At 37.1% G+C, this 137,480-nt stretch overlaps 21 protein-coding genes and 1 long non-coding RNA gene across 27 annotated transcripts; 13 read left to right on the forward strand and 9 right to left on the reverse strand.

The window, feature by feature from the left end:
• Positions 5,686-10,327, forward strand: LOC18793085. The gene is made up of 10 exons (XM_020569960.1): positions 5,686-6,334; positions 6,435-6,572; positions 7,643-7,831; positions 8,173-8,310; positions 8,438-8,556; positions 8,640-8,772; positions 8,862-8,991; positions 9,093-9,172; positions 9,309-9,443; positions 9,682-10,327. Exons 1-10 carry the CDS (start codon positions 5,822-5,824, stop codon positions 9,919-9,921), a joined length of 1,815 nt encoding a protein of 604 aa, XP_020425549.1. The 5' UTR covers positions 5,686-5,821; the 3' UTR covers positions 9,922-10,327.
• Positions 10,421-11,616, reverse strand: LOC18792070 (NAD(P)H-quinone oxidoreductase subunit L, chloroplastic). 2 transcript variants are annotated; one of them, XM_020569973.1, is made up of 5 exons: positions 11,416-11,616; positions 11,217-11,309; positions 11,010-11,117; positions 10,807-10,901; positions 10,421-10,711 (listed from the first exon to the last, which is right to left on the reverse strand). In XM_020569973.1, exons 1-5 carry the CDS (start codon positions 11,533-11,535, stop codon positions 10,564-10,566), a joined length of 564 nt encoding a protein of 187 aa, XP_020425562.1. In that variant the 5' UTR covers positions 11,536-11,616; the 3' UTR covers positions 10,421-10,563. The 2 variants fall into 2 exon arrangements, with proteins under 2 accessions (XP_020425562.1, XP_007227674.2); XM_007227612.2 differs by having other exon boundaries at positions 11,010-11,120.
• LOC18794004 lies at positions 11,714-16,047 on the forward strand. The gene is made up of 9 exons (XM_020569953.1): positions 11,714-12,119; positions 12,234-12,578; positions 12,669-12,884; positions 13,129-13,775; positions 13,947-14,043; positions 14,136-14,189; positions 14,276-14,370; positions 14,648-14,838; positions 15,113-16,047. The coding sequence occupies exons 1-9, from the start codon at positions 11,853-11,855 to the stop codon at positions 15,748-15,750; spliced, it is 2,550 nt and encodes an 849-aa protein (XP_020425542.1). The 5' UTR covers positions 11,714-11,852; the 3' UTR covers positions 15,751-16,047.
• On the forward strand, positions 16,245-18,225 carry LOC18793390 (probable NAD(P)H dehydrogenase subunit CRR3, chloroplastic). The gene is made up of 4 exons (XM_020569977.1): positions 16,245-16,618; positions 16,888-17,030; positions 17,469-17,849; positions 17,932-18,225. Exons 1-3 carry the CDS (start codon positions 16,347-16,349, stop codon positions 17,585-17,587), a joined length of 534 nt encoding a protein of 177 aa, XP_020425566.1. The 5' UTR covers positions 16,245-16,346; the 3' UTR covers positions 17,588-17,849; positions 17,932-18,225.
• On the forward strand, positions 18,411-23,779 carry LOC18789891 (putative clathrin assembly protein At2g01600). Its single transcript, XM_007222843.2, has 15 exons — positions 18,411-19,019; positions 19,119-19,188; positions 19,317-19,414; positions 20,090-20,228; positions 20,455-20,582; positions 21,025-21,117; positions 21,235-21,285; positions 21,467-21,532; positions 21,627-21,692; positions 21,837-21,917; positions 22,005-22,085; positions 22,290-22,460; positions 22,592-22,673; positions 22,771-22,892; positions 23,073-23,779. Exons 1-15 carry the CDS (start codon positions 18,930-18,932, stop codon positions 23,421-23,423), a joined length of 1,689 nt encoding a protein of 562 aa, XP_007222905.1. The 5' UTR covers positions 18,411-18,929; the 3' UTR covers positions 23,424-23,779.
• Positions 28,153-32,706, forward strand: LOC18789375 (myosin-binding protein 3). Of its 2 annotated transcripts, none has more exons than XM_020569138.1 (4): positions 28,153-30,120; positions 30,249-30,437; positions 30,571-31,915; positions 32,019-32,706. In XM_020569138.1, the coding sequence occupies exons 1-3, from the start codon at positions 28,719-28,721 to the stop codon at positions 31,884-31,886; spliced, it is 2,907 nt and encodes a 968-aa protein (XP_020424727.1). In that variant the 5' UTR covers positions 28,153-28,718; the 3' UTR covers positions 31,887-31,915; positions 32,019-32,706. The 2 variants fall into 2 exon arrangements, with proteins under 2 accessions (XP_020424727.1, XP_007227024.1); XM_007226962.2 differs by having other exon boundaries at positions 28,156-30,120; positions 30,523-31,915.
• Positions 42,139-46,211, forward strand: LOC18793367 (putative receptor-like protein kinase At4g00960). The gene is made up of 6 exons (XM_007222944.2): positions 42,139-42,475; positions 42,571-42,710; positions 43,512-43,722; positions 44,690-44,924; positions 45,037-45,187; positions 45,703-46,211. The coding sequence occupies exons 1-6, from the start codon at positions 42,412-42,414 to the stop codon at positions 46,084-46,086; spliced, it is 1,185 nt and encodes a 394-aa protein (XP_007223006.1). The 5' UTR covers positions 42,139-42,411; the 3' UTR covers positions 46,087-46,211.
• On the forward strand, positions 47,921-49,252 carry LOC18789469 (HMG-Y-related protein B). Its single transcript, XM_007221829.2, has 2 exons — positions 47,921-48,339; positions 48,458-49,252. Exons 1-2 carry the CDS (start codon positions 48,268-48,270, stop codon positions 48,950-48,952), a joined length of 567 nt encoding a protein of 188 aa, XP_007221891.1. The 5' UTR covers positions 47,921-48,267; the 3' UTR covers positions 48,953-49,252.
• LOC18788417 (phosphoglucomutase, cytoplasmic) lies at positions 58,339-63,688 on the forward strand. The gene is made up of 18 exons (XM_007222235.2): positions 58,339-58,679; positions 59,283-59,364; positions 59,582-59,637; positions 59,961-60,074; positions 60,177-60,239; positions 60,388-60,504; positions 60,614-60,714; positions 60,841-60,900; positions 60,989-61,088; positions 61,191-61,348; positions 61,423-61,518; positions 61,743-61,806; positions 61,921-62,002; positions 62,108-62,283; positions 62,370-62,446; positions 62,629-62,761; positions 63,141-63,257; positions 63,342-63,688. The coding sequence occupies exons 1-18, from the start codon at positions 58,599-58,601 to the stop codon at positions 63,411-63,413; spliced, it is 1,749 nt and encodes a 582-aa protein (XP_007222297.1). The 5' UTR covers positions 58,339-58,598; the 3' UTR covers positions 63,414-63,688.
• On the reverse strand, positions 64,123-66,978 carry LOC18788800 (pectinesterase). Its single transcript, XM_007222863.2, has 2 exons — positions 65,924-66,978; positions 64,123-65,553 (listed from the first exon to the last, which is right to left on the reverse strand). The coding sequence occupies exons 1-2, from the start codon at positions 66,858-66,860 to the stop codon at positions 64,862-64,864; spliced, it is 1,629 nt and encodes a 542-aa protein (XP_007222925.2). The 5' UTR covers positions 66,861-66,978; the 3' UTR covers positions 64,123-64,861.
• LOC18789392 (21 kDa protein) lies at positions 75,400-76,431 on the reverse strand. Its single transcript, XM_007225742.2, has one exon. The coding sequence runs from the start codon at positions 76,314-76,316 to the stop codon at positions 75,669-75,671; it is 648 nt and encodes a 215-aa protein (XP_007225804.1). The 5' UTR covers positions 76,317-76,431; the 3' UTR covers positions 75,400-75,668.
• Positions 82,021-85,788, forward strand: LOC18792174 (endoglucanase 8). The gene is made up of 7 exons (XM_007222061.2): positions 82,021-82,287; positions 82,401-82,808; positions 82,897-82,989; positions 83,138-83,299; positions 84,362-84,473; positions 84,699-84,862; positions 85,174-85,788. The coding sequence occupies exons 1-7, from the start codon at positions 82,054-82,056 to the stop codon at positions 85,495-85,497; spliced, it is 1,497 nt and encodes a 498-aa protein (XP_007222123.1). The 5' UTR covers positions 82,021-82,053; the 3' UTR covers positions 85,498-85,788.
• On the forward strand, positions 87,017-88,844 carry LOC18788637 (protein PLANT CADMIUM RESISTANCE 2). Its single transcript, XM_007223368.2, has 4 exons — positions 87,017-87,421; positions 87,533-87,604; positions 87,714-87,926; positions 88,533-88,844. Exons 1-4 carry the CDS (start codon positions 87,163-87,165, stop codon positions 88,622-88,624), a joined length of 636 nt encoding a protein of 211 aa, XP_007223430.1. The 5' UTR covers positions 87,017-87,162; the 3' UTR covers positions 88,625-88,844.
• On the forward strand, positions 90,375-92,257 carry LOC18789867 (dynein light chain 1, cytoplasmic). Its single transcript, XM_007225728.2, has 2 exons — positions 90,375-90,979; positions 91,852-92,257. The coding sequence occupies exons 1-2, from the start codon at positions 90,749-90,751 to the stop codon at positions 92,005-92,007; spliced, it is 387 nt and encodes a 128-aa protein (XP_007225790.1). The 5' UTR covers positions 90,375-90,748; the 3' UTR covers positions 92,008-92,257.
• Positions 92,192-93,856, forward strand: LOC18792160 (F-box protein SKIP28). Its single transcript, XM_020566377.1, has 2 exons — positions 92,192-92,909; positions 93,062-93,856. The coding sequence occupies exons 1-2, from the start codon at positions 92,550-92,552 to the stop codon at positions 93,653-93,655; spliced, it is 954 nt and encodes a 317-aa protein (XP_020421966.1). The 5' UTR covers positions 92,192-92,549; the 3' UTR covers positions 93,656-93,856.
• Positions 93,905-98,608, reverse strand: LOC18790109 (glucan endo-1,3-beta-glucosidase 3). 2 transcript variants are annotated; one of them, XM_020566366.1, is made up of 5 exons: positions 98,314-98,608; positions 96,863-97,720; positions 94,872-96,125; positions 94,553-94,580; positions 93,905-94,442 (listed from the first exon to the last, which is right to left on the reverse strand). In XM_020566366.1, exons 2-5 carry the CDS (start codon positions 96,882-96,884, stop codon positions 94,286-94,288), a joined length of 1,461 nt encoding a protein of 486 aa, XP_020421955.1. In that variant the 5' UTR covers positions 96,885-97,720; positions 98,314-98,608; the 3' UTR covers positions 93,905-94,285. The 2 variants fall into 2 exon arrangements, with proteins under 2 accessions (XP_020421955.1, XP_007225735.2); XM_007225673.2 differs by lacking the exon at positions 96,863-97,720.
• On the forward strand, positions 100,222-111,331 carry LOC18792109 (mediator of RNA polymerase II transcription subunit 23). 3 transcript variants are annotated; one of them, XM_020566170.1, is made up of 22 exons: positions 100,222-100,459; positions 100,544-100,587; positions 100,911-101,010; positions 101,164-101,395; positions 101,474-102,135; positions 102,376-102,610; positions 102,839-103,056; positions 103,325-103,532; positions 103,722-104,002; positions 104,635-104,718; positions 105,352-105,446; positions 105,627-105,789; positions 105,884-106,129; positions 107,002-107,172; positions 107,330-107,443; positions 107,543-107,668; positions 108,415-108,563; positions 108,710-108,950; positions 109,038-109,812; positions 109,967-110,148; positions 110,593-110,696; positions 110,813-111,297. In XM_020566170.1, the coding sequence occupies exons 1-22, from the start codon at positions 100,352-100,354 to the stop codon at positions 111,012-111,014; spliced, it is 4,740 nt and encodes a 1,579-aa protein (XP_020421759.1). In that variant the 5' UTR covers positions 100,222-100,351; the 3' UTR covers positions 111,015-111,297. The 3 variants fall into 3 exon arrangements, with proteins under 3 accessions (XP_020421759.1, XP_020421763.1, XP_007225475.1); XM_020566174.1 differs by having other exon boundaries at positions 101,540-102,135; XM_007225413.2 differs by having other exon boundaries at positions 101,164-102,135; positions 110,813-111,331.
• On the reverse strand, positions 112,095-115,592 carry LOC18791864 (protein TIFY 6B). Its single transcript, XM_007223186.2, has 7 exons — positions 115,321-115,592; positions 114,659-114,861; positions 114,118-114,395; positions 113,939-114,029; positions 113,477-113,804; positions 113,069-113,126; positions 112,095-112,512 (listed from the first exon to the last, which is right to left on the reverse strand). Exons 1-7 carry the CDS (start codon positions 115,406-115,408, stop codon positions 112,425-112,427), a joined length of 1,134 nt encoding a protein of 377 aa, XP_007223248.1. The 5' UTR covers positions 115,409-115,592; the 3' UTR covers positions 112,095-112,424.
• On the reverse strand, positions 121,142-124,514 carry LOC18789691 (plant UBX domain-containing protein 2). Its single transcript, XM_007222595.2, has 3 exons — positions 123,218-124,514; positions 122,278-122,556; positions 121,142-121,695 (listed from the first exon to the last, which is right to left on the reverse strand). The coding sequence occupies exons 1-3, from the start codon at positions 124,133-124,135 to the stop codon at positions 121,438-121,440; spliced, it is 1,455 nt and encodes a 484-aa protein (XP_007222657.1). The 5' UTR covers positions 124,136-124,514; the 3' UTR covers positions 121,142-121,437.
• LOC18789142 lies at positions 130,309-131,128 on the reverse strand. Its single transcript, XM_007226053.2, has one exon. The coding sequence runs from the start codon at positions 131,008-131,010 to the stop codon at positions 130,618-130,620; it is 393 nt and encodes a 130-aa protein (XP_007226115.1). The 5' UTR covers positions 131,011-131,128; the 3' UTR covers positions 130,309-130,617.
• Positions 131,650-132,719, reverse strand: LOC109946697. Its single transcript, XR_002269788.1, has 2 exons — positions 132,536-132,719; positions 131,650-132,074 (listed from the first exon to the last, which is right to left on the reverse strand). It is a non-coding gene; the product is annotated as an uncharacterized LOC109946697 (long non-coding RNA).
• Positions 133,763-136,654, reverse strand: LOC18792464 (cysteine-rich repeat secretory protein 12). The gene is made up of 3 exons (XM_007223140.2): positions 135,592-136,654; positions 134,423-134,566; positions 133,763-134,281 (listed from the first exon to the last, which is right to left on the reverse strand). The coding sequence occupies exons 1-3, from the start codon at positions 136,328-136,330 to the stop codon at positions 134,271-134,273; spliced, it is 894 nt and encodes a 297-aa protein (XP_007223202.1). The 5' UTR covers positions 136,331-136,654; the 3' UTR covers positions 133,763-134,270.

Here is a 137,480-nt window from a genome sequence, read left to right on the forward strand (position 1 = left end):
TGATTTTAAGGAGAAGCACATGGAAGGTGCTTCTCCCCAGAATCACTTAAAATCACTTAAAGTGATTATATAGAGAAACACGTGGGAGGTGCTTCTCCTCATAAGTGATTCTCATACGTGATTTTGGCCCTCCTATAATTACTTCTAAACAGGCCCAAAGTTTTGGCTATATTTGGTGACTATTGGATTTTATTTTATTACATTTATTTGATTGAAAATGATAACACTAATTCAATAATGTGTTTGGTTGATAATACACATGATTAAGGGATTGGATTAATAAAAAGGTGCTATTTACATGGCTAGTAGGATTATGTATAATCCAATCCAATTTAATCCCAATATTTTAGTAGGATTTCCTACTACATTTGGCCCTAATAAAATTAGACATCCACCAATCCATATTTATTTTAATTTAATAAATATTTAATTAGAATTATAAATCATATCCAACTATATAATCCTACTACATTTATGGATACAACCAAACCAATCCATGAAAATAAAATTTAAGAAACTGTTCACATTTTGGAGCACTAATTGTGCCCCGTCCAAAAAGATATACATGACTTAAAAAGGAAACTTATTTCTTTAGACATGTAACAACCCATATCATTTGTAATTTTTTTTTCATTTTCCCAATTCAATCACGTGACAGTCTGTCATAATCATGTACATAAGTATGAGTTACTATACAAGCATTGGGCCCCAGACAGAAACAACAGTGGAATGGGCTCCAACTACTCCCCCACTTCCATCTAATCCCTCGTTCTCTTTGGACCTCCAGATATTTCATCACCTTTTGTGCAAAACAACAAACTACTTTCTCACTTCAAAAAATCTATATTTTAAACATTTAAAAATATATATAAGAGCATCCACAATGGTTCAATAGTTCAATAAGATGAATTATTTTGGCATTTATTGAAGGCTTATTTACTGTAGTACCCTCTGAAACTTTGGTCAAATCTCATTTCTCCCTTGAAAGTTAAAGTGACCCACTTAACCCCCTTGACCATGATTTTGTGTTCCACTTTATCCCCTACCATAAACCCCATTCAAAATTCTATTAAAATTACGTGGCAGGGATATTTTAGTCATTTTCAACACATGGGTTATCTACTCATCAATCTGATAAGGAAAAGTGGATCGCACATCAAACATGAAAAAAATAATAAATAAAAATTAATTTACCTTCAAAAAATAAAATATATAAAAAATCAATTACATAATTACAAAATTACAAAATCAATTTCCCAATCTCCCTCAACAGCACCAACCCAACCCTAGCCGCTTTCCCATCCCTAACTCCAGCCCCTCCCTAGTCGCCCCTCTCTTCCCGTCTTTCTATTTCTCCCTTTCTAGCCGACAAGGCATATTTATTCAAGAAAGATAGAGCCAAGCTCGATCCAAGTCGAAGAAACTCGTCGGCGAGTGCCAGCCAAGAGCCACGAGCGGCCCACGCGCCGCATCATCGATGAGGGTTAGCCTATCTCAATGGCCTCAAGCTCTTCAATCATCTTCTTCATATCCAATTTTTCAGCCACAACATCAACAACACCACCAAAAATTAACCCATCTCTACCACCCAAAATCCAATCTTTCACTGTAGTGTTCAGATCTAGAACTTGGCCACCACTACCCACATCAAACTTCATATCCCCAACTCTTTTCTTACCAATTGGCTGGTACATATGCATTTTTAGAACCCTTTTTGCAAATCAAGAAGAAAACCAAATAAACTACACTTAAAGACATTCAAAATCCAAAGATAGCAAAAAACAAGTATTCCACTTGAAGACCAATCTGTCCCATCACATCCGCCTAGCAAGAAGCGTGTGAAGAAGAAAGAAAAAAAAGATAGAGAGAGGTTGCGTAATTGATTATTTAATTTTTTATATTGTGTAATTATGGTGTGTAGTTGATTTTTTTATTTTTTAACTGTAAATAAATTTTTTATTAGTTTTTTTGGTCTGTGGTGGATGTGTAATTATTATTATTTTTTATTTATAGAAAAGATCGTATTTCATTAAACCGAAAGGAACATTACATGGTAAGAACTAGCATGTTAACGCCGGCCTGGTTAAAACCTTCTCAGATAAACAAAATTCCAGGATAGGAAAGAGTACCATCCATGCTATTGACTAAACAGAAGAGTCAAACAACTTATACTAAACAAATCAACCAAAAACCCAATCAAAAAATCCTTAAAACAACATCTCATCACTACGTAGGTACTGTCAAAGAAGTCCTCCTATGATATAAAAAAAGCATCATAGTTCTTTGTACAGAGTCAAAAACGTACTATGGGTATCAGAATAGATCTAGCTAATCACCCAACCGTAAAACCATTGAATCACATCCCAACACTACGTAGATTCTGTCAAAGAAAGCTTCCTATGATCTAAAGAAAGCGTCATAGTTCTTCGTACAGATTCAAAAACGTATTGTGAGTATCATAACAGATCCAGCCAAACCCCAACAGCCACCTCTAATTTTCTTGATCCAGAACCCCAGCTGATAAGCAAGGGAGACCAAGATTGGCCTCTTAGCCTGAAGAAAATTCCGAAGAAAGATCTTCATAGTAGGAACGTTCATTGGTTGCCAAGCCCACAACCATAGGAGAATTATTAGGGAGATCTTGGAGACCACTCGAGGCTGGTCTCCTCCGCCTTGTCAACAAAATCCTCGATAAAAAAACTATGCTTACTAGAAAAATCCATGCCACTAACAATCAAATGTCCAACACCAGTTTTCGCATGCTTCTAATTCCTGCTTGGTGGCGCATACTTGTTATCCCTTTGAGCAGAAGAGGCGGTGGCCACCTCCATAGCGTTAAGATGGAGACCCCTCACCAGCGACTAGCTCCTTAGGAACCTAGAAAAGAAGCCAACGCAGCCACCCCACGGAAAACAAAAGAGCGAAAAAAAAAAAAAAAGAAGGTCGTACTCAATTCACCAAGAACCCAAAGAGACAATTAGAGAAAACTGAGCGAGACAACGCAAAGAATGAGTACAGAAAACTGGCGAAACCCTAATCCTAGCCGTCAAGGCTCTCTTTGCGTGAACGAGAGAGCGACCCTTTTGTGGATGTGTGATTCACTTTGCCTTATTAGATTGGTGGGTAAATAACTCATGTGTTGAACATGACTAAAATATCCCTGCTACGTCAGCAATTTTAACATAATTTTGGATGGAGTTGACGGTATGGGGTAAAGTAGATCAACAAACCATGGTCAAGGGGGTTAAGTGATAGTTTAAATTTATTGGCATGTAGGCCCCATAGTTAGCCTATTGCAATTCAATAAAGGGTTCATCACATAGCACCCCCTATTGTGATTGCATCTATTGTAATGAACTAAATCACACCATTGCAAGTGAGATTTTATCGTTTTAGTTTAATTTCATGCAATATTAATCCTAACCATTACAGATGCTCTAAACAATCCTTTTACTTGCCTTTATTAATCATACTTAAAAAGATTTCATTACAAAAATGTTAGTATAAAATATTTTTGTACCATACCTAGTAGCTAGGGTTATAGGCTCATGACAATAAACTTGAAATTCAAGTGTTTAAGAGTATTTAATTGTGCACATGAGTCGTGAGGTCATTTATTTCTCAGTATCACTTATAAAAAGAAGACAAAAGTACTTTTGGTCCATGTGGTTTACCACTTTTACCACCTAGGTCCGTGTAGTTTCAATTTGATCTTTTTTGCCCCTTTGGTTTTCAATTTAAGCAATTTAAGGACAATCTCTAATTTTTGTCAAATTAGAGTAACTGTTGTTACTTGTTGAGGGGCATTTCAGTCCAAAAATAAAGGCTAAAAAAAAAGAAATAGAAAAAAGAGAAGGGAGATAGAAATCTTTAGCCACATAGACTTTTAGCCTTGGCCCAACAGCTCCGCCTTTACAAGCCACCTCCTTTCTCCTGGGACGATGATATTGAGGAGTAGAGGATTGTGGAAATTACTCACAGGGTTGTGTCCCGGGTGGGTTTTGCTGAATCTAATAACCCAATTGCACAAGACCCATAAAGGTTTAGACCTAAGAGAGCCGATGTTTTGCTCTCTCTCTCTCTCTCTCTCTCTCTCTCTCTCTCTCTCTCTCTCTCTATTTGAAGGGGATGCTAGGGATCTCGCGTCATTCTCACAAATATGATACAAATACAGCAACAAGGGAGGCAAAAGATGAGATTTGTTTGGATCTTTCCCTTGTCAATGTACCCAACCAACAACCTACTAAACCCAATAGCATTACCCCAATGTACCAAACCCAAACCCAACGACCCCTTCGCGGACCTTATAGTTGCCAATTTCAATGACGCAGTGATCACACTAAGGTCACTCCCAATGGGAAGAACAGAGAACTAGTTTCCCACCTAACTCTCCTCCGGCAACCCCTGCCTTGATTTCTTCTTCCATGTCGTTTACCACTTTAACCACCCTCAAGTTCATCTCTAACCTCCGAGAAGTCCGCATCATTGAAAAATCCGACATGAAAGGCTTTTACACGATGGTGTGGCTGAGGGCTTCTTTTTCTTTTTTTTTCTTCTTGTTTTTCCTGCTTTTGTTTTTGGACCGAAATGCCCCTATACAAGTAACGACATTTACTCTAATTTGACAGAATTTAGAAATTGTCCTTGAATTGCTTAAATTAAAAATCACAGGGGTAAAAATGATCAAATTGAAACTATATGGACTTAAGTGGTAAAAGTGGTAAACCACAGAGATTAAAAGTGACTTTTTGCCTAAAAGAAAGGTTATATACTTATGAAAACTGTCATAACATTTTGAAAAAAGGAAAAGAAGAAAGTGTCATAACATATAAATGGGATTATAAAATCTAAGGTGTGTAGTTAATTGGTATTTTTGAAAAATTTGAAAAACTTTTATTAAAGGATGAATTTTATGGATTTCTATAAAAAGAGTAATACATTCATGAATTTGTATGAACTTTTATTATACTTTGGGTATAACACAAAATTAGGAATATATGATCTTAAAATAAATAGGATTAGGATTCAGAGTTGAGAGTTATTCTAAAATACTAGTGAGCAATGAATTAATTAATTATAGTATGTTTACTAATCAGGAATTGAATTCCACATATGGAGGATTACTGTGTTTATTTCACATCAAAGAATTGGAATTCAATTCTTGGATGGGATGTGGTATTCTAATTCCTAAGAACTAATCCATTATGAATTTATCTTTTTTACCCATATATCCCCACACAATTTTTAAAATTTAAAATTTTCCATCTACTTTAACCCAACAATGAGGATATTTTAGTAATTAGCATCACTCATGCCCCAATTCCATATAATTTAATAAACAACTTCAATAAGAATCCGGAATCTAACTCTTCTCAATTCATATGATTTAATAAACAACTTCAATAAGAATTCGAAATTTAATTCTCCTCAATTCAACTTCTCCTCAAATTTTATTTTATTTTTTCAAAATTTCTCTTCAATTCAATTCATCATTAATTTAATTACTTCTAATTCAATTACATATTAGAAAACATGTCATTAATGTAAATATCAGCGGATGATTGGATGATGAGATATCATACAAACGGGGACAGAGTTACGAATTGGGAATGGGAACGCATTTCTCCAATTCTTGGCATTGATGTAATTCTGTGGTAAAACAAGGTCAAATTCACCGAGTCAACGCCTTAAATTTGTTCCCAACAACTGGAGTTCAATTCCTTTCTCTTCCTTTCTCTCTCGTGTTTCAGTTTTGTTTTCCTTTCTTTCAATTTCTCTCCCTAGAAAGTGAGAGAAAATTCAAGCCAAAAACAGCATTGTCATGGAGGAAAATCACGCCCCAGCTTTGGAATCAATCCCAAACGGAGACCACGAGGCTGCAACCACCACCAACGATTTTAATACCCATATCCATACCAACAACGACCATGGCTGGCAGAAGGTCACTGCAAAGCGCCAAAGGAAGACCAAACCCTCCAAGGCAGATTCAATCAACAATCTCAATAAGCTCGTCCCCGGCGTCACGATCGCTGGCGGAGAAGGCGTTTTCCGTTCCCTGGAGAAGCAATCGGAGGATCGACGCCGCCGGATTCTCGAAGCCCAGAGGGCGGCCAATGCCGACGCCGACAGTCTTGCTCCGGTGAGATCGAAGCTCCGGTCCGACGATGAGGATGGGGAGGACAGCGATGATGAATCTGTGGCGCAGAACGTGAAGGCCGAGGAGGCGAAAAAATCGAAGCCTAAGAAGCCAAAGAAGCCTAAGGTCACGGTCGCTGAGGCGGCAGCTAAGATCGACGATGCAAACGATCTCTCGGCCTTCCTCATTGACATTTCGGTGAGTTTTGATTCTGATCTAGCTTGATCTATTCATTTGTAAATAATTCTATCTAAGTTTCTAAAACTTTTTAATTAATTTGAATTTCGGCTTGCAATAGGCTTCGTACGAGTCGAAGGAGGACATACAGCTAATGCGGTTTGCGGATTATTTTGGCCGTGCATTCTCTGCAGTGACTGCTGCGCAGTTTCCATGGGTGAAGATGTTCAGGGAATCAACGGTGGCCAAGCTTGCCGATGTAAGTTTTTCTCTATTTTTTAGAATCATATTTTATTATTAACAGGCATAGTAGTTTATATCTATACCTGATTGATTAAAAGGTATTTGCTTTATGCTCTTTTCCATTCTATTTTTCAAATGTAAAAAAAAACAAAAACAAAAACAAAAACAAACCAAGGGCATCAATTTTCATGGAAAACAACATTTAATTATTCAATCCTAATGGAATTTGGTCATTCAAGTGTAAAAAGTAAATTTCTTTTGGATCTTGATTAAGGTTGACGAATTATCCGTGTCCTGTTTCCTTTTTCATGGATAATTTTTGGGAGGTGTAGCTTCCTTTAGGTTCTTTTATCTTTTCTCTTTGGATATTTATTCGCACAAATTTGATCCTTTGTTTGATCTTGCTGGATTTTTTTAGTTGGGATTAGTTCAATTGGCTGTTTGTTTGTTTATTTATTTATTTTTAACTGGGGCTTCTCCTTTGTAGTCCCTGTGTTGAGCAGCATGCTTCCTTATAAATATTATTCCTCTTCTTCCAGACAACAATTTTGTACATATCGTTTCTGATAATGAGGTGGTATTTGTGCCTTGAAGGCAAATAAGTTGGTGGATATGGTAGCAATACCTTTATTATTGTTGCAATACGTCTAGTCCTCTATGTATATTTTAATGTTGTGCAACATTTTTCCATCACTTCTCTGTGTACTCATCGATGACTTTTTATTGTCACATGTTGAATGCAGAACCTATCAATCTAAAAGACATATGTGATGATAAAGATGATACTTGCGATTGAAAATTGGTAGCTAAAGTAACTTAAAATTATTGAGGACATTATTGGCTTGGGACATTGACTGACATAATAAAGAGGTCTAAATCAATTGCTTTTTCATAATTACATATATATCTTCCTACCAGTTTCGTTTTATCTGGTTTGCAAAAATGATGTTTCTAACATTCTCTTGCTTATGACCCCCTCTTTTCTAGGGCTTAGTAACTTATTGGTAGAAGTAATTTTGTGCATATATATATATATATATATATATATGCCTGGAAAACCTAACCACATAGTATATTCTTTAACAGATCCCCCTTTCCCATATTTCTGAAGCCGTTTACAAGACATCAGTCGACTGGATCAGCCAACGTTCCCTTGAGGCCCTTGGATCCTTTATATTGTGGTCTTTAGACAGCATTCTTGCAGACCTTGCAAGTCAGGTAGCTGGTGCCAAGGGCTCCAAGAAGAGTGTGCAGAATGTTTCATCAAAATCTCAGGTAATTCCCCTCTCCCTCTTTTGTCTTTTACTTGTCCATGAATTCTTTGATAGTTTATGTTCTTAAGTTGAAAGCTGATGTCCAGAGGTTGAGTTTGTTCCATAAGATGATGGGTTTTCTTGTATAACAGCTTCATAAATGTCATCCCTTTCTCTGATTTGCATATGGAATGATGTAGTGATTAGTTTATGTATTTCCTTATCATGTGATTTGGAAAGTGTTCTTTTGCACTCAATAAGTCCATCCATCACATAGTTCAATGTCTTGCTTGAGCTCCACTTTGGTCTTTGTTTTGTGAAATGGAACTTCTTATGCAAAATTGACCTTTATTCAAATCCCAGGTTGCGATATTTGTGGTTGTTGCGATGGTATTGCGAAAAAAACCTGATGTATTGATTAGTATATTGCCAACATTGAGAGAAAATTCAAAGTATCAAGGACAAGATAAGCTTCCAGTAATCGTATGGGCAATATCTCAGGTAAGTGGATAAGAATATAACACAGTTTTTTGTATTGCTCTTTGTTCATAAAAGAAAATTATAGGTTTGCCCCTCTTATTATGCTTCTTATAAAAATGTTATTGGATGTCAAAAATGTTGTATGCAGGCTAGTCAAGGAGACCTGGCTGTTGGGTTGCATTCATGGGCACACATTGTTTTGCCTCTAGTAAGTGGAAAGGGTAGTAATCCACAGTCCCGGGATCTTATTTTGCAGCTAGCGGAAAGGTATTAAAAGATGCTTATTTTTTGAAGCATTCGTACTTTCCTTTTACATTATTTAACTTTAAAATCTGCTAATTTGGTTGCAGAATTTTGTCTACACCAAAAGCTCGTACTATTTTAGTAAATGGTGCTGTCAGGAAGGGAGAGCGTTTGGTGCCACCTTCTGCATTTGAGATACTTATTGGAGTTACCTTTCCTGCACCTTCAGCTAGAGTTAAGGTAATGGTAATCGGAAATTCACTGTATTGTGAGTTATTCATAGAAATATTTAGTTGTTTCATTCTTCTTAACTATGATGTTTTGTATAGGCAACCGAAAGGTTTGAGGCTATATATCCGACCCTAAAAGCAGTGGCTTTAGCTGGCTCTCCTAGAAGCAAAGCGATGAAACAAGTTTCACTGCAAATATTGAGTTTTGCTGTTAAAGCAGCAGGAGAAAGTAAGCAAATTTGACTTCCTTTGTATTGTAGTTTATTTTCTAAGTAGTAGGAAAAATCATGGGTTCTTAAAATGGGATTAACGTGTAGCTGTTTCTTACAGGTATACCTGCATTGTCCAACGAAGCAACTGGAATTTTTATTTGGTGTTTGACCCAACATGCTGATTGCTTCAAGCAGTGGGTGAGCTCTTCTACCTCTCATCAACATAATTGCATTCTTCCCAAAGACTATTCTAGAGAAAAACTAACACACTTCCATGCCTTTATTTCGTAAATTTAACAATCTGATTTTTGGGTCGTGCATTAAATGTTCACAGGACAAGGTTTACCAGGAAAACTTAGAAGCGAGTGTTGCTGTTCTGAAGAAGCTTTCTGATCAATGGAAAGAGCATTCTGCAAAACTCGCTCCTTTTGATCCTATGAGGGAAACTCTCAAAAGTTTTAGGCACAAGGTAACCCTTTTTTTCTTATTGTTTGGAGTCCTTGCGTAGTTTTTTCCCCAGTTGCACTATAATTATATGCAATCTTATCCATCAAAGTACTTACCATCACAAATGCTGTTATGTGGATTTCGTTACCATCACAAATGCTATTATGTGGATTTCGTTATCTTACCAAACTTATAGATGATTTAGTTATATACAAGTATTTAACTTGTTTATGCCCTTTGGATGCTACTATTGCTTGTAGAATGAGAAGATGTTGGCCAGTGGGGAGGATGAGGCCCACCAGGAAAAACTCATCAAGGATGCAGACAAGTATTGTAAGACATTACTGGGGAAGTCGTCACGGGGCAGCGGGTGCAAGAAAAGTGTTGCCCTTGCTGTCGTTGCCTTGGCTGTTGGTGCCGCTGTCATGTCACCAAACATGGAGTCTTGGGATTGGGATTTGGAGAAACTAAGAGTGACTATCAGCTCTTTTTTTGACTGAAGGCCTTGGTTAGCAGGATGAGTGAAGCAGTTTAGAAGCTGATGGTGCAAAGCATCAATTTGTTATGAGGAAAGTAATTTAATTTACTCCATAATAAGGTGGCAACAGATGGGAAATTCTATTTATACTTTTTGTCTCAAAGGGATACGAAACTAGTAGTAGTTGGAGGTCAATACTGCTTGAAGGTTTAATTTGGTTGGTTTAAGCTGTTTCGGGCTTTTGGTTTTTGGTGTAACTTTTCATGTCTGTTTAGATCTTTTTTTTAAAAAAAAGTTTTTCACCTCTAACATCTACAATACCAGCAATATGTTAATGAGAGCTGAGATGGATGCATTTGTATTCTCGGATTAGTGTTTCAATTCAAAAGGAATTTTGAAGATAAAAGTTTGATTATTTATTATATTCATTCAAGTTTTAAATTTGATTATTTATTATGTCAAGCGATGGAATATCACATCTTCATGCTTTTCTTGTGTATTTTTCTAAATCTCAGCTTTTCACAAACGGGTGTAAGATTGCAAAAACTGGTCATCTACACGGATAGATATATAAACCTTAGCAAAGTAGTTTACATGTGTTGGTCATTGCCACGCATAGGATTATTAAATTGTACATGTCCTGTCGTAGGATGTCTTTACATTTTCATGAATAATCTTCGGGTTCAGCAAATGGGTATTTTAAAAACCCAGCTTTAACTTGGTCAGGATCTTCCGGCGTCGACCAAGGGTACTTCATGGATGGATCCCTTGGGAACTTCCTGAAGTTCAGAAATGGTGCCCAAAGAAGTACACTGCACAATTGGAGAAACAAAACAGATTGTAAGTAAGACTAAGATTCCGATGGCAATTAAATTGTACCCAAAAAAAAAGAGACACAGCCACTTACCCAGGAAAAAACAAGAAGACACACATGAACTGCAAATACATCTCTAAGAGATTTCTCTTATACCACCTTATCCGAAGCCAGTTCATGATGATTGGCTGTAATCACAGAAAAGCGTTCCTCTGAGAGTTCATCAACAAATAGAAAGCGCCAAAAAGCTCGATCTCGCAAAGAAAGAAAGCATGAAGATAAGTAAATATACTTACTGGCATGAGAAGGAAGTACCAGAAGGCAATAACTCCCGATTGTATCAAAACCCATGTCAAATCTTCCTCAAAGTTGACACCAGTGACAGCAAATGCAGGCTGCTCAATCTGCTAACAGAGAGAGTTCCCATGGAGTTTGTTATTACCTTAATAATTTCAAAAGGGTAAGCAGATTAGAAGCAGAAGCAGAGATGATGAGTGTCTTACAGTGGCCAAAACTGCTCCAACTTGAATTGCCAGACTAGACTTCTTTAGGTGAAAATAGTCAGCTGGGTTTTGAAAGATGCTTGTGATGACTGTCTGAAATAGAAAAAATTGGGATCTTTAATCAGCTCAATAAAACTTATGAAACTATACTGGGAAAAAGTTGAATGGAATTTACAAATTTTTTTTTAAAAAAGCATACCTTTTCAGGCTTAGGATCATAGGACTGTCTGTGCTGAGAAGTGATTGTGACAGAAGTACGTCGTGGATGGCTAAGAGAAGGCAAAGCCTGGGGAATTTGGAAGGTGAATGAGCAGCTCATTTTAGAGCTTTCTGTGTGCGTGTTCTTATCTTTACGAATTCAGTTTCATGGCAGAAAATGCATGGAATTTCTTAACGAATAAAATTGAAAAAAAGAACAAATAATATAATTATATATATTTATTAGTGCCACGTGTCAGTCAGATTCAACCAAGTCCATTCGCACAAATTGCATAATTTTTTTTTTTTTGGCAAGAAATGAAAAACCCCAAAAACCAGACCATCTAAAGATTGAGTCTTGAATGGAACCAACTGGAAAACCTCTTCTAAAACCCGAAAACTGACTACAACTTCCAATTTCTATTTCAATCGGCCAAAATGTTGGCATCAGCAGCCCAAGCATCCTTGGCAGTCAAACTACCTCATCTCCTCCAACCGTTACCCTCAATCTCAAACACCCACATGGAAGTCATTTCAGCTGAAACCACAAAACCCAGAAACAGAAGGCCAAGACCCTTCTTTTCTTCAACCCATTTCCAAAGCCTTAACCCCAAATCACGCTCTTTTCGTACAGTTCTCACAAGGGTCAGTGGTAGTGGTGGTGGTGGTGCGGCTGATGCCACCCCACAACAGTATACTCCCACTGTAAGTTCTCATTCCCGTACTTTCATTATTATCAGTAATTGTATTTTTGGTGATTAACATATTTCATGAGGAGGAAAAATTGTTAATCTGATTCTTGCCACTTATTATTTTAAGGATACCGAAGAAATAAAATCTAGTTCTTTGGGTGATGGTTATGTTGCGTTGTTTATTCGGATGCTTGGGCTGGACCATGATTCTCTTGATAGAGAACAGGCAGTAGTGGCACTCTGGAAATATTCACTTGGAGGAAAGAAGTGTGTTGATGCCATTATGCAGTTTCCTGGCTGCATAAATCTCATTGTAAACTTACTAAGGTCAGACACCAGTTCTACATGTGAAGCTGCTGCTGGTCTTTTGAGATCAATATCTCTAGTTAACGTGTATAGAGATGTGGTAGCACAAAGTGGAGCAATTGAAGAGATCACTGGGTTGCTAAATCGACCTTCTTTGTCTCCTGAGGTATAGGATGGGGTATTTCACCAGTGGAATTGCTTTCCTCATTTTTCTTGATGTAGAAAAGTGAGGTTGGTTGTTATAACATTTCTGCAGGTGAAGGAGCAAGCTATAAGTGCTCTGTGGAACTTGTCTGTGGATGAGAAGTTCAGATTAAAAATTGCAAACAGTGATGTCTTGCCGTTGCTTGTAAAGTCCATGGATGATGAGGACATAAAGTTGAAGGAAGCAGCAGGCGGGGTGCTGGCCAATTTGGCATTAAGCCACTTTAATCACAGCATTATGGTTGAAGCAGGTGTTATACCAAAATTGGTGAGACTTCCTCTACCATTCTTTGTTGCTAGTATGATTTAGTTTTCAAGTTGGATCAAATGGCTTTAGGTAAGTATGCTGGTTTTCGTTGTCAGTGGTACTTGATATGTAATAGTCAATTTGGGATTGTCTTGTATGCATCACATGTTAAACAAAGGTTAAGCAATTCAATCTATAAATCATAGTAAGGGATGCCTCCTTTTTTAAATGCTTGATTATGATATAATTTTCTTTATTAATGCAGGCAAAGCTCTTAAGGACCGACATTGAAGGATCTAAAGTAATTAGAAAGGAGGCAAGAAATGCTTTGTTGGAACTTTGTAAGGATGAATATTACAGAATCCTTATTGTAGACGAAGGTCTGGTTCCAGTCCCTATGATTGGTGCAGCTGCTTATAAGTCCTTCAGACCCAGTTTGTATTCATGGCCGAGATTACCAGATGGTACGGAGATTGAACAGACTTCTAAAACTCCTTCCAGGTTTGGTGCCTCTGAATTACTCCTTGGATTAAATGTTGATGACAAGAATGTAAACATAGAGGAAGCCAAGATGAATGCAATTGTTGGACGGACGCAGCAGCAGTTTCTTGCTCGTATTGGGGCCATTGAGCTGGAAGATGAAAAGAATCAATCTGAAGTAACCACTGGTAAACGACTCACACTTTTGCCATGGATGGACGGTGTGGCTAGATTAGTTTTGATTCTTGGACTTGAAGATGAGTCAGCAATAGCAAGAGCTGCTGAGTCAATTGCTGACACATCTATCAATGAACATATACGGATTGCATTCAAGGAAGCTGGGGCAGTTAAGCCTTTAGTACAGCATCTAGACAGTAAGAATGATGCTGTCATACTGGCAGTAACTCAAGCTCTAGAGAAGTTGTCTGTCAGGTAATAAATCATTCACTGTTTTCAAGTCTCTGATTCTGGGTTTTTTTGAATGAAACTCAAATATTTTTAAAACCTAAATTAACAGGGTGAACAGTCTTTCAAAGTTATACAGAGCAATTAATGTTTGACACCATACTTCGTGCTAATAGGATCTTGTTTTGCTTGATGCAGCAACGGTGTTTGCCAGATAATTGAAGCTGAAGGTGTTATAGATCCTTTGATTAATGTTTTAAAGCAACCAAAGATCCCTGAAATCTTGATGGAAAAGGTCATTCATCATGTTACTTCTAGTCTATCCACAAATCTTCTGGGAAATGATTCTAGTTTAAGTTGATAATGTGAATAATTGCTGTAATGCAGACCCTTGATATTCTTGCCCGGATCTTAGATCCAAGTAAAGAAATGAAGTCAAAGGTTGGCCAATAGTTTCTTCATAAGATCTTTGAAACCTTTTAGATTTAGTTATCAATTGACTTACCGGATATGTTCATTCATTCCAGTTTTATGATGGACCAGTAAATGGATCAAAAGAGGGGTCGGCTGCACCGATAAATGCAGATGCAGCTCATAAATGTGTATCAAAAACAAATTCCAGGTTCCATCTCCCCTCCTTTGTATTTTCTGTGTTCTTTTTTGTTGCTTAAAATATTGGAACTTTTCCTTTTCTCCATTATATTATATGTTAAAGGTGAAAGTTTGCTATTATAGCTTCGTGTACTCCATGATAAGCCAAGGAAGAATAAAATGCGCAGAATGCAAATGTTTGCCTTCCATATCACCAAATTCTCTTTGTGGTTCATTGTTTTGAGGCCCTGCTTTCCTCGTCCTTCGTGAAAAAAAGACCAAGTAAAGTTACAATTCTGTCTGTATAGGGAAAGTGTGCTTGACTTTGGGGTGATTGCTCACCTGGTTGAGATATTGAAGACCCCAACCCCAAGATTACAAAGAAAAGCTGCTTCAATCCTCGAGTTCTGTACAGTTATTGACCCAAGGATGGAAACCATCATTTCAGTGGATGTAGAATCTGGTTTGGATGTCGTTTTCCAACAAAAGATTCTTGAAGGTATTGGAAGTTTTTTAATGAATTTCATTTAGAATTTAGCAATGGGCTTGAAAAGCACTAATGTATTGCTTCTTCAGCTTGTAGGCACAAATGCCTCCATTGAGATATGATTACAGTTGTTTTTAAATAAACTTGAAATTGAATATTTGATTTTCGTAAAAGATTGCGTGTAAAAGCTGAAATATTGTTTATCATTTGGTACGAAGAAGAATAGTGCTTGTTTTCAGATTTGATTAACTGTACCTTCTTTTTTTTGGTATGCGGTATTTAGCAGACATGGAATCTGAAGTAGTTAATCAGCAGCCAGAAAAATATGCCCTTGAAGTTGAAGAAGCTGGTCTTGCTATATCAGCAGCATCCCGGTTATTTACTAAATTGCTCGACTCTGAGAACTTCTGCCAAAAAATAGATTCCGCCCATTTCACCAAATTGCTCTGCGATATCCTGGAGTCTAATATCCCCCTTAACAACAAAGATTGGGTTGCTGCTTGTTTGGTGAAACTTGGTTCTCTTTCTGGTCCCAGGCTAGGTTTCGAGGACCCAATCAACATGGAAGTAACTCTTTACGAGACCATTCCAAGACTCATGGAGCAGATCAAAACCTCTTTCTCTCCAGAAGCAAAGGAAGCTGCTGTTGTAGAACTCAACAGAATAATCTCTGAAGGGGTGGTTGATTCCACTCAAGCCATTGCTTCCGAGGGAGGCATATTTCCGTTGGTGAAACTGATTGAAGAAGGGAGTGAGAGGGCCATTGATGCATGTTTGGCAATATTGTATAATCTGAGCATGGACAGTGAGAATCATTCGGCTATTGTAGCTGCTGGAGCAGTGCCGGTTTTGAGGAGAATTGTTCTATCACAAAGACCACAGTGGACCCGGGCACTTCGTTTGCTGAGGACTCTACCTACATGAGGAGGCAGTGTCAAACTCTGTACTTACGACATGATATTTTGCTTAGAATTTTCCATTTTTGCCCTGTTCTGAAGCCACTGAAGAGTGCATACTTCATAGTGATATGATTTCACTCAAAAGTTTCATAGATCTGAATGAATATACCCTTAAATTGATGGGTTAGGTTGACTCACTAAAACTAATCTAATTGTTTTAGTACCAGGGCAGCCGATGATGCCCCCTTCATATGCCTAGATTGGAATTCAACTTCTTGTCCATGGTATACTAAGCAGATGAATGAAAAGTTTTGTTTGTTAATTTACACCCCAGATGATGATGAGATGATTTGTTATGAGCCAATTGAGGCTGGTCCATTAAATTCTCCCCACTAAAAAAATGTCGCCAAACTTAAATATTAGGCTAAAACTCTCACTCATTTTGAAGAATTGCCGGCTTTCCTTTGGTCTGACAACTACGTCAGTTTATAAACAAATGTTTATAAAACTTTGTGTTCTTGTGTCATTCTCATGTTTACATTATTTTAATTTTCTGAAGATATTTATCAGTTGGACCAGGCTAACTGACATAACGGCGAGAATACCAGACCACCACCCACCATGTCTAGCTTATCCTCTTGCCTTTCCCTGACCAAAAACCTTGTTCATGCTTCCCTTTCCAACAACAACAACAACAACAATGGCTCACTACCACCTCCACCACCTCTCCAAGCCAATCCCACCAAACCTCCATTGAGCAGCAGAAACCAGACCCCAACAGTTCTACCAAGAAAGAAGCAGCAAAACCAACCACAACGCAAGCCAAGGCAACCTTCTGTCATCGAAATCGAACGTGCTATTGGTGGCGGCAGATTTCGTGATGCCGACCCCAGGTATGTTGTTCCCTGCTCTTACAATTTTGAATCTCAGTATCAACATCATCATCCAAGTGTGAAATGTGACGGTGACCCTGCTGGTCTTGTTCATATATGTATACTTCCACTGTACTTTTAGTTTTGAATTCTGTTTATTGATTGAGATTTATGATGATAAAATGAAAAGGGGTTTTGCTCGTTTTATTTAAAAATGTGTTGGGCTAAGTTTTGGGGTATTTCATGAGTTTGTGGTTCTGAATTTTGAGGTTTCTGATGTACATATTCAGGGATTTGGAAGAACAGAAGAACGCTAAATTCGACATGTCAATGATGAACTTTCCTAGCAAGTTTGAAGGGCCAGTGGAGAAGAAGCTTCGCGAGACAGGAGAGTGGATAACCAATAAAACTGAAAGAGGCTTCCGTTTGTCCGGTAATCATTTTCTTTTCAGCTTGTTTTTCTTAAAAAGGGATATCTATCACCAATGAAGGATGTTTAAGCTAATTATATGAAAGATTTTCTACTTGATGATGAAGATGACACTGCTTCTACACGCACTTGTTGAAATTTCAGTATCAAACAGTCTAATCATTCAAGTTTTGGCAAAGCCACACTTAAGTTGATCCTTTTCAGAAAGTCAACAATGGTGGAACCCTTGTTGGTGTTCTTCTCCTTTTAATTACTAAGCTCACAAAACCACAAAACCATAATGTTGAAAGTGAGTTACCCTTTAAATTAGAGAGACAATCTTAGAATCATTGAATCAATGGACGTAGGTATTGAACAGTACCAATGAATGAATGAATGATGCTGAATCTGGGATTGTCAGCTACTAACTGGAGTTATCTCTTTGGTATTTTGTTTTTGCAGGCAAGAAAATTCTGAAGTTTGTGTTTCTGTGGTTGCTACCAATTTGGAGTTTCTCACTCCTAGTGGCCTCTGGGACCATCAAGCTAAACTCCCCATTTATTAATGACCTCATTATGTGAATAAATTTTACTTCAAATTTTCAACAGTCAATACAAATGCTCTGTGTGTAGATTGGTAGGAGGAGAGCTCTCAGCTGTTTTACAGCATCTTTTCTTATCAATGAATGAATTATAATTCACCAAGCTCATAACCTCTGACTTGCACCACAAGATTAAAAGGCTTTGATTGCATATAGACCAACCAACCAGATAGTTCAAGAGACTGGAACAATTGTTCTTCGTTGACCTAGCTCAAGGATTGATTGATTAAATCAATTTGTTGGTGAGCGCACCACCTACGAATTTTCTTTGGTCAAATATTTTCTTTTGAGTGTTGGAAAATTTATGTTCAACAGTTGTTCTAGATGCAGAATCTTTGGGAACAAAACAATCTATTCCCATGGTGTGCGGGCGGGATCCTGTTGGAAAATTAAACCAAGCTGGGTGGCATGTGGCAGGAACTGGAAGAGAGCAAGATGCACGTGCAGACAGACTGCTCTGCAGCATCTTTCATTTCAGAGGCACTCATTTTTCTTGGTCCAGCTATGCCCAAAGCTAAAGCTCTGCTTCTTCTTCATCACCAGCTTCTCAGAAACTACTGTCTGAGTATTGTTTTAATAATTTGTTACAAATTACAATATAATATATGAGTTGGATCATATGCACTCAGTCCAGGTCTCATCATTCATGCGTTCATTCTTATTAAATAAATAAATAAATAAATAAAAGGCGCATTCACGACTTGATACAAGTTGACTGAATCAGATAAAAGTTGGAACTACTGAATAATAGAAAGCCCATGATAAAAATAATATTGTGGTAAATGTGCATTCAGATAAACAAAAATATATATGAATATTATATAATAAGGAGACATTAATTATAACCAAAGTATATATTCGTTACTTGTAATTGTGGTAAAAGTGGGACATTAATTATATTATATGTGAATGATGACGCACACACCGAACCGGAGCAGGCAGGGGGCCGCCAAAAGCCAACGCCCCTCTCTCGTAATTTCATAAAACCAAAAAAATAAAAAAAGGAAAAAACACTCATCTCCTCAAAAAAATAAGGCCAAGAATAAAACGGAAAAACTCGAATAAAAGACGACGCCGTATGAGCGCGTCTCTTCTCTTCTACTTTGCAGCCTGTCTTTCTTGAATTCTTTCTATCGCATTCCATCAAGTCCTTCGCTTTCCTCTCTCTTCCCCAAAGCATCGGAGCCACAGGGAGAGAGATTTAAAGAGAGAAACAAGGTCTGAAAGCCAGGTCAGTGCATTCTTCTAGAGAGAGAGAGAGAGAGAGAGAGAGAGAGACCGCGATCTGAGCGGCGAAGCAGTTTGGGTATAGTAGTAGAGAAATGGGGACGCTTCAGACGTGGAGAAAAGCCTACGGGGCTCTCAAAGACACCACCAAAGTCGGCCTTGCCCACGTCAACAGCGATTACGCGGTAACATTCCTTTCTTTTTATCTAATTTATTTTTAAAACAACTTAGATTTTTGTTATCTAAATTGGATTTTGATTTTGGATTCTGTGTTCTAAGAATAGGATTTGGATGTTGCTATAGTCAAAGCCACTAACCACGTCGAGTGCCCGCCCAAGGAGAGACATCTCAGAAGTCAGTTCTTTCTTTTCTTTTCTATTTCTGATTTTCAGATCCATTCTTTTGTTCGTTTCATTTATCAAATGGGTCGTTGATTTTTTAGCGAAATATTGATTCTTTTTTTGGGGGTGTATTGGATGCAGAAATCCTGATTGCCACATCGGCAATTAGGCCACGAGCGGATGTTGCTTATTGCATTCATGCTCTTTCAAGAAGATTAAACAAGACCCATAATTGGACGGTATGCTGCTTATCCATTCAATTGCAATGCGATACTTTTCAATTTTGTATTGGACGTTTATTGGACTTAAATGATTTCTTTTCTTCTTTTGAATTTCAATTGGGTTTTGCTTAATACTATTGTTTAACATGCCATACTATATGAGGTTCTCTGTGTGTGTGTGCGTTTCTGTTGATATCATTTGGATTTGCTCGGACTCGTACTTGGTTGCTTTCTTAAACCACGTAGATGTGCCTAAGTTACTCAATGCATGCTATTGTAGTGTTAGACAATGACATTACAGTTAAAGACTGACCTTAGGCTCTGACATATTTACCAGTTGTTGATCCTCTCCTTAGTTTCCATTTCTTTCACTAGACGAATTGAGGAGACAAAGTTCATATGCACTGCGTTTTGTGTGTGCATGGTTGTGATTTATGAAAGATCTGAAGTTTTGTTTAAGCATTTGTGAACTCTATCATGGTCTTCTACTCATCTGGTTCAATTCTGTCTCAAAAACTGAATTCTTCTCAGCATTAGCACCGTGAAGCCAACTGCATGAGATGAAATAACTCTTATTTGACGTTTTCCTTTTAGCTCATCATTTTCTTATGGATAAATATGCTTATGTGTGTGTATCTATTTATTCTTTCCTGCTAAACTTGCATGTATCATTTCTGTGTTTGGCATTGGCAGGTGGCTTTAAAAACATTGATAGTTATCCATAGGACTTTGCGGGAGGGTGATCCTACTTTCAGAGAAGAACTTCTAAATTTCTCTCAGAGAGGACGAATTCTCCAGCTTTCTAATTTCAAAGACGATTCCAGTCCTATTGGTGAATTTTAAACGCCTTAAATCTCTCTCATTCTTTGTCCTTCTCATCTGCCTGTCATTATGAGCTATGAGTTGCAGTATTTGAAATTATGACATTGCTTTTGAACTCCAAATTGAAGAAACACAAACACATCTTTTACCAGAACTTCTTGATTTTGAACACAAACATATCTATAGCTCAACAATAACTAATTGATGATTATGACATTGCTTTTCCTCCTCTGCAGCTTGGGATTGCTCTGCCTGGGTGCGTACTTATGCATTGTTTTTGGAGGAACGACTTGAATGCTTTAGGGTTCTGAAGTATGACATTGAAGCTGAACGTCTTCCAAGGCCTGCCCAGGGGCAGGAGAAGGTACTTACCAAATAAATCGTTATACCTTTTTCTTGATAATAAGGACAAAGCACTATAGCAGCATTTTTTTATAGAAAGAACGGCACCTTTCCTTTTCCTTATAAAAGTTGCTTTCCGAAACGAACCCAACACTTTCTTCTTTCTGCAACCTTTCTTCTCTGTAACTCTCAAAACCCTAACTGTCACCGTCATGTTCTTAAAACTGAGTGACAAATATGAATTCAAAAGTAGAACATGATTTTGCATTACCTTCAGATTGATCTCTGATTATTAATTATCAACTTTTAAGTTGTCTCATAAACCTTTATTTTTTCCACAGTCCATTACTAATTAGGATTAGATGATGACTACTAGGTTCTGATGCTTTCTTTTTCCTTACAAAATGATCATTATTTCTTACGATTCACCATATATTTCCTTTTCTTTTCTTAAATACTTACAGGGTTACAGTAGAACCCGAGAATTGGATAGCGAGGAACTCTTGGAGCAGTTGCCTGCTCTACAACAGCTGCTGTATCGCCTTATTGGTTGCCGGGTAGCATATCGGGAACTTGCTATTTATCTTTTTCATCCAAACATGTGTACAAATCTTGTTTTTATCCTATTAAATATATTTGTGCAAAATAATTTATGTTGCTTTCTGACTTTACAGCCAGAAGGAGCAGCTGTCGTCAATTACGTTATACAGTATGCGCTGGCCCTGGTATGACCTGCAAGTCCAGTTTTGTTTTATTTTCTCCCAGATATGAAAATGTTATTTAGATTGTTAATGGAGTATCAAAAAGAGAGCTTTAGTCATTAAGCTGTTAAAGCCAGTTTAACAAATAACAGACAAAGGGCTATATTTGATTTTATATCTTACCTTTTTTACTCTGTATTTTCAGGTACTGAAAGAGAGCTTTAAAATTTATTGTGCTGTCAATGATGGAATTATAAATCTTGTTGATAAGGTAAATCAATTATATCATTCATGCAAATACTAAGATAACAATTGATATTTGTTTCTCGAATTTGCCTGCTGTAAGAAGTCCGCTTTTGTTGCAGTTTTTTGAGATGCCAAGACATGAAGCAGTTAAAGCCCTTGATGTTTATAAACGAGCTGGTCAGCAGGTTAAGATCTGCAATCATTTTGGTCTCACTTATTAGTTGATTATTTTTATTGATTGCTATAGCAGCATCAGTTATTGATGATCTAAGGTCAAGTGGCTTAGGCTAATGCTGCTCTATTAAAGTCATCTTTGGTCTTTGATGCAGGCTGCAGGTCTCTCTGATTTTTATGAAGTTTGCAAAGGATTGGAACTTGCTAGGAATTTCCAGTTTCCCGTTTTGAGAGAGGTCTTACAGGGATCCAATGTGTTTGTTTGAATTCCTTCTTTGCAAGTTTCCCAGTTTATACTAAGTACTTTGTTGTCACTTTTTCAGCCTCCGCAATCCTTCCTCACAACAATGGAAGAGTATATAAGAGAGGCACCACGGGCTGTTACAGTTCCACATGAGCCATTGGTTGGTATTCTTTATTTTTCTTTTTTCTTCTTTGCCTGATCCTAGATACCTTGTCGCCAAAAACTATTTCAAATTTATCGTCTTTGACTTAAGTTTTGACCTCTTAAGTAGATTTTCTAGTGTTCTGAGTTTTGACCACTTAAGTCATTTATCAATGGAAATTTCTTTTGATATAGATAATTAATATCTGGTCGTTGTGAACAGCTTCAGTTGACATATAGACCAGAAGAGCCTTCTGAAGACACAAAGTTATCTAGTGATGAATCTGAGCCAGCACCTCTAGACATTGTACCTGTGTCAAATGTTGAGACTGCAACTCCTTCCCCACCGCCACCTCCTCCTCCTCAAAGTAGCCAGGACACAGGAGATTTACTGGTACATTATCAGTTCTTCTTTCGTTTAAGCTTTTACTCTGTTTTTTTTTTCTTTTTATTGTACAAAGCTTCTTACTCTGTATCTGTTTTTCCAATTTGTTCACCCCAATAAATCTCCTTTTGTGGGTTCAGGGTTTGGATTATACTGCATCTGATGTATCTGTGATGGAGGAAAGAAATGCTTTGGCTTTAGCCATAGTTTCATCTGAAACTGGTAACATTTTGTTTCATTATTTCTCTTCACTTTTCAAATAATGCCACCCTGACATCTGACTCTGGTGGCGTGTATTTTCTCCCATTCTTATTTGCAGATGCAGCTCCAACATTCAATTCTAGTGCTGTGCAGCCAAAAGATTTTGATCCTACTGGATGGGAACTTGCCCTGGTTACCACTCCAAGTAACAACATTTCATCAGTTAACGAGAGGCAATTGGTAGGCCCATCCCATCCCATGCATTTAAAATTTTCAGTTTTTATCCTTCATTATTTCGGTTGTCCATGATCTTTGTAATATAAAAAAATACATGTCTCTAACTGTATGAAGTACGGATATATCTTCTCACTATTTGATAATGGCTTGCAATCTGATTAATTAATGTTTTCCGTCTGTCAGGCTGGTGGGTTAGACTCACTTACTCTGAACAGCTTATACGATGAAGGAGCATATAGGGCTGCTCAGCAACCTGTTTATGGAGCACCGGCCCCGAATCCGTTTGAGGTCCAAGACCCATTTGCCTTGTCAAACAATGTTGCTCCCCCACCTGGAGTTCAAATGGCTGCAATGGCTCAACAACAGTCCAACCCCTTTGGTTCTTTCCAACCAACCTACCAGCCGCAGCAGCAGAATGTGATGATGGGGCCAACAAATCCTTTTGGTGATACCGGGTTTGGGGCATTTCCTGCACATCCTCCTGCTCCTCACCCACAAACTAGCAACCCATTTGGGAGCACAGGCCTGCTGTGATTGACACATGCGCTTTGATGATTTATATATATATAAGAAGAAAAGAAAGTGTTAATCCACGCGATGAAGTTGGTTGGTTTTGGTGTATTTTGGTGAGTATAGCAAAGTGGGTTCTGGGTTTTGGTATTGTTCGGAATGAACATAAGTTTGGTGTAAAAGTCGGCGAGTGAATAGCGAAGAATGTAATAATTAGTTGATACGTTTTAGAAATTCTTGTAATTTTGTTTTATCAAAAGAAAAGGTTATGTAATTTTTGACATTCTCCTCTCTCGTGCATGGGATAGTGTATGTATGTGATGCTTTAACAATTTCTGGAATGGAAACTTGGATAAGAAAAGGGATAAATATTTATCAAACAGGCCATCCATATCCTTGTATTTAATAATCATCAGGTGGCCAGGGAACAACTTTACACATACTTTCGCTCCGTTTGTGCAAACGGGCATAATAGGGCTCCTTTGCATGTTCATTCCATTCCATTTCCATGGAAAAAGGAAAAGCAAAACCAATGACACCATTTGGATTTGATTTAAATTTAAGTTTTGAAGGGTTAAGAAACCCTACAATAGGTAGGGCCCATGGGAAATGGGGGCTGCTTGAAATTTGTTGTAAAACAAGTTAGCAGAGAGGGACAGAGGGGAGGGTGGTATCTTACCGGGCGGCTTTCAATGTATTAATTGGCTTTTGGCTTTTGGTTTTGGTTGGATGCCTAATGTCATGTCCCCTTGAATCCTCTTGAGTTTCTTTATTCTCAATTTAGCAGATTCATGGTTGGTCCTGATGCCGCTGGCTGACCCTGATGACTGACTATGCAAATAGTGTCCAAATTAAAGAATCATAATTCAATGAACTTCGTTTTGTTTTTGTTTTTTCCTTTTTGGGTAACGATTTGTCCAAAAATCAATAACGTTATCAAAACCAGTTGATGTTTACTTTTGGCTCAAGTAAGAAGTCCAAGATATGTAAATTTTGGGCAGGCAGGCAGGCTCACGATGTCTACGATGACTTAGTAGTGCGCATGAAAGATGAAACGTGCGTAAAGTAAGTGGCTTGACATCAGTTCTTCTTGTGCATCTGCATGCTTAATACCATAAGCAAGCAGCAGGGGCATAAGTTAACCCACCACTTAGCAGCATAGTTTGATTTGGATTCTGCATTATGTGCGCCGCGTGTGGGGAATTAATAAAAGCCAAAGAATTTAAGGGCAGAAAGTTATAAAGGAGAAAGAAATTAAGGGAAGGGAGAGGGTGAAAGAGAGCTTGCAGCAGAGCAGGCTGCACAAAAGCAAAAGAAAAACAGAGAAGGGTAGGGTAGGGGGCCATACAAACTGTCCCACATTTTGAAACACACTCAAACACACCATCATTACCATCACAACCCCAAACACAACAAAATACACTCCCATTTATGTTGATTCCCTTTCTTTTCTTTTCCATCTTCTTTTCTTCTTTGTTTAACACTTGCGAGTGGTATCCCATGATTTGTGTGTGCACAGCTGTTGTGTTTTACCTAGCTAAATTATTATTTGCTTTCTTGTGTTGTTAATCATAGGATCCGAGGCCCTAATTAACCACAAACCCTACAACTCATATCATTCTCATCGCACCGTACGTACCTTTGGCTTTGGTTAATTAACCAAGAATATATATATATATAAGTCTGGAATGTTTGCTCAAACTTAATAAGAAACATTATGTGATCTTTCAAATGTGTGGTTGGAACATGAACAAAGGAACCAAACCAAACCAACATTTTCATGGTTATTCATTCAGACAGACAACATATTCCTAAGAATAATTAGCAGAAACTTAGAAAGCGATCAAGTAATTGTTGGTGTAAACAGAAAAGATCATTCATATGTTGGATGCTAACAGAGTATGAACACATACATATGATATGTAATATGTATGATGTTTTTTCAGCACCCGTGTAGGTGTTGTAAATGAAAGCACATGCAGTGCAGAGTCAAATTCTGCCACTTCGTGTAGGGCCAAATGATGACATACACATACAAACCTCTTTCTCTTTGTTGATCAGCCTTTCATTAAATGCAAAAGCTGATCACTCTTAGATCTATGTGGATCTAAAAACCCAAACTTAAAGATGCCTTTAATTTAATTTCTTTTTAATTCCATCACCACTAACAAATTACAATTGTTAATCAATCCACAATAAAATACAGAGAACCAAAGAGACAGTAGCTTTTGTAAATTAATTTTGAGGATTAAGAGATATCATCATTGGCAATGGCCAATGGGTCCCTTGTATTATTAATGTAAAAGATTAAGCAAAATACTTTGTCAATTAATAAATATAATTAGATCCTTCCGTAACGTTAGATGATGTCTTTGTAACCACGCAAGTTATGTACATGATGCCCACGGGTCCCTCCTCCAAATATTTCAACATAGGGATGTGTGGCTGGCTGCTACCTAATTGCCTGCCTAAGTCGTCAAATTTGAAATCTGTGATGATATAAGAATTCATTGGGAGCTATCTGGCGCATTATTTTCTTTTTCAACTAATTCTAATTACTTCCTAAACAAATGTGATTATGGGATTTGAATTTAGGGAACATCTTTAATTATTGGTTTGAGAATTAAAGAATCAAAGATGTAAATTTTGAGCTTCTATGTACGTATTCTATACATTGTATTTTTCCTGTTTATACTGACACTATATACGTGTTGTGGGTCTTAGATTAATATTTGTCCTTGTTGGTCAAAAATTAAAAGCCTAAAGAGTAATAAAGGAAAAGGGGAGCTTGTAATCAACTTTTGAAACAAAGTTTGACTTTACAGTATTACCAAGAAACTTAACTTTTGCTTTATATTTTGTTCGTAATTGTAATAAACAAATCATTTTATTCTTAACAGTTTAGTACAGTGTATATATAGTTATATCCATATGAACGAGGATGGTGTATATTAGGTCTGAGCACGGATCGGTTTGGAATGGTAGAAGGCTTTTTTGTTAACCAAATTAAAGACTTTGGTAGACCATTTTCTCTTCCGTTAACTAAACCAAAGACTTCTGTAGATTTCGGATCGGTTAACCTAATATTCGGTTCGAATTAGCTGGTACACCAGTAGTACCATAATAAAAGCATACTAATAAAAATATAATTTATAATACTTTCACATAACATAAGTACTTGAACAAATACACCAAATTATCCTTGTAAAATATAAAAATCCGATAGTCTAATTCATCCAAGTATGAAATCAAATAACTTAGTCACTATATCATTCAATATGTACTCAAGATGTATTAGGAGCCACTTGTGTTTGTTGTTTGAACCTTTGAGTGTTCTTTTTATTGAATTCTCTACATTTATGTAAATGATTTTGACATTTGTTCTGCGTTGGGTTCTTTAATTTTTCATGTTGAATCCAACCATATAAAGAACATAAAATTTGGATCAACTGTTGGAAAGTTGCAGGTAAAAAAGGGACAAATATCGAAACTAGAAAACATAGGAAGTTCATAAATTCCTCTCTAACCAAAAAGTGCTACAGTACCCTGGTAAGTGATACAATGATGATAAGGAAGTGATACAGTGGTGATAAAAGCAGTGATACAATGGTGAGAAAAAAATGATACAGTAGTGATAAAGGAGTGATACAAAATGCTAATTGTATTTACCTTTGGTTTATTGTTTTGTATTTAAATAATAAAATAAGTATAAATATCGGATCGGTACGGGTTTCTGTCGGATTAAGAATTTTGTTTCTGTTAACCAAACTAAACATTTCGATAAGGATCAAATCGGAATAATTAAAATTAAAAAATAATTATTTAACCAAACTAAACCAAATCGTCAGTGTGCAGATAATTCAGATAAAATACCTACCCCTAATATATATATATAATTGTATTCATATTAATTATGATTAATGACAATTTAATACCGTTGGGTTGCACTCGTATTTTAAGTCATTAAAGAAACGTATAATTGTGCTCAAGTTTTTATATCCTATGTGAAGTTGACAGTTTGCAAGTGCATGCATTCTATTCGCCTTCTAATGTAAAGGCTATATACAAACTCTGCAAGAACCACAGTAAAAAGGCAACTAGCTAGCTAGGTTAAACTGGGTTTCTCATCTGATCATGTGGCAGGCAGGTAGCTGGCAGCATCGGGATCGACTGAATATCATTGGTAGGGCCAAAGATGAAACATTAAGAATTCATGATATAAACTTGACCAAAGCAAAAGCAATTTGGACTGTTTCACAATCACGAGCTTGGTTTTGGTTCCTTCCTTTCAAAAAGATGGAATTGATACACAGCATCACTGTTGATATTTTTATTACGTACAGTACAGAAACTAGTTTTCATTTTTACTTTTTGGGTAAGTATCGAATTAATACTGATAAGAAAATCTATTTCAAAAAGAAATTATTCGTTTATAGAATGAGAAGAAATTAAATGAAATGGAGCGGAATTGGAAAGCAGTGCCAACTTGCAACTTGCAAGGCAAGTACTTTTACTTAAAATATTTATAAAAAAATTGGTTGCAGGTACACAAAAAATGAAGAGTTTTTGTAGGAAAAAGGTTCATTGTGGGAGATAAGAGTTGCATTATGAAGTGGAGCATCTGGATCCATATATGTGACCCACACCTTGCTTTGAGAGTGGTCCACCAACGCAACTCAATGGTGTGGTTGATGGGCCACCCCATTTTTGTTGCCCTAATTCTAAATACAAAAGAAATGGGTGGAGCTGTCAAGGAGAGGGCGCCTAAGAAAGATATCGGTGCTGCCAACTGAGAATTTTACTGCAAAACCCCAAATTATGATAAACAAATGAAAGAAAGCTTGCATATTTTAATACAAAGTAGAAACCATGTCTCATTTCATTTCTAGAGCAATCTATCTAAGAGTTTAAGACTAGTAGTGACATTTATCATTCGTCTTGTGTAATCTATTACTTGTTCAATGCCAAATTGCCAATGCTTTACTTAATTCTGTCAAAAAAGTATTTTATATAGATAAAATACTTCAAAAACATTCTTTAATTTTCTTTGACTCAATCCAGTTTTATTTTATTTTCCTTTTTCTATCAGCTCTGAGTCTGAAATACTTCACTTCTTGGTTGCCATTTCCAAATTCCATTTCAAACCGCCTTCCCACAGTCTGAATAAAACCACTTCCTCATCTACTACTGTTTCCTATTTGATCTCTCTCTCTCTCTCTCTCTCTGAAGAGTTCCATATCTGATTCTCCATATTTCATTTTGTTCTCTCTCTCTCTCTCTCTCTCTCTCTCTGTATATACCAAGAACAGAGCCTCATCAATGGCTGCCAACAAGTTTGCGACCATGTTGCACAGAAACACCAACAAAATCACTCTTATTCTCGTCTATACACTCCTTGAATGGATTCTGATCATCCTCCTTCTTCTCAATTCACTGTTTTCTTTTCTAATTATAAAATTCGCTGATTACTTTGGCCTTAAAACACCCTGCCTCTGGTGTTCTAGGCTTGATCATCTCTTAGAACCCGGAAAGAACAAGAATTCTCATAGAGATCTTGTGTGTGAAACACACGCCAATGAAATATCCAAACTGGGTTATTGCTCAAATCACCAGAAACTAGCTGAATCGCAAGACATGTGCGAAGATTGCTCATCGCAGCCAGATTCTGAAGAATGGTCAAAGAAGTTTGCTTTCTTTCCATGGATGAAGCAAATTGGTGTGATTCAGGGTGGCGATGAAAAAGTTATTCAGAATGGGGATGAAAACTTGAACTGTTCTTGCTGTGGCATGAAGTTGAATAAATTCTACCCTCCATGTATTCTAATTAAGCCTTCTTGGGAGGTTTTGGATTACACCCAAAAACAGAGTTTGACTATGGAAGCAGGGGTTGATGCTCAAACTGAAGAAGGTGATCACTCAGATCAAAGCAGATCGGATTTCATAATCGATCAACATGAAGATGAAGAGGCTATTGAAGTAAACAGGAAAGACAATACGATTTTTGATGTTGATGGAGGCTGTAAAAGAAGAGAAGACGAGGCAGAGGAGCATTCTGCCTGTTCTGTATGTGACTATGGCTGCAAGGAAATTGTTGCCAATGAAGATGACAAAGTGGACAGGGTTATAGAAGAACAAGAGCCCATCAAAGAGGCTAACTTGAATGTTTCAATGGATGATCAACCACGTGATCACCAGACTTTCATTCAGGCCAGTTGTGATAACGGTTTATCTCCTGAAATTCTGCCTCAGCATCTGGAGTTCTACATTGATCAAGATGATTGTCGACTGGTTCTGGTTGATTTGATTGATTCTCCCACCACCACTGAACTCCAAAGTCACAAAAAGTACAAGGTGGAAGACCAAGGAAACAGTAGTTATGAAGATGTTATACTGGATTTTGGCATGTGTTTCGAGGCACAAGCCAAACCGGTCGTGGAGAGTTGGCGCAGTTCAGAAGAGTCAGTGACATTGCTTTCATTCCATGAGAGTAAGGAAGAGGGCAGGGCTTCAGTTCTTGATTCAGAGGATTTGGGTGAGAATAGGAGCTCCTCCTCGGTCTTTCAAGGAGAAGAAGGAGGTATAGCAAAGGAGGAAAATGAACCAGTTGCTACTACTCAAGCAACACAAACCTCATCTCAAGAGGATGATGATGATGATGATGATGATGGCCAATCTAATGCAGCTATAGCAAGAGATGACATTGATTCAGATGTTCATCAAGGTACACATGTTAAATTTGTTTCACTTATAATTTTGTGCTCCTGTTCAAATTAATTTATATTCAGTGTTTGGTTCTGTTTCTTTCTTGAATTTGGATGAGAAAATCTTAATGTTGCCCCACGTATGCAGCTTTTGAGGATGATGTCTATATGCATAATGACGAGATTGATGCGGAGGTCTCAATAGGGACAGAAATTCCTGATCAGGAACCGATTGATGAAATGCAATTAGCTCAAGAATTTCTGCATTCCTCCTATCCATGTGCACAGGAAGACCCTTCTACAAGTTGTGCCAATCTTCATGCTTGTGATCATCATGGTAAGCCTCACCTTCTTTCCTCACCACATTCCCAATCTTGAATCCTAATCATGTCTGATAATCTTTTACTTTCTTTCATTATTAGGTTCTAAACAAGCAGAGGAAGAGTTACTAAAATTTAAAACCTTTTCAGCTGAAACGGGCGAGGAAGCAAAAGAAAATCATTTCTCATTAGGTTCAGAATTTAATGAGATTGAGGAAGAGAAAGTCCCTGATACACCTACTTCTATAGACAGTCTCCATCAGTTGCATAAGGAATTGCTACTTTTTGAAAGAAGAGAAGTGGGAACAGAAGAGTCTTTGGATGGAAGTGTCCTAAGCGATATTGAAGGTGGTGATGGAGTCATGACTATTGAGAAATTAAAAACAGTGTTGAGAGCTGAACGGAAGGCTTTGAATGAATTATATGCAGAACTTGAAGAAGAGAGGAGTGCTTCTGCAGTGGCAGCCAGCCAGACAATGGCAATGATAAATAGGCTACAGGAAGAAAAAGCAGCAATGCAGATGGAAGCTTTGCAGTACCAGAGAATGATGGAAGAGCAGTCTGAGTACGACCAGGAAGCTATGCAGCTCTTGAATGAACTTATGGTAAAAAGGGAAAAAGAAAAGCAAGAAGTTGAAAGGGAGCTGGAAATATGTCGAAAGAAGGTCCAGGATTATGAGGCCAAAGAGAGAATGATGATTTTGAGGAGAATGAAAGATGGCAGCACAAGAAGTAGGAGTTCATCCGGTCCTTGTAGCAATGCTGAGGATAGTGATGGGCTATCTATTGATTTGAATAATGAATCCAAGGAAGAAGATAGCCGCGAAGAAGGAAGCAATCAAAACACCCCGACTGATGCAGTTCTGTATCTGGAGGAATCTTTGGCTAGCTTTGAGGAAGAGAAGTTATCCATTCTAGACCAGCTCAAGGAATTGGAAGAGAAACTTTTGACCTTAAGTGATGAAGAGGAAGAACATTTTCAGAATATGAAACCAATCAAGTATTTCCTTTCAGAGAATGGAAATGGCTACCATGAAAAATTAGATGTTAGTAGTGAAGTAAACGGCGTTGCAAATGGCCATTCCAAAGAAATGAATGGAAAGCATAACATCAAGGGCTCAAAGGGAAAGAGACTTCTTCCACTTTTTGATGCCATTGAAGCAGAAGCCGAAGATGGGGAATTGGAATTGAATGGAGATACAGGAGGGTATGATTCTTTTGCATCACAAGACTTTGTCATAAAATTTGAAGAAGAAAACAAGAAATTTGCCATTGAGGAGGAGGTTGGTCATGTCTATGAGAGACTGCAAGCACTTGAAGCAGATAGGGAGTTCCTAAAGCATTGCATTAGCTCCTTGAGGAAAGGAGATAAGGGATTAGTTCTTCTCCAAGAGATTTTGGAACATCTTCGTGATCTGAGAAGTGTGGAACTCCGTCTGAGGACAACGGGAGACAGCGTCCTATAATGGCTATCTATGCATCCAAGACTTCATAGGTAAAATCACAAGCCTTCAGCTCTAAAGTTTGAAAGTTTCTACTAGAATTTGATTGGAACTGCATTTGTTATAGTTTATATTCTGTGTGCTTTGGAAATGCAGGTGTTCCGTTCGGGTTAAAACAGCTGCAGATATAGGAAGAATACCAATGCCATGGTGTTCTGATGTTACTTGATACAGAAGGCAAATATAATTATGCAGTTTCAACAATTTCAAGGGGGGAAATTCCCTGGATGGAGAGGGAGGCTCCTGGCAATGGCATGGTCTGTTTGGTGATCATGGTGGACTTCAAATTCAAGTCTGCCAATTTTTATTTTTATTTTTTTACTGGTTTTGTGTCAAAGTAGGCCCAAATTTTTTGTGGGCTGCGCCCATCAAGACCTTTTGAAGGAAAAAGGGGGATGATAAGCCTATGTGTGTGTAGGATAGTGAGGTGAAGCCACCCTGTCAATTGTATCTTGTGATGATATGAGAAAAGGCCTGGCTTGCAAAGCTGGCAAGATCCAACAGAGATTCCAGTGCCAGGTACATAGAGCATTAGTTTATTAGACAGTTAGAATTAATTAGGACACTTTTTTTTTTTCTTTCTGGTAAGTTCTGTTTGTGGGAAAGGAAAGGTAGGGGATGACTAATCCCTATATCTTTCTCAACTTTTGCATCATTTGATCATATGGGATTTGTTTATTATGTTTTGAGGGACAAAGAAGTTGAGTTACTAGTTGTATACTACATGTATCCATCTGTAAGTACATAAAAAAGTGAGTGTTTGTTTATACTGTCTTGGAGTTGCCTTGTATTGTGTTCTTTCCTTGTTTTATATTTTATGACTCTGTCTCTGATTGATGTGTTGAATTGTTAAACAATTTAGAAGACAAGAGAAAGAAAGAGAGAAAGAAAGATCGCTTTCAGTATAATGGATTTTTCTTTAAGCATAAAACAACTCTTGATAGCTGTCAGAAGAAAACCAATAAAATAAGATGATTGCTAAAGCACAAAAGTCGGTGGCCTAACGGCTAATAAGGGAGAGAGGATTAGTCATAGGCTCATAGCCACAGGTAGTAGTATTATATAATAATTGTCATTAATTTTGGATTTAGGTATTAAGGATTGTTTGGTACAGCGAATTATCATGAACTTGACTAAATTCTGGTACTGTTTTGGATGGGTTTAGTTTGTCATAAGTTGGATAATACTTGTACTACTTTTGGTGTATGTTTTATTGGACTAGGACTAAATTTTTTTAATTTTTTAATTTTTTAAAAAGTAAGGTTTTTTTTTTTTTTTTTTTTGGGTGAAAAGTAAGTTCTTTTTTTTTTTTTTTTTAAACTTTTCTTCTCTCTCTCTTTTCCCTTCTTCCTCTCTACATCTCTACATCTCTTTCATCTTCTTCTTCTCTACATCTATTTTTTCTTTGTCTTCTCTACATTTATTTCTTCTTCTTCTCTGCCCTCTCTCCTATTCTTCTGTCTACTTTTCTCTTTATTTTTTTTCGAAAATTTTCTCCTCCCTTCTTCCGCTTCTATTTTGTATATTCCTTATTTGGTGGTTGTGGCTGCCACTTGGGGGGTCGGTGGTTGTGAGGTGCTTGAATAGGGTTGGTTGCTCATTGCTTGGGTCGGGACTGTTAGTCCCTCCTCTCTAGACAGGTTTCACTAAGAACTACTAAGAAGGTATTTTTGGTAGGGCCCGTATTAATTAATCCCACTTAAAATTGGAACTAAGTGAAACAAACGTGGGATAAAATCTTAGCCAAGCCAGTCCATGCATGCACGGTGTAACAAACAAGCCCTAACCTTCTCTCTTACCTTCTCTTTTGGACTTTCTCCATTCTCTTCATGACATGTGTCACTTTCTTTACACTTTATAGGGGCTTTTTTGTTCCGGTAACTTTAGATGGGCTTGGGCTGCTGTAAATAGTCAAATGTATGAAATTGCCGCTTGAGTCTGAGTTCAAGGATCAAACCCCAAGAGTGTTTCGAAAGGGTAGTTGAGCCTTAGGAAACACATTGGTCTTCTTCACCAATGAAACCAACAGTCACTTACAAATAAATTCTTGGCTTCGCATGAGAAGCTTGTAGCATGGGAGTTGAGCATTCATGAGTTTAGCATGAGAGAGAGAAATAGCTGCGATTTCCTATGAGAAACAGAGGTTTGAAGTAATGATTTTCGTGAGGATTTGCTGAGGAGAGAGAGAGAGAGAAAGAGAGAGAGAGAGAGAGAGAGAGAGAGAGAGAGAGAGATAGATAGATAGATAGATAGATAGATAGATAGATAGATTATGGTGGATGAACAGGTGCTTTGGGTAATTTTCCAGCAACGTGACGAAATCTTCATCAAGCTCTGGAATAGCTTACCAGATGAGAAAATGGGAAGCAATGGAAGAATAAGGCTTGAAATCGAAGGGTTCCAGAGATGATAGGTGATGCTTGCTCTCTCTGGATATGGTTGCTTGCCTTCGATCGGAAATAGAGGAAGAAGATAGAAGCATAGGTGGCTTTAGCAGATTTCCAGCAGCTTGACGAAAGCTTCGTCAGGCTCCTAGGTTGCATGACAAAAGAGAAAATGGGAAGAGATGGAAGAGTAAGGCTCGAAATTGCAGAGGTTTCAGGGATGAGAGATGATGCTTGCTTTCTGGATGTGTGTTTATGGAAATAGAGGAAGAAGATGGAAGAACAAAGCATGAAATTGAAGGGTTCCAGAGGGGATGCTTGCCTTCAGTGAGTTGATCTGGTTGCTGGGAGGCTTGCAGCAACCAAGGTCTATTTTGAGATCATATCTCAGATCCCTTTGCCGGGTAGAAAGTGCTTCCTTTTATAGGCGTTGAAAACCTTAATTTTGTCAAGCCACCCTCTCCCATTTTCCTTCACTTTCTTCAATTCCACCTTATTTGGTGAAACTTTCCTAGCCTGAGCATGTAGGCATGAAGCTTTTTGGAGTTCCAAGACCTTCACGCAGCTGGACTTCTCCATGTGGGTGAGGAGCCACCCACTTTTTCTTCTTGTTTTCTTACCAAAGCTTGTAAAGGAAAGAATGGGTAAGGGTGCTTGGTCAAAAAGGTGATCAGCACATGGGTTTGCTTGGTTTTGGTGGTTTGGCTGCAATCTAGTTTTAACAGAGATGCACGACGTTTGATATTTTATAAGGTGCTGGGCTGGGTTGTGTTGTTTCCAGCGGCTTATGAGTTCCTTTTGATTTCATCAGACTGCTAGAAGCTTTGGCTAATGTGGGATTTTCTCACGTGTTATGGGCTATTAGGTTTTCTTTAGGTGATGGGTTACTAGGTTTTCTCTCATGCTTACTCATATGTTTGGGCTTAAGGAATGAGCTTGAGTTTTGGTGCTCACAAGTAGCCCAAAACTTCCACTCCTTGGACCATCAATAGGCATCGTGAATACTCGTAACCATTCATACCACAACCCGCTCAGCAAGCCCCAGACATTCGAATGGCTTAGGCTCACTTAAGCTTGTAGCGTGTCGTGACATGTGTGCAAGCGTATATGACGAACTTTCTCGTGCCCAAATCGGGTTTCTTTTCGGTAAGGTATCGCATTGGACTGGAATATATTTGGGCCTAGCCTTGGATTTTTTAGGGTCTCAACACACTTAAAACAATGTCATTAATACATTAGACAATGTATCTTTTGTTTCCTAACTTTACCCTTGTTGAATTTATTGGACAAACTAATTTTTGTTTCCACCTTGTTAAAAAATTAAAGGAGAATTTTAACATCTTCCACAAAATTAAAGTCAGTTTTTTTTTAATAAAAAAATATGTTTACTTTTTTTTTTATGAAGGAAGGGGGGATGGATTTGTAGGTACAAAATGGAGGAGAGAGAGAGTGAGAAATATAGTGCATGGTGGGGTTTTGGATTGGAGAGGATTGGGTAGGGATGGGGGCCGTTGTTTTGGCCAAGGGAGGGTACTGGGTTTTGGGTGAGAGAGAGATGGATTAGGGTTTGGGTTTTTTTTTTTTTTTTTTTCCTGTTTCTTTTATCTTTTAACTTTTTAAATCAATTAGAATGTTCATTCATTTTAAAAAATATTTATATGTTTTTTAAAAAAATTCCATAATTTGTAACGTTTTTATTGTAAAACTTATTTTTGGAACCAAAAAACAAAATTGTTTTAAAGGGAAGTATACTTCATTTTTATATTTATTTAATTGAATTTTAGTGTTTATTTTTTAAATTTAATTGTTTAAGTTAAGTTGTAAATTAAAGAAAATATAAAGTTGATACATTTAATAAGGGTAAATTTGGGCACAAAAGATATATTGTCTAATGTTCAAAAGAGAATGTTGCTAGTATTATAAAGCTTGCAAAAGAGGACAACGATTCAGAGGGGGCATATATGGAGGTTTTTGCTCCCAACTTGGATCTTGAGAGGTCCATTAACATGACTGATTAGCAAGTGAATCAAAGAACACTAGCTAGCTAGCAGCGTATGAATCAAAATCAGTTAATTTTGATTGACTGTTTCTTCCCACGTGCATTACTGGGTTTATATATATATATATATACTTTTTTCTTCTTCTTCTGCTGTGCATGACATGATGACAGCCTTTCTTTTCATTTCTTAAAAGAATGTCCTCACTATTTTTTTGGTGGAAGCAGCTTTGCTCTGCTTATATATTATACATACCTGGTTTTGACTTTCGGCGCTGTTTGATTAATGATATTCGAGCTTAGATTAGACATGTCCTAATCATGATTCATACCTGAGCATATCTTTCAGAAAATGAAATAATAATAATAAAAAGAGCGTTGCTAAAGAAACACTTAGACAAATCAGGAAATGAATTCTTTGATCCAATCTCAGCCAGCAATGGCGTGCGCCAACCTGCAGAAAGCTCATCTATGCACGAGGATATAATTTTGGGAGCAATATTTGAAGGAAATTAGTGGACATTGTACGACAGTTTGAACCCCAAGTTTGGCTGGTTCCTTGTGTATGGTGTGACTCAAAGATTGACGAACTCCAAATATTAAAAAGAAGAGAGAGGGGAAAATGTAGATTTAGATGTTGCAATTGCGAGGGTATTACATGTGAAAATGAAAGGTTGTTTCTCAAGTCATGACTCAATAGCATATTTGATAGAAACAAACTTAGTTATATCGGTCATGTGATGAGAAAGATACGGATATGAAACGCAACCTTGACAAGTTCTTTATTATTTGATAAGACGAAACTGGTTTAATGTATTTTGGAATTATTGTTGGATACATGCACACCATATAGAAGGTCCTCTACTCTTTGATGCTGCATAGTCCATAAATAGGGTTATGATTATTCATGTCATGACCTTGACATTGACATTGTCCAATTCACACTAGCTGGCTTTCCTCCAGCCCATACAAGTGGTACTTTTTGTATTGGGACTGTGGTCTATGGGGCTCGATCAAAAAAGATCCAATAAGAACAAGGTACATATATGGGGTCTCTTTCCAAAATTTGATTTCAAGAAAACTTTGGAGCTCAGCAGTCATGGTCAAGTGTTCTCATTACTCTACTCGTTATGATTTCTATGTGTAAGGACCAAGTAGTGGAGAAATTTTTGAATGGTAGGGTATCACCACGTCAGCTGGTGATACTTCCATTCAAAATCTGCCACTTGTTTATTTTTATCTTTCAAAATTAAAACTAATTACAGCTGGATATGAAATTATACTTATATCCTTTCAAATAAAATCTAAAAAATGGGGAAAAAAAAAAGAGAACGAGTTATCCGAACTATCTCCCTCCGCCGCCGCACCCTGCTCTTCAATTCTCTCTCTCTCTTCTTCCCTACATTTCTCCGTCTGTCCTCTCTCGATAACATATGAGAAAACTTTAGACTTTTCAATTGAATATGCAGATCTCATTCAATTGAATATGTGACTTGCCCAAAAACTGACTTGGGATCAATTGGAATATGCAGATCTCATTCTTCTAAATGAGAGAGAGAGAAACTGAGATAGCGGGGATGAAGGCCAGGGAGGCAAAGCTGAGTGCAGTGGTTGGTGTACAATATTCTAGTTTTTTTTATTTTTTATTCTTTTTATTTTGAGGGAGATGAATAAATGGGCAGAATTTCAATGTGGAAATAAACAACAAATGTAAGATAAAGTAGTTGTTGGTACAGTAGAGAGAGATGGAAGGAGGATTAGAAACTCAGAGAGAGGGGCGGCGAACGGGAACTGGTAATTTCAGTCGGGTGGGAGTCTGGTGCAATTTTCTTCTTTGCGGTTTTTCTTTTATTAATTTTATTGTAAAGGGTAATATTGGATGTGAAAGTCCAGCTGTATAAAAAAAAAATGTAGTTTTCTTTAATAAGTGACAAGTGGCATATTTTGAGTGGGAGTATCATTATGTGACGTGGTGGTACCGTACCATTCCATAATTTCTCCAAGTAGCGGTAGCAACTTGAAGGTGAAGCTTCCCCAACCCCACCATATTAATTACAATTTAATTCAAGCAAAAATGAAGAGGTTGGTTCTCTAGTCAAAATTATAAATGTTTTAGGAGATTAGTTGAACCTACTGAAATGCTCAAATTCTTCAAAAATGGGATGAAAATGTTTTGTATATAATGAGATTGAAGAATTAAATAGAAGATAAACGCAAGTGAAAAAGAGAAGCCGGCAATAACCAAATCTATATAGTAAGCAACTAGTTGAATTTTTTTAGAGAGGACGCAGATGAGATGCCATTTGTACCTGCGTTTGTTTTATTTATGGAAATTTTAAATAGCCTAGTATTTTTTGGACATATTTAGTTATATACTCATTCTTAGCACTAGTTGACAGGACCCGATCCCAATTCCACTTTGAAATTCGAACCAAGTCCTGTGCGTGTCCGACACCTGGCGAATGTCGGGCACAATTGACCTTTTTACCCTTCCTGTTACAATTACTATTAAAACTTCCATTAGACTCCTGCCGAAAATTCGGCAGAATCTCCCCTGTATTTTGTCTAAACCCAAAATCTTCCACCTGTTAAACAAGCAAATAATTTTCCACCAACTGCCAGAATAAAATAACCAAGCATTCACCAGATCAAATTTCCTACTAAAACGAGATATTAGAGCATTTTCTACTAATTTACAAGATTTTAAGAACTTTTACAATAAAAATCCTACGTTTCTTGGTGGTACGGAAGCTAGGAATGGCCCGGTGGTGGATGCCTGCGCACTTCTACAGCCTGGGGGTGAAAAACAAGTTTGAAAATGTGAGTGGACAAAAATAATGTTCTTGAAATCAGTTTATAATCATAATAATCCCCATGGTAAAAATAACTTGATAAGTAAGGCTAAAGTTCAACTGTGTTTAATATAAGGTATTCATCTAACTATATACAAATGTATGTATATAAATTCATAAAACTGAACAATTATATGGAGATATAAAACATGCACGAACATTGAGGAAACTGATATAAAATGACTGAAAGCAATAGTTGTATAAAAGTACTCAAATTCCTTTAAACTACCACCTAAATGTGCCCCTGTAAAATCCGTCAAATCCCCTGGCAGGTCTCGGAGACACAAAGTCTATCCGAGCCGCAAACTGGCAGGATTCAGGGGACTATGATCAGTCTGATCCGCCGGCAAGTCTCGATGACACCAAGTCGACTCGAGTCGCTCTGGCAAGATACAGGGGACCGTCGTCAGCCTGATCCGCAATCCTGGCAGGTCTTGGGGACACAGAGTCAGCCGAGCCGCAAATCCTGACAGGTCTCGAGGACACAGAGTCAGCCGAGCCGCAAATCCGGGCAGGTCTTGGGGACACAGAGTCAGCCGAGTTGCAAATTCTGGCACTCACGGTCCGAGCGTCCCCGAAACTCGTGAGGCAATGTCAAGTGCATTGACAGAACTGTAAACAGACTGGATGTCCGTAGACATCGGTCCGTCTGAGGGTAACCACTAAAAACAAGTGGGTACATGGTGGTACTAATTTAGAAAAATCTGATAATTCTTCGAAATCTGATAAATATGAGCTAAGTTACTATTTCTGTATCAAAGATCTCAAGTCTGCTGCTCAACTAGGTATTATAAAAATAAAGATATTTCACGATGCAGTTCATGCTCAGAAAATATGTAATAACACTTATTCAAGATCAAATATAAAATTTAATTATAAATATCATTTAGAAAAGAAAAGTCCACTTACTGTTGGTTCGAGCTAACTGGACCCTTTGAAGGTCCCTCCTGTGGTTCTGCCGGTCCTCTGGTGCCTTATTACCCATAAAGATTAAATTAATAAAACTGCTTAATAAAAGAATTAAATTAAACACCCTGCCTCCGGATCCTAGAAATGCGTGTACTCATTTTAAAGTCACTCCTATGCCCACTTTAGCCTTTCAGACAATTAGAACGGCCTTGAAAGACCTGAAGCTGTTCCAAGTGATAAACTGTCAGACCGGCCGATTCGAAACCTCGTGGGGTCCACGATCTCCGATGGCCAATCTGGTATTCTCTAAAGATTCCTTACAGAGAAAGACCCATGTCCTGCGAGTTTGGTCCAAAACGGACGGTCGGATTAGCCAAAATTGCATTATCGCTTAAAATCCAAACTCTAGCCCCAGGGTTCGCGATTTCGGAGTATCCGGGACTCCGATTCGCAATCCGTCGAATCCTACACGATCCTGAAATCATGTAGAACGACATGTCTGAATTTGGGTGCGATCCAACGGCTCGACGACACTGCACCCAAGGATCGCGCAATATGGAAATTTTGTTCGGGGCTCAAACGGACTCCAAATCGAGATCCGCGAAATCCTACGCGCTCTTGACCACACAAGGATCGCAAAACTACTCAGAGTCACTTCACTACCCTCACCCACGCGCCGCCACACTTGCGAGCAGTTTGGGTGTCCAAAGCGATACTGGGTTGCCAGAAAAACTCGATACCAAGACTCCAAACTCCTATCCTAGGTAAAACACCCCATTTGGAGTCACTTTTGTTCTTGGACATACCCCAAAAAGTGGCCGAAAATGGCCGATCACTGCGGCCGAAGTTCGGCCGATTTTCAATTCAAAAATCGAGTGATCTCGAGGTAAAATCGATCAAAACCCAGCCAACCATCAGTTAGAGCATGAAAAATAGCTGAGAAACCATACCTTACTCGAACGATTTGGTTGAGAAACGAAAGAGATCGAGGAGCTTGAAGTTTCGACTGAAAACCGGCGGTTTTCGCCAGTTTCCGGCGAACTCCGGGCGGTGCCGAGGCTGAGACCGGTCGGGAAAGGACGGCGGCAGCGAGGCAGTTCCAACCGTACCGGTGCCGTAGATCGGCTCGGGCTGTGGCGTCGGCGGAAGGAACTGGAAGGCGCGGGGTCGCTGGCGCGTGGGAGGAGAGAGAGAAGAGAGAACTGAGGAGAGAGAGAGAGGAGAAAGGGATAAAAATCTGACTTTTGTCCAAATTACTGTTTTGCCCTTCGCGGTATTTTGACCGTATTTTCTTCGTTACAACTCCGATTCGAGTCTACTCCGTGTCTACGAACTCGTTTCGCCGTGCTCTACGCAGAGGCGTAAGCGAAATTGCCAAATTCCTTCTCGATCAAAAAGTCAACTTTTTTCCTATTAAATAATGCGAGGGCAAAATCGTCTTTTTGCTAGAATAAATTAATCCTAATTTTTAGATATTTTGTTTTGGGTTATTACACTAGTGATATAGATAAATATTTCACAATTTAATTTCTATAAACAAACTCAAAAAACTAAAAAAAATGACAATTGGTCCTATTGAATTTAATTTTGATTATTAAATTATTTTGATGCCTTTTTTAGTGTTTTGGATTTTTTTTTTTTTTTTTTTTTTGAGGTTTGGGTTGTGTTTAAGAAATCCGCAGTTTTAATTTATAGGAAGTTCAAAGTCTCTTTATTATGTTGTAAATGAGTTTTGAGTTTATTTTTAAAATCCATTTCATGTAAAAAGATTTTATTTTTTATAATTTGAGCTCCTATTAAGTATAACAGTAAATCTCACTAATTTTTATTCTAAATTAGTTTGATTTAGATTCGAACCAAAGTTCGACATGGCATAATTTATTTAGTGGCTCCTTGGTAAAATGTCACTGCCCTTTTTAACCAAAATCAAAATTTTCTTAGTTCACCGCTTTCGTCACCCGCATGAAGCAGGAGGAGTTGATTGAAAAGCATGCATTCTTGACTTTTCTCGTCTCAACAAACCAGAATAAAGATAATAATAAAAATCCACAAGTCAATATTGGGTCATTGAGTCAACACGCCGAATGCTTCCAAATTTCTCCGTTTCTGGCTCATTCATTTCTCAATAGCTCCGTATCAGCATAACACAGAAACCTTTAAAGAGCGAGATAAACATTAGGAAAACAAATTTTCCACACAATCGCATTCATTCACCATCTACCAACAGCCAAAAATCCCACGCAAGAATTGTAATTCATCAGAGAAGACGAAGTTCCAGACGTCACCTGAAAATCTCTCTCTCTTCTCTTGTGCTCCTTTATGGGCTGTTGTAAAATTCACAGAAAACCATGCCCAAGTCCAAGAATTTCCTTAACAATATCATCAAAACTTTTGGGTTCAGCTCAAGTAAAGGTAAGGAACGAAACCCAGTTTGCAAACTCGTGAATTTCAGTCATCTGCTACTTCTACCGTATGACTTATGCTTTTGCTCTGTTTTGTTTGATCAGAGGGACAAAATGAAGAGGACTTAGAAAAGATTGCTGCCCAGGAACAGAAGGTTTTCCCTTTCGAAACATTGGTTGCCGCTACGAAAAATTTTCACAGCACTCATGAGCTCGGAAGAGGCGGTTTTGGGCCCGTTTATAAGGTAGATCTGCGTACGTTTAAGTTTTACTAGGCTGTTTGGTTGCTGAGAAAATTTAGGGAAAGAACTGGTCAATTTTTTTTCAAGCTGGCAAATTTTTTTTTTCTACTGAACTTGTTTTCCAAAATTCGTGTGTGTGCTTTTTGGAAACAGAGAAAACAAGAAAGCGGTCCATTGTCTCTTTAGTGAATGCTGTTTTCTAATTGTTTTAGACTGTAATGAAATCTTTTTGTTACTTGGTATTGTTATTTATATTTATGCTGGCACTCAGTGAAACAAATTATTTAGGAAAATGCGTGAAATGTCATAATTTTAAGAAGGTTATTCCTCAGTCCCTTTTTTTCTTTCTTCCAAGGCAGCTGCAAGTGCAAATGTGCCATTTTAGCCCTTTTGGAGATGGAATCATGGCTACTAGTGAGTAAGAAACTCAAAGTTAGCTTAATTACCAACTCAATCATATACTTGTAAGCACAACCTGCTACTCTCTTGGGTGTTAAAGGATTTAGAAAGTTTGTGACGGCAGTTGAAGGATTATCTATTGGACAATATAATGGAGAAATGAGTATCACCTTTCTAGTGTACATGTATGTCTTTCATTTCATTAGGAAGCTACATCGAAGGTGAGTCACATATGACTCACCCAGTGTAGTGTATTGTAAGGTTCTAAATTATAAGCTTCTGGTTTCTCTCCCTGATTAAAAGGCCTTTAAATTCCCAATGGGCAGCCTTTTTAGTTTCTTCTTGACCAAACAGGGCAATTGATGTGTCTTCCCCACTTGTGTGGTGCTTTTTTTTTTTTCTCAGGGGAAGTTGGAGGATGGGAGAGAGATTGCGGTGAAGAAGTTGTCACAAAGTTCAAATCAAGGAAAGAAAGAGTTTATGAATGAGGCCAAGTTGTTAGCTCGTGTGCAGCACCGCAATGTTGTGAATTTGTTGGGTTATTGTGCACATGGGGTAGAGAAACTACTTGTTTATGAGTATGTCGCACATGAGAGCCTTGACAAGCTTCTCTTCAGTAAGTACTGGTTAATCCTTCAATATTTGTTTACTATCACATTTTTATTTGGCAACTGCATGAAGAACAATAGATAGTGCAATACTAAAAGCTGCACTGTTTTGTGACTCAGAAACTTATTTTCTCATTTTCCTTACTTCAGAATTTTGGATAGATTGCTTTAGTTGTCAAGATGGAACTTATTCAAACCCCAATCCCATCAAATTTCCTGATATGTCTGTCAAAATTGTATGGAAATTTGTTCTGGCCAGCATTGCTTTACATATGCTGAAATTTGGTGAAACTTGCTTTGCATATGCTAAGAATCATTCTTACAAAATTAGTAGTCATTTGGAATTATAGGGATGCCTTGTTTTCTAGACCAATGTTCCGCTACATTGGAGAATCTAGATATATCGAGGAAAATGAGAAGGTTATGAAGGTTTTTTTATTACTCATTTCGTCGTTGTTTCTTAAAAAATAATTATTGACTAAATTCTTTCTGAATTTAAAAGGTATAAATTAAATGTTTGCCTTCTATTATAGTAACATGGGATGAGTTTTGTTTTAAGACTATTATAATTTAAGCTGTTTTAGGGATCTTTCATTTAGCAGAAGGCAATTAACTTTTATTGGTCTTTGTCTATGATTTTATTTCTGAAGCAAGATTTCCATAATTTAATGTATTCTTTCCTTGGTACTTAGACACCTGTTTATTATGACATCATTAGCCTAGTTTTCACATTTTGATTTAAACAATGTGAATGATATGGCTTTGAAGACCTTGACTTTGTCCATCTTCTTTTAGCCCAAGCACCCAACAGAAATGTCTGAATTGTGACACAACCTTGCCAGCTCACAACGGAGACAATCTCCACCATTTTGTCAACCCCCTTGACTTTAACCCCTAAATTAGCGAATCAGAGATTTTTATGTGATGGTTATCGTACTTGGTTTTGATACGCTGATTCTTATGGTCTTGATACAGAATCGAATAGACAGGAGGAGCTTGACTGGAAGCGGAGGTATGATATAATATGCGGCATTGCAAGGGGTTTGCTTTACCTTCATGAAGATTCACACAATTGTATTATACACCGAGACATCAAGGCGAGCAATATTCTACTTGATGATAAATGGGTCCCCAAGATTGCTGATTTTGGCATGGCCCACCTCTTTCCTGAAGACGAAACGCACGTCAATACCCGTGTAGCTGGTACCAAGTATGTTGTCTTGTGCCTCAATATCTATATGTTAGTATGTTGACTCCAAGTGCTTGGGATCTACGTGGTTGACTTGATTTTAATATAGAACTTTGTAATATGCTTGAAACAGTGGGTATATGGCTCCAGAGTATGTTATGCATGGCCATTTATCAGTGAAGGCGGACGTGTTCAGTTTCGGAGTTGTGGTTTTGGAGCTGATCAGTGGCCAAAGAAATTCATCGTTCAACTTAAATGTTGACGCGCAGAGTCTACTTGATTGGGTAAGATTGTAGATCAGACTATTATTTGATGAGCCAGGTATGAAAATTATGTGGCTGGCGCTGATCAAGCTGAGCTGTTTGTGCCAAGCACTTCATACATGATGATGCATTAGGTTTCATAGAATGAACAAGCTTTTGGCCCACCCTATGGGTCAAATTTTATCACCCAATATGTGGGTCCTAGTCAAAATTTGATTACTATATACCAGATCGCATCACAAAAGAAAAAGTCTTTGAGAAACTTTAGGTCTATCTGGCTCCTTTTGGTTTATACTGGAAAAAAAAAGGTTTTATGTCACTCAAATCATGAAAGCATAATACAGGGCATAACATGCTACCAAAGGAATTGTTGGAAACTGTTTGTTACAACATTTTTCAGAGAACAAGCTTGAAAACAGAAACGTTAGAAGTAATGTATACATAATCTGTTTTCAAGTTTTGAATTCAGTAGCTATAAAATTTATTGAAAACATTTTGTACTGCAAAGCCTAAACATTGTCTGACTGTTGCTACAGGCATACAAGCTTTACAAGAAAGGGAGGAGCTTGGAGATTATGGACCCGACATTAGCATCATCTGCGGTCACGGAGCAAGTAGCAATGTGCATTCAAATAGGGTTGCTATGCATACAAGGTGATCCCCAACTCAGACCCACCATGCATCGTGTGGTGGTAATCCTATCCAAGAAACCAAGCAATCTGGAAGAGCCAACTAGACCTGGAGTACCCGGATCAAGATATAGAAGATCTCGCCGGCCACCAGGACTGTCTTCCACTGGTGGGAGTTCTGGTGAATCTAATTCCCGTTCCCGTACATTTGGTTCAAGCTTTACTGCCACTGGAACCACTTCAGCAGCACCAGAACTAGATGACCGTGGCAAGCGTCCGGCGGAAATTTAGGTATACTCTTTATAGGAGGTTTTGATTATTCTTTTTGTACAATAGAAATGTATAATTTTGTGTAATATGATGTCAAGTTAAAAGAGGAAATTCCAAATTGTTGCATTTTGGTTCAACTCCAATTATTTCATGTGTGCATTTGTTACAACACTACAAGAGAAGGGCTTTCCACCGGAAATACAGTCTGATTACGTCTACCTTTCCCCAAAACCAAAACCCATCTGAAATTTAGTTGGGCTCTACTTCTCTTGCAAGAAAAGTAAAATGAATATTAGTTGGGCTGCTTCTGAATGCTTATCCAGAGTGTTGAGGGCCCAAGCTCGAATGCATATAATGAGGGGGTTGTGGGTGACAAACCTAAATTTTTAAATTTTTTTTTCAACCTAAATTAAAACCAATGTTAATAGCTTTTTTGATGACTCCCTTGACATGACTAAAGCATTCATGAGACTTGTTTGCATCAATGAATTACTAAATAATGATGAAACAAATTATTGGAGTTAATATTAAGGTTTTTTAAAATATGATTTTTCGTTTATGTTTGATTAGGGTTGAATATGGTAAGTATGGTGTACTTATTAAAATTACATTTGCTTCATAATTCAATATATCTTTTTAGTCATGTTTTATTATAGTAAATTAACAATTCAATAAATAATTTAGTAGTAATGTATACTCAGTTAATTTTAGAATTTGTTTAACAGCATCCAATTCTAAATAGAAAAAGTTAGAATGAGCTGACACAATTGACAAATGTCAAAATTGCATTTATTTTGAGAATGAACTACTCCTCAGCCTATCAATTTACTAAACTAACAGGGAGTGTCGGAGTTGGTGGGTATTGTAAAAATAAAAGATAAAGAACAAAGTTTAATGTGACGTGTCAAATATGATGAACAGAGTGTTGATATCCCGACACGTGTCCTACACAAGACGGGTAGTTCACGAGAAATGTCAGTACTTTGCAGCTGACTGGTATACTTATGTGAATCAGTAACAGTAAATAATCCATATGCATTTTTTGGTATTAAAAACTTAAAAATAAAAATACTCATTAGTGTAGTAGTTTGGAGTATTTATTTTTTTTAAAAAAGTCATGTGTTCAAATCTTAGTATCCGTATTGTGTGTAAGTTTAATATATTATCATCCATTTCAATAGAAAATATCCTAAAAATAAATAAATAATAATAAAAAAATTCATATACATTAACATTTACACAAGCACAGCAGCAATTAAAAAAGGGTACAGGGACCCACCAAGTCAAAATATATTAAGTGAAGCATATCCATCATCGATCATCGATCATCTATCACCAACACCACCAAACATGGTTCTGCCTCGAAATCATTGCACCGTCTCTCAACCTTTGAATTTGGAGCAGAGGGCTGTGATTGCATACCAATAGCCAAGTCTGTGGACTACTGTCCGATTCCAGGAGTCAACTCTAGCCTCACCAGTCAACGGCTTCGATTTCTTTTAAGGTAGCGGCGCCCTCACTTTTCATCCTAGGCAACACATGCTCGTCAGATGTATAGAAACATATCCCTCTGCTGGGACCACACATGACCACACCCCGGGTCCTAAAGCGGGCCCCGCACTCCGCACTTGGATGCTGGATCTGAGAGCGAGAGCATTTTGAATCCCAAAGAATCAAGCATTGCCGCTCCATTTAAGCTTGCTGTCATGTCCTAATCCTACTGGCTCAGTTCTTTTACCATCTCACACTTCTTCACCTTTTCGGCCAATCAGCCTCTGAGCCTAGCAAAAGTAAAGCTGGCCAGAGCCCTATCCGATCCTCGCTCGAATTATTCGAAGGGCTTTGGACAAGACGCGATTCAAACTTAGGGACTGTTACGTAACTTCATCGCAACACAAACTTCAAAACCCCAGCTCAGTCCTTTGTCCACGTCATCGATCCTTGTGACCCCAACTAAAACGTCGTTCGCCGTCGGATCATAACACAAACTTGCAATCCCCAACCGTCGGATCTCCCTTCTGCATCCTCCTCCCTTTTTCCCTCGATCCGATCGTCAAGAAAACCCACCTTTTAAATCCTTCCCCTCTTTCCTCATCATCTGTGCCTGAACTTCCCACCAAACCAAAAACAGTTTCTCTCTACTTCTCTATTAAACGGTCTCAGTCTCAATCTCTCAGCCATTTTTCTCCACAGAACGCTGCCATGGCCACTGAGAACTCCGAAAACCCTCCGGCACCGCCTCCGCCAGCTCCCTCTCTCCCGCAGTATACAGAGGTACACAAAAGTTTTCCTCCATTTTCTTTTCTCGCCACCCAAACGGCTTTTCCCCACTTATTTTCGCTTAATTTTCAGCTGGATTCTGCTTAATTTTTCCTGATTTTTCTTTCTCCAGATGATTATGGCGGCGATCGAGGCCCTGAACGACAGCAACGGGTCTAACAAGTCGGCAATCGCAACGTACATCGAGTCCACGTACGGCGATCTACCTCCGGCTCACGCCACACTTCTGGCGCACCACCTCAACAAGATGAAACAGAGCGGCGAGCTCGTCCTGGTCAAGAACAACTACATGAAGCCAGACCCGAACGCGCCGCCCAAGAGAGGCAGAGGCCGTCCTCCCAAGCCCAAGGTCCCGCTCCCACCTGGAACCGTTGTCTCGCCTCCCAGGCCACGTGGCAGGCCCCCGAAGCCCAGAGACCCGTTCTCTCCGCAAGCGGAGCCCAAGAGCCCTTCTGGGACTGGAAGGCCACGTGGACGCCCTCCCAAGAAGGCCAAAACGGCATCGGCTCCTCCTCAGGCTCCAGCTCCGGCTCCGGCTACTGGCGCGCCCAGAGGTAGAGGCAGGCCTCCTAAAGTGAAGCCCGCTGTGGCCCCGGTCGGCTGTTGAGTTTAGCTCAGCTCAGATAGTGAGAAAGAGGGAGGGAGTGTTAATTTTTATTTAATTTAATTTAATTTTAGGTGTGTTTAGAATTTAGTTTCCGGATGATCGATGGTTTAGTTTTTAAATTTTTTTTTTAAAATGTAGTATGTGGTTGGTTGGAGCTGTGAGGTTGGGGGTGGTCTTATCAAAATGTGACTGTAATTGCCATGTAAATTGTTTAGCGGCTACTTAGGCTTTTCTGCCTTTTGCCTCTCTGGCTACAAAAGGGGGTTAATTAAAATGAGGCTGATTCTGATTACTTTATCACTTTTTCGGTTTTTCGGTTTTTAAAATTCCAAAAGTTGGCTCTCTCTCTCTCTCTCTCTCTCTCTCTCTCCTTTAACGCTTTATCTCTCGGCGTGCTGGGACGTGGTTGGTTTGTTTGAAGAGAACCTGTGCTCCGTGCTTGATTATGAGTAAAACTTCGGTGGTGAAAAATAAATCCAAGTGTTGATGTGTTGGGTGCAAATAAGGGTTGCTTTTTCGGTTTTTAAAAATGTGTGGAACCTTTACAGGTAATGTTGTGTAGTAAATACCATACCAGCATCTTGTCTTTTGTATTGCATGGTTAAGAATTCTGGGATGTGGATGATGCTTTTTCTCCATGTACGGCCTCAACTATTTTTTGGAAAAAAACATAACAACAAATAAAAAATGAGCGTTTGGGCTAATTTAATTTGGTTTCCCTTGTGCGTTTTTGCTAATAATCCTACTAAAAAAATCAAGATTAGTCTGATAAAAAGGTCCATTCACTACTAGCTAGACAACTGTGGGGGGTTTTATTTAATTAATTGTAACATATGCTATATATATTTGAAACCGAGGATCAATTAACAAGACATTAGTTTTGGGGTGATTCAGTCAGGAACCAATTAATCTTTCAAAAGAAAAACAAAACTGAGAAGTGGGTTTTGGTCATAATGGAACATTGGAATTTACATATATTGAAAGTAGAGTAGTCGTAGCTAAGCATCATTGTTTTACATATGCACTTAAAATTTACCTAAGTAATTTTGTCATCATTGTTTTAATTACAAGCTAGCTTGAAATTTTGGTTTACAGTTTAGGTCATCAGGGGATTCTATTGCCCATGTAGTGGTTGATGCCAAGTAACTCGTGCGTATATTACATGTTGGCTCCATGGATGTGCTTAATATAGGTATGTAGTGCATTGCTCTTGGTTTGCTTTCATTCATTACAAATTGTGAATCCCATGGCTCTTCTTGTTTTGCACAATTAGATTTGATATTTGCAGCTGTTGAACTGGATCCTTAATGTTTTGAGAACGTTTTTGTAGTTTTATCAATATAATCTCATCTCTAGTTGTCGATGTTTTATAAGCAGTATGCAATTTTGAGACCATTTGTAAGGTTTGAGTATAAGAGAGTGAGGCAGTTGTCTTGTCTCTTCCACTTTTAGTGGATAGACAATTGCCTAGTTGAAATTAACTAAAAACAATGTTCTAAAACAATTTCTTTCAAATTTTATATTTGAATATATTGGTAGTTTTAAGTAGCAGAAGATGTTTGATTCATCAACATGAATCAATACAAGTCCAAATACCCCCTCTCAACTTGTTGTTTAATTTGTTTATGTAAATTCTTTCTACTAGTCTAAACTTGTACTAGATTTATATATCTTATCATCATATCATGATGACTTTGACAAATTAGTTGCTGGTCTGGATGCTGACCTGCATTTTATAATTATCACATATAGATGTATTTTGTGTATCATTTGCTTAGTGTGGTGGCTATTAGAGTTGTTGTTACCTTGGGCAGTTGATTGTTTTATGCATATTTGGGCAGAGGAACTTACCCTTTTGTTCATCATGTCTAATTTTTCCCCCTTCGTTACTTGTGAAAAATGTGTTTCAATTGATTAAGTTGCAGTTTGTACAAAGCCTCTAAAGATTGACCATGACTCAATCAAGGTAAAATCTTATGTTTGGCTCAATATTTGTCTTTTCCAAACGTGTTTCTCCTATGTTTTCTGCTGCCCTATGTAAAGCATGTTTGGAGGATACCATTTTTGTATCTAATTGAGTAATTCCCTTGGTGCTGCTGAGGAGGTTGATGTTTTAACCTTCGGCCAATATTACTCTTGTTAGGGACTTCACGGTTATTTTCTTTATATATAAAAAATTTCCCTTTTTGAACATACTATCAGTGAGCCAGAATTGTTAAAATGACAAGAAATAGAATCGCTTCTTGTTTGGTGCTTCTGCTTCTCTGATATAATAATAGTGTAGATTTTGTATTAAATTATATTAAGGAGGGGTTATTTCCTCTTCTTTTGGTGGATTGTTTTACAACCCAGTAACTTTTGCAGGAATATAAACATATGTATACCTTTGTCCTTGGGATCTACACTCTTACTGTTTCAAAGGCTTTATCAGAAAATTGCAAGTAACACACAATGCTTTTGCTATTTTGCTTGTTAGTTATAAAAATTTCCAATAATTGGGTAGTGGCTTCTTATTTTTTATTTTCAGGTTGTTTTAAATTTGGTGCATGAATAATTTTGACTGCTTCAAAGTATGTATGTCTTTTAGCTATTATGTTATTTGGTCTTTAACCAAGCTTTGTTGGCGAAGTGATGTTTACTTTCTTTGTTTTTTGGTTGAGAGTGTCATTGCTTTTTAATTTTTTTTTGTTTTTAATGTGCAATTAATATTAAGTCCTTAACTAGTATCTTCATATATAATATTTGGTTCAAAGGCAATGATATTTGTTTGTCGATGATATTCAATCTGCATAATTTTCAGGCTCGCTTACAGTAAGAAGGGCCCTACTTCTAGGTTATGGAATGGTGTTTTGTAGGATGAGTTGGAGAAACTTGAGTAGAGGGAGCGGGATGCAGGCCGGAAGATGATGAATAAACAACCATGGAGGAGCAAGAAATGTTGCAGAGGTACAAAGTCCATTGTTGAATGTTTTGGTTTGGATGCAAATAGGTGGGGAAGCTAGAAGTAATAGGACTAACAAAAATATTGAAAATTGGTTTATTGACTGACTTTGGTGCCATTTTATATTTATTGGGTGAAGAATATTGAAAAAAAATATTTTGATGTGCTGGTGTAATTAAATTCACTTGTTGACCATAATGGCGTGCTCTGGATTTTGATGCTTTTGTTCATGTTCTAATTGTACAAGAGTAATGATTGAATGTGCTATTGTTAAATTTCTTTGACCTAACTTTGTTTTAAAGGATTAAATATATACTATATTCTATTATTTGTTGAATACATTAATGTAACTTGGTAAATATGATTCAATTGTGCCCAATTAAAATACTGGGTAGCAGGTTTTGAGAAAATGAAAAAGAAATTAATTAGACATGGGAAAAAAAAAAAACCATAAATGTTTTAAAGGCACAGATAGAGGATGGGTTACAAATATATAATAAAATAATAAAATAATATAAAGGCACTAATATATGAACCTAGGCAATGCATTAGTTATGGATGTATTTGGAATTGATGTATGTGTATTGGGTGCTAGGAATGTGGGACCTATTGTAAAAATTAGGCACTGATTTTTATAATCAGTGACATATTATCAATAGAGAACCCCTTTAAAAGACACCGATATATATATCAGTCTCTAATACTACAATAGACACTGTTTTCAGTCCCTAAAAAAGTCAAAAGGGACTGATAACACTCAGTCTCTTTTGAGCCTTTTTTCAGTAGTGATTGCTACTAGGAACTTTAGTTATTATGGGAACCACGTCCACTGCATAGGAAATGACCTTTCATGATAAAGTTGAGCTTAGTTGTAATGAGGCGGACGAGATGTCCTGGCCAATTGATGCGGGCAAAATATCCAAGCCAAATGACTTAACGCACGCACATGAGTAAAATAAGGATGGTGTTGCTTAATTAGTTTGAGGCAGAAATCGGCGTCCAAGTGTTGCAAGCTTGACGTAAACTAAGTGAAGGCAAAAAAAGACGTTGATTTACAAGAAAAAAATTGCATTTGCTGCTTTGCGTTCCACGCCTTTTATATGTGCTTCTGATTGTTGTCCAAAGTGTATGTTCGTTTGGATAGTCGGATTTTAAATTTCATGCATGATCTATATATGTTATGCAGCCCCGATCTCTTAGACCACAGGGGTTCAAGAGACTGTGGTAACCCATCGTTGGATATAACATCCAACGGTTCAAAAAAGTTTCTTAAAAAGAGTGCAAGAGTAAGTGAACCGTTGAATTTACATCCAACGGTGAGTGACCACAAATCTCTTGGACCTCTGTAGTCCAAGAGATCGGGACTGATGTGTTATGATACCATACCACAATGAATTAATAGACATGTAGAGAAGAGTTGACACTTCCTATTTTTGGTGCTTATTGTAATTGATATGTTATAGAAATGGTATGAATTGGAGGAAAGCATGTCACTTAAACAGTTGTTCCGTAAATAATGCTTGTCCTTATGTGGACAAAGATACTCAATTTGAATGGACATGGACATAGAGAACGGAAATTGACTAGATTTAAGAGCGCCAAAAGGATATATATATATATATATATATATATATATATAAAGCAAAAAGCAAAGAATGGTGAAATATTCAAAATATTAGAAAATGTCTTTGGTTAATGTAAACATTAAGAATTAAAATAATTAATTAAATGATGATAGTATGGTAAATTCACACTTTTTAATATTAAAAAAATTAAAATTAAAAGAAAAATAAGATAATGGATCCTATTTTTATGAAACACAACTACTCATTATTTTTTTTAATTCTAAAATAAATTTAAAATTTTTTTAAAAAAGCAACTCGTAGGCGCAAAAGCGCGTGTGGAGAGGCTAATTATATATAAAGCAAAAGATAAATAATGGTAAAATATTCAAAATACCACAAAATACTCTTAATTAATGCAAACATTAAGAGTTGAAATTATTAATTAAATGAGGATAATATGGTAAATTCACACCTTTTCATATTAAAAAAATTAAAAGAAAAATCAGATAATGTATCCTATTTTTATGGAACACAACTACTCATTATCTTTTTTAATTCTAAAATAAATTTAAAATTTTTAAAAACAAACCTCTCGCAGCGCGGAAGTCGGTTAGGAGAGGCTAGTTATATATAAAGCAAAAGGCAAATAATGATAAAACATTCAAAATACCACAAAATGCTCTTGATTAATGCAAACATGAAGAATTGAAATTATTAATTAAATGAGGATAATATGGTAAATTCACACTTTTTCATATTAAAAAAATTAAAATTAAAAGAAAAATCAGATAATGGATCCTATTTTTATGGAACACAACTACCCATTATCTTTTTTAATTCTAAAGTAAATTTAAATTTAAAAAAAAAAACATCTCACAAGCGCGGAAGCACGTGGATAGGCTAGTATAGTTTGATTGGTGAAAAGCATTTGGCAATTGGAAAAAAAGAAGAAGTTAAATATGAACTTTAGTGCAAAGTCATGGTTATTAATTAGCATTTGGATATGGGCCTTTAAAATGAGTGGTTGCATTTACATTTCTAGTCTAAATTGTTTATAGATTTTTTTTTTTACACAAACAACGATATTGGTGGTGGGGCAATCAAATCTAAGACCTAAAGTGCAAGTGTAAATATTCTTAACCATTTGAGCTACAAATTTATTGCAATTGTTTATAGATTCTTAGAAACCTCTTTTTTTTTTATGCCAATAAAATACAAATGTAAATGTGAGTTTTTATTTTTAGAATAAGAGATAGTTTTTATTGATAAATAAAACAAAAGTACAAAATAAACTATGTGTCAAATATGGGTAAATTTAAGTACTTAAGTAGTGATTTGGCTACGAACTATATTAGTTCAAGGATATATTTCTTTCCATATTAAAAGAGACCGTAAGTTGAAATCCCCCTCTCAAAATAATAACAAGGCTTATTTATTGTAGCCCCCTTTGAAACTATGGTCAAATCTCACTTACTCAATGAAAGTTAAAGTGACCCAAAGTGCCCTCTTCACAAAAGTTTGGTGGTTCATTTTGCCCCAACCGTTAACTTTATTAAAAACTATGTTAACAAGAGCAGATCCACATTATGGCTAAAGTGGGCTCTACCTCAGTGCTGACTTTGGAGAAAAATAAATTATGTTTAATTGTACGTACAATGATCATATCTGGCTCTCAAATTTTGTTTTTTCGATTTTATTGCTTTTGCTTATGTTAGAAATGTTGAAATCTGGTTTCTCTACATGGGTTTCAAAATGTGCATCGCTTATCCTTTTTTGTTTTTCTGAATCTTTTGTAGTCTCTAATCAATTCTTGTTCATTGTGAAAAATTAATAATTGTTTTGGAGGTTTATTTTTCATTATTTTGGTCTCTTTTTTTCCAAGAACGAAATAAAATTTATTTAGGTGTTTCAGATTTCATAATTTCATACCATTCGTTTTTTTTTTTAAAATGTTTCAAATTATTACTACACTAGTATTTTGTCTCTCTCATAATTATACTTTCAATTTTTATAATTTAACATAAATAATTTTTTATAGGACATTTCCTATGGAGAAGGGCGATAATAAACTAAACTCACACACAACACAGATGTTGGGATTTGAACTCAAAACCTTATCTCGGAGAGTAATTATTCAAAACCAATACACTAGTGGGTTTTTTGCTTTAAAAAAAAGTTCTCAATTTGATGAAGAAAATATATTGAAAAAACATGGTTTAATTATTTTTTCTTTGGTAACAAACAAGGGATTATAATTTATTAAAAAAAATTTAGCCCACTCCTAAAAATATTTCTGGATATGACATTGTATGTTAAAAACAATAAGGTGGCATGAATGATGACAGGACCAGATCCAAATTCCACTTTGGAATTCGAGTCGAACCCTATGCGTGTATGACGCCTGGCGGTTGCTGGACACAATTGACCAAATTGCCCTTCTGACCAAAATTCAATGAAATTCAAGTACGACTTCTGTCGAAAATTCGACAAAGTCTCCCCTGTAAATTAAACATTTCCCAAAAATTCCCACTTGTAAAACAAGCATATATGTTTATATATAACCCAACTGCTAGTATGTATCGAATTATATCCAAAAATCAAGCATCATATTATTCTAGCCTCCGGCCTCAATAAATCGAATAAATCATTATGCTAATAACATTCAATTCCATTTCTTATAACATCCCCAAAACAGTGTTAGATTTCATAATAACTTAACTGGACTACCTTTTATTACTTGACATCGTGGCTGCACGTTGTAACATTAGGTTGTCTACGTACCCTTACTGAGGGATCAAGCCACACGTAGTTCTTTCCCTTTAATAATGTAATTGAATATCTTATTCACAACTCTAAAACAATACTTTGCAACTTCCGAATACTCGTAACAGTCATATACTGATTATAAATAAGTCATACACTGAACTATCTTTATTTTAGTTTAAGAACATCTCAAAACTGAAATTCTCTCCACCTAGGTGTACCCCCCATTCATGATCCGTCAATTCCATCCTTGCAGGCCTTGAAGACACCAAGTCTATCGGAGCCGCAATTCTCGTAGGCCTCAGAGATACCACTTCTATATGAGCCGCAATCCTCGCAGGCCTCGGAGATACCACTTCTATCTTAGCCCCGTCCTCATAGGCCGAGCCGCATTCCTCACTCCGTACAGTTTAAGGGTTCCTAAAATACGTGGGGCATTATTCATCAATGACACTATTTCAAAGCAACTAGGGGTACCCTTGTGGTGGGTTTGAAAACTCATATCCCAAACTTATATCAATACCTTCCTTTTATTTCACAATCTATTTCCTGACTTTTATATCAACTTTCTGATAAATTGATTCTCCACTATACTTAAAATATATATGCACAATTTAACAATCTATAAATAACTATCTATACTGAATCTGTAACATAACTCAGATAACTCATTTTCGGTTTTGCCCCTTCTCGTATTTTGATCATATTTTCTTCAATACTACTCGGATTTGAGTCCACCACATGTCTACGGACACATTTCGATGTGCTGTACGCAACGGTACAAGCAGAATCTCCAAATTTCTCCCCGATCAAAAAGTCAACTTTTAAACTATTAAAATATTACGAGATAAAATTGTCTTTTACTTGAATAAATTAATAATTAAATATTAACTTAGGATCGGGTTGTTACAAATGGGACCTACTCTCTTGTTGAAATGTATAAGTGCCACATGTGAGAAAAAACAATAAAATATTTTATTTAAAAAAATTTAACAAAAAGGAAAAAAATTACTTCTCTCTCTCTCTCTCTCTCTCTCTCTCTCTCTCTCTCTCTCTCTCTCTCTCTCTCTCTCTCTGGGTCTAGTGAGAAAAAAAAATTCATATGATGCAGAACATTGTTTTGGTATTTAGAGACTTTTTGGTTCCCAAATCAAATAAAACAAGATCATTTCACTACTTTTGTGGTGAGAATTGAGAAATAAAAAAATAGAGGCTGGGAAATTTTGGTAAGGGATGATAGGTACTGTGATTTGGCGGTAACCAAAGAGAGAGTGTGGGAGGGAGGTGTTAGAATATGGATGGGTGTGTTGAGAAGTTTTAAGAGGAGGGGGCATAGGGGAAGGGGTGGTGAGGGGAAGGGCGAGTGGGCGTAGGGGCTGATGGGTTGGGGATGGTGCATGGTGATATCTAATTGGGTTGGGAAGAATGAAGAGAGAGAAATAAAAACATGTTTTAAAATATTTCAAAAATAATTTTTATTATTATTTAGCAGACGTGGCGCTTTTATGGTGTAGATTTCAACAAAACAGTGGGTTTTATTTGTGTCACGTCAGCATTTTTAACATAATATTTAACATAGGTAACCATAGGGGGCAAAGTAAACTACCAAACCTTGGTCAAAGGGCACTCTGAATCACTTTAACTTTCAAATAATAAAGTGAGATTTGACCATAGTTTTATAGGGGTATTATAGTAAATAAGCTTAATAACAATAAAAAGAAAGAAGTGGTAAGTTGAGTTTTCAACCCAATTTTTAACCTATTGAAGAGAAGACTGGACTGGACTGACACAGGCAGGCCCAGATTAATAATTGTTTTTAGTGCATGGACTTCGGCCCATCAAATTTTCGAGTAAATGTGGTGTGGATTTGAACAACAAAACCGGTAGTTGGGTACTTGGGTTGCAAAGAGCAAATAATAATTATTTGAAAGTAGTTGGGGTAGTGAAGTCAAAAAACACAACTCAAAAATCGTGGGAATCGCTCCCTCTTTGCTCAAAAAACCCGGCGGTAAAGATCAACGGCCACCTGATTAGAAAGGCAAAAAGAAAAAAAAAGGATCAACGGCCAAAACTATAGTATTAATACGTGACACGTGGGGAACATTTTAGAGTATTCGCACAAACATCATCCGATCTCATATTCCTCCCCCTCTCCCACCTCCCGGTCTCCCATCTTTTACGTGTATCACTCACTCACTTCTCTTCCGCAAAGCAAAATTAAAAATAGCGTAAATCCTACAACGTTGCCACCTTTCATTTCACTATAAATCACTCTCTAAACTCGATCTCCAACCTCTGAGCCTCGCCTTGTATCTCTCCCTTTGTCTTTGCTTTGCGTGCTCCGATTTGAATCGCGGTTTGTTCTCGGGAAGCAAAAATGCAGTCGGGCCAGGTTAAGCGGGTCGAGACCACGCCTTTCGAAGGCCAAAAGCCTGGAACCTCTGGTCTCCGCAAGAAGGTTTGTCTCTCTCGCCTTTTCAATTTCATGATCAAGTATTTTCTTCATGAATTATGTATTCTCGAAGCTGGATCTGTTGCGCTCGAGCATTCTTGCACTCTGTTTTTGCAATCAAATTTTTGTTGTTTCGATTTCGTGAATTCTCGCATTGTTTTCCGGTGCTTTGCTATTGCTAGATTATTGGATCGGTGCCTGAAATTGCAACAGTTTCAGTCTGATCTCTATTCGATCAAACCGATCCGTTTGCTACGTGCGTCGAATTTTTAGATCCATTTTAATTGGTTTCTATTTTGATTAGATCTTAGTTATAGTGTGGAATAGAACTCCGGATGTAGCTTCCACCATGTTACTGGTTTTATTCTAACATGTAATCTGCCTTTCGGATTGCTTCAGTGCAAATTCAATATGATTTTCTGGAGAACGTTTTAACTTCTATTTTTCTGAAAACTGACATGGCAGTATGTCTGAGCACTATGAGACTAGAGATTGCCTGTTACAAAATGCATGCCTTTTTTCTAAGCTACAATACACTCCTTAGATTGCTTTGATTACTGTATGTTTTTCCTTATTCATTTTAGTATTATGCTGGCTGGAACTTTTCAGGTGAAAGTTTTTACGCAACCCCATTACTTGCAAAATTTTGTTCAGTCAACATTCAATGCCCTTCCAGCAGATAAAGTTAAAGGTAGGTGTTACTGAACTTGGCCTTTTTTTCTCTTCCTTAACAAAATTGTGTAAATTGTCCCCACTGCTTCTCATTTATTTGATTTAGAACTAAACATGCATATATTTATATTGGTTTATTCCCCGTTGCTTGGTTTGAATTTTTATTGGCTTAGTTTCAAGTGTCTTTGTGTTCTTTGAGAGGGTGTCATTAACTTATCATTTTTTCATCCTTGTAGGCGCTAGAATTGTTGTATCTGGTGATGGTCGCTATTATTCAAAGGAAGCTATTCAGGTAATTTTACATTCCATGATGTTTCTGAACTTGATACTGTTTTGTGATGGTATATATGTTTTGTACTTTCTCTGGTAAGCAAGGAAACAGAAAATGTTGTTTGGATCTGGATACCTTGGGGTTGGCTACAATTGACAAGGGTTGGGCTTGTCAAGGCCACCCACTGGAGCCAGCTGGAATCTTATTCGGAGTTCACTACTGTTGGCTCCCCCATTTCTTATTCATTTTTTTTGGTGGCGGAGTCGAGTTATTGCTTCTTCTAATATAACTTTTTGTGAGAAATATAATGTCTTCTATTTCTAATATGTTTTGTTGATTGACAGATCATAATTAAGATGGCAGCAGGCAATGGAGTAAGAAGTGTTTGGGTTGGTCAAAATGGGTTGCTTTCAACTCCTGCTGTATCAGCTGTCGTACGTGAAAGAGTTGGTGCTGATGTAAGTTATATTAAGTTAAGATCTAGCCCTTTTACTACTACTACTGCTACTGGTATTACATTGGTATTGCGACCTGTTCACTTGTTTGTGGTTTGAATCCAGGGATCAAAGGCATCAGGAGCATTTATACTGACAGCAAGTCACAATCCAGGTGGCCCAAATGAGGTACATGATCCCTGCCTCAATATACTTGTGTTATTACTTATATTGAGTTAAGAACTTTTCAATATAACTTTCAACAACTTATACCACTATTTTTTTGCTTGATATCTATTGGAAACTTATCGTATTCCTTTTTGTGTCCTTATTGCAGGATTTTGGGATTAAATACAACATGGAAAATGGTGGACCTGCTCCAGAGTCGATCACTGACAAAATATATGAGAACACGACAAAAATAAAGGAGTATTTGACGGTCGAGCTACCTGATGTACTCCATCAAATCTAAGCTCCATTTCTTTATTTACTTAAAATCTTATTACAAAACTACTGCACTTTGAGTTCCATTTATTGTAATGATCTTTCAATGTATGCGACAGGTGGATATCGCTAAAGTAGGTGTAACCACCTTTTCAGTGGATGGAGGAACTTTTGATGTTGATGTTTTTGATTCAGCGAGTGATTATGTGAAGTTGATGAAGTAAGCTTACCTCTAAGAAGAATCTTCTGCCTGTGTGAATTTGGTCACATTGTTGTGATCAATACCATATGTTTAGCTTAACGTCAGCACACTATTCTTTTGACTCAAGCAATTCTCGTTTTCCAGATCAATCTTTGATTTTGAGTTTATCCGGAAGCTGCTATCGTCTCCAAAATTCACATTCTGGTACGTAGATAGCTCCTTATTTTCATTTTCTGTATTGCAACAGTTCTTACCACTGGTGGTGTGACATGTCTCTGTTATCATGTTAAAGTTATGACGCGCTACATGGAGTTGCTGGAGCTTATGCAAAACGTATTTTTGTGGAAGAGCTTGGTGCAAAAGAAAGCTCATTATTAAACTGTGTACCCAAGGTTTTTTTTATGTTTGAGACAACTTTTCTTCGCTCACTATGCAGTCTAAAATTAATGTATCCATATGGTTCACCCTGTTTTGCTTGTAATTCATGCAAACAGGAAGACTTTGGAGGAGGGCATCCAGATCCTAATCTCACCTATGCAAAGGAGTTGGTTGCGCGAATGGGATTGGGTAAATCAACTACTCAAGATGAGCCCCCAGAATTTGGTGCTGCTGCTGATGGTGATGCAGATCGTAACATGATCCTCGGTAAAAGGTAGCATCAGCCTTGTGAATGTAATTCTAATCTTGTCCTTCACTTGCATTCATGACTTTATCTTATTTTCGTAGGTTTTTCGTTACCCCATCGGATTCTGTAGCCATCATTGCTGCAAATGCAGTTGAAGCCATACCTTACTTCTCTGCTGGTCTGAAGGGAGTTGCCAGGTAGTTTATTGATCTTCTTAGCATGGTCTATTTCACTCTAGAGCTACATAAATTTGTTTGAAGTGTTTTTTTCCTTTTCATAGACTATTTGTGGATTTCACAACTTGGCAACATATTTTTGGCGTTTGAATAATTTATTTATGTTTTTAAAAGTATGTATTTTGGATATATATTTTCATGCCTAGCTGTTCTTGATTATCATCTTTTGACTTGTCCACTTGTAGGAGCATGCCTACCTCTGCTGCCCTTGATGTTGTAGCCCAACATTTAAATTTGAAATTTTTTGAGGTACTCTCTCTCTCTCTCTCTCTCTCTCTATGCTTCTGGGTGAATAAACCATTAACCTTTTCGGTATCTACTATATAAACCATTAACCTTTTCGGTATCTACTATATACTCCAGGTACCCACTGGCTGGAAATTTTTTGGTAATTTGATGGATGCTGGGTTATGTTCAGTTTGTGGGGAAGAAAGTTTTGGAACAGGTCAGTTTTCAGGAAGTGCCTTCTAAAGTAGTTCAATCAACATTTGAATTATTGGAAATTTATACAATCTTGGTGGCAATGTCAATGTTTTGCATCCTTGGCCAGGTTCGGATCATATACGTGAGAAAGATGGTATCTGGGCAGTTTTAGCTTGGTTATCTATACTTGCTTATAAAAATAAGGAAAATCTTGGTGGGGAGAAGCTTGTCAGTGTTGAAGACATAGTTCGTCAGCATTGGGCTACCTTTGGTCGCCATTATTATACTCGATATGATTATGAGGTTCATTAATATTTTAAGGTGTTCTTTCCTGCGTTCAACTATATAATCTTGTATTGCTATTAATTATTATATATTTTTCCTTGAAGAATGTGGATGCAGGTGCAGCAAAGGAACTGATGGCATCTTTGGTGAAATTGCAATCTTCCCTTTCTGAAGTCAATCAGTATGTTTCTTACGCTGCCTTAAAGCTATATTCCTGTATTAGATATGTAAATTCTTCTGTTTTATTTCTTTTTGTCATTTCCCAGACTTTATTTCTTTTTGTCATATTTTTCTAAGACCATGAATTGCATGTCACGTCATTTGAATTCATGGTTTGTTCTCTTCTTTATTTTTGACATACAGGATTGTGAAGGGCATACGTTCAGATGTCTCCAGTGTTGTCAACGCTGATGAATTTGAATACAAGGATCCTGTTGATGGCTCCATATCAAAACACCAGGGCATTCGGTACTTGTTTGAGGATGGATCACGATTGGTAAGTTGACCCAGCTTTTGTTAATAGCTTAGCATGGAATTATTGATTATATGTGACAATGGTAGAAGAGGAATACAGCGGTTAAAATGATGTAACTGTTGTGAAAAGTGTTGAAGTGTTTTATATTTGGTGTTCGAAGATGCTAGATTTCCACAAACAAGGCTTAGATTTCTGATAACATAAATTTTTTTTTTCCCCCTTGGAGTGATTGACAGTTTACATTAAATTATGCGTTTCAGTTGATTTCACTTTTTCGTCTGAAGAATTTTTCTCTCCACGCTTCCTATGTGGCAAAATTCTTTTTATATTTCTAGAGAATACTCTTCCTGGAGCTTACTCGAGCTATTCATTCTTTCACACTCCTTGAACACAATTGCAGGTTTTCCGCCTCTCAGGCACTGGCTCAGAAGGTGCCACAATCCGACTATACATTGAGCAGTACGAGAAGGATCCATCAAAAATTGGCAGAGAATCTCAAGAAGCACTTGGTCCTCTTGTGAGTTAAATCTTCATCTTTAAAGTTTATAATCAAACTTTGTGGCCAATTTTTTGGGCTGGTTCTGATTCACTATTTATACAGGTGGAGGTTGCTCTTAAGCTTTCCAAGATGCAAGAATTCACTGGTCGATCTGCCCCTACTGTTATTACATAGATGCACATCTCTAAAATTTTAAAAAAAGTGACATGGTGCTTCGTTTTGAATATGAAAAAGGACTGGCTGGGTTTCTTCAAATGTATTAGTAATAAGAACCCTTTTTTGTAATTTGGTGGTCTGCTTATGACTACGGAAGTAAGCCGGTAGCAAGATTTTTGACTTTTCAAAATAAATGTGTGCTGCTGGCAAATGAGAGTGTTGTTGACAAGTAAAACTACTCGCTGATATAATTTTTGACTTTTCAAAATAAATGTGAATTTTAAATTATACTCTGCGTTCGTGTCCATTCTCGTGAACTTCTTCAACTAATTTGTAATTTACTTTGTGGTTTAGAGCTTATTTAGCTTATAATGGTTGGCACAAATTTTATAATTTCAGCTATTGTTATCGTTCATAATAATTATACCCAATCGTTGTTTGCTAATCCGATGCATATGGGTTTCTATTCTCTTTCTTTTATTTTTGTCACAAGCGATAATTTAATCTGCAAATAAGGCCTTGTTTTACTGGGTTAAATTCCACTGGCTATTGAGGGGAATATTGAAACACGGAACCTCAGTGCGGAGATATGAAGCGTTTATCTAAAGCTGTTTTTCAGAAAGTAACACATCACTGTTGATTAAGGGGTTCACACCTTCTGGAGGAGAAACAATCTCATGTAATGGGAATAATACTTTTTGCTATTTCGACCAATAACGAAATGATATGTAAGTTAATTTTTTTACATGTCATTGTATTATTAGTTGGAGATAACAAAATAGTGCTATTTCTGTTATAAGAAATTTTTTTTTTCCCTCTGAAGGGAAAGGGGCCTCCAAATTAGAGGCCCTCTGTTTGTATAGAATCAGGCTAATCACTGTATTATCTCCACAACTAATATTATCAATGGATTTTGATTTCACCTCCATCTTTTCATCTTAATGCACAGAGAAACAGAGAGAGAGATTTGTTTTCTTCATTATAGCTTCGTTCTTGGGACATGTCGCACTCCAGTAGTGGCTGGCTACTACAAGTACTACTTGTACTCCCACCTGTGACGCATCAAATTGATCCATGTGTGGTGGTCTTTGCATATGCTGCTACGTTACTCACAGCTCTTCTCTTAGATAATGCATCTAAAAACTATTCCTTTTTTTCATAAGGCATCAAATAATATTTGCAACTACTTGTGCGTCCAATGATTCATTTGCCCTACGTCTGTGGCATTCATTGGATTGGAGGGATAAGGAAAAAGGGGAAAAGAAGTCAAGAAAACAAGCATCTCCGTAGATATTATCTTCCAAAAGGTAGCTAACACATGCTATGTTACAAATATACAACTTTAAGTCCTTATCCCACCTACACAAAGTGACAAGCCCCCCCTCTCCCTCCTCTACTTTTAAAAGTCAAACAACCTCTCACCACATGCATGCATGATGTATACGTATCCAACCACATCACAATTATCACAGACCAGCTGAAAATGGCACTCCGGTGGCTGGAATCCACGATTCTCCGGCCAATATGTTCCCAACTGTAAACTTCCCGGCCTCCACCGCACTCGTTATGACACGATAGCCTGGCCACTTGACCCTCCCTCCAGTGGCACCACCAGCCCCAGAGTTCATGTACTCACCATAATAAAGTGTAGAGAGGGCAAAGCTTCCGCTCCATGGGAACCAACCAGCCGGGTCAATCAACCCATCTAGATCGCTCTTCATGATCACCGTCCTCGAGTACTTTTTCCATGGCCTGCCCAAATAGGTCCTAAACGAGCCTTGCACAGCTCTCAAGTCCGGAGCAGCTGTCACACGCGAGCTATGGATAACAATGCCTGTGTTCTCATTGGCGTCGGTCCTCGACTGTGCTGTGACGGTGTTTACTTGGTTGCTCATTGGTTTTCTCACGTACACGTTGCAGTTTTGGAGCACGGCCGTGGCGTCGCCGCAGATGAAGTCTATGGTGCCGTATACGTCGCACTCACGGTAGAATTGGCGTTGGGAATATACGTATAAAGTGTCTTGGTAGCCTTTGAAGCTGCAACGGTAGAACACTGAGTGATCCGCGCCGGAGCGCAGTGCCACGGCTTGGTGTTTCTGCGGCCCTGCTGTGTTCTCAAATGTCATGCCCTGAGCAATGAAGCCTTCCCCCGTAACCCCTGGGTTTAATTTAAGTCAAAAATATATATTTATTAATTTTGTGAATCATTTGATGCATATGTTAGGAGAGAAAAACTCAGTTAAAAGGTCATGCGATCGACAAAAAAAAAGTTATGTTCCAATTTATGCACATGTCATCTTATGTTATTAATTTTGTTAATTAGTTAGTAATCATTCATTTCAAAAGAAAATGTTGATTGCCTTATCAATTGAACATGACCTAATTAAAGTTGGTCTAGCATCTATTAGTATCTATATATAAATAGGGATTTCACCTAGCATACACATCAAGCTCTAAACTTAATTAACATCATGGGGTTAATTATAAGTTGATTTAATTAAGTTGTTAGTGCTTCAAAACAAACGTACCAAAAGTGGCAGAGCTATATGTGGTTGAACCATCTTGGCTATTTCTGTTCCCGGTAACAATGGTTGCATCAATCCCATCACCAATGAACATGATGTTCTTCAATGTCTTCTTAATCTCAACGTTCTCTTTGTAAACCCCAGCTTTCACGTGTATAACAAATCTTTCAGTGGACCCACTTCGTAGGTTCTGCGCAGCACCCACAGCCTCGGAAATTGTCTCGTAGTTTCCAGACCCATCTTGGGCTACTACCATATCAGCTTTTGGCCCACCCCCAGTCGATCGCAGAAGCTTTCGATCAGCAAACGAAACCCATTCCGGGAACCCATCATCTGATTCCGAGAGCAATAAGCGTCGTTTCCCACGAACCTGTTTGCTGAAATGCAAAGCCGACGGTGAAGTTGAGGCCTTGTGTAGTGACAGTGAATTGCTAAGCAGCTTGGACAGGTTGGTTGTTAGCGTGACATAATTTGGAAATGATTGTAAATAAGAATTAGGAATTTTGAGATTGGTGAAACCATTTTGGCAAGTTTGCTGATTAGCAATCGATGCACTTAACCATGTATTGGCGTCTAGGGCGTTGCTGGAGCGAATCGAACGATTGATCTTGTCGACGGTGTCCTCATGGAGCTCCAAACAATCATTCCAAGCCAACTTGGCTCTCTCATCTTTCAATGAGTTCAAGTTCAAGGATGAGACGAGTTGATGGGCTCCAATGGCTTGGTCCATGGTGACTTTAAGTGTCAAATCACGAAATGTAAACCTTTGTTCATGATCATCTAGGGTTGATAAGAGGTTGGCGTTGATGAAATGGTTGCAGACTTGAGGGTATGGGGTTTGGCTGCATCGTATACTTACAGAAGAAGAGCTATATTGCGCCATGAATATAGGAGAAATGAAAATAAGAAAACAAGTATTGAACAAAGAAAGGTGATCCATGGAGGGAGGAGGGCTAGCGATTAAGTTAGAAAAGGTACAGAACTTTTTACGGGTTGAGTTGTGATATCTTAAGAGGGCAACTGAGGCTTCATTTTATAGACCAGAACTTGGCCACTAGAGGGTAGAGTTTACGTGGGTGGTGTACTTGCGCTGCCTTTTTTCTTGGGGGGGAAAAAGGGGTTTATGGTTGTTTCTATATGCCACTTGGAAGGGACTATTTTAGGCCACTAGATATTATGGCATTTATTTGTCTTTAGTAAAAAAAATAAAAAATAAAATAGAGTGATGACAGTAGCATAAGATGGTGGAAGACTCACATATATATACATTGACATGAAAGAATATCAAGAAGAAGATGATGAGACAATTGGAATGAGCCAGTATATATGCCAACGTTTTAGAGTGTTACACAAGTTCGCAAATGATACACAAGATATACTCTTAAATGTGGGATAGGTTTAAATAGGATCGCAGATAATATAATACACAAGAATTACTCTTTAAATACAAGATTTATAATTAATATACGCAATATTTACTCTCAGAGTGCAAGACGAGTTTAGTTTACATATCATTCTAATAATAAAAAAGGATTTATTTTTCATATTTATATGTATAAGCTGTATTATGTGACTGTAATATAGTATTATATTATATAATTTATATTTGTGCATGAAAGTATAGCCAATAATTTCTCTCTATACATAAGTATGTCTTGGTTGTGTATAAAGACAATGATTGATGATGATTATTGCGTGCCGCATGGGCTAGAAAACTTGTATTTTGCTAATTTCCTTTTCGTTAACACACGAGGATTTTTCAAAGTCTTTGTTCTTTCTCTTCTTGTTTTTTTGGACAAGTTGAGTCTTTGTACTTGTCTGGCTGTCTACGACCGGTCCAGTCCATTTCAAAAAAGGACCGGCCCAGTCAAGAATCTTTTTCTTCTGTAATTTTTTTTTTGGGGGGGGTGGAAAGTCAAGGAGTCGAGAGATGACCAATTGTTGGTCGAAAACTAAACAAGAAAGCATCATCATTCATTACCATTAGTCTGAATTAAAGCAGTTTTACTGACCAATGGTTTCCTTTCCTTTTCATCTTAATTTGTTCTTTTTTCTTTTTTCTTTTCTGCGATTGTAATGTCAATATGAACAAACCCTAACCTAATGCTCTGTTTAGGGGTACTCGATGGTGCTAAGAACAACACTGCTGGCCTTGACAATGTAAGAGTTTCCCTCTTTCTCTCTCCGTTTTTCAGTATTTTGTTCGGTCACTTGTCTTGGGTCTTGTAATCACTTTGGAATTTTGTATCTCTGATGTTATAGGATGCTGGTGGTATGTCCATCGACGATGATCTTGACGAATATGACTTTGACTACTCAGGGCCGGAAGATGGTTGATTTTAGTGCATGCATCTGGTGAAGTCTATTATCCATGAAAACATCTTTGATTCTTGCACTTTATAATAAATTTTAGTCACTAATTTGTTTTTCGGTTGTTTTTGGGTGATGATGACCCTGAGATGGATGCATGCTAATATGCTATACGAAAAGGAAGAGGAGCTTAAGAACTTGATAAATCGGGTGAGGAAGTATTATTTATTATCCCAAGTGATTATAATTTCATATAACATAGGTGGTGGAACGTTCCAAGAGTCCTGTGCGAGTGTGATTAAGAAATTTGTCGATGTTGAGATGCTTCATTGGAAATGTTGTAATCCCCTTTCTCTGATGGGTGCAGATGCAATTGGTCAATAAATTTTGAGATGTTTGCTACCACAACTATTCATGTATTAATAATTAATTCCGTCTCAATTACGTTCAAAGGGAATGTGGGGCTCATTGGGGGGTAGTTATCCCGGGTCGCCACTCAAAGTGGCAGTCCAAATTTATTTTCTTCCAAAACTGCAATTTTTCGAAACTTATGGCATGTTTACTAATTCGTAATTAGATTATGAAGAATTGAATTAAATTGAGGAGCAGTTGGATTAATGAGAATTAGATTCCGTATTCCTATTAAAATTATTTACTAAACCATACGGATTGAGAGAAGATAAATTTTTTATTCCTATTGAAGTTTTTTACTAAATCATATGGAATTGGGGTATGAGTGGTACTAATTACTAAAATGTCCTCGTTGTTGGGTTAAAGTAGATGGCAAATTTAGAATTTTAAAAATTATGTGAGGATAATGGGTAAAAAAATGAATTCCTATACCACCTCCCATTCAAGAATTGAATTCCTTCAAAATCAGGAATTCAATTCCTAATTTTGTGTGGGCCTCACTTACTTTTCAATTCATTGATGTGAAGTAAACGCAGGAATCCTCTATAGATATAATTCAATTTCTGATGAGAATTCCAATTTCTGATTAGTAAACACACCATTACGATGATGTACAAATCATTAGGCCATCTCTAACTTAAATGAGGCTAAACTTAAACTTCTTATTTTCAAAATACAACTACTCATGTATTGTTCAGACTTAAACAATTTGTTCTTACAATCATACAGACTCATAATTTGAGTCCGCACCGCTATTGAATTGTTTAAGGGTGGTTGGTTAACCCCCTAATTTTGTTTTTCCTTTGATAATTTTTTATATTATTTTTGTTTAAACATTTGTGATTCAATTTTTTGAACATGTTATTCTAAAAAAATTCAAATTACACTATATAATTTTACTTTAAAATAAAGTTATTTAACAAATGAATGAGTATTTATAGATTTTAGAATGTGTTCAGCACTCGCTATCTTCTCTTTGAAATGAATTACTTGGGCTTCCCCTGGGACTTGAATTGGTGGTATTACCATTCGGTACCTTGAATTTTGTTGAGATGGTGGTTTGCCCTCTTGGTCATGCAAGGCATGCAAAGTAATAGTCACATCTTAGTTGGCTTCTCCTTGATCCAACGGATAGTTCTTTCCTCCAATATTAAATACTGTGGAAAGTTATGAACATGCCACTTAGTTCATGGAAGTGGGCCACGTGGGCTTCCCTTGAAATATCATATTCTACAATTGTTGACTTAGCATTCACGATTCCTCCATCATGGTATTGCCAAACGACAAGTTAGGTGATGTTGATTGTAGGGGTGCTCAAGGGCACTGAATAAGGGGAGAATAACACAAGTCTTTTGTATCGATTTCTACATATGGCGCCAAACTGTTGATGTTCAAAAATAGATGGCCAAGATTGAGTCCAACTTAGAGATGAGGTGTGATGGATGATGGGTGAAGGTGAGGACCTTCAACATGTGTGTGAAGATTTGGGCAAGCGATAAATATACAGAAAACAAGATATACGTGATTCACCCTTAATGAATGGGCTATGTCCACGAACAAGTATATTCTCATTCTTATAATAATGTGTATTGACATTTGTACAAGGGTTGGGCCCAAATATAAAGGGAAGAAGGAAGAAGCCCAGTCTAGGGATCCCTCTCTAAACGGAGAGTAGTCTCCTTTTATAAGTGAGGACGAGTCTACACATCTTGTAATATTCCAATGTGAGACTCTTTAACTTACTTAGATTTGCTTCTAATTGCTTGATCAGATATGATACAAACATGTTTTGGAGTTAAATCTGATTTAGAATATTTTATATCGATGGCAGTTTTGTAATTTATAGGAATTTCGAAGTCTCTTTGTTATGCTGTAAATGAACTTTGGATGTGTTTCTAATAAAGTCTATTTTATACACCCTTTTTTTTAATTTCATTATTTGAGCTCATATATTGGGTATAATATCTCCCTATTATTTTCTCACCAAGTATGCGCTACCATCCTTCGGCCCTGAGTTGTAAAAATAATATTCTTCAAGATCATCGTCAATGGATGTAGCAGAGATACAAAATTCCAAAGTGGTTACAAGTCCAAGACTAAAAAAAATGAAAAGACATAACGTGTTACAGAGACTCATGAGAAGTTAGTTAGGACCATCGTCTTACCATTTTAACATCTGCAAGCTTTTTACCTCCACATATAACATGTCGAGAAGACATTTTACAAACCTCGTATCGATTGTTGTGTGGCACACTCTCTTCTGAGCTGAAACAATAGCATCAACATAATTAAACTCATACCCTTCACATTGGCAGTTAAACCATTTCAATTTAGGAAAGAGGGGTAAAATAATCACACATGACACGTTAAATATTAGAACAATACGGGTCATATGAATGAGTATTTTGATAAATACGACATTGATTATAAAGGAAAAGCAATGAGAAATCGCAAAATCAATGTGCTTAAAAATCTGATGAAACAAGAATTTGTGAAGAAAGAAGGTTGGGTTCCTGAGCTACAAATGATGCTGGACAATAATAAGACGATCGGTATGATTAGCTCGTTCATGGTGGAAGCCATTTTTGGCTTTAAGCACATGTTTTTACTCTTATTTTTGTAATCAATCCGACTTCATTAAAATCCTAAAAATGGGAAAGAAACAAACAGAGAATACAAGCACAAAGAAGATTAGACTAAAACCAACACAGGGTCCTAGTACATAATCAAAACAAAATTCAACATAAAGTCATTGTCACCACCAAAGAGACGGACAGCACCGCTACACATAGAGACCCACCGTTAAGGTTCATACTGCTGTATATGCAATTGTGTGTCTCTTTTCTTTGAAGCTTCAATTGAGAACTGGATAATTTGATCTTCCTCAATATTATGATCGGAGAGTTGATCTCAGGGTTCTTTCTTCTTTTTTATTTCCAAATGATTCGATAGTCGATCTCAAAGTCAAGTGATGTTATGATACATTTTTGCAAACAAGGCCGGCCCGGTGCGATATACCTCAAATGCGTAACTTACAAACATACCAAGCAGATCCTTGCGTTGGCCCATGAAAAGTTTTAAAACAAACGCACGCTTGTCAATCAGAACCTTTCGAAGTAGACTACTGCAATTCCTATTCCCTGTGCAATTTTAGAAGGAAATGTTGTCAGATTTCGAAATCATTAGATTGATATAACCCATGATATTCAGGAAAACTGTAGGATTTCAATCTCCTCTTTCTACAGTCCTTGGATTTTTTTTAGATTACTATATACTGGCTGTCAAAGTCTCTTTGCCTTTATTTATATGGATGATATTTTACTTTAATTTAATATAAAGTATGGAGATAGAGATTCGAACTTGGATGTAGAGTAAAAAATATATTCCCTCTAACCAACTTGACTAACCTCATATTTGCCAAACTTCAATTCTATTAAAATTACAAATAAAGAATTTTTGGCTAAAAACCCTTCCCTCTATATTCAAAATTATATGTTCGATTTCCCCTATTCTAACATCACTTGCAGCAACAACAACCAAAAAAAACTATTTTATAAATATTGCTCAGTACCGAGCACCTTCTGCTCTAATGATGTTTCTTTCCAAAAAGTTTTCCCCCCTATCTGATTCGGATCAAACAAAAAAAGGATTATTTGAGTTCATATAAACGACGTCAACTGAATGATATTTTTCTACAAAAGAGTACTGCTTAAGAAGGAAATTATGGAGCCTCCCAACGACAGATAAAAACAAAAAGAAGGAAATTTCGGAATAAAAAACAGGGATTTGAATTTTGTTTAAACGAGATTTGAGGAGGTGATAAATAGCAGTGCTTTTTTTTTTTTGGGTGTTGTTAAATCAATTTTAAAATTAACGAAGTGTATCTTATTATTTAAATTAAAATGTAAAATTAACTAAGTACATAATATTTAACTACCAAAAATACGTTTGGTACACTATGATACACTATCACACAACACCAAACAATTCTTCTTGGCGTTCGGCGTCGCCCCACCAAATACCTCCGTGGACTTTCAGTGGTTCTCTCCCGAAAGTTTCGATAGTGAACTGTCGAACATTGATTTATTAATTAGAACCTAGCCAAAGTCAGTAGTGTTTGTTCTTTTTGTATCCGAAATATGCACGGCAGCACAACCATATTGAATGGATTGTTTTTAAGGACTTTGGAATTTTTCTACCACACCATCTCCATATAAATTGGTTTCTTTGGATTAAGCAGCTTCAAAAATTTTAAAATGATCAAGAAAAACCCTTGCAAGCTTAAGCCTCTTGTTTCTATCCTCTTCTTCTTTCTTTGTTGATGGATTTCCTTGGCCATGGCACAATAGAAAACTATTATGGGAGATTCACTATTATACCCAATATAGGAGCTCAAATTTAAATTTTTTTAAATTTTTTTTAAAAAAAACCTCTAATAGACCTTAGAAACACACATAAAGCTCATTTATAACATAACAAATAGGTTTCTTACTTCTTATAAATTATAAAAATGCCGTCGATTTCTTAAAACAAGCCCAATCCTAAAATCTCATAAAAAAGCTCAAAACCTTCAATAGGGCATCAAAGTAATTTAATAATCAAAATTAAATTCAATAGGGCTAGCTGTCATTTTTTGGAGTTTTTTTGGTTTGTTTATAGAAATTAAATGGTGTATGGTTTATCTATATCATTAGTGCTAAGAATGGATATATGATTAATTAAATATCTCAAAAAAAATATCCATGTGTTTGGTGAAGTTCTTTAATCATTGCACTTTATAATTTGTTTGTAAATTTTAGTCACTATTTTGTTTTTTGGTTGTTTGTGGTTGATGATGACCCCGAGAGGGTATTTAGTGATTTCCTGGTTTGTCTGCTTTTGTTTTGAGTATTTGGCACTGGAAGAAGATTGGGCATGTTTGATCTCGGCTTTGTTTGAATTTAATTCTCCATGTACGTAGCTGCATTGATGTAATTGGTGAACTGCTTAACCTTTGTTTTAAGAATACAGTTCAATAATTTGGGCACTAATTACACCCCAGATGTTTGTGAAAAAGCCTGACTGGATGGGAGCTGGGCGCCAGGCATATAATAAGGGTTGAATTGGAAAGTCGTAAGAAAAAACCTTCGAAACAATCCATAGTTTTGTCGTGAGGCCGTCGATTTTTCAGGCAGTAAGTCCAAGCAGTAACTGTAATTATAGCAGAAGAGGAGACGCATCGAATTGAAATCGCAGATTTGATTTGGTGCAATACAAAATTAAAATGATAATGAGTTCTCGTGAACTTTATGCAATTCGTCTCTTTGGGACAAGGATAGTGATATTTCTGTCTTTTAGCTATGGAACTATTTGTTTTTTTTTTAATTTCACGTGATGTTCTATTTCGTGATGTCTCTCAGCTAAATCCCAAATCCTTTTTACAACCTGCCAAACAATCCGTCTCCACATTATGCTTCCCATCGCTCTCCCTCCCCCCTTTCACACCAATTAATATTGAATATGATTATGGCCTTCATTTTCAGGCTTCAGGGGCTTATCGGTTTTGTTGTGTGCTACGTATACATATATACAATCATATTGTTGAGACATCCAGACCTCATGCTCTCAGCTCCAACATATGGTTCCCAACAAACACTCAATCAACCCTTCATTGCGACCTTTAGTTATTTTTAAAAATAATAATATTTTAAAGTAGTTGCATATGACATCAATTGCTAACCCTAGCATTACTGGTAACCATAAGCCCCTCGGCCCATCCTCGTTAAATAACCCTAAGTTGCAATCATGTCATAAGTTTTTTTTTTTTGTCCGCATGCACTTCCAATTCAAGCCACTCCATGCAAACCGAGACATGCCGGCCCTAGGGAGGAGTAAGAACCCTAATCTTATATGACGTTAAGAAAATATGTATATGTATACAGTCCACCAGAGGAAAATTATATTTTACTTAAGCCAAAATAACGGGCTCTAATCAATTATTCTTTTTGCTTTCTTTGGTCACCTAATCGAGCATATGTAACAGATGAGTCTATATCTTTGTTCCAAGGTGAGACAAAGAATCACGTGTGTGTATTCAAGTAAAGAAGAAGAATAGATTAATTTCTCTTTCTTTGACAGGGGCTGGCTGCTATAGTCAAACCAGCCAACAACATGTTCTGATATGCCTAGATTTAGTTAGTGCTATGTTATTAACTTAATCAAATACAGTGTTAACATATTCCCGCACTTTCTTATCAATAATTAGCAGGTACTAATAATATATTGTGTTAATGTAATTTGAAAATTGCTGTGTTTTGTTTGTTGTTAACAACAATCAACACCTGTTAAGTGGGGGATTAGTGTGGCCTCTCCTTGTTTATTATTCTTCAAATCGTATTAACAAAGATAATGAAATTAATGTTGGTCCCGCAAAATACAAAACCCAGAACTAAGTGACAGAAATCCATGCCGGTATAGGCATAGCTTTACCGTACAAAATATATTTAATTGAGAAAGCTTTTCTGGTTTTTGTTTTTGCCTCTTACTCTATTTCTCTGGTGGCTTTGAACCAAACGTAAAGAAAAATTCTGATCGATGACAATGTTAGTTTTAAGTGGTAAACGACCTAACGGCTATTTCAACGGTAATCGATTATTTGTACCGATTGTCAAATAATCAACTCTGTTTGATGGGCCAAGTTGCTAATCAACTCTGTTTTTCTTCAATTTTTTTAACTTGCATTTAAAAACCACAACCACAAGAGAATGAAAGGCCAAAAATATTTAAAAACTATTAACTCAATTAAATGCAAAATAATATGCAGGAAAAACATAGGGATGAAAGACGGAGAGAATGGAAGAGAAGAGAGACCAAATATACACACACAAAAAACAACACAATTGTTTATGGTGTTGCTACTCAAAGTCACTCTGACTGACTCACACAATTAAGCAAGAAAATACGTACAGAGTATTATGTAATTAAACCTCTACTAGCTCTAATTAACTAATTAACATTAATTCCAACGGTCAAAACCAACTCAAACCACTCATCGGGGAGTCGGCGCGCCGGGTCCCTTCTGAGCAAAACTGTTCACGAGCGCAAGGGCATTGCTGGTCACCTTCTTCACATTCTCCACTCGCTTGGTGACGTCGGTCTTCAGGGGCCCTTCCGCCACGTCTTCGAAGCCGTCCGTGCAGGTCTCCTCGTCCGTCAGCGCGGCGCTCATCCACGTCTGCACGTTGCTCATCTGGAACAGGAACGACCCGCCGCCGGAGCCTGCGGGGCCGCTCAGCTGGCGCATCTGGGTGAGCGAATCGTGAATCTGGTCCACAGCTTCGTCGAAGTTGGAGAAGCAGTCGTGGAGGGCGGCCGCGGATCGCGGGTCGGCGCCGTAGTCGGCTTGGCGAGAGATGTCGGAGACGTAAGCGGCCATGCGCCTGGCCTTAGCGAGGCTGACGCCGATGGCTACCTTGGCGAGCTGAGCCGGGTTGTTCTGGATGGCGCTGGCGTAGCGGGAGAGAGAGGTGTAGCAGACTTGCGGGTAGAGCGTGGTGCCGCAGCTTGTACGGATGAAATCAGAGTCGTTGGCTGGGGATCCAAGGGTTGGGATTGGATGGAGGGTGAAAAAGAAGAGGAAGATGATGAGCGAGAGTTGGAAGAGGAGGAACCGGGTCATGCTTTTGTTGGTGTTCATGGTTTTTGGGGAACTATTGAAACAGAGCTCTCTGCTTGCTTCTGCCTTTGTGCCTTTGTGCCTTTGTGCCTTTGTGCCTTTGTGCCTTTGTTGTGGTGTGTGTACATGTGAGTCGTGGGGGTTCTCTTTAAATAGTGGTACAATATTCCTAGCGCTAGAGGGACTTATTTATGTACGGTTACGATAGCCCACTCTCCTTTGACCAATTAACGAGTGCCATTGATCTCCTTCCTTCTTTTCAATGGATTCCTATTAAAATCTTGAGATTACTTACCTCAAACAAGGAAAGTCATGGATTATTTCCTGTTTTTGTATGGATGCCTACTAAAACTTGGGAAAATAGACAATATTTACTTACCCGAAATCAAGGAAGTCATGAATCAAGAAACTTAAATAAGAAAATCAAGAATTTGCAATTTGAAAATATTTGATCACGAATTTTAACGTACAATTTACATTATTTTTTTATTCATTAAGTACTACGGTGCTGATATGAAAAGTCAAGAATTTGAATAATCTCTCAATACTCATTCATTATAAGTAAACATGTTAATAGCATTTAGATAATTTTTCTGGGAAAAAAGATAAAAGAAAAAAATGAGAATAAGATGATGATAGTATTCGTCATTTTGTAATTTAAAAAAAGAAGAGTATTAATTACAATTCATCATCTCCTATTTTCTCTCTCCTTAACGAAAATACACAATCCCTGTGTTTTTCTTCCATGATTTCATTCTTAAGCAATACTCTTTAATAGAAAAATATATGATTCAGTTGTCGTTTATATCAAATAATCCTTTTTTTTGTTGTTTTATCTGGGAGGAGGGAAAATACTGTTTGGAATTAAATATCATTAGAGCAATAGGTACTCACTCATGAACAGTATTTATAAAATATCATTTTAACGGTCAGCCGTTGCCCATACAACGTCATCAACGGCTACGATGCAATGGAAACATCCAACTCCCAATCAAATGATTCAGTGCGACTCGGGTACATAATGATGACCATGATTGTGATTAAATTGGACGGCTGGTGCTCTTGCCATTTTATTCCTGAGGCGGTTGGGTGTGTTAGTTAGGAGGGTGAGACTTTTGCTTTTGTAGTCGCCCCACTAAAACTATTGTCAAGCGTGCAACTTTATAGTGTATACCAGAGTAGAGTGTGGGGTTCAAATTCCAAATACACTATTATTACTTTCACTACGCAACTATAGAATCATTATGTGCTTGTTCGGTATTGTTTATTTGAGGTAATAACTGATTTTTTAAAAAAATTTGGAAAGCCCAACTCCGTTTGGTAAACTATCAGAAAATCACTTATTGTTAAAAATTAAGCAGGTAATGAGGTGCTTTCATTTTCTGATTATGCAGGAATCAATTTCAAAGAGACGTTAGGTTTAATGATTATAGGCAATCATTTTCTGATTATGCAAAAATTGGTACCAACAACACTTTTAACAACAAGTTTACTAAACGCCAAACTGCTTTCTCTGACAATTGATTTTTCTCACAGCAAATCTGAAAGCAATTATTTTCACAACATAGCAATGCCAAATTGGCTCTACATCACTACAACTATCAGGGTGTTTCTACAAAACAATCGCGTATTCAGTGTAAACACAAGAAAATACCACTCGTTAAATCATTAAGTGAAGTAACATAATTTTAAAAGTCAAATGTATAAGTAACATAATTTTAAAAGTCAAATGATCGATTAATGAGTTAGAATAATCGAATGAATAAGATATCTTCATGTGTCCATACTCAATACGAGAGTTTACAATACAAATTGAGAGTATGAGAATTTGAGTAGTTTGAATGAACTCATGTGCATGTACCTACGTGCACGGTGCACCATCCACCAAGGAAAGCAAAGCTACGTATGAATTGTTAGTTTTAGGTAAATTGATTGGTGGAAAGTGTGATGCTAACACATTTGATTGGTGGAAAGTGTGATGCTAACACATAACAAGTTGAAGGTCAGCTTTTTTGATAGTGGTATTATAAGATAGCTAGGGATGTCTACTGCCTCTTGAGTTTTTAAGTTTGATGTTATGTTTGGTAATTAATCACAATTAAGCTCTTGTGATCCCAAAATTAATATGATTTAACTGTTGAAGCTTTTTGGGGAAGATATATGTATATATATATATATATATAAATAATTGATTCACGGGCTCACCGGCGTAATTGACTCAAAGCAAACGAATAGAATTTAGAAATAATAGCGTATGAGTTCACAGTATTGATGATATAGAAGATGTGGTGGTGGACAGGACAAGACAGGAAGATGAGGGAGAACATCATCAAACCTCATCGTCATGTAAAAGCTTGTAATGAGTTTGTTGTGGGTTTGTCTGCGGGGCCGCCGCAGATTTTCTTCTTGGTTTAAAGTTGAAGCTTTGCAAAAGGGAAACATGGGTCATGATTGAGGAGGATCACAGAGACCGAGGTTGTGTTTTTAACCTTGGTTAGTAAATGTTTTCAGAAGAGATAAACCATGGTTTCAGCTACATGGGGCCATGCATCATTGTCGGATTAAGTCAAGATTATTTGACCTAATTCAGTTGCGTTAAACAAGGGGAGATGTCACCGTAATTAAAGAGCAATTGAATTATAGCTATGTCATTAGCTATCTCATATGTTAAAGACCAAGATGCTGTATGTGCGTACGTGATTTCATTGCAGCTTGGCCTACAGTTTAATGAATATATAATAATGTACATAATTTGTTTGGTAACAATTTAATTTTCAATTTGTTGATATTTAATTGATGCTTTACGATTTTCTCGATTGCTAGCATTTTTAAACAAGAGCAATTTTGTTTACTATTTTAATTCAAAGTATACCATAACAATTCTTTTCAACACTTTCTTTTAAACTATATGACAAAATATTTTCTTCTAAACACGAAGTTTAGGTTTCATAAAGACTTTCATTGATTTGTGAACCACTGAGAGCTTTTATGTCGAAATAATGAATCGATGGACTTGTTAAAATCTTGTGTTTGCGTATATCTTCTTACCTTTCTCTCCGTTGGGTTTGGATTGGGTTGATGATGAACCAAGTTGTAATTGATTTAATTATGCTTTCCTTAATTAATATGAGAATTAGCTTTTGGGTCAGGTCACTGCCCCACTCATTATCATCACTTTAACTTTTCGAGTCCAAAGTAAGTAGTAGTTAATTTTATAGTCCAATTGGGTGCTTTTATAATTTAATTTTATACTCATGGCCTTGGGTTTGAGCTCATCTTGTGGGTGTACAATTTGCTCTCGAAACTCGCGGGCCACAATTTCGGTATTTGGTTATTCGGTTTGGCAGTCGCTGTCTGTTACTCCGTTACTGTTAGAACAGCAGCTTTTGTTTTGAGCTGAAATACATACAAACAAAATATTTTAATTATTGAAAGATTCTTCAATAACAGTCCCGATCTCTTGGATCACAGGAGTCCAAGAGACTGTGGTCAACCACCGTTGGATATTAATCCAATAATTGAAAAAAGTTTTTTAAAATGAGTGCAAGAGTGAGTAAACCGTTGAATTTACATCAAACGGTGAGTGACCACAAATTTCTTGGACCCCTGTAGTCCAAGAGATCAGGACTGTCTTCAATAAATATTTTATATTAAGAATTAGTAGTTCCGATCTCTTGGACTACATGAGTCCAAGAGATTGTGGTCACCCACCGTTGGATATTAATCTAATGGTTCAAATCCAATAATTGAAATTAAAAATATATAATTAATTATTAACTTAAATACTTATTGAAGAATCACCTCTGCAATCTCAGTATGTAATTGTGGTCAAACGATGCCTATTGACAAGTGAAATGACTGTTCTGTTCAAACAAATACCAATTTATTTTTTACTGTGGGCTTACAAGAGTTCGCATTTTTTATGTGAATTTTGTTTGAATGGGTTGGGCTTGGACTGTAGTTCAACTAATAGGTCCGCTTTCTCTGTATTTTGAGACCCATTGAATTGTGGCCTTTTCTTATGTGTTAATTTAGGTGGCCTTTTCATATGAAACCCATAGAGAGGCCCATTGCAAGTTGTTGACACAATTTAACTAGGCCGGGTTCAATTGGATCCATTAGCTTCAGTTTTTTTTAATTTTTAAGAAGCTTTCCTATTAAGAGAGACAATAATATACTAAATTCAAACATATTACACAAATACTATGAGACGAACTCGTGATCTTTTTTTGGGAAAAACATTTGCTCCAACCTACTACATTAATGAATCCTTTACTTAGCCTTAGTCTTTAGAGAGGCCCATTTCATTCCAAAATTTGTAAGTTAATTTTGAATTTTAGAGTTTATTTGTTGTGCTTTTCGATATATTGGGAAAAAAAAGTTCATCGTATTCGTATTCGTATTATTGATTGACAGAAAAGAAGGCAGGCACCAAATTCTATATGCCTTCCTTTCGGTGGATTGTTTATAGCCGTAGATTGGGCAAATGGTTATGATGAATCTCACATGATGCCCTTGATTCAACCCAACATTAAAATTATTTGTTAACATAGATTTTCCGAAAGCTTAATCATATCATAACTACTCATCACAAGTCACATGCACAATTATTTGATTAAAATTGATGGAGAATCAATTTACTGATCAGTCTTCCTCATTACTTGGGTAAGCTTTGATTGCTTATTTGTGTTTATAATATGTATCATATGACAACCACAAAAGGCTTTAAACAACTGCATTTATGGTTTAGCCCAATTCATTAAAGCAAATGTGTTTTTCATTTTATACACGAATTTGAATTCCTCTCCTTTTAAATTATATTAAAAATATCTCTATACAATTCAGAAAGGTGCTCGATGCCTCCTTAATTGAGCCGGCATATATAAGCGCAAACTGCAAGTATGGAATTACGTTATTTTGGATTTTATTTGATACTCTTCTGCTGTAAGATAAGTTTCAGAAAAATATTTTGCAGGCTCACTTCACCTCACCTGAGCTTGCCCTTTGAAAAATATTCCATTCAAATTTGGTCTGATTTAAATCCATTTGTGGGAGGACCACAAAATATTATATGTAAATAATCTACGAACGTACGGTGGAACCCATTGGAAAATTTTCATCCGAAGTTTAAACACATTTTTTATGTCGAAATGCAAATCACAAGAGATATCATGCCTCAGTCTCATATTCCCCATTGGTCCAAATTCGAAAAAACACAGTCAACCTTATAATGTAATCCTGACGCTTCAGAATCATTCCCTCCTTCTGCCACTCCCACTCAAATCCAATCAAATCCACAATCCTCCTTCATCACTTTCTTCTATACTTGTGCTTCCTATCTATCTATCTCTCCATTGGAAATTGGAATGTAAAATGCCCAAAATCACTGTGGGCCCAACACCCCTCACTCCTTCCACGTGTGACCCATCCATCGCACCCTGGACCATACGCAACTCCATCATAATTAATTTCCCAACTTCATCACCGTCGATTCTTTCTCTTTTAAGTAGGTTTACTATGTCAGTTTCTATTACTAAATTAACTATGAAATTATTTACAACACCGCTTCGGTCCAAGCCGGGTCCAATAAGTCAAAGAACCCGAAGTGACCCAGTCCTGCATTGGTATCCGAGCACCTCCCAGTAATATCCATCCACGTGTTCCTATCCCATTCGCCCATGCTCTGGAATCCAATGACGTCTTTTCATTATAAAGAACCCACGACGGTTGCTCTAAATTGCTCCCACCACCAACAAAAATGGCGCCAAACGTCCTCTGCCTCCCGGGGAATGTTTCCGCATTTCGCGTGACTCTCGCTTTCCTCCTCCTAATTTCCCTTCTTCTGCACCCAATCAGCGCCGGCCACGACTACCATGACGCCCTCCGCAAGAGCATCCTATTCTTCGAAGGCCAACGCTCCGGAAAGCTCCCCCCAGATCAACGATTGAAATGGCGCCGCGACTCTGCATTGCACGACGGATCCACCGCCGGAGTAATTTCCACTCCATACACTCTTCCCCTCCCTAACACTCCTCCCACTTTTCACAATGCCGCGTTTAAATTTGCTTATTTTTTCTTTTGTGACGTTCCGTTTGCTGACTTCAGGTGGACTTAACGGGCGGGTACTACGACGCCGGAGACAACATTAAGTTCGGGTTCCCGATGGCCTTCACGACGACGTTGCTTGCTTGGAGCGTCATAGACTTCGGTCGAACCATGGGCCCGGAGCTGAAGAACACGGTTGGGGCCGTGAAGTGGGGCACCGACTATCTCCTCAAGGCGACGGCGGTGCCCGACGTCGTTTTCGTCCAGGTCGGGGATCCGTACTCTGACCACAACTGCTGGGAGAGGCCCGAGGACATGGACACGTCTCGCGCGGTGTACAAGATCGATAAGAACCATCCGGGATCTGACGTGGCAGGTGAAACTGCCGCTGCGCTTGCCGCGGCGTCCATCGTGTTCAGGTCACGTGACCCCGCCTACTCTAGATTGCTCCTCAATCGAGCCGTTAGGGTACGTCGCTGTCACTCACTCTCTGTTTATTCATTAACCTTAGGTAAAAGTAAAACCGTGAAAGTAAATGGACGATATCTGTTTGTAGGTGTTCGAGTTTGCTGACAGGCACCGGGGTGCGTACAGCGCCAGCCTGCGCTCTGCCGTGTGCCCTTTTTACTGCGACGTGAACGGTTTCCAGGTCAGCAACTTTTTTTATAAATATTTTTTCTATTTCTCCATTTCGGAGTTACTGAAACTGATTTTCAGCCGTTAGATTTGGTTATAGGTCCAAAATCTTGGGCCCCTCATCTAGCAAGCTACGTTAATATAATGATTTAATATTGCAGGACGAGTTGCTTTGGGGAGCAGCGTGGTTGCACAAGGCATCGAGGAGGCGCGTTTACCGAGAATACATAGTGAAGAACGAGGTGGTGTTGAGGGCAGGGGATACTATTAACGAGTTTGGTTGGGATAACAAGCATGCTGGGATTAACATCCTCATTTCCAAGGTACTTAACATAAATTTCTTAATTAACTTCTTCTTACTGCTTAATCATTATATTAATAACTTATTTATTAAGTATGTTTGTCTCTATCAGTGTTTTTATTATTTTTGTCTTTATGCTCTTGTATGGAATGTAGCAGCCATTTCTTTATTTATGGCCTTAATGCAAACATAGGTGTATGCTCTGCGAATCACGTGCTCTGGAACTGTGTCTATATGTAGAAGAACCCTATTAATAAAGAAAAATAAAAGTTGAGCTATCACATAGAATGAATTTGTGCAAATTATTATCCATTATCTAATATGGGGTATGTGCAACAACATGGTTTTGGTGGTGCAGTGGACCCCATGGCCATACGGTTTTCATCAACTTGAATAAGTTAAAGATGTGCGATCCGTACATCTTAGTTCGTGAAATAAATTAATAATACATGCTTAGGAATAGTTATGTAAAGGTAAAAGTTAAAACATGTTTGATAAATATAAAAAACAGTGAAAGGAAAATTTGTTGGAAAAGGTTCATGAATCAAGTGGATTATTGCACATGATCGCTGTTAGCTTACAATTAGGCTTTCCCTTCCTGGGGGGTGGGGGAACCAGTTTTCTTCTTTTTCTTCATAGTCCAAAATGCCACTGCATTAGCAACGTTTAGATTTTAAACAAGGATGATCCAAAAGGGGCAGAAAGGACTTTAGAGTCAATGGATTTTTGGCATTGTGTTGTCCCTTCAATCAGAAAAAGAGCAGTGAGGAGCCAGGTGGCGTCCAGGTCTGCACCTGCATCTTTAGATCTTGGACACTCGTGGGTCCCTCAATCAGTGAGTCACTGCTGCATGCATGTGCTTAAAGGCTGAGAAGATGGTTCTTCCCATACTCCGTTGAGCCATTATTTCTCTACGAACAACTTTTCTTCAAACTAGTCAGTCTCACATTTCAAAAAATGTGATCCTTTTCACATGTTTATTTTGTCATCCACTATGCATACCACCTTATGTTTTTCCAGTCTCTGAGTCTCTCAGAGAAGGAAATTAAAATCTACTTTGGGTTTGTGTAAAAATATGTGGCAGGAAGTGCTGATGGGAAAAGCAGATTATTTCCAATCTTTCAAGCAAAATGCAGATGAGTTTATATGTTCCATATTGCCCGGACTTTCTCATCCTCAAGTCCAATATTCTCCAGGTATTTTTCTTCATTGAAAAAATGGAGATCACAACCTTTAAGTAATAATTGTTAGAAAAACCCAGCATCCGAGAAAATAATGTAATTAATTTTCTTGGGTTCATGGGAAAATTTTGTCCTGCTTTAATTACTTTTGTTTGTCACTAATGGGTTGTTAAAGCCTTAATCCCGGTTTACTTTACTTGCTAATCAAATAAGTGGAGTAATTGATCTGGTTTTTGAAAGGTGGGTTGATCTTCAAACCTGGAGGCAGTAACATGCAGCATGTAACCTCACTTTCATTCCTACTTTTGGCTTATTCCAACTATCTAAGCCATGCCAACAAAGTCGTGCCCTGTGGCCAGACTTCAGCCTCCCCTGCTTTCCTCAAACAGTTGGCTAAACGTCAGGTAATTAATCAAAACCACATATATGCATATCCATCAGGGACCATCTCTAGATCAGACAAGTTAACGGATAGATTTTGATCTTGTCCTGTCTGACACTACCTTAACTTTCCGCCATATATAATAATAATAATAATATATACACCTATACATATGTATTTGTACCTACAAGAATTCTATGAAATTGTCCACACATTGAATGACCCTTGATCCAGAGGGCACCCACGTGAACAAGGGTTGCTTCTGCAATTATATTCAAGTTTGGGGACAGTATTGTAACTGAAGTTTTGGCTTTTCCTCAATGCAATTTTCAGGTGGACTACATACTTGGTGATAATCCGTTGATGATGTCGTACATGGTTGGATACGGTGCGCGCTACCCGCAGAGGATACACCACCGGGGCAGCTCACTGCCATCGGTTCAGGTCCACCCGGCCCACATTGGTTGCAAAGCCGGCTCTCGATATTTCTTGAGTCCAAATCCGAACCCGAATTTGCTGGTGGGAGCGGTGGTGGGGGGTCCCAATAGCTCAGATGCGTTTCCAGACTCGAGGCCCTTCTTCCAAGAATCAGAGCCCACAACGTACATCAATGCGCCGTTGGTGGGCCTACTTGCATATTTTTCAGCCCACTATTGATTTGAGCAGCAAGCAAATGTAAATGAGAATGTTGTAGTGGTGCGCTAAGGTCACCCACCCCTACCTACCTACCCCATTTAGTCTGAAACATTCTAATTGTTCCCAAGAAATACCCAATCAACGAGGAAACAACAAAGTTGCATTTAAAGTTGTACCCAAGGGGTAAAAAACAAAAAAAGCAGCTTTTTTGTCATGTTGCATTTCAAACTATAAGTTTGTCTAATGGCATGTTTATTAATTCCTAATTAAATTAGGAGCAATTGAATTGATGAGGAGTTAGATTGAGATTAATTAGATTTCGGATTTCTATTGAAGTTGTTAAATAAACTATATGGATTGAGGAGAATTAGATTCCGAATTTCTATTGAAGTTGTTTATTAAATCATATAGAATTGGAGTAGGAATGGTACAAATTAGTTCTAATTACTAAAATGTCCTTATTGTTGACTTAAAGTAGATGGCAAATTTGAAAATTTGAAAATTGTGTGAGAATATGAGTAATAAAGATGAATTTCTAATGGGTTAATTATCTAGGAATTAGAATACCACTTTCCCATTTACTTTTTAATTCCTTAATATGAAATAAACATAGGAATCCTCCATATGTGAAATTCAATTTTTGATTAGAATTCTAATTCTTGATTAGTAAGCACACCATAAATTTCAATCACTAAATAATGTGTAAGGTGATATGGTAATATTTTAGTGGTTGAAAGTAAATAAATTTATAATTAATTATACCAATCGGGAAATTGGTTATAATTGTGCAGCAACAACTCACAACTATAATTTTTTTTTACACAAGCGATATTGAAAAAGAAGGATTCCAATACAGGATCTCAAGTAATTGTTCCCCAGTCCTAACTTTGGACTGGGAATGTATAGGCCCATTAGTTGCAAGACCATTGGATCAAACTCCTGAAGCTCAAAAGGCCTATGCAAATTGGATTTATAAATGCGCATACAGGCTTGAGTGGGCTCCTCATGGGCAGTGGAAACAAATGTTTACATGGCATATTGGGCCCGTTATGAATGTTTAATTTATTATACTAGACCAACGTTTTGGTACAGGAGCCGAGTTGAGGTGTGTGGTAAACCACCCAATTGTTTTCAACCCCGTCCTCCTTGCTCCTTGATGATTGGGGTGTACGTACAAGAGATCTGGCATTTTTGGTTCAATCTTACGAGTATTCAGTATCGTTAATAGATTCGAATATTAATATATTGCATGTCCTTTCGCATCCTCTTATATTGATGTCGTTAATAGTTATATTGCATGTCATGAATGATCATCTAAAATACAGAAATAAACTTCTCAGAAAATACGCAAGTATTGATGGTGAAAATACATGAACAGAAGAGAAGTAGATAAGATTTGTGAGGGGATGATTGTGTAGGAAGCACACGCGAAGGCAGGCAGAGGGGAGACTTAGTCCACTGAGTCAAAGTCAAGGTGGCGTATGAGTGAGAGCAAGGGGCCAACATTTGTCAACAATTAATTGCTGGCTTTTTCAGAGTCTGGCCGGCCTTCATATCTATTTCTCAATTAGGACCACATTATTGTAGGAAGGTAGCTAGAAAAACCACTCTCTTCTCCCAAATACCTTAAGGCATTCTCAATCTCTTGTTCAATATCTGCAGATCATCCTCATCCTCATCATCATCATGTACTCATCATCAAACCCAAATGGTTACAACAAGTACGCATCAGAGCAGCTGCATCATCAGGGTGGGCCGCCCACGGGGATCCCAGTGAGCTCGAGCACAGAGCCCTATTTTAGCACCAGTCATGATCAAGACACCGACACTGACACCCACAGCCACCACCCTTACAGCCACGGCCAAGTCCCTCCTCATCTCCGCCCTAGAGCTCCCGTGCCTTGGTCCTCTGGCCTCTGTGACTGCTTCTCCGATCCCAAAAACTGTAAGCTTAGGCTTAGCAAAGCATCCTTTTTATCTATTTATATGATGAGATGTCTTAGGGGTAATTTACTTTGCTTGATTGTATTAATAATAATATTAATAATAACTGCAGGTTGCATAACATGTTGGTGTCCATGCATCACTTTTGGCCAAATTGCAGAGATTGTGGACAAGGGTTCTACGTGTAAGTAGATTAATTACCCTTTTAGCTTGTGTTTGTTGATTTGTTTGATTGTTTAATGAATTAATTAATATAATTGTTGGTGTTATGATGAAATGCAATGGCATGGCAGCATGTGGTGCAAGTGGAGCGCTGTACACGCTGATAACGTGCGTGACAGGTTGCCCTTGCTTCTACTCATGCTTCTATCGATCCAAAATGAGACAGCAATACGCCTTGGTGGAGAGCCCTTGTAACGACTGCTTGCTTCACTGCTTCTGCGAGTGCTGCGCCCTCTGCCAAGAGTATCGCCACCTCCAATCTCGCGGTTTCGACATGGCCATCGGTACATACTACTATACTCAATTCTTCTTCTTCTTCTAATCTAATCAATCCCACAATTAATTATGGTTAAACTCTATATTTAATACTAATCTGATAAATTGAATACGAATCTGAGGGAGGGAACATCACACCAAACAACATGGACAATCATGTGCTTAATTACTAGACTATTAGTCATCTATCTGTTTCATGTTTGCATAAACTTTGTTTTTTTTCTCTTTCTATTCTAATATATATTTTAAAAGGAAAGAAGTACAAAAGAAGAAAGTTTTTTTCGAAGCAAGTGTCCTTTTAACACCTCTAGAAGCAAATTTCCTCCTCCTTTTTTTCCATTTTTTTTTCCTGGTACAAGGATAAATCCTCCCCAAACTCTGCACCCTCGAGCAACCCCGAAGATGGTGTACACCAGAGCGGGAGAAGGCAAACCTTAGGCAAATTTCCTTTTTGTTTTAGCCAGAAGTTCAAATGACCTTTTTCCAATTGAATATATATATATATATATATATATATGTGTGTGTGTGTGTGTGTGTGTGTGTGTGGCTTTGTTTTGGTCTTTAAAATGCATTGACTTAATGTTGACGATGTGTGTGATTAATTAATTAAATAGGGTGGCATGGAAATATCGAGGAAAGGAACCGGGAAGTGGCAATGACCCCTGTGCCTCCTGTGGTGGAGCAAGGCATGAGTCGCGATAAATGAAACTTACTAGAGCATGATATATATATATATATATATATATATTCAGTGGATTAATGTTTATTCGGAGTTCAATGTCATGATTTTATATATGATAAAAGATGCATGAAATGTTGAATGTTTGATGTAATGAATTAGTTTTATTGGTTGAATTTTCTGTCGTGTAAATAAACATAAATAAATAGATTTGGAGTTCAATGTCATGAATTAGTATTCTCAGCAATTACTCCAAATTACTACAGTTATTTGTCGATTTTATAAGATTTTAATATAAAGTATGCATAGACTTATTGAGGTATCAATATTGGTATAAACTGTATATTCTACTAAAATTGGATTTTCATATTTTGATTGGTTGGGAGTTTGATTTTATAGTTTTTTTTTTTAATTGAATCCAAATGGGGTGTACTTCCTTATTTACATTGTAAACTTAAATAAATGGAAATAAGGCAAGGCAATATAAGCCAAAAAAAAAAAAAAAAGCAATGGGCGGTAGGGGTGGGCATCGAAACCGAAGTACCGATCAACTGAACCAAATCGTGTTGACCAAAAGTCAAACCCAATTCAAAAAATCAAATCGAACCGGTTCTAACCGGTTTCCGTTCCCGTTCCTGTTCCAATTCAAAAAATAAAATTTCAGTTAAAATTTGTATAAAAAATAATTTGAAATAATAATAATAATAAATAATAATTCGGTTCAAAATCGAACTGGATTGAAATCAATTCAACTCGAACCGAATGAATTTATTTATTTTTGATTAAAACTGGATCAAACCAAATCGGATAAATAATACCGAATTCAATTTTAATTTGAGGCAAAAACTGGTCCAAATTAAACCATACTCACTCCTAATGGGCGACCCGTGAATGGCCTGGCTTGAACTGACCCGAAAAGTCCACTTAAGCCAGACTCTACAAACGAATTCGAACCGATCCCTTTTAAACCTCAACTTGACCCAAAGAGAGAAAAAGCCCGACAAAATCTGATCCAAATCCAAAAATTTAGATCCGGCCCGACCGGATGACGAACCCTATGTACTATGTTATCCAGTGTTCCCATGTCTTTTTTATTTGTGTGGTTGGAGAGTTAGTTTGTATATCTACGTGGAAAATTGGAAGCTTGGGTGGGATGAAATCCATAAAGTGGGATCCACGCATTCTGGACTTTAATCGAGTCAGTCAACATTGACAAAACTTTTCAAACATTATTTATTTCAGGGGGCCCCTATCGACCCTATCATCATTCTTATTTCTTTCCCTTTCTTTTCTCCGCAATTACCGTGTTTTTCCTGGAAAAGGTTCAATCCTATTCCAGATGACTGCCCAGTTACTTATTAATTTTGTACAACCAATTAAAGTTGTAATAGTAGAACAGAATTTACCGAATGGTACATATAAACAAACATTATAGTTGGCAGATATTGAGTAGGCCAATTTCGCATTTTGCACTCGAGTTGAATCTCTTTCTGTATATTAGAGTAATTAAAATATCACTTTGTAAAAAACAAACATCACAATTATTTTAGATGCTTTGTTGCAACTTCCAACATTGAAAACGCCATTCACCCTTTCAGCTCAGCTTCAGCACAAATTATATTTTGGTATTATCTCTTACCCAATGTGCCAAAGAAAATGTTATTATTATTATTTTTATTTTTATGGTGAAATGTTTTTTCTTTTTCCTTCTGAGAAAAGAAAATTACAGCATGGTGATGAGAGTCATACAGAAATTCTCTCTAAACGACAGAAAACAAAAGAAATTCTTTGCGCCATTACGGCAGGGCCGTTTGTTTTGGTCTGTAGCTTTCAAGTAATCGAAGTATGGAAAAGTAGTCTCCTCTTCGCCTAGTCCAACGACCCCGTCCATACGCAACAAACAATGCATCAAAAGAAAACACAAACAAAATTAATATATCAAAATCTCCCCAAACCCAAAGAACATTGCAAATCGAGACCCCTCTGTCTGCTCCCTCTCTCTTCACTCTCTCTATTATATCCTTTTCTTTCTTCTCAGAAACGTTTTTCCAAACATATGGACTGCATAAGCAGTGCCATCCACTGACTCAAAGCAAGCAAGACAGAGGCTTTTTTGACTGATATGAGAGAGTGAATCATCGACACAGACAAATGGAGGGAGCAGAGTTGGAGCTAGAGAGGCGAAGCAAGTTCCTCAGCAGTTTAATACAGAAGAAGAAGTCTGTAGAGCAACAAGACCACCATGACCTCCTCAATGTCCGAGTTAGGGCCTCTGACATGCCCACCCCTTTGCAAAACCGCGCCTTTCGCTCTGCGAGGGACCACCTGGACTCCATGCCGGGGAAACTCGACAGCAAACGACTCGCTCTTGCCCTTAAGAAGGTCACATCTTTGCCTCGATCAGATTATACTTTTTCTTTGTCTTTCTGGGTTTTGATCTTTTTTGTTTGTAACTTTGTAGTGTGTGTATCAGAGTTAAAAACTCGAACTTGGTCATGCTTACATTGTTAATTGAAGTATTTTGAGTAATGGGTATAGATCAAATGAGGTAAACTACAAATGGTCCAGTTTCGGTTTGATACATGCACGAACACGAACACAAGCACATAACCATAAATATATGTATATGGAGGATTTTCAATCTCAATGTTTGCAGCATAGGTTCTGATATATTTTTGGCTATGTTTTCTTTTATTAATCCTTCTGGGTTTTTAATGATAAAAAATCAAAGGGGATTTATCTTTATTCAGGATTTTGAGTGTTTATAAGAAAAAAGGAAAAAAAAGAGAAATGAAAGGACTTGGTCCACAGCTTACTATGGGTTGTCAAATAAGCAGGCATTTTCTGTCTCTGAGACTTGAATTGAGCTTTGTAAGTCTCAAGCAGATTAGGTTATGCCTGATTGACACCTCAGTTATCATTCTCTGTTCTTCTACCAGAACAATTTCTTGAATAAAATTGAATTCCTCTCTCTCAGACTCTCACAAACCTCAGTTTATGACAAACTTCTTGATAAATTATAGCTTCACATCGTTTTCTGGCTTTGAATGCTCACGTTGTGCAAGCAAGCATTGCAGTGTAAATGCAATTTTTAGCTCCCTTGTTCGTCAAAGATATCAAATTCACAAAGACTAATTTCCTATATATATATATATATATATATTTACTACATTTCTCACGAGTAACTCTTCTTCTTTAACCCTAACGTGCTCCGACATATAGAGAGATCACAATGTATCTTTATTACTTGACAGGAATTTGACTCGTCATGTGGTCCAGCTTGGCACTGCATTGTGGGAACTAGCTTTGGTTCGTATGTCACACATTCCACTGGAGGGTTCTTGTATTTTTCGATCGACAAGGTTTACATTCTTCTTTTCAAAACAGCAGTTGAGCCTTTGGACCATTGAAAATTTCCACCCATTTTAGTTCTATGCTTGTCGGCGTGACGTTTTTATAATTGTGCACTGTCAGTTTATATGTAAAATTATGGACTTCAAAATAATTATGAACATCAGTGTACCCTCTTGTAGTTTTTCATGCTGCGCTCATGAGCTTTATATTCAAAGCAGAAATGAGTGATATTTTCTTCTAATGAGTTGCAAAGACTCGTTTTCCGTTAAGTTAAATATTTGTTGCAGCGAAACGTTTGTGAAGCCATGCCATGGTATCTGACGTATCCATATCTTAGAATGCTGTTAAAATTTTGATTAAATGTAACATAGCATTTGACAGTGCAGTGTTATTTGCGTGTAAAGAAAGAAAAGTTTGAGATATTTTCTTTCTACCGACTTACAACTTGCACAAACTGTTCTTTATCAGTCCCAATCACGAAACCAGAGTTGTAATCTCCTTCTCTCTCTCTCAGCCCAGTACAAACTGTGAAATCTCCTTTCGATTCATTTCTCGAAGAAAGAAAAAAAAACTGCTGCGACAGCTGAAACCCGAAACCATGGAGATTTCACAGTTTATGGGGCAGCAAGAACATGAAGCTATTGAAAACTCCCAGGACAAAAAAGCAGGGCCACCACACATGGCTTTGTCCCTTATTTCAGCTTACCTTCCTCTGTTCGAGCTTCTTGCCATGAGCGGAGTTTGCACGTCACTGAGAGACGCAGTAAACAAGGATGTATTGTCATGGCTAGATATCGTGGTCAAATCGCCATTGAACTTGAGGCTGTCCGATGGGATTTTGATGAAAATCACATCCAAGGCGAATGGCAGGTTGACAACGTTGGCTCTAATGGATTGTGCGAAGATAACAGATGATGGGCTTCAAAGGGTTGTAGAGCGAAATCCTCTTATCAACAAGGTATGGATGTTGATTAATTATTTCTCATGTAATTAATTATTAGATGTGGATAAGATACGATTGTTAGGAATTACTTTATGATTTAAAAGAGATGAATTAAAAGTTTATTTATTATTTATTTGTCTCCTATTTTGTGTTTGCTTTTGATTCAGCTCTACCTACCGGGATGCACTGGCTTAACACCTGAGGGGGTCATAGGAGCTGTGAAGACATTGTCTGAACATCATCACGGTTTAAAGAGCCTAATGATCAATGGCATCTACAACATAAACAAAGAACACCTCGAAACACTTCGGCCTTATCTTGAGAAGAACCTGTCACAGCAAGAGCAGTCAGGATCATGGCCTCTCCTATTCCACGAGCACAGGGACGTGCCAACATTCAGACATGACAAAGGTTACGCTACAATCGATGTCGAAGTTTGCCCGAAATGCGACGAGGTTAGGATGGTTTTCGACTGTCCAAGAAGGACTTGCAAGAGAAAGATAGGAAGGTCAATGAGCGATTGCAGGGGATGCAACTTTTGCATTCCAAGGTGCCAAGAATGCGGTGGATGCGTGGACGACTCTGAAGAAGTAGAAGAGGCTGTGTGTGCAGATATCTTGTGTTCAGATTGCTGGCTTCAGCTCCCCAAATGTGACTTCTGCAACAAGCCATATTGTAAGCAACACGCCCACAACGGGTCCTGTCCTCCCGGGTCAACAGGTTTCGTCTGTGATGTTTGTTGGGCAAATTTTAATATTTAGAGAACGAGGTCTTGAGCTTGACTGATGATGAGGATCCAATTGTTTTATTTTCATACAAGTTGATAGTAGGACATCTTCACACGAGGAATGGTTTAAACGTGCAAAGCAAGCATGCTATGCGAAGTTCATTATAGATTTGCACTATATAACTGAATAATTTGATTGTGCACTGTTAATTGAACAATTGGATGATTTATGTTCCTCATTGAAGCTAATACTCACAAAACCTACGAAATAACAGCCAGGATAGAAAGATTAACAGGCAGATTTACATGAAGATACGCTTGAATTGTCCACAGGTATAATACATCTCTTCAATTCATCACCGACGAATTGAAGTCAAGCATAAAGAATTTTTACCTTTGATGGAAAATCACGCAAATGAGGTAGTTACAGAAAATAATCCTAAATGATCCCCTCTGATTTGTTTCTACAAATTCCAATGGACAACTCACTTTCAACCACTTTGCTGGCTATATATGTTCAATCAAGCTTGCCACCCCCTAATTCCTCTTGGGAGGGTACAAAATTGGGTACTGCTGCAAGTTTCCCAACAGGTGCCAAGCTGAATCTCTGAAAAATATTTCAGTTCTATCAAAAGAGTTGCAGAAAATACAAATTCATGTCGTTCTACAAGAAAACTGCACTCAAAACTAAGAGACCAATGATCACAGAGCTTGTGAAGGAACCGCCACTGTAGAAAAATAGTGAAAGGCACCCAGAAGTTGTGGAATTTGAAGATGGAGCCAGTGATGTGCCATTGATGAAACTGCTGTTTCTTCCACCACTACATTCACAAAAAAGGAAAAAGGATGCAAAAGGTTGGTTAGATCATTTCTCGCAGTCCCATGAGTGTTAAATATGATCATAATAACATACGAAAGCTTTAACTTGTACCTTCCTGGAAATATACAAGTGCCATGACCTGCAAGATTTGGCAATGAAATATATCAGTAAGAAAGCAAGAATTTCACCCACAAAAATGCAGAATATAACACGGGTGGTGCACAAATTTATCATATGTGAAAGCCCATGCCATAAAATAGAAAACGATCACATGTGAACCCTACGATGTTCTTTTATATTATGTTTTTGATGTGGTTTGTCACTTTTCTACTTGATCTCTTCACTACCTAAGTTTTAGATGATCTATGCTCATAAACTGTTCTGCTTTATATGACATTATAATAGAAATAAACATGTCATGATGCCTTACTTGGGTCTGTGGTAGTAACCGTAGCCACCCCTTTGAAATCACAAGTCCCAGGAGACTTAGCCATCCGCTGAAAATAGGCATTGACAGCATATGTTGCGTGTGTAAGCACATTATCTGGCTCATAACATGGTTGCCCCTGCAGCAAAGGTGAGCAATCAACTTTCCCCGGTCCACAAGCCCAGTCCAAGGCTGCCTGTAGCATCTTTTGGTCAGCACCCTCCTTCGCAACACAAAAAGTTTGATTTGTCGTGTCGTTTGCCAACACAGTTCCAGCACCTGTTAAGTGCAAGGTATAAACTGGCACTCCATTTGCATTAAAAAGTCCCCAATTCTTTTCAGAGACTGATCCAGGTCTCAAATCCTCATTGTAGAGTTCATAAATGTAAGTACTAACAGCAATCCCAGGATGCTTAGGAGTCCCTGTGTTGTTAAGCACATGCCTAATTAAGTTACTATTGTAAGTGTTGGCATTATCAAGTGTGGCATCTGGCTCTGATGAGTCACCCTTGGAGGGCCAACCTGACTCGGTCACTACAATGGGGAGTTTAGTGAAGTTTAGATAGGACATTGCAAAATACGCTGCGTCAACAATTGCATCGAAGACATTAGTATAATGCAGTAGTGTATTAGCATCCACAGCTTCCTTGTTTGGAGGGAGAGGGCGGAAAAGTGCATAGTCCAAGGGGATTACACCGTTTGATTGCATGTAATCATAATATGGGTAGACATTGAGCATGAGATATGAATCTGTAGACTGCAAAAATTTGAGCAGGGGAACCATGACAGGGTCCCATGAGCGGTTGAAGAAGGCTTGGGACGGTGGAAAGGAGTCAAGAATAATGGCTGATGAGTGTGGAGTAGAGACTTTAATTTGGCGGTCAAGGTTAGACGCGACAAGTGCAGAGTGAATGAATTTTAGGGCAGAAACTAGGACTGGAGCAGCATTTGGGAGGGCACTTAGGACTTCAGATCCAACAGCTATAGAAGTGATGTTGGTGGCAGGGACATGGGCTATCACATTGCGGGCAATCCAGTTGGCAGCAGTGGCATTGGACTGACCAATCCCAAGGAGCTGATCATTGGGAACAGAAACAGTCACTTGGATGCCTGTGTTTGCAAGAGCGAGAAGCATGGCTCTGTCTGCATCATAGAGCCTGATATGTCGAATATTTTGAGCTTTAAGAAGTGCCACCACCTGAGTTGGGCTTGGCATGTCAGAGAGGTCTGTACCAAGGTTTACACCGATGAAGGCATCTGCAAAAGATTAACAAAGAGGCAAGATTAGACAAGAAATGTGTCCCTGCAATCAGAATCTCTTCCATCTTCAAAGACACTTGATCATGCATATAGAATAGACAATATAACTCATAAATCTGACATGTACAATAAATATGTTATGATTTTATGGATGCCCAGAAAAACCATATTGACATTGTCAGTTTAATTGACTTTTAAGAAACAACTGTAATTAGTATGTACTACTTAGCTCATGATCATCATTAAGCAATCTGAGTCTGAGGAATTCAAGTTTGGAATCATCAAAATGCAGGAAGCAATCCTCTAATCTCCGGTCTAGGAGAGATACTACCTCTCTTATCATTGGGTAAGTTCCATGGATTACAATATATAAGATATAGCAGTGGCACTAATTAGTTGAGTTAAAGTAGACAGCCTTTGATTATATCACAGAGAGCGCAAGGGGTATTATTTAAATTCAGACATAAATTTGTCATATTTTGCAGTGAGTCTGGCAGAGAACAATAATTCACATATCTTACTAGCTGGGCATCGATTCCACTATATTCTCTTTCTTAATAGACATGCATAATGAGACAATCAACCAGCTGTGATTAGTATTCAATACAAGTGGTAAGGGAGAAACAATAATTCATAGAAAACTGACAGTTTACCTCTCCCAGAATAGAAAGATTTATGTCAAAGTTTGGAGAAAATCTAGAATCATAATGCCTATAAAGCACCTATGAACTTACATAACAAGTTGGATCTCTCCATCAATAAAAAGGTGACACCTCATTTCCACTAATGACAAGCTTCAAGGTCATTTTCCAGATTGTTGCTCTCTCTCTCTCTCTCTTAATTTTTTTAAGAGGGAGGGGAGGGGAGAGAAAGAGTCCTAAAATCTTATATCAACAACAGAATCACAGATAAAAATGAATAAACATTTGGAAAATTGAAACCATGCTAATTAATGGTACTGGCATCTGGTACATAAGGGAAACATCAGGCAATTACATAGATCAATGAACAGTGAATGCCTTCAAATCAATATAATCTAGAAGTTTTTTCCCTTTTCTCTTCACGCTTAAAAAGATACATTTGAGAATGCTCGGCAGAAAAAGCTCCATAAACAGAACAGCTGAGAGAGGTGATGGGCTAATGCATAAAATATATTGGACCATGGGGCATGTTATCTTCTTGACTAATATGACAACAATGCCCAATGAAATAGTAGATTTCCAGAACCCAAGTGTTCATTTAACACTATCTTTTGGATTCTCCAATAAGGGTATTTTGGTCCCACAATTTTTTGTACATTTATCTGCAAATGTAGTTTAGGTTTAAAGGACCGCCAAATGAGCTGGACCAGCTGGGACGCAATAGTTTTGATTGAAAAGCTGACGACAGATCGGAAACTTTCAACAGGGGGAAGATTTCTCGCAGAGACTACCCCTGCTTTGGCCAGAGAAGGAAATTTAACCAATCAGCTAAATGCACTCTCTCTCTCTCACACCCCCTTTTCCAAGTCCGCATTTTTCAGGAAGAACATGTCTTGGTGCAGCAATATTGAAATTTTAAAGACCAAATTAAAGGATTTGTTTGCTCAAAATCTGAAATACGATGAAACAGAGTAAGTAACATAACTCCACCTCAACGACTACCAAAGTCAAACAGTGAAGACCACTCTAAACTATAGCAGTTTAATTTTTGTTCAAAGCTCAACCGCTGACCAAAACAGTGGCAAATAATGTTTTGTCTAAACTCAAAAGTAATGAAGGAGGGCATTACACAGAGATTGAACCATCATTATGCGGACCTATTATATAAAAATCAGCCACAATAAACTCAACGACACAGCAGATTTATAAGGAAAAACTGCTTTTCAGTTTGAACAAACTTAAAAGAGACCCAGAAGAAAAAGGAAGCAAACCCGCATAGGAAACACATCAAGTTCAAGACACAAAAAGATGGAACTTGAAGAATAAAAGAAGGGTCTTTGGCATATAAACACAATGCGGGAATCCGAAGCGGAAAAAGTAATCAGAAGCAGACCCATTAGATTATAATCATAACTAACCATTAGACTATAATCATAACTAACCATTAGATTATTGAGAAAATGAAGCTTAAAGTTGCTCAAAACAAACAAGGCATAGGAAGAAAATCACATAAAAGCATACCATGGACAGCAAGTGAAGCTCACCTTCATCAGCGGAAACTGCTGAGACGGCCAAAAGGAAAAACAGTAGCAGAGCAGCCATAGATTCCTTCCTCACAGCCAACACTCAGACTTCCTCCAAAACCATAGAAACGAAGAAACCCACAAGAGCAATCTCAAAAGAAAACCCTCAGAGAGAAAGACTAAACAAAACCCAACGAAACGAAAAGGGCAAGAATAAAAGGAAACAAGTAGGGAGGGAGAATAGAGAGAAAAAGGGAAAAGGGTGCTCCTTTTGAGGTTTGTGTGAAGGGTGTAGTGTGAACTGGTGAGACAAAGGAGAGAGAGAGGGTTAAGTTTGTAAATAAAGAGGTGGGTTTATGGAGCAGAAGCAGATGATCACAGAGCCTGTCAGAGATCGGACGGCTAAGATTTACATGCAGTTGCATAGTAACTAGTAAGCAGTGCCACAGATCAGATCATTGGGTTGGGCCTCTTATCGGAGGGCTTATGTTTGGCCTCACTTCACAATCCACGAGGGACACCACTTATATTGACGTGGCTTGGCAGCTGGATTCAACGGTCATATTCTGGACAAGGTGCAGTTCTTTTATTTTTATATTTGTCTTTGTATATATATATATATATATATATATATATTTATATTTGTCTTTGTATTTGAGTATGATCTTGGCTCAGAAGGAACGCTAGCTATATGCTTAACACATGCAAGTAGAATACGGCGGTGCTTGCTCGAAAAGATATATATTTATATTTGTCTTTGTATATATATACATATATACTAGCCTCTCTGCACGCGCTTCCGCGTTTGCGAGAGGTTTTTTAAAAAAAATAAGTAAATTTATTTGGGTAGTTATGTTCCATAAAAGTAGGACCTATTATCTTATTTTGTTTTTAATTTTAATTTTTTTAATATTAAAAAATGTGAATTTGCTATATTATCCTCATTTAATTAATAATTTCAATTCTTAATGTTTGAATTAACAAAGGGCATTTTCTGGTATTTTGAATGTTTCACCATTCTCTGCCTTTTACTTTATATATATAGATTCAGAAAATGGGTAGCCCCACGAGGCACGATGGACATTTGATTGTCACTCTTTTACTATAGCAAGAGGTTTTCGTTTCACTAAAAGTTACTCTCTTCTTTTAAAAATTTATCTAATTTTATTAACAAAAAAGCAACCAAATTTGTTTTATAATCATGTTATTAATGAATGTAATAATCAATTATTTTTCGAATGTAACTAAACAAGCGTCACATTGAACATATTTATTTTCCGGCTTATTAAAAATTACAAGTACTCAAACAAACCTAACGTGGATATTTTATTATAATCTATATCTATATTAAAGATATTTTATAATTATAATATTTTCAAATAAATTAGTTTTAATATTTTATTTTAAAAATGACCTCAATTTATCCTGCTAAAAATAAAGAATTAATTATTATTATTATTTCGATAATTTACATTAGTTAGTTTATTTATCTATCTATATATATAAAGCAAAAGACAGAGAATGATGAAACATTCAAAATACCAGAAAATGCCATTTGCTAATCCAAACATTAAGAATTAAAATTATTAATTAAATGAGGATAATATGGTAAATTCACACATTTTCATATTACAAAAAATTAAAAGTAAAAGAAAAATCATATAATGAATTCTATTTTTATGAAACACAACTATCCATTATCTTTTTTAATTCTAAAATAAATAAAATTTTTTTTAAAAAAAATACCTTTCGCATATACGAAAGTGCATGAGAAGAGGCTAGTAAAGCATAAAATAAAGGTAATTAAGTCGGTATGCACGTGTCAAACACTGACCGGACCGTATCCGTATCCATATGTGATTCGGGTCCCCGGAGCCACCCCAGTCAACTACCCAAGTATAAGTATTGGCCCAATACAAAGTGAAGCGCCTCTGGTTGCCTGAAAAAAAACGCAACTCATTCTAGTTCCCGTTCACTTTGCCTCTTACTCTTTGTTGGCTTTATAGTCTTTCCTTGGCTTGGCTTTGTGGGTGCTCCGATTGGAGATGAAGTGAGAAAAATGGATCAAAACCAGAGATCATCATCGTCCTCAGCATCAGCTTCCCGAGCTTACCAGTTCCACCCCGCTCGTGCTGCAATTGTCAATCTATTCGACCTCTACTTAGGAGTGCGTATCAGTTTTCCTTCCCTCTTTCCTTTTCGTTAAGTTTTTCTAATGCGATTTCATCTGAATTTTTTTTTTTCTTGGCAGAGAAGTAGTCGCCAAAAGCCTGAGGATTCAGTTCGAGAACCTCCGTAAGTATTATATATCCATAGATAAATTTACGTATGTTAGCTATCAATTCATTCGAAAGCGTGTCTATCTATTAGCTGAAAGCTCTGTCTTTTGGGTTTTGGCTGCGCAATTAGTTTGAATTATATGAATTGAAATTAAATTGCTGTTCTTTTTTGTTTTTTTTTTCTCTCACATTGCACCAACTACCATCATGTAGTAGACATAATGCTTTTGGGTGCTGAGTGTACAAACCTTACACTTGATTAGATAACAATCATACGGCTGTTTCGAAGTTGGAAATAAACCATTTGTTTGAACAAGTTTTTTGTTGTCGATTCTTCAGGAACAAGTCACAGAAGCGTGTAGTTGCTCTTAATAGGGAGCTTCCTCCTCGAAATGAGCAGTTCCTTCTAGATTTTGAGCAACTGCAGAGCCAGTTTCCTGTAAGTTTCAGAATTTGATGCACCTTTAAGCATCATATGTCTCACCTTTTTGTTTAAAGCCGTTCCTCTGCCATATTCAACCATTTCTGTGACCTTATTATCATTGTTTATTTCTTTAAGTTAGTTGGTCTGATGTTGTTCCATGTATTTCAGGACCAAGAACAACTGCGTGTTGTGACAGAGTCTGTTCTTATATCTCTAGTTGTGCAGTGTAGTAATCATGCGCCGCGGGCAGAATTTCTTCTTTTTGCTTTAAGGAGCTTGTGCACTATAGGTCACATTAACTGGGATAGCTTTTTGCCCTCCCTTTTTTCTTCAGTCTCCACTGCAGAAATGTCCGTGGGTCAAGGGAGTCAAGCAATGCCTGCTGTTTCATCACAGTCCGGTATGCTTCAATCTTCAAATAACATTCTTCATTCGTCTAATTTTCAATCTTCAAATCCCGCCTCTCCATTACCTGCAGTACATGGTATTGGTTCCCCCAGCCAGTCTGCTATTGAGCCATCATCTTGTGTAACTATGTCACCAGTTAAATCATCTGATATGCCCTGCAATGGACAGCAGGCGACGGCAAGAGTCAATTCATCTATAAGAGATAATGCTATAAGCAGTCTACGTCAGCTGTGTTGCAAGATTATTTTAACTGGACTTGAATTTAATTTAAGACCAGTAACTCATGCTGACATCTTTTCCCATATGCTGAATTGGCTGGTTAATTGGGATCAAAAACAACTGGGGGTTGATGAATCTGATGGTGTAAAATCCTGGAGACCTGGCAAGGCTCTAATTGAATGGCTACATAGCTGTTTAGATGTGATATGGCTTTTGGTTGATGAGGATAAATGCCGAGTGCCCTTCTATGAATTACTGCGCAGTGGCTTGCAATTTATGGAGAATATACCTGATGATGAAGCCTTATTTACTCTAATCTTGGAGATCCATAGGAGGCGAGATATGATGGCTATGCACATGAAAATGCTAGATCAACACCTACACTGCCCTACATTTGGGACTCATAGGATTTTCTCACAGACAACTCCTAGTGTTTCAGGCGAAGCAGTAGCGAGCTTGCGGTATTCACCGATTACATATCCAAGTGTTCTTGGAGAACCATTGCACGGAGAGGTGATGAGTTAATCTAAAAATTCATTATTTGTGCAGGGAATATGAGTATATACCATGTTTACAGAATAGTTTAGTATCATTGGATGATAAGATGATGATAATGTACTAGTAAATCTGTAAAAAGAGATAATAATCTTGACCAAGCATGATTTCTGTATCTATGCTACTTATTTTGAGCTCATTTTTAGGGCACTCAAAAACTTCTATAATCTGGAATTGCTCTCCCCTTTGCTGGTGTAGGATCTTGCAACTTCAATCCCAAAAGGAAGTTTGGATTGGGAGAGAGCGTTGCGTTGTATAAGGCATGCTCTTTGCACTACTCCATCTCCTGACTGGTGGAAACGCGTGCTGCTTGTAGCCCCTTGCTATAGGTCTCCTTCTCAAGGGCCTACTCCTGGTGCTGTCTTCACTTCTGAAATGATTTGTGAGGGAACAATTGATAGGATTGTTGAGCTATTGAAATTGACAAATTCAGGTAATATTTCATTGTTAATTAGTAAGATTACCTGTTGATTAGCTTTGTTGTTCTTTTATGGAGTACTGTAGACCTTTTTGCTTAGGACATTTTATAGTACTATTCTATCAAAACTTATTTTTCAATCCTAGTTGTTTTAGAGCTATTCTACTTTTTTACTTTTTGGTTGTGGCTACCTGTATAATGATTATTTTAGTCAGCTAATTACTTATATTTTGTTCCTTGCAGATATTAATTGCTGGCAAGAGTGGCTTGTCTTTTCAGATATATTCTTTTTTCTTATAAAAAGTGGATGTGTTGATTTTGTTGATTTTGTGGACAAGCTAGTTTCACGCCTTACAGAGGGTGATCAACATATTCTTAGGACAAATCATGTCACTTGGCTTCTTGCTCAAATTATTCGGGTTGAGCTTGTGATGAGTGCTCTAAATGCAGATGCTAGAAAGGTTGTCTTAGGAAAGTAAAATTCACTGTCTTTCTACTGAAGTCACTTCATTTTGTCTTGCTTTTTGCCACTTTCTTTGTCTACCTAACATTAGAAATTTATAATTTATGTTTTCCAAAGTATTTATATTAGCTGCACTAACTAAATATGGGCATTATTCTACATTGTTGCCGAAGAATGATATCTGTCATTTTCATTTGTTTCCTAAGTAATTATTTCATACTGCCTGATGACATCATATTTATAATCTGAAGCTTTATTGCATGTAGGTGGAGACTACCCGAAAGATCCTATCGTTTCATAAAGAAGATAGAAGCTCAGATCCGAATAGTCCTCAGAGTATCCTGCTCGACTTCATAAGCAGTTGCCAGAATTTACGTATTTGGTCGTTGAACACGACAACTAGAGAATATCTAAATAACGAGCAGCTTCAGAAAGGAAAGCAAATAGATGAATGGTGGAGGCAAGCAAGCAAAGGCATATTCCAATTTAAAACTATTGCAAATTGACTATTGCTGGCAATAAAATCACAAATTAGTATTATAAAATGTCCTGTGTATACCATATTCTAATTCTGATACCTGTGGTAGAAAATTTAGTAAATTCTATCAAAGTGACATTTTCCTGGAAATCTTGTGAACATGCATCTGTTGGTTTCTATTTCAGGGGATCGAATGATGGATTATATGAATATGGATGACAGGTCAATTGGGATGTTTTGGGTTGTGTCTTACACCATGGCGCAGCCAGCTTGTGAAACTGTGATCAATTGGTTATCAGCTGCTGGAGTTGCCGAGTCATTACCAGGAACAAACCTACAGTCCAATGAGAGGTTAATGGTTATGCGGGAAGTAAGTCCATTGCCGATGTCATTGTTATCTGGCTTTTCAATAAACCTATGTTTGAAGCTGGCGTATCAAATGGAAGAATCTTTATTTTCTGGCCAGGTACTCTTTTTTTATTTCTTGCTTATTGCCATTTTCAGCTTGGGGTTAGGCCTTAATGATGTTTATTGATAATTGAAAACTTTTTTTTTGTTTTTTTGTTTTTTTGTTTTTTTTATTGATGTATGCATGCCATAGGATGGCCAGAGGCTGCAGGCTGTAAGAACATGGATTACATGCACATAGCATAATGAAGGGGACGGGGGAAAGGAAAAATAAAATAGTTGCCTATATTTTAGTATGCAGATAAAAGTAGTAGTGCTTAATTTAAGGAAAGAAAAGAAGTGACTTGACTGGGTTCTTGAGGGCATGAAAGATTTCATGTTTGTATTGCCTAATGCGTCTTTCAAACATGTAAACTAGTCAAGGAAGAAAAACGAAGAATGGTTGACCCCTTCTCTCTCTCTCTCTCTCTCTCTCTCTCTCTCTCTCTCTCTCTCTCTCGCACAGGCACACACATGAGATTTCTGTTTGATAATTTGAACTAGTTGCTACTTCAAGCTATCCTTTCTGACTGTGAATCTGATAATATATGATGGCTTCTTAGTAGAAATTCTTTTTTCATATATCAGCTGACCTATTACTTACTCTTTTTGAACTGTCTTTTGTTTCGTATTCTTATATTTCAAATGCAGGTTGTACCTAGTATTGCAATGGCTGAAACATATACTAGGCTGCTACTCATTGCACCTCATTCATTATTTCGTTCTCATTTCAGTGTAATTTTCTTTAACTCTAAGGTTTCCGTTCCTTCTCTGATTATTCTCGTTTCTCAGTTTTCTTGTAAAGAAGTATTCATTTTAATAATGTATTCCCCCCAAGGGCACCTCACTTGAATTTTTAAAGATCAAAGGCTGACTGTAGGCTGCACTATGAGGGTAGCCCTTCCCATATTTATAGGCCATCTCAACTTTGATGCTCGCAAAACTCCTTGAAACTTTACTAGTAGGCTTGTTGGCGCCTTAAAAAATTAGCATGATACTGAATAAAGCTGAAATCATATGAAAGATATAAAGCGAAAGTCCATGTTGATTATTTCCTTCTCTTGTGGGACTACACAGGGTCGGTCTTCCTGTATATCTTGGACTTTTGCTAGGTGTGGTTCTTCTTTACCATTGGGCATTGGCGTCTGTAACTATTTTGTTGATTTGACTATTACAGATAAATCTTTGCAGTCTTAACTTGTAGTTTGGAAACTTTTGTTTATACTTCTTTTTTTGCCCTTGTCACTGTAAGGCACCATTACTCAATGCTTGAAGTCTACTTTCCTTGTTTGTTTCTGAAATAATACTGTTGTAACCTTTTGCTTTTCATTAACTTATAATTTAACAATAATCTTTTTGATACCTCAGCATTTGGCACAAAGGAACCCGTCGGTATTGAGCAAGCCAGGCGTAACTCTTTTGGTGCTTGAAATTTTGAATTACCGTTTGCTTCCACTTTACAGGTGAGTATTTTTACTATCCATATTGTGAAATTACACTTCTGTCAAATAATTATAATTTGCAATGTTTTGGCGTGACTCTCTTGGCTTCAGATGCTGTAAATATTAATGCTATATTTCTTTTATATGCAATATGATGCCACTTCAAGTTTAAATTTATAAGTTGTCATATCTTCCATATAGGTACCAAGGAAAAAGCAAAGCCTTGATGTATGACGTTACGAAAATCATTTCTGCTCTAAAATCGAAACGTGGAGACCATCGTGTATTTAGATTGGCCGAGAACTTGTGCATGAATCTAATTCTGTCTTTGAGAGATTTTTTCTTCGTGAAAAGGGAAGGGAAGGTATATAGTGCTTTATCCAAACTGCAACCTGTTTTCTGTTGAACTTTCGTAACTGAACTATGATGTAATTATACGTGTTGTTACTCTTTGGCAGGGTCCAACTGAATTCACAGAAACTTTGAATCGAATAACTGTTGTCACTCTTGCTATCATCATTAAGACACGAGGAATTGCTGATGCTGATCATCTGCTTTATCTTCAAACCATGTTAGAGCAGATATTAGCCACTAGTGAACACACATGGTCAGATGAAACACTACGCTTTTTCCCTCCTCTTCTTCGTGATTTCTTGATTCCTCGGATAGATAAAAGGGGTGTGGCAATTCAAGCATGGCAGCAGGTTCATTGTTGCTCTCCCAATTTTTTATTTTTTTTTCACTGTGTTTGTTTTGTTGATCTGCAACTTTGTTTTTCTGCTGTCAAAACTCAGATGTCATTGCCAGAGAATGGAATCGTCCAACTTAGTGCTATTTGGTTTCATTATTGTATCCCCTATTCTGTTGTTTAAAATGTATCAAACTGAAATATTTTGTTTGATAAAGATGATTTTGTTATCTTACAGGGCTGAATAGAATTTTCTGTAGCTCTACTATTAACTTCTACCGTGAGACGTGGTTTTGGAACATAGAATATTAGGAATATTTCTTGGATATACATGTATGGATATACTTTTTCACAGTCCTGCCATCTTGAATAGAATTTACAGTAATAATACTACCAACTTTACCATGAGTATGTCTACTAGACATGACATTACAGTATTTATTCTTTTGATGGTTGAAGATTTTGTAAATACTTTTCTTTTCTTGGATATACCTGTATGGATGTACTTTTTCATACTCCTGCCATCTTTAATAGAATTGGCAGTAGTAATACTACCAACATTTACCCATGGATACGTCGTCTAGAACATCACATTACAGTATTGTTCCTCTTTTTGTTTTTCATAATACTTGTGTCAAGACTGTAGCTAGAATCTATTAATGTGAATCCTGTGAGAACCCCAGTTTGAAAATTTGTGTCTAACTGAAAATTTGTAAGGATTTGAACAATTCAACTTGAAATTTGCAATCCTTCCAGAGCTGCTATCTCTTACATCTTGGTGATGAACCTAAGGATTATTTTGTGGTAAATATGAAGTATGGCCCCTCCCTATTTTCTGATTGTTTGATCATTCAATCATAATGTTGAAAGATCTACTCCTTTTTGCAGGCGGAAACCACTGTGATTAACCAATGCACCCAGCTTTTGTCACCATCAGCTGATCCTACTTATGCTATGACCTATCTCAGTCATAGTTTTCCACAACACCGAAAATATCTATGTGCTGGTGCATGGATCCTGATGCAGGGGCACCCAGAAAACATTAACAGTGTAAATTTGGTAAGTTTCATGTATCATGAATGACACTACGGTTAGTACACTGATCCATTGCTATAACCTCTAAGTCTTGGCAGGTTTCTATTTGTCTTTCCTAAGAAACTGTTGCTTCTTTCTATTCTCTTGTTCTATATTAATCTCTTCCATTATATGGCTTCAGGCACGTGTCTTGAGAGAGTTTTCCCCTGAGGAAGTGACGCATAATATTTATACAATGGTGGATGTTCTGCTTCATCACATTCAGTTGGAACTTCAGCACGGCCATTCTTTGCAGGTCTGTAAATTGTTTGTAGGTTTTCAATTCAAAATGCTATGTATTGCAATGCATGTTCAGTCGTCTTTACGAGCATTACATTAAAATTTTATTTTTCAGGACCTCTTACTGAAAGCTTGTGCAAACCTAGCATTTTATATTTGGACCCACGAGTTGCTCCCTTTGGATATTTTGCTTCTGGCACTTATTGATCGTGATGATGACCCCCATGCTTTGCGTATTGTGGTATGAGCTTTCAAATTTTTGTTGTTGTTGAATTTTTAATGAATAATCATTATTACATGTACATATACTATTTCAATCTTTGATCATTCAAATCTTTCTTTAGAGTATGATTAGCTCATTTTCTGTAATGGTTATTGTTGTATCGTTGAAACTATTTGTGCCTTAAAGTGATGAGGTGAATTCTTTATTCCAGCAACATTTCGTCTTGTTCTCTGTGTAGCGTGTTACTTCATCTTGATTTTGTGCTATTGCATGTCTTATGTTCAACTACTGATTGCAACCCATTATACGAATTTCTTATAATTAAAAGTTCACCTTGTATCATGTCTGTTGTTGTGAGAAAGGAATAAATTGCATTTTTAATGGCAGAGATCTGCCGTTGCTTAAGCTTTGGCGGTGTTGTGTTTGATTGGATGTCTACTGTTTGCAGTATTGTGTTTCTTATTCTCTTGACAGCCTTGATTATTTTTTCTTGTCATGAGTTTATATACTGGGCTTGGTTATTATATTTCTCTTGTTGGTTTTCTTATTCCTGGGGACTTTGAATTGTAGCTTCCTATTGGTGTTATGTAATTTGTGTTCATGGGTTACTTACCCATTAAACACCTCTTATATATCAATCAATGAAATTTAACTAGGATTGATGTGAGAATTCAATTTTTTGTATTAAAAAAACTAATCTTGAAATGTACAATGCTGCAATATATGTTCTTCTTGATGTGATAATGGACTAAGATGTGCTGCAGATGAGTCTACTTGATAGGCAAGAACTTCAACAAAGAGTGAAACTATATTGTATGAATCGAGGTCCCCCTGAACACTGGATTTACACTGGAGTCTTCAAGCGAGTTGAATTGCAAAAGGCCCTTGGGAATCATCTCTCTTGGAAGGACAGGTTGATATGTTAAATAATAACTTTTTCGGGATGGATTATTACGGTTTTTATGCTGAGAGAAGAGAAGAGTTATAACATTTGGCTAAAAGTTAAACTTTGCAAATTGTTTATGCATATTCACTGACATGGTCTGTTATGTTATATAGGTATCCCACATTCTTTGATGATATTGCAGCACGTTTGCTTCCAGTCATTCCATTGATAGTTTATAGACTAATTGAAAATGATGCCAAGGATTCAGCTGAAAGAGTTCTGGCCATGTATTCCCAATTTCTTGCTTACCACCCTTTAAGATTTACATTTGTTCGTGATATACTTGCATATTTCTATGGTCATCTTCCTGTAAAGCTGATTGTTCGAATTTTGAATGGACTTGATATCAACAAGGTAATGACTTTGCTCCCCTTTCTATTCTTTTGGTAACCAGTACTGCTTTTTTCTCCAATTAGTTATTTAACTCCAAATTCGTTTCAGATCCCATTTTCTGAGTCATTCCCATCGCATGTTAATTCATCAAATTCTGCCATGTGTCCACCTCCGGATTACTTTGCAACACTCTTACTGGGATTAGTGAATAATGTCATACCTCCATTGCATAACAACTCAAAATCTGGATCAGTGAGTGATGCTCTAAATAATTCAATGCGTGCCCCACCTAACAAGACTCCAGCAACGTCTCAGTCTGGGCAAACAAATGTTTCTGATGGCCAAAAAGCATTTTATCAAATTCAGGATCCAGGCACATATACTCAACTGGTTCTTGAAACAGCAGTAATTGAATTACTCTCTCTTCCTGTATCTGCATCCCAGATTGTATCATCATTGGTTCAAATCGTCATCAATATACAACCAACATTAATTCAATCCAGCAATGGCTTGCATGGAGCTCCAAATGGTGTTGGCCAAGGCTCAGTTTTACCGACATCCCCTTCGGGTGGAAGCACAGATTCCTTAGGCACAAGCAGATCAACTGCTTCAGTATCAGGAATAAATGCATCTAACTTTGTTTCTCGAAGTGGTTACACATGCCAACAATTGTCTTGCTTATTGATCCAAGCCTGTGGTCTTCTACTGGCTCAGCTGCCTTCTGATTTTCATGTACAACTCTATATAGAGGCGTCACGTATAATAAAAGAAACATGGTGGCTCACTGACGGCAAAAGGTCACTGGGGGAACTAGACTCTGCTGTTGGTTATGCTTTGTTGGATCCGACATGGGCTGCTCAAGACAATACCTCAACAGCCATTGGTATGCTACAATATCCAATGGTTATTTACTGATATTTAAGCTTCCCTATCTGAGAATCTATAGTTAACTCTATGCTAATTTACACATTCCTTAATGATATCTATACACATTACTGATTCCTGACCATAAACTCCTTTTCTTGTTGTGATTCCAGGTAATATTGTTGCCCTGCTTCATTCTTTTTTCAGTAACCTCCCACAGGAATGGCTAGAAGGGACCCATCTTATCATCAAACATCTCAGGCCAGTGACATCCGTTGCAATGTTGAGAATAGCATTCCGTATAATGAGTCCATTGCTCCCTAAACTTGCCAATGCACACACCCTCTTCAGTAAGGTATAGAAATTCACTCATTGGGAACTTTTAATAGAATCTTATCTCATCTAAGGTTTCACTCATTTCCAATGTTGATTTGAATTTCATCCAAGGTAAAATGTACCAAACACCCCAATGTTGATTTTCTTTTTCTTTAATCAAATATAATTGAAAGGGGAAAAGGAAAAATCCCAGTATTTTTCTTTTTTCGTTTGAATGTTATATATCATGGGCATGATGGTGCAAGGGTGCTTCACCTGTGGAGTGGTGTGATTGACTTGATTACTGTATCGTGCAATGCTGGTAATCATGCTTTTTGGGTACTCTTCGTGCATAATCTTTGTTGGGTGTCTTGGATGACCACTTTTCACAACTATTACAATTAACTAGTCTGCCATGTGGGGTTCAGATGATGATTAAAGTTTCAATCTTCCATGTTTAGTCATTTTCGTAATTTTTTTGCAGACCCTCTCATTGATTTTAAGTATGATGGTGGATGTCTTCGGGAAGAATACGCAGCCACCGACTCCTGTTGAACCATTAGAAATAGCAGATCTTATTGACTTCTTGTAAGTGCTCTTCTGTGCTGTCCTTGAAACAAACAAATTCTCTGTATGTGGTTTGATCTATGATTTGTCTGGTGCCTTACTATAGCTAACTATGCATAACCCGTTGTGTTTCTCAGCCATCACATAATCCATTACGAAGGGCAGGGAGGCCCTGTGCAGGCAAACAGCAAGCCCAGACCGGAGGTTTTAGCTCTCTGTGGAAGAGCTGCAGAAAGCCTACGTCCAGACATACAGCACCTCCTTTTCCACTTAAAACCTGACACGAATTCTTCCATTTATGCTGCTACTCATCCCAAGTTGGTCCAGAATGCATCATAATTTTAGGGTTTTAGCATTTCTCTTAAGCGGGTGGACCTTCTTCCATTAACACTTTGAGATAATACAGAACAATAGAGAGTACTTTCTTCATCAAGTATGTAACGTCGTGTATAGGGTAAGATTATATATGTAACCAGCGACAGAAGTAGGAAGGCTTAGGTGGAATTATTTTTGTTAGATTTTCTTTTCAATAGAAATCGAATGTCAAATTATTGTTTATTTACCAGAAAATTAACGATTCAGGATGGAAGGTTGGATATTCAAATATTTATTCTACATATTAAAATGGAGTGGTGAGCAAATTTGCTATCGTTTCACATGGGATGGGTCACGGATGATGCTGTTTAGCATCATTGGCAAAAATGTTGATGTCCTATGCTAAAGATTACACATCCACAAAAACTTCTCGCATTAAAACAAGAACAAATACAGAAGGAAGAATATTTAGACCTAGAAACTATTATAAAAACCAAAAAGCCAAAAAAACTTCCAAATTATTATATGATTTATTTTTATTTTAATAAAGTATTATTTTACCTATTTGTCTCTTTAAAATTTTCTTAAACAAAGGGGTATTTTGTATTATTTAAAAATTTAATCTATAGATATTCCTCCGTGTGCTAAATTGCCAATAATAGAAAGTGACAGCGTAGGTAGCGACAACTAGACCTAGACGTCACGCCGATGCAAAATTTAAAGGCACTGATTGGTTAAATGATTTGACGAAATTGCACGTTATGTTCACAATCGCGGACCCGCCACGGTCCCACTCAACTTCAACCGAAAATTGTCGTTGTAAACGTGACTGATGCTGAAACCAAACTTCTATCTTAAGTTGGAGAGAGATTTTTCTTACGCTTTCTTCTTATTTCCCAATTTCTTCTAATTTTTGGTGCCACTAAAATTAACCAACTCAACCCAGGCTCCGAGATAGGATTTTTTTCAGACCAAAAAGAGAAGAAAAAACGCTTCGGAAGAAAAGAAAAGGTTATAAATAAATAAAAAAGGAACAAAACAAGCCAAGAAACAGGTTTAATGATCACATCCAACAACCACACAAATCCTGGAAAGAACAGCCACTCATCATAATCTCGTGTGCTCCTCTACCATGGTGACAATGATTTTACATTATCTGCCGTGTCTGCCATAATAATGCAACACAGGCTTACAATTTTATTAGTTTCCGGCAGGTATTATTTATTTTCACCACAACTGAATAGCGTAAAACTTATATATTACACAAAGGTGCTCAATGTAATAATTGGGGGGGAAATCCCTACCCTACAACACTTGGGAAGAATCTTAGTTTAAGACTTCGAAATCAAGGTAGCAGTTATTTTGAAGAACAATATGCTTTACATATACTAAATTAATTTTGCAATAATCCCACCTCCAATTCAGCATTCTACATCATTGTTGTTCTCCCTGCTGGGTGAAATTCACTCCATTGGAGTCTGGAGATTTCTTGCTGAAGTTGTACGGGGCGGAAATCATTACCCTGCACATAGCCACAGACAAAGCAGGAACTCCAAGATATTATTAGCGGTCCAATTACCATCATCACATATATTAATATCTGCCTGCCTGTCAATTTTGAAGTTACATGTTGGGGCAGCTGTTTAGCTGTTCCTAGGAAATAAGCAATGTTTGCACAAATGCAACCCACTGTCTTAATCAACAAACCCAACTTTTAATGCAGAACATACCATACCCACCGACAACCTTCTTTCTAAAAGTTTAATATAAGAAAAAGAAAGAAATGGTCTAATTGCTCCGAAACAGTGTTACTGTTTTGTAACCTCCTAAACCCGACCACCTACGTTAGTTGTTAGGTGTAGAATTGCGTAAGATGGGAAGATGAAGTCCTAAAGTTTCTCTGGCTTGGGGCTCCAGTCATCTTGTAAACCATATGTCATTCACCACATAACCACAGAAAAGGCAGCAGACTCTGACAACCATAAGTTCTAACTTATGTTATTTCTTACTACAATGGACAGTAAACAATTCAAAATAGTTTTAAAATTTGTAGTTGAAGGGATCAATGAAAAAATCACCTTTCCTTGCGCTTCTCCAAAAATCGAGCCAAGGATGCTTTCCGAGCCTGTGGAACAGCTGCATAAAAAAGCATATGCAAGTTTAAATCAAAACTTTCGATCAAAAAAAAAAGTTTAAATAGAAACAATTGTCCAATCAAAAGATAAAAAGGAAGAAAGCCTAATGTTGTGATCACAACTCTACTTAATAGTCATACTACTGAGGGTCAGACAAACATATTGAAAATTTTGATGCATGCTGAAAATAGAAACCTCTGATAATGTTATTTTTGGAATAACTCAAAACTTGTTCATTATATTACAATGTTCAGAATTATTGAATGCCACCAAAAATCAGAGGTTTTTTTTTTTTTTGAGAAAACACTATTAGTAAGTTAAGAACCAACATTCAATTACAAAGTATCATACCAGAAGGAATCATAGAAGTTGCAGCAACAGATCCAACTGCATTTACTATTTTCGGAGGCTCCATTTTGCTAACAGGACTGGTTGGATGTCCAGTCGTTCTTGGTGCCATTAGCTCATCAGTGTTTGTGGATCCACTTACTGACTGGACACCAGTATGTGAAGAAATAGATAAGGGGCTAGAAAGACCAGATGGTGGTGTATTTGTCAGCTGATTCACAGGAACACCATCTTCCACTGCCAACTTTGCACTAGGTGCTTGAGTTTTTGGTTGTGCAGCATTAGAGGAGATGGAAGAAACATTTCCAGCCAAAAGCATCATAGCCTGAACCTGGAAAGATGTCACAAAACAACTTTTGAGCTCACCAATGACCCAATTAAAGGTTGAAAACAACAAAAACCCATGTTTTTATGTGTGTGCACATGTGTCTATGGATGTGTGAGCAGGAGCAGGAGGAAGGGTACCTTCTCAGGGGAGATATCATCATAGACATTCACAGTGCCGGCATAAAAGATTGTCAATTGTGAAGGAGACCCAGAGTTCTTGGAATTGTTCCTACAAAGAATGATTTAACAAACACTCAACAATTTAATAAATTTTGTGAAACGGTCAATCAATAATTCAAGCATAAAATCAAAATTACCATGGTTCGGTGCTCCCTGAAACTGGAAGAACTGAGTAAGGAGCTGTAACTGGAATTCCCTGCAATTGTTGCTTGATGGTAGTGGCAGCAAAATTCTGACCAGTAGTAGCAAAGGGATTCTTGAAGAAAGGGTTGCTCACAGGAACAGAAAATCCTTGATTGGTAACTGAAATCATCTTCACATCATGGGGACGATGAACGGAATGCACATCATGTTGCATAGGATAAGCTGTCAGGGAAAAATGAGTGCCATCTTGCCTATCGTGATTGAAGTAATTCTAGATGATAAAAACCAGAAACCAATGAGGGAATGGGCAATAATAATAATAATATCAGAAGACACTGAACCGATCTTATATCTTGATGACACATCTATTATTGTTTGAAAAGCCATAGAAACTAGCTGATCCAAATTTTCAGGCATGGCAACTGAAGCCAAAATAATGAATAAAAATCGATCTAGAAGTCAAATATGCAAAACAGAAGCACTACAGCCCCCGGTTGCCAACAAATGAATTAACACGTGGGCGGCAACACATACCTGAATTTCACATGGAGCCTGTTTTTGACAATGGTCAAATGCATCTGCAGTTGAGATAGGCATGAATCCAGAAGACAGGAAGGACTCAGATACCATCTTTTTAGTCTTATCATCTTGAGCAGCTTTGAAAGGCATCAAATGAGGAAGTGCAGAGACCTTGTTCAAGAAGGGCCAATGTGCACCTCCTGCACCTCTAGCATACCCTAAAAAGTGAAACAGGGTGAAGAAACAAAACTTAGTTAAAAGCCAAAAATTACTATAAACTTTGTTTGCCTTTTGTTTCCCCCACCTCCCAAATTTGTTCAAAATTCTAAGTTACAGGAAATCCTTACGCCAACAGAAGATGGCATAATAACATTGAAGAATTAGATTGGGACACTCAAGGTAAAAACTTGAATAAATTTTTATGTCGCTCGTCCTAGTTGCTAGCTATGCAAACAGCCAAACAATTACTCAGATAGAACAATAGGATGTCATAAAATTAAGTCAATCTTCATATCTTAATCTACCAGCCATGCAAAGAAAAATTGCTTAACTAGAACAGAATTTGAAAATAGCACATGATTCAGAGACCAAAAAAAAGCTCAAAGATTCCATACTTGAGAAATGAAATCCTCAAGAATTGCTGTGGCTAAAATGAAGTGAATGAGAAAATCACTCACCTGAGTCTTTGCATCCATCATTATTAATCTCCTCCTTCACCACTAACACCGACTCTTTTGAGTTCAAACCCAAGAAATCCCTCTCCATCTCAGCCCACAATCACTCAGAAAAAGAAATACAACAAACATACAACCAAATCCACCTGAAATCCAAGCCAACAAACCCTTCAACCAGACCCTGAGCTAGCTGAGAGAACTAATAAAAAGCTTCCAACTACAGCAAACAGAAATGAATAAATAAAGCACCGGACGAGAGAGAGAGAGAGAGAGAGTTGTTTTTGACAGAGAAGGGAGAATTATAAGAGATCTTGACCGTTAATTTTTTTTTAAAAAATTGATTAAGATGAAATAGGAAGCATATGTGTGTGTGTGAGTTACCGATATTATCCGGTGAAGGTGACCGGCTGGTCCGGTAATGACACCACGTGCGCGAAGCATTTTAAGTGACATGGTTGGTACCAGATTGGTTCCCACCTGTTTAGGTGTGAGGCTGTGAGTGAGTGGTACCGCAGCAAATGCGCACTCTAAAAGTATACACGTGATGGTTTAGATAAACTCGTGAACAAATAGATGGCCATAGGCTTCTCCTCGACGAAGAGATGTTTCACACAAGCAATATTAAGAGGAAGAAATTCGAACACAAGAACTCATATAATTATTTACTTGAGTTATAAGTTTCCTGTCTCGATATCTGACCAATTTAATCACCGAACTTGGAGACTCTCAAGTATTAATCATTTTGCAACTACAAGCAGAAGAGTTTATAAAGTGACAAGAGCAAAGATATTTAGGTGTGACTGTAATGTTATAGTATTTGGGTGGACAATATTAAGAGTATAAATCAACAGTCTAAATGATTTTGGGTCTCTCCATCCATTTTGAATTTTGAATTCATGAGTACTTCAACTCTGAAATGGTATCAATCAAGAGTCTCTGGTAGCAAGCATGGTGAGATGGTGAAATGAAAGCACGTTTTTAGTTGTTCAAATTTATATGAATGAATTAGCCAATTGGGTTGGGAACTGGGGAACTGGGGAACTTGGGAACTTGGGAACTTGGGAACTTGGGAAGGGGAAAAGTACTATTACTACTAATAGCGCACCTACCACTAGAGAGTATGGGCCATCTTTATTCATTCGTTCCCCGATTTCACGTGTCACTCACTCACTCTGCTTTTGAACAGAAGAGAACAGAATTTTCCAGTCTCTCTCAGCTCCTTTCCTTTGAGCTGTGAGCTGTGAGCTGTTCGTGTCCCCCACTGGTTTAATTTCTGTGGTGCACAAGTAGCACGTGTTGTAATTATGAAAGGCTTGGATTGGATCTCCGTTAGATGATTTAGATTAAGAAATAACCATGCAATTATGACAATTACCATATTCATTCAAATATATCGATCCGTTGTGCAGTAAGAAAGATACCTAGAATCGTAATTATCCTCTTCTTCAAGTAGTGGTAGGGTCTTCCAGTTTCCAAACCATATGAATATGATCCCTTCCCTTTTAACCCTCACAGATGTCCGAGTAATATCTTAATCTTACTGCTTGGCGTCATTTCCACATATACATATACGTATAGTATATATATCTCCTTCCTGTTTTTCTTCGTTTCTTTGATGGGACCGGACCAGACCAGACCAGAGTTATTGTTGTTGACCAATGAAATAATGCACCATGTGAGGGTTATATCACATACATTATACATATACATATACAGAATATTATTAGTAATTAGAAAATGATGGCCCTCAAATTCAATTCAACAGTGAGGTGATGAGGAAGGGAAAAAGAAGAAAGTAACCCCAGCACAGAACAGCACAGTAATGGAAATGGAATGGTGGTTGAAACTTGATGCTTCCTTCCTACCAGCACAGACAGTAAAATGACTATTTATGTATATACTAATTAAGCATCATCATGGAATGGAACAGACAACAGAAAGCAAAGCAAAGCAGATAATTAAACGCCATTATCATTCCAAAAATTGAATATCTACTCCAACAATTTGCACCCTTCATATATACCGAGATGAGATTTTTCACTTTCTCTCTTATGGTTATGATCTTTTTTTTCTTTTCTGGAGGGGGTAGGGTTTTTAACGTAAATTAATTCATATTCAAAAGAATCAGTCAATGTTGTTAATCGTGTCATGCAATTAACATATGTGTGTGATGATGATGCACAATCTTATATATATATTTATAGATTTCTAGTGTATTATATTATAATTCTATTGCGTGTGTCAAGATAAATTAACAAACCAGGACCGAAATGTTATTATTAATTAATGTACATGTATATCATATATGTATTTTGGAGCTCTATATTTTTATATTGCAAATTTAGAGAGCCTCCAATTATTATTATCTTTGAATGAACAACACCATGTGCTAAGCTAAGGGTCACTTTAACTTACAGAAAAATAGACATAAGGATTTTATTTTATTTTTTAAAGTTGTCATAAATTTATTCATTTTTTAGTTTGTCCTCATCCTCTATCTATATATATGAAGTAAAAGGAAGAAAATGGTGAAACATACAAAATACCAAAAAATGCATTTTATTAATGCAAATATTAAGAATTGAAATTATTAATTAAATGAGGATAATATGATGAATTTACACTTTTTCATATTAAAAAAATTAAAATTAAATAATTGATCCTATTTTTATGGAACACAACTATTCATTATTTTTTTTAATTCTAAAATAAATTAAAATTTTCTAAAAAAAATACCTCTCTTAGGCGCGGAAGCGCTTGCGGAGAGGCTAGTCTATATATAAAGCAAAAGGCAGAGAATGATAAAACATTCAAAATACCACATAATGTCATTGGTTAATACAAATATTAAGAATTGAAATTATTAATTTAATGACGATAATATGGTAAATTCATACTTTTTCATATTAAAAAAAATTAAAAAGAAAAATCAGATAATGAATCCTATTTTTATGGAACACAACTACCTATTATCTTTTTTAATTCTAAAATAAATTTAAAATTTTTAAAAAAGTACCTCTAGCAGGTGCGGAAACACGTGCCGAGGAATTAGTATATATGTATATATAAATATATTGCAAAGTTTGATTTGTATGGGCGTGGCACTCACTGCCACAACAGAACAGAAGGTAAGGTACTAAGGTATATATATATATATATATATATATATATATATATATATACAGTCCCCTTCTATTGAGGGATCCCTCAAATAATTTTATTTGAGGGACGCCCTTTAGGGTACCCTACAATTCTTTTCCCAATAATCGAAACCATCTATTTTTTAGGTATTCATTCATAGATCATCCTTACAAAAAATTAGACAAATCGGAAACCGTTTCGACATCCAATTGTGTCTTACAAAATCAATGAACACGGTGCTTTAAGAAAAGTACTAAAATTTCAATAACTCAATTGAGTGGTCACATGATATCGGATTCAAGTGATTTTTTGTAGAGATGATCTTTGAATGAGTATCTACAAAATAGACGGTTTGGATTAGTGAAATACAATCCGGAGTGGGGCCTACAAGGGGTGTCCCTCAAATAAGCTTATTTGAGGGATCCCTCAATGGAAGCTCTCTGTATATATATATATATATATATATATATATATAAATGGCGGATTCATAGTTTAATTTCAAATATACACATTTGCAATAGAAAAAATATTGGGTCTTCATATTTGAAACAAAACATATATATAATATGGGTGTGCATGATAACATGAAAAGACCTTAATCTCTCATCATGACATTATGACATTATGACATTATGACATAGATCTTTTGGTTTTATATGAGAAATAGAATAATCAAAATATTATCTTCCAATCCAAGCTCCGTAGCCTCATGTCAAATTGTCAATGAACATTAAATGACGCATAAGCCATCATTAATCTACGTACAAATGATAAATGATGGTTGGTATCTCTTTTTAGGGTTTAGGGTTGTTTTTCCGGTTGTTTGCGTTTGTGCGTCAGCTGTCGCCTGTCGCTAATGGGAAGTGGAGTTTACAGGCAAGCGAGTACCAATTGAGTGTGAAACAACAGTGGAAAGAAAGCAAGAAAGAAGAAGGAGAAGATGAAAGGAATATTATTATTACTCTTTTTGTCCTAGCAAGCAAAGCAAAGGAGAAAGAAAAAATAAGCATTTGGAAATGGTGATAATGATAATGAAGTGATAGATTAGCAGCAGCAGGACCACATTTCATTTGACACCATCACCATGCATATCTCAACAACTAGTCTAGGTGCATTAATTTACCTTCTTTTTTTTTCACTTGTAATTCTCACTCAATAGTTGGTGAAGAGGAGAGTGGGATGCTTTATGTTTTTAACTGATTTTGTATTATATATAGCTGATTGAGTGCTGGGTGACCAAGAAAGTTACTGAGTGAAGAGAGTACTAGTTGTCTTGTCTTGTGCCGAAGAAAGCACACCATGTTCAAGGCACGATAATAATTGAATTGAAAGGGGGATTTTGATTTTGGGGTCTTGTTTTTGGATGCTTTAACTTGAATCAGAAAGAAAATTAAGGGTCTGTTTGGTATTCAACTTGAATACAACATTTAAAACTCAAAAATAAAATTTGAGTCCAAAACAAAGAAAACCTGTTTGGTAACCATATTTTTGAAAACTCAAACTCAAGAACAACTAAAAAATACTCTAATTATTAAAAACATAAAATATCTGTGTTTTTAGTTTTTTTTCTAACAACCCACAAGTTCTCAAATTTTTAAGATTTGAAAACAGTTTTCAAATTGCATATCAAACAAGTTTTTGAAACTTAAAAATAGATTTAAGAACTCCTTGTTTTTAAGAAAAATCAAAATTTTTGAATTCCTTGTTTGAACAGGATACCAAACGCCCCATAATCTTTTTGAAGAAGTTGCATGCATAATGCATGCTGTTGTTGATGGACAATGACAATGGACCCATGTCTCCCTCCCATCACCACAATCACAATCACATTCACAATCACATGTGCAAAGCTTTCGTTCCTCGTTTTAGATATGTTTTTTGGAGTTTTTGAGATCCAAACAAGATTTTCCATGTGATGTGCTTTCTTGTTCATCAGCTCATCAGTCATGCTCATGACTTAAGGACATGCGTCATTGCAATTCTGTGAACAGGTAGTCATTAGCAATGAATGGATAGCAAAATTTGATGAGTGTAACTTTTTGTTTCATGTCTTTTTAAAAAAAAAATTATTATTCATAGAAAAGAATAGAAGAAACATCTTCCTGTTTTTTTTTTCTTTTCTTTTAATTTCTTTGTTTTGGGTAAAGAGGGTGGGTGGTGGAAAGGGTGTTCTGGAAATTCGAAGAGAAACATGTTTATTTACTGAGATAATAGTTGAGAACAGCACCTCGTAATCTATGCGTTTTAAGGGGCTTGTTTACACATAAAATGGACTAATGGTCTGTGTGTTTTATTTTATTTCTTTCTTTTCTAGTCAGAGACATAGAGTAATAAAACTTAAGTAATTTAAAAAGAAGAACATCAACTGCTGCACTTCATTCGACATGTTTATGGGGTCTGTCTGACTTGACTTCTGAATATTTTTATGGTTTTCTCCCAATATAAAACATGTAAAAAAGGAATCAAAGAAAAGTTGTAAGAGTTCCACTGTCAAAGTTTCAGTGAAAATGTGTATGTGCGGAAGACAAATTAAAAAGAAGAATGGAATTCTTTTTGAAGCTGTTGCAGGATGGCAGTAGAGAGACAGAAGCACTATGCGTATTTAAGATTCATTCAAGTCATAAGGGCTGTTGCATTGCGTGTTTCGTTTTCTGGAAACAAATATGAATGATAAAAATAAAAATTAACACCAAATAATGACTTCATCAAGATTAAAATGATCAAATTCATCGTACAGACATTTTGGTATTTGGTCATGCACAAATCAAGATCACAGAAAATACATACTTCATCAAATGTGTGGTCAGGTCTGGTGGTATAAGGTGAAAAATTGATCTCCAAATACAATCTGGTTGAAAATAACAGTATGAGTGGGAGAAGCATATGATATGAAGATGCTGAGAGGTTCATACCAAGAATGGAAACTATAGAATCATGTCTCAGGGCTGCAGCACAGGGGGATATATGCAGCTACAAAGCTTATACAGGAGCAACAGCTGAACCACTTGTAAGTGGTTCACTAATCTCAAGGAGTTCATTACACAGCCCCGTGAAAACAACAGAATCGGTTTCAATAGGTTTAAACTTGACAAGAGCTGAGGGGACCAAATCCTCATCAGCTAGTGTTGCAGCTTTCTCCCCTGCTCTAGGAAAATGAGGGATCACCCGCCGTTTGATAGCTACAGGATTTAACAGCTCAAATTCCAAACTAGGCTCTTTCAATGCCGAGCTCACATACTGGTTCATCAAGACCAAGCAAAAATTAAAAAGAAAAACTTTTTAACTTAGTAAACGCAAAAGTAAATATTAACTTTGAAGCCAATTGATTATAACATATCCTTTTCTTTGTGTCTTCATTGTTTTCCCCTTATTTGGGGCTGAATACATTATAGTTTTCTAACCAAACTTGTCTTAAACGTCGAAGACTACATCCATTCATACATCAAAGACTAATCATAATCTGCAGGATAATACATAATATTAAAAATCTGGTCAAAATGTAGATTTCTATAGTTGTTGACAAATAATACGATTTTTGTTTCTTAAAAAAAAAAAAGAAGAATGGTTTTATAGCAGGCAGTTTTAATAAACCAAGGGAGAAGCTATGGGGAAATAGGAATTAGTAATTCTTATGAAAAGAACCACAACTGTATTTCAAATTATGTCACTTGTTCAGAAAAGAACTAGAAACAACATATCTATATATTTACATGTATGGTACTTACAGCATATTCATTTTCACCCTGTTATAAATCTAAACTACACTCATAGAATCAAAGACAACTAATTAAAACATTAGGAGAATGGTGAAAGACTAACCTCATATAGAGAGCTAGTTGACTCCCAAGGAGAAAAAACACCCTGGAGCACCACTCCATCAGGAAACTGGATCCGGACAACAGTTCTTCTGTACCTGTTTTTAGCAGCTTTTGCCTGCTTTTCCTTGTATGACCTTGGGATCAACATCTGCGAATCTTCAATCTTCTTCTTTCTCGTTTCAGCTTCTCTTTTTAGTTCCATAGCTGACAGGTTATAGAAAGATTCTGGTAGCTCAATTCTTGCTGCTACACTTTCAGAGACAGAAAAGAAGACCTTGGTCTGAACAACCAAAAATTTAAGAGAATCAGAAGTAGTTAATTGAAAGAGAATGGATGAGACATAAATACTATAACAGGAAGCACTAAACAATGGTAATACAAAATAAAGGAAGCTTTTAAGGTTATTACACAGAACACACTTAGAATGGAGTTCAGTGTAACCAGTTTAATCATTTGAAAGGTTGCCACAAATTCGGAAACAAAAAAACTTAATAAGGACATTGGACGAGAACAGGTTGTCTGTGCAAAGTAGATGAGCTAATTGTGACCATCAGTCTTTCCAGCATGGTAATATCATCATCTAACTTGAGTTGTTGGCTGCAGTGCTTTTCCCATCATTTAACTGGATTTTTCTAACGATATTCTGATCTAAAATTTAACATACAATAATATCCAATTCTTCCGGAGTGTGCTTTGATTTTCTTTGAAAATGAAAATGCAATCCTCATACCTGGTGAATGGGACGAACTATAAAATATTTCATAAATTTTAGCTTGTGGCCAATAGTACCAACGCTCAACTAAGTGTTTCTTACATTTCATACATAAATTTATAACTTTCAGGGAAGATATGTCGAGGCATATAAAGTAGATGATCATTAATTACTGCCATAAAGGACAAAATAAAGATGAACAAGTGAACACCATCAACGGTTAACATACCTGGCGGTCGACCTTCTTTGGTTCAATCTGTTCATCCACCTTAGGTGTATCAATTGATGGAGAATTTTCGATCTTTTGAAGTTCTTGTACCTTTGGTGGTTCCAGTAACGCTATTCCATTTTTCATCAAACTAATTTGTTCCTCCGAAGGGACCTCCATCATTGCCCACATCTCCCCTTCCTCCTCTTTCAATTCAAACCCCACAAACTCCAGCAACTCAATGCCTCCCACAACCTCACCAATGGCCTCCCTTATCTTTGGATTACTCATCCGAATCTTTCTGAACTTCACGTTCTCCGGTTCCTTAACTATATTCCTCAACAGCCTAAGAACAACCTCCACCGATCCTGTAGCCGGATTTCCTGAGGCAAAGGTGCCAATGCGAGCTTCCAATTCACTCCGAGACGACCCAACCCCGATATCCTCCGACCCTGAAACACCAAGACCCTCTGCACTTTTATTGTCCACCGAAGTATTAACACAGGTATCAACATGTACGGAGACTTCGTCTTCTGACCTAAAAGATTGGCCGCAGATTGGACATTCGTAGACATTTAGCGTATACCCATTTTGGGATCTCTTCCCCGGAGTGATCAGAGAGTCAAATGGATCAAACCCATTTTCTTTGCGATTAGGCTTGGAATTATTCGAAAACTCCGGCTTGTTCTGATCAAGATTCTGTGTTTTCTGAGGCGAAGGCTTGGGATTTGGCGAGGCAGCCGATGAACTAGAATTTGAATTTGAATTTGAAACGGGGTTGGGCTTGGGCTTGGATTGGGGAGCCTGCGATTGGCGGAGGAGGGCCGAATTAGCGGGACCTGATGAAGACGACCCCAAGACTCTACCTTGGCCCTTGAATTTACCAGAGGATGAAGACGAGAAGGGATTCTTGATGAATTCCTTGAACTTGTCACCCATCTTGATGTTAATTCGGCAAGGTGTTCAAACAGACACAAGGAGAGAAGCTAAAACCAGAGGTTTGATATATGAAGCAGAACCGGAAAATGATATTAGGGTTATAAGGGGGTTTCTTGATCAAGGGAATAGGGGTTTGATGAAGGAAGGAAAAAGTCGTGGTCAATTGGATTGGATTAGGAATTAACAATCAAGAATTATAAGAGCAGGAGTTGCTTGGATAGTTCCGTTCTTGTTGACTTCGCTCAGCCGCGGTTCATTGTCTAATTTTCCCCGCCAAACGGCATTTCGTCCTTAACGGCCGGGATTCCGTCCCCGTCGATGTATTATTATTTTTACTTCTTTTTTGTGTGAAATCCTTGTCAATGTATTTATTTAATTAATATTTAAAATGCAATTTTTATTTAGATTTTCTATTTAAACCCCACACTTCTTTTAGTTCACTCCAGTTTTTAATTTAAATTTTTACAATTTCTAAGAAAACTCAACTATCTTTCTAAACTACCCTTAAATACACCATAAACTGAAAAAATAAGAACTAAAAGAGATTTTCTATTTAAACCCCATAATTTTCTTTGTTCCCAGCAAAAAAAAAAACACAAACAAATGAAACCCCAAATCCGAAATTTAATACTTTCTAGAGAAAGAGAACAGATTTACCTCTCTCCAAGAACTGTAACTGGAATTCTAACACTTGGGTATTGTTGAGAGAGAGAGAGAGAGAGAGAGAGAGAGAGAGAGAGAGAGATAGAGAGAGTTTGTAAACAGGAAGTTGAAAGGAAGTTTCTAAAACTTAATATGAAGAGTGGTGGGGTGTGTGTGGTGTGTATAGATGTACTAGGGTTAATTATTAAGTTGGATGACTTTTTTTATCTTTTTACACAATAATAAAACTTACAGCTTAATTATTTAAGTATTTGGGTGAACAAAGAGAAATGTGGGGTTTAAATAGAAAATCTCTTTTTATTTAGCCTTGTGCAAGTTTTCTCTTTATTGTTTTTTTGGCCCTTTGGCCAATCAGATGTCAGTTTAATTTTTTCAAATTTTCTTAACTCATGTTGCAATATTTCATCGTCACCCGGTTTATACTGAAGCAATTGGATAACTGCCTAACTGTGATTCATATTGAAGAAGGAGGCTCCAGATGGATGAGCAGACTGGGGGTTTTTATATTGATTATTCCAGTTATTTTTCCTTTGATCTTCCTCCCTATAGCAACAAACCAAGTTCAATTTCTGATTTACTTTTCAATTTTCAACATGCAATTACACATATAATACTATAAAAGATAACGGGTTGAGTGCTTCATTCAATCCAAAAGCCATAAAATTACTATAATGCAAGACATTTGAACCCTGCAATTACATAATTTCAACTTGACCATAATAACCTATAAAGAACAAAATCACACTATTGATCACCTTCAAAATCAACCCAGAGGCTAATAATACAACCAAGCTTTGTAGATCCTTGACCAAAATAAACAACCGCACGGCTATATTCAGTTTTTAATTATTTTTTTAAAAATATATATATATACTCCTTTTTTCTAATTTTGTTTTAAAAAATATTATAGCTGCACGGCTTTACTTTCTGACACGTGGCGCACAGGCGCTAGATAGTATAGCCGGCCGGCTATACTAGATTTTTTTATTTTTTTAAGCAATAGTTTTTAGTAATTTTTTAAAAAATAGTATAGCTGTTGGGCTTTACTTGTGTGACACGTGGCACCTAAATGGTGGTGCGTCCTTTTTTATATATATTAATGGTATAGCCGGGCGGCTAGACCTTAAAAACGAATATCTATTTTTTTTTAAAAAATAGTATAGCCGGGCGGCTATACCTTAAAAAAGAATATTTAATTCAGGAAATTTCGCCGGTATAGCCATGTGCCGACGAAATTTCGTCGGGAAAGGTTTTTTTTTTTAATTTGAAAAATATAAATTTAATTTCTTTACTTTTGTTTTTTGGCATGCTTCTTTAATTTAATATATGTAATTAAGTAAGATCTTAGACTTTTTAAATTACTTTAATTAGTAATTATATTTTAATTATTATTTGATATAAAAAATATTAAAGAAAAAGTGAATAAAATAATTTATTTCTATTTATTAAGTCTATTGTGAAATCATTTGGGTGTCTTAATTAAATTTCTCCAAGCCCAAGAGCCCAATCCATTACTATTACGCCATTACTCGAGTCTCTATTTCGCCTTCTTGATTTTTTACTTACAGTTATTACCAGTATAAATATTTTAGCACTTTTACGTTTAATAATATATTATACATGTATTTCTCATGTTTAATACATATGTTTTTTACAAAAATTTCAATAAGACACACAAAATTCTAACATATTATTGAATAAAAATAATATATTTTTTTAAAGGTATAGCCGGACGGCTATACACAGTTTTCCCCTAATTTTAAAAAAAAAATAGTATAGCCGGGCAACTATACCCGTTAATACACATGTTTTTTTTTTTTTTACAGAAGTTTCAATAATACACACAAAATTCTCACATATTATTGAATAAAAATAATATATATTTTAAAAAGGTATAGCTGGATGGCGATACTTAGTTTTTCCCTAATATTTTTTTTAAAAAATAGTATAGTTGTTGGGCTATACGTGTTTTTTAATTTTGTTTAAAAAATAGTATAGCCGCACTGCGCTACGTTTTGACACGTGGCCCATAGGCGCTGGTTGGGTCTAGATATATATATATATATTATATAATAGTGTAGCCGCCCAGCTATATGTATTTTTTGTGAATTTTTTTAACAAATAGTATAGCCGATCAGCTATACTCGTTTTTCCTAATTCTTTTAAAAAATAGTATAGTCCCGTGACGTTACTTTCATGACATGTGGCACCTACGTGCTGGGCGCGTCCTTTTTTAAATCTATAAATAGTATAGTCGGCCGACTATACTTTAAAAAAAAAATATTTAATCCTAGAAATTTCTCATACATAGACCTGTGTCGATGAAATTTCGTCGGTATAATTTTTTTTTTTTTTTTGTAATTTTAAAAATATATAATTAGTTTCTTTACTTTTGTTTTTTGGCATGCTTCTTTAATTTAATATATGTAATTAAGTAATATCTTAGCCTTTTTGAATTACTATAATTAGTAATTATATTTTAATTTTAATTTAATAATTAAGAAAAAGTTCCCAAAATAATTAATTTCTATTTATTAAGTCTTTTGTGAAATCTTTTGGGTGTCTTAATTAAATTTTCTCCATAGCCCAAGAGCCCTATCCATTACTATTACCCCATTATTGGAGTCTTTATTTCGCCCTTTTGATTTTTTACTTTTTCAAAGTTATTACTTGTATAAAGGTTTTAGCACTTTCACGTTTAATAATGTATTATACATGTACACACGTATTTCTCATGTTTAATACACATGTTTTTTTACAAAAATTTCAATAAGACACAAAATTCACATATTATACACATAATTCTCAGCATTTTTATTTATAAATATATATTATTTATATTTATAAAAAGTATAGCTGTTCAGCTTTATTTTTGTGACACCTAGCACCTAGGCGATGGGCGCGTCCTTTTGTTTATATATAAATAGTATAGCCACGCGACTATACTGTTTAAAAAAAATATTTAATCTGATAAATTTCGTCAGCATAGACCTGTACCGATGAAATTTTTTGGGGAGAGGTTTTTTAAAATTTTAAAAATATAATAAAATAAGCAAGAGGAACAAGATAAACCTTGTAAAATTCAGCAATGCGGCTCAGCTTAATGAGCTTTACCTGAATGAATCACCAGCAAAGGATCGTTTTGCAGCATCAACATCCTCTTTCTTATTTATTGGTAGGACAAAAGGGTCACGATGAGCAAGGGCAGCTGCAATTGTTAAGGCAGGATTCAGGCATTGAAAGATAGAACCCATTAGAAGCATCTTCCCAATGTTTGGATCCAATGGTAGTGTGCAAAGATGGTGACCTGTCATGTAAGATTTGTCAGTCAACTACCAGAGCTGATATTCAGTAGAGACTTGCATAACTGATACATACCAAGTGGAGTAAGCCCCTCCATGTCATCTAAAGCTCCAATGGTTTTGAGAAGTTCGATTGCATTTTGAGCAGCATGAGGATCTGGTGGCTGAAGTGCCTTAGCCAAAAAAGACCCAACAGCTCCAAGCTGCAAACTTTTGATGTGGAGGCATAGCTCTTGCAAAGGTGTTAGGAGAATTTCAGGTAACTGATATTGGAGCATTGCATCATGGATCATTTTTGGATATAGTCTGTAACAAACTCCAGGCTGCACACGGCCTGCACGGCCTCGCCTCTGGAATCATCACCAAAGCAATAAAATTTAATAAAATGTTTACTTTGACAAACGATAAATGGATCCAGCTTGGTAGAGTCTCAACAAGTTTGACGTACGGACGGATCCAGAATTTTTTTAGTATATGTGCAATTTTAAAAGGATAAAAACTCTTTGTGGATTGAACATCTAAAGATTTTTACCTAAATTGACCTTAAGTCCCTTCATACATTCATATCATACATGACAAATTGTTTTATGTAAAAATATTGACTAAGTATGAAAAATGATTTTTTTAAATAATTATTTTTTCAAGATAATTTTTGACGGCTTTTATTCCATACACATCAAAGTATATATTTACTTAATGAGCCATCATTTTTAGCCTAAATTGTATTTTACACTAAAACCGATATTTCATATTTTGATTTGGTGGGAATTTGATTTTCTAGTAATTTTATTTGAATCCAAATAGGGAATACTTCCTTATTTTCACTGTAAACTTAAGTAAATTGAGTAATATAAAAATAAATGAAAGTAAAAAGACAAAGACATTTACTTAAATGCTGAAAATGGAAATAAGGTAATTTGAAACACCAACAATGGTTTTTCTAGCGAAAGGAGATGCAGCTGCACCTCCTTGCGCCTTAATAGTTCAGTCACTCACCCCAACACCTTTAAAACAAAAGAAACCATATTGGAGCTTTGTGTTATTAGCTAACGCAGATGAGGTCTAGGTCGATAAGAATTCGCAGGACATTTTCGACCTCATTATCATTGTCAAGGTGAGCAAAATTAGCAAAGCATCCACGTTGAACTTTAGGTAGCCACCCCAGCCAATAGTGATCTGCAATCCGCACTGCAAATACATGATGTCTTGCAATATCTGTTCCTCGATACATAACTTCCAGTGAAAATATATACTCCCATTACAATTATTAACCATATTATACACCAACAATAAGGATTGACTCAGAATTTTACAATCCTCGATACATGACTTCCTGTGATGTCTAACTAGCCTTCCTCCTCCAATACAGGCCAAACCTGGATATCTAAGAGCATAATCTGTTTCAAATATTAATCCAGGCCAAGCCAGGATAGCTAAGAGCATAACCTATGACAAACGAACAAGCTCTAACCAGACACAAATGAGTAACAAAGCAACTGCATACAAATGTTATTTTGAAAAGAATGGCTTTCCACTTTCCAGACAAGCCGCAGCGAAACCAACCTTCTCCAACTCCGTACAAATGGAGAGGATTACCTCTAGGCTCCAGGTTTACAAGATCAATACAATGTACAATGACCTGTTGCATGACCAACACAATCAACCGCTGCCTTAGTCTTAGACTGCAAAAACCCCTTTTTCTCCCCTAAGCAACCAGCCAGATTAGTATGATTGGCCTCTCTGCTTAGCAGGAGGCCGAGCTTTGGAATCAGAGGCCTCTTTCTAGATCTATATTGCCCTACATGTTATGACATTTTCCTCCCATCAGCACAAGGAAAACTTCCCTATTCCAGATGCAGGAACCGGTTGCACCTAAGTTTCTCCCCATCAGTACATACAGCTTAAAGATTGAAATAAAACCAACATAATTCTCAAGTTGAGAGGCTAAGATGTAAGCAGAGACGCAGAGAGTGAGTTAACACAGCCAAGACCCAGGCATAGAATGTTATTATGCAGACATAAAAACAGAAAAGCCTGCCGGTAAGTTGTAACTTGAAGCAGTCTCAAATTGATTGTGCTTGCTTAATCTATGGCACCTTAACTGCTAATAATCTACACCAACATTTATAACAGAAAAGGGATCAGTCCCAGACTGTTGTTGTTCACTATCAATACCTAAATAGCCTATGTATCAAGCATAATCCCAAATTAAATCTCACAAACCCAGATGCATATTAATCCGAACCAATGTACAGGACAACTAGTTGGATATATAAGCACCACATACCCTAAAACTCAAAGATCAATAATACATAATTATAGGGCAAATTTCCACAAATTCACACACACAAAAATCCCTAATTTCCAAATTCACGGACACATAGCAACAGAAATTTCAAAATCCGATTAAAAAAGAACTGTAGTCAACCCAATAATAATGTCTCCACCACAAACACAAAATAAACCTCAGAGCTCCACATCTAAGATCTAACAACAACTAAAACTTATCGAGTCGACTCAGTCGCGATTCTTCAAGCGTTCGACGCGCTGGTTCAAATGCTCGATGCGGATGACGAGGTGGGTGACGGTGTAGAGAAGCCAGTAGAAGATCAAGGCGGACGCGATCAAGAGCGCATTGCGCTGGCTCTTCATGATCGACTTCTGGTGGCGGAGGTGCTCAGAGGGAGTGCACGAGTCGCCCTCGCAACTCGGCCGAGTCTCGTACTTCCAGTAGATGTCCATCAGCAAGAAGAGGCAAAACGGCACCACCGACAGAAACGGTTTCAGGAGATTGCGGGTGACGGCGACGAGGCCCTTGCGGAGGCCGTCGAGGCCCGGGAGCGTCAGGAGCAGGACCATGATGGCCTCTGCAGCCGCGGCGTATCCTAGCACAACCCACTCCAAAGCCATCGGATCTCAGTTGCTTGGTTTCGGTTGGGTTTGGGATTGAACGAAGAAATTCTTTGCTTCGTGATTAAGGACTTTCTCGCCTTCTTCTCTCTCAGCGCTATTTATGGAGGACAGGAAAAAAGTAATATTTCTCGATAAAGTCGGTTGATTGATGTTTAGGAGGTGCGGTGGAAGGCCGACATGTGGCAGACTTGTTACTTGGACTGGTGGACATTCGTGATACAGGTGGAGACCTTTTTCCCAGGCCCCAAGTCTTCTATGGTGCTTTTTTTAGTCATTTGGCCCAACCCATGTTTTGTGTTATGGATACGAATAACCCAATAACCCAATAACCCAATTTACCCAACCCAAGTTTAGTCGTTTGGCCCAACCAGGTTCAAGTTTATTAGTACATGTTTTGGATATGGATATAATAATGGGAAGTCTCATACCAACCCAAAGCCCTTGTCTTCCCTGTTGCCATATTGAAATAATACTGCATCACAAGGCCATTTCTTACTTGTTTTTTCTTTCGTTGCCTTTTGAAGTCATAAAGACCCCCATAAGAAAAGACTATGTATGTAAGCGTGTGTATATATATTGAAAATACCTATAGAATGACTTAAAACACTAAAAGAGTAAAGTCTACATTTTGAATAGTTAAGAGTAATACATTAATATATAAAAACACGTCAAAAGGATTGATACATACATTGATATATAAAAACACGTCAAAAGGATTGATATGTATCAATCCTCTATAGTATAGAATGTAAAAATAGATAAAAACACAAATTATTTTACGTGGTAAAACCCCACATTTGGGGAAAATTCACGGAACCTGATAGTCCAAGGCAAATTCACTATAGAACGATGATTATAAGAAGTATACAAACTTGTCCTAGACACTCTAGACAACGTACCAACTTCTTCGTAACTCAACTTCTCGTGGGATGATCTTTCGACATTTCTTATGTTGAACGCAATATTGGTCACGATTGCTTCAAGCTCGCCGGAGTTCTTCCAGCTCTGCTTATGTTGAATTTAATACTAGTAACGATCGATTCAAGCTCACCGGAGAAAAACTGCCACAACGGGTGCTCTCAACCATATGAGTCACCGAACATACAAATGAATGCAATATGAATACAAAGATAATTACCAAGATAATCTTACTCTTGATGATTTATCCTTCTGTAAAATAAAGCACATCAACTTTCTTTTGTGAATATGAAAACTCAAGAAGTACTCTAATCGTTGAAAGTTGTTGAACGAATGAAAACCAAACCTTGCTTTTTATAAGGGTTTTCAAAATTGGAAACAAGATCAATTACTTCCTAATCAACATATTAATTTTTCAAAATCAGACTAATTGATTTTCAATCAAAGAAGATTTTTAATGTTCAAAACTAGAAAACAATTTATAAAATAAATTAATTTTTCTTAAAATAAAAAGTCTTCTGAATCAAAATGTTAATCAGATTTTGAGTTTGAAATAATGCTTGAAATAATACAATGAGGATGCATGATTGAATGAAGAATTTACCTTAGTGATCGTTGGTTGACATATAAGGCTTCAAAGCATATCTTGGAATTTTGACAGCCACCATCACAAGTTCACAACTACTTTATCATATATACTTAGTCTAATTTGTCTCTAGGAAATGCAAATCACAAAATCAATACTAACATATATATATATATATAGAGAGAGAGAGAGAGAATACAGTTTTAGAACGAACATCATTGAAATGGGGTTTCTGGCAGCTTCGTTGTCATTTTCATATTACATACACAGAGCAGTTGTTTAGTACCCTTTTGTCGCATCCGTGACACATCACTTTGAACGAGCCCAACAATTAACAATTAAAAATGAAAAGAAAAGAAAAGAAACTTGCAAATATGCCTCGTGGAACGGACAGAGGGTGAAAATGTTGTACATGTTTGCGTAGAAGATGCTCTGCTTAATTTTCAGGCAATATAAAGGTCCACTTGATTGATTAATCTAGTCTGCTGCAGGCTGCCCCTTACAATTCAAAACGATTCTAATCCGCCCCCTTTGTTTGTCATGCATCTTGTCATCTTTCTCCCCATATTCAGGGTCACCATATCTACTACTCTCCTTTATTCATTTGTTAGTTTAAATAAATTATATTTAAAACTCGCATTTTGTGCGCACTCATAATTTCTTTAAAGAAACTAGTACGATATTATATTAAGAATCAAACGCAATAAGAACATCCTTGATGAAATCAGACGGCAATGGCTTCGAAATACATTCTCTGCATATGCATATTATATGGGGCAGAAACGGTTGAGATATAGGAAGCTTCATAAAATTATCCAAAGTAAATTGGGGCAGAAATGATAACTCCTAGGCTGGGCTAAAAGCAAAGGGATAATGGATGAGAGAGAAGGTTGATGAATTAAATCCATGCCAGTTGTGCCTTTAAAAGCATATTATATATATCAGTGAACCTTGCCTTAATCATTGTTAGGATCATCATTAAATTAGCATCTTCGATATCCAATACTAGCTTCTTTTTACCAATTCTATGTTCTTGAATGTTAGGCACCAAAGTCAAATATGCACAAAGTTACTTTGGTTAGATGAAAAGCTACACGATATTCTACTGCTTAATCTCTCATTCATATATATATAGCTAACTTCACCTAACAAAGAACCAAAAACAAAAACGTACAAAATCATACCAGCTGCAATGAGATTGAAGACTGGAATTACAGAACAAATGGACTTTGAATTCGCATGAAATTAGATGAACATGTCACAATTTAATTTTTGATTAAAATCAAAAGTTTCCCATCCCACTCCATATATAAAGTTATCAAAAGTTTCATAACACCCAACAAAGACAATAAAGAAAGAAAAGCATCACAAAGTGTACTTTTTCCACACAAATCTATGATGTTTCTACACATTATTTGTAAAACAATCTAATTAAATTTGTCAAGACTAGTTAAGTGGAATGGAACTGTGTGGGTGCAAGGAGTAAGGAATCTTTGTGCCTTTTCTTCTTATTCATCAAAGTTTGATTTCACTTGTTTCAAGGTACCTTTATGGCTTTATCCATATACATCTTTCTATCTACCCTCGCAATGCTTCTTCTTTACAAAAGGAAATGTGCCAGAAAGAAACTTCAAATAGCCATGGAGGGGAGGGAGGACAAAAGCTGGGGCCAACAACTTAGAATTGAAGCAAAAAAGGAGCCACCGAAAGCCAAATGAAATTACCAGGGGTAGAAAGAAACAGCTGCTGTAATTTATTTACCACCTGCAAAAGAATTAATATATAAAAGAAGTGTAAGAGTTTTGACGGTGTATATATACGTGATTGCGGATAACAGTGCATGGTTGTTGGGGGTATAGACATTGAGTGGGATTAGAGAGCAGAGAAAGAGAATATATACTGTACATTTTTCCTCCTCGCACAAATACTTTCTGAAGTAAGAAAGAAACACGACGAGCAGTGCAACCCCTGCTATGACTCCAATCAATATTGCAAGTGTCTTCTCGAGCTCATCATCATCATCATCATCATCATCATCGTTGTGATAATCTGAAGCAGAAAAACATCAAACCATAAGAAAAAGATACCATCACTTTATCTTTATGCACAGCAAACAGAATAAAGTAGCAGTCAATAATAAAAACTGAATTATGAATGAATGAATGAATATGGTGATTTGATCCAACCTTAATTTAAAATTTTGATATTACTAAGTGTAATCTGTTTCTTTCAAGCCTAAACAGATTATGCAGTGTTTGATTGATACTTGATTTTCACCAATGTGGTAATTTTAATATAAGGAGGCTCTGTTTTTTGTTATCTCATCAGATTCAAGCACTGAGAACAAAACTTTTGGATACCACTAGCGCCATGGTATTGGATTCCTTTTATGAATTCCTGATGAGGCAGAAATTCAAAGTGGGGGTCTCTTTGTCCCAATTGAGATGCACAAATTATTACAACTATGAGCTTTTGAAATAGCTTTTTTGTTACACAAGAAAAAGTCCAATTACTTGAGTAATGGAATTTTCTTTTGTTTCTCTTTGCATGGCTCAACTATCAATTAAAGAAAAAAGAAAGCACGTTTATATTCATACACAATATGAATGAACTTTTTAAGGCAAGGCAACGAGCAATCGCTGGACTCAAGAACTGCAAAAATCCATTATCCATCAAAAGCAGAGGAATATAATAACTTAACCACTCTGGAAAACTAATTAAGTACTTCTAATCACTACCAAACACTCTACACACAGGCATAAATAAAGTACATCAAACCAAACCCTACTCACTGATTAAACAGGGTGACAAGGATTTTTATAATTGCAGCACTCTTCTAGTAGTAGTCACACACACTCTTATACATGCACAAAAAAGGGCATAAAAAGAAAGATGAATTTACCAAAATAGCCAATCCAGAGACGTATCTCACGCGTAATACTACTACTTACATGGGAATCTTGGTAAATTCGAATTCTTCAAAACATAAAAAGTTAATTTTCATTTTAACCAGAGAGAAAATAACCAAACCCCAGAAAGTGGAAACCACCATCCGGGGTGGCGAAACTGCTTACCATGACCGCCGTTGGTGTGGTAGCCACCTTGCGAATAGCGCGCGTAGCACTTAGCCAAGAACATGTCCCCCCACGCGCTGGGCCCACAGCCTGATTTGAGCTGCGCGATGGCCTCCGACAGACAATCCTGGCACTCGCTCGGACTCAAGTCCCCGACACACTGCGCCACACCCTGGACATTCCCGGAGCCACTCACCCTGTACGGCCTGTAGGTCCCGTCTCCGGTCCCAAGATACCCCAGCACGGCATCGCGCCTGGTCAACACGTCCGAGTCAAACCCAATCGACTGCCCACATTTCTTGATCACCACGGTCTTGTCCTCCACCCCCAAGAACGTCGAATTGTCGTACTTGATAAAGCAGCCCTCGAGCTGCAACGCGCCGCCGCACGAGTTGAGGCATAGGTTACCGAGTTGACTCACCGAGCGGGCGACGCATTGGGCGCAGTCATTGTTGCTGAGGTCGCCGCGGCATTGGAAGAGGCCGTAGACTGTGTCCTGGGAGGAGGAGCCGGGGATGGTGAAGTTGTTGTAGGTGGTGAACATGGCCGAGTTGACCAGGGAGGTGAGGAGCGAGTTGACTTTGGACTCGTAAGGCGAACCCGGGAGGTATTTTTGCTGGGAACAGCCCCCGAAGACGAAGGAGTTAATCGCAGAGGCGGATGGGGTTGCGAGGAAAGAAACAGTAGCGAGAAGGAAAACCCAAAGAAACACAAGTGTTTGATGAGAAGTTAAAGACATGTTGAATTGGGTTGGAGGCAGGCAGCTCCTCTAGCTAGAGAGAATTTAGAAAGAGAATTTTTGAATATGAAGTGTATGAAAGATATTGAAGAGGTTGTTGATGGGGTGCTGTCAAATAACAAATATGAAAAGTTAGAAAGGCATAGGCTGCAACACTCTTTTTCTGTGGGTGTGTAGGTGTGTGTGTAAGAGAGAGAGAGAGAGAGAGAGAGAGAGAGAGAGAGGTTGCTTTGCTTTGCTTTGAGGTGAATTTACGTAAGGGGCTGAGAAACTTGATTCTCGGGGTGGGTGCGTATGGTATGTTATGTGAATTATGAATTGGTTATGATTGGGGTGGGTGCGTATGGTATGTTATGAGAGTGTAACTGAGTCATCAGTGGTTAATTGGGAAGTTAAAATGCATTATTACGAGTACGAAAGTTAGCGATGAGTGAGTTTAAAAGTCAATTATAGTTGGGGGGACTGGTTTTGGTTGACAAATTGACCACACTAGCCTCAAACTATTCTCTGTATGACTTACCTACTTCTACTAATGATTCTGAATAATAAGGTACTTTGGGCATTAAATTTATATATATATATAAATTATTTATGAAATTATGAATGTGTGAGATTAGCAAATGAAGCTCCCATGAACACAAGTGTAACGTAAGTTATAATTTAAAGCTTTGAAAATGATTAGAAAATGATTTGTAAAGAGTATCAGTTGAATTAATTAATAATTAACTTTCAACTGCTCCTTTAATTAAGGTAGGGCTGTATTATTAATTGACTTTCAATTTCAAATCAACGTACGCCTGCGAGTTTAGGTATATATGTATGACGACTAAGGAAAAAAGGAAAAGAAAATTATGTTCATTTTGTGACTTGAGATGCCCTTTTTTTTCTAGCAATCATTCAACGTTTACCACAACATAAATTTATTAATATCCGGAAGGTTCATGAAGAAAACAACATGAATGTATTGAGCGAGCGCATATAAATTATAATGAATAAGTTTAGTCACAAAGGTGCAAATGAGGGGAAAAAGATATGATCTATCTATATGAATATCTAAACTAAATCAAATATATAATATTAGTGCCACGACTCTGCCTTTTTGTTATATTATGTATTGATACCTCAACGTCTCTCTCTTTCTCTCTCTGTG

This window comes from Prunus persica, chromosome G1 (assembly GCF_000346465.2).
Source record: "Prunus persica cultivar Lovell chromosome G1, Prunus_persica_NCBIv2, whole genome shotgun sequence".
Taxonomy (NCBI): domain Eukaryota; kingdom Viridiplantae; phylum Streptophyta; class Magnoliopsida; order Rosales; family Rosaceae; genus Prunus; species Prunus persica.

Bases quoted from the DNA above. Each gene is read 5' to 3' on its own strand.
- LOC18793085 (XM_020569960.1), top strand. From the start codon at position 5,822: ATGGAGGAAAATCACGCCCCAGCTTTGGAATCAATCCCAAACGGAGAC. The intron at 8,773-8,861 runs GTAATGGTAATC...TGTTTTGTATAG, and splicing joins CACCTTCAGCTAGAGTTAAG to GCAACCGAAAGGTTTGAGGC. The intron at 9,444-9,681 runs GTAACCCTTTTT...TATTGCTTGTAG, and splicing joins TCAAAAGTTTTAGGCACAAG to AATGAGAAGATGTTGGCCAG.
- LOC18792070 (XM_007227612.2), bottom strand. From the start codon at position 11,535: ATGAGCTGCTCATTCACCTTCCAAATTCCCCAGGCTTTGCCTTCTCTT. The intron at 10,902-11,009 runs GTAAGTATATTT...CTGTGATTACAG, and splicing joins GGTACTTCCTTCTCATGCCA to CCAATCATCATGAACTGGCT. The intron at 10,712-10,806 runs GTAAGTGGCTGT...CCAATTGTGCAG, and splicing joins GTCTTCTTGTTTTTTCCTGG to TGTACTTCTTTGGGCACCAT.
- LOC18794004 (XM_020569953.1), top strand. From the start codon at position 11,853: ATGTTGGCATCAGCAGCCCAAGCATCCTTGGCAGTCAAACTACCTCAT. The intron at 14,044-14,135 runs GTCATTCATCAT...GCTGTAATGCAG, and splicing joins CTGAAATCTTGATGGAAAAG to ACCCTTGATATTCTTGCCCG. The intron at 14,839-15,112 runs GTATTGGAAGTT...GGTATTTAGCAG, and splicing joins CCAACAAAAGATTCTTGAAG to ACATGGAATCTGAAGTAGTT.
- LOC18793390 (XM_020569977.1), top strand. From the start codon at position 16,347: ATGTCTAGCTTATCCTCTTGCCTTTCCCTGACCAAAAACCTTGTTCAT. The intron at 16,619-16,887 runs GTATGTTGTTCC...GTACATATTCAG, and splicing joins TTTCGTGATGCCGACCCCAG to GGATTTGGAAGAACAGAAGA. The intron at 17,031-17,468 runs GTAATCATTTTC...TTGTTTTTGCAG, and splicing joins AAGAGGCTTCCGTTTGTCCG to GCAAGAAAATTCTGAAGTTT.
- LOC18789891 (XM_007222843.2), top strand. From the start codon at position 18,930: ATGGGGACGCTTCAGACGTGGAGAAAAGCCTACGGGGCTCTCAAAGAC. The intron at 19,415-20,089 runs GTATGCTGCTTA...TGGCATTGGCAG, and splicing joins ACAAGACCCATAATTGGACG to GTGGCTTTAAAAACATTGAT. The intron at 21,918-22,004 runs GTCTTACAGGGA...TCACTTTTTCAG, and splicing joins AGTTTCCCGTTTTGAGAGAG to CCTCCGCAATCCTTCCTCAC.
- LOC18789375 (XM_007226962.2), top strand. From the start codon at position 28,719: ATGGCTGCCAACAAGTTTGCGACCATGTTGCACAGAAACACCAACAAA. The intron at 30,121-30,248 runs GTACACATGTTA...CCACGTATGCAG, and splicing joins TGATTCAGATGTTCATCAAG to CTTTTGAGGATGATGTCTAT. The intron at 30,438-30,522 runs GTAAGCCTCACC...TTTCATTATTAG, and splicing joins TCATGCTTGTGATCATCATG to GTTCTAAACAAGCAGAGGAA.
- LOC18793367 (XM_007222944.2), top strand. From the start codon at position 42,412: ATGCCCAAGTCCAAGAATTTCCTTAACAATATCATCAAAACTTTTGGG. The intron at 43,723-44,689 runs GTAAGTACTGGT...GTCTTGATACAG, and splicing joins CCTTGACAAGCTTCTCTTCA to AATCGAATAGACAGGAGGAG. The intron at 45,188-45,702 runs GTAAGATTGTAG...CTGTTGCTACAG, and splicing joins CGCAGAGTCTACTTGATTGG to GCATACAAGCTTTACAAGAA.
- LOC18789469 (XM_007221829.2), top strand. From the start codon at position 48,268: ATGGCCACTGAGAACTCCGAAAACCCTCCGGCACCGCCTCCGCCAGCT. The intron at 48,340-48,457 runs GTACACAAAAGT...TTCTTTCTCCAG, and splicing joins CTCTCCCGCAGTATACAGAG to ATGATTATGGCGGCGATCGA.
- LOC18788417 (XM_007222235.2), top strand. From the start codon at position 58,599: ATGCAGTCGGGCCAGGTTAAGCGGGTCGAGACCACGCCTTTCGAAGGC. The intron at 59,638-59,960 runs GTAATTTTACAT...GTTGATTGACAG, and splicing joins ATTCAAAGGAAGCTATTCAG to ATCATAATTAAGATGGCAGC. The intron at 63,258-63,341 runs GTGAGTTAAATC...CTATTTATACAG, and splicing joins AAGAAGCACTTGGTCCTCTT to GTGGAGGTTGCTCTTAAGCT.
- LOC18788800 (XM_007222863.2), bottom strand. From the start codon at position 66,860: ATGGATCACCTTTCTTTGTTCAATACTTGTTTTCTTATTTTCATTTCT. The intron at 65,554-65,923 runs GTACGTTTGTTT...AATTAAACCCAG, and splicing joins ATATAGCTCTGCCACTTTTG to GGGTTACGGGGGAAGGCTTC.
- LOC18789392 (XM_007225742.2), bottom strand. From the start codon at position 76,316: ATGAACACCAACAAAAGCATGACCCGGTTCCTCCTCTTCCAACTCTCG.
- LOC18792174 (XM_007222061.2), top strand. From the start codon at position 82,054: ATGGCGCCAAACGTCCTCTGCCTCCCGGGGAATGTTTCCGCATTTCGC. The intron at 83,300-84,361 runs GTACTTAACATA...AATATGTGGCAG, and splicing joins TTAACATCCTCATTTCCAAG to GAAGTGCTGATGGGAAAAGC. The intron at 84,474-84,698 runs GTATTTTTCTTC...GGTTTTTGAAAG, and splicing joins TCAAGTCCAATATTCTCCAG to GTGGGTTGATCTTCAAACCT.
- LOC18788637 (XM_007223368.2), top strand. From the start codon at position 87,163: ATGTACTCATCATCAAACCCAAATGGTTACAACAAGTACGCATCAGAG. The intron at 87,422-87,532 runs GTAAGCTTAGGC...TAATAACTGCAG, and splicing joins CTTCTCCGATCCCAAAAACT to GTTGCATAACATGTTGGTGT. The intron at 87,605-87,713 runs GTAAGTAGATTA...ATGGCATGGCAG, and splicing joins TGTGGACAAGGGTTCTACGT to CATGTGGTGCAAGTGGAGCG.
- LOC18789867 (XM_007225728.2), top strand. From the start codon at position 90,749: ATGGAGGGAGCAGAGTTGGAGCTAGAGAGGCGAAGCAAGTTCCTCAGC. The intron at 90,980-91,851 runs GTCACATCTTTG...ATTACTTGACAG, and splicing joins TCGCTCTTGCCCTTAAGAAG to GAATTTGACTCGTCATGTGG.
- LOC18792160 (XM_020566377.1), top strand. From the start codon at position 92,550: ATGGAGATTTCACAGTTTATGGGGCAGCAAGAACATGAAGCTATTGAA. The intron at 92,910-93,061 runs GTATGGATGTTG...CTTTTGATTCAG, and splicing joins GAAATCCTCTTATCAACAAG to CTCTACCTACCGGGATGCAC.
- LOC18790109 (XM_007225673.2), bottom strand. From the start codon at position 98,371: ATGGCTGCTCTGCTACTGTTTTTCCTTTTGGCCGTCTCAGCAGTTTCC. The intron at 94,581-94,871 runs GTAAGGCATCAT...CAAATCTTGCAG, and splicing joins GGTTACTACCACAGACCCAA to GTCATGGCACTTGTATATTT. The intron at 94,443-94,552 runs GTACAAGTTAAA...TTGTGAATGTAG, and splicing joins ACTTGTATATTTCCAGGAAG to TGGTGGAAGAAACAGCAGTT.
- LOC18792109 (XM_007225413.2), top strand. From the start codon at position 100,352: ATGGATCAAAACCAGAGATCATCATCGTCCTCAGCATCAGCTTCCCGA. The intron at 104,719-105,351 runs GTAATTTTCTTT...TTGATACCTCAG, and splicing joins TATTTCGTTCTCATTTCAGT to CATTTGGCACAAAGGAACCC. The intron at 107,444-107,542 runs GTCTGTAAATTG...TTTATTTTTCAG, and splicing joins AGCACGGCCATTCTTTGCAG to GACCTCTTACTGAAAGCTTG.
- LOC18791864 (XM_007223186.2), bottom strand. From the start codon at position 115,408: ATGGAGAGGGATTTCTTGGGTTTGAACTCAAAAGAGTCGGTGTTAGTG. The intron at 114,396-114,658 runs GTATGTGTTGCC...TTTATCATCTAG, and splicing joins AGGCTCCATGTGAAATTCAG to AATTACTTCAATCACGATAG. The intron at 112,513-113,068 runs GTGATTTTTTCA...GGCTATGTGCAG, and splicing joins TTGGAGAAGCGCAAGGAAAG to GGTAATGATTTCCGCCCCGT.
- LOC18789691 (XM_007222595.2), bottom strand. From the start codon at position 124,135: ATGGGTGACAAGTTCAAGGAATTCATCAAGAATCCCTTCTCGTCTTCA. The intron at 122,557-123,217 runs GTATGTTAACCG...TTGGTTGTTCAG, and splicing joins CAAAGAAGGTCGACCGCCAG to ACCAAGGTCTTCTTTTCTGT. The intron at 121,696-122,277 runs GTTAGTCTTTCA...TTGATGAACCAG, and splicing joins CAACTAGCTCTCTATATGAG to TATGTGAGCTCGGCATTGAA.
- LOC18789142 (XM_007226053.2), bottom strand. From the start codon at position 131,010: ATGGCTTTGGAGTGGGTTGTGCTAGGATACGCCGCGGCTGCAGAGGCC.
- LOC18792464 (XM_007223140.2), bottom strand. From the start codon at position 136,330: ATGTCTTTAACTTCTCATCAAACACTTGTGTTTCTTTGGGTTTTCCTT. The intron at 134,567-135,591 runs GTAAGCAGTTTC...TTTCTGCTTCAG, and splicing joins CCACACCAACGGCGGTCATG to ATTATCACAACGATGATGAT.